This window comes from Bubalus bubalis, chromosome 4, assembly GCF_019923935.1.
Source record: "Bubalus bubalis isolate 160015118507 breed Murrah chromosome 4, NDDB_SH_1, whole genome shotgun sequence".
NCBI lineage: Eukaryota > Metazoa > Chordata > Mammalia > Artiodactyla > Bovidae > Bubalus > Bubalus bubalis.
In genome coordinates this window covers 43948354-44086891 of record NC_059160.1, presented here as the reverse complement: position 1 = coordinate 44086891, position 138538 = coordinate 43948354, and the positions used below count along the sequence as shown (strand labels likewise).

Here is a 138538-nt window from a genome sequence, read left to right as displayed (position 1 = left end):
TCAACCCTCTCCTTCCTGGCCAGAATGGGAGTAGGAAAGGGGAAAACGAGAAACTTTTGGCCCCACTACAGGCACCACCTGCCTTCCCACGAAATCTGTGCTTGATACTTCCAGTGCCCACTAGCACCAGGCCCACCAGGGTTCATTAGCCAAGATCTATGGGCTCGCCCACCCACACTCGGCTGTGGCCTCCAGCCCGGATCATCCACCTTTCCCACGGTGCCAGCCAGATGGGACAGAGCCCAGACTCTGAGCCAGAAAGGCCCACGTTTGACAACTGACTCCTTGTTGGTGAGCCTAAGCAAGCCAGGTAACCTCTCTGAGCCTCAGTTCCTCTGTTGGGAAAGTAGGAATAACTATCCCTATCTTACAGGGGAGTGGTGGAGTCAAATGAAGTGTGTAGAGACCTCAGCACAAGCCACAGAGTATGTGGCTTGTACTCAGTGAGTGGAGAGAAGCCCCTCTCTCCATCCCCATTGCCCCTCTCAGTGGCCAAAACCATCCCTTGGAGCTGACCTAAGACTCCTCCAGGACACCCTCACTAGGAGGAGGCAGGAGGCAACTGCTGTCATTGTTAATAACCAGCCCAAGAAAATGTAAGTTACAGAGGAGATTTAGAAAAGGCAGTGCAAATGCAATCAGAAAGAGGCAGGATTCAAACCTAGGTCTGTCCGGTTGAGACCTGAGCTCTCTCTTCTGCAGCCCAGGTTCTCCTGATCAGTGCAGCTGCAGCCAGAGCCCAGCACCCTGTGCCCCTGCTGCCCAGCTCTCCCCAGTGTTCAACACTGACTGAGGACCCACGGTATGCTTGGCTCACTAGGTACCCACCATGATTCAAAGGGCTACAGAAGCAAAGTCAAGGGGATGCTGAGATGCACTGGGGGATCCAACCTGTTTTAGGGTGATGGGGAAGACTTCTGGGAGTAGCACCATGCAAGCTGCTCCTCCTATCCACTATTTGGAGTTTTTGCCTCTCTGCCTAGAAGTTTCCCATTACCATGCTCTGTCTTCTAGGACCCAAAAGGTGCTGCCCAGAGAGCCATCTGGCCCACCATCACAAGCCCAGCCACAAGGGTCAGTTGTCTCAGCCCCATCCAACCTGACTCCAGCTTCCTTCTCCATCCTGCCAGTTGGACTTCAAACCTAAGGTTGTCTCTTCCCTTTCCTGAGCACCTACTATGTGCAGACACTGCAAGGGGCATATTTACAAATGTTAGCCCAGCCACCCTGCTGGGCTGTCACCCTCTTGCAGAAGAGGAAATGGAGGCAAAGGGAGGTAAAGTGGATTTCTCAGGGTCACAGCTGACATAGTCCTGAACCAGGATTTGAACTCAGGTCTGTGAGACTTCAGAGGTCTATACATCAGTGCAAATAGCTGAAAGAAGACACCAGGACCCCACCTTTTGGATCTGCCTCTTTTCCCTGCTCCCCTTCCCAAAGACTCTTGTAGGACAGGATGGAGTGACTTGATTCAAGTTATCATATTTCTGCTTCCCTCTTTCCTCCTCCAGAAAACAAATTGATTCATCAAATTACACCTTTAATCTGTCCTGGGGAAGGTGAGGAATGAGCCTCAGCCTCCCCAGGAGGAAGCACGGCTGATTATCAGCCCACCCATCCATGTGCTGGGAACGTTTCCCCATGCTCTATCCTCCCATGATTAAACACTAATTGCCACCATGCTCTCAAATTGAGGACTTTAATTTCCCGAAACGAAAAGTACATTTCAATCAGTTCCTCTCTCAAACCATCCCACCTAAGAGGAGCCAGGACCAGAACACAGGCTCCTCAAGGCCAGAGACAGATGAACCTACTTCCTATATACCTGTCTTCCCCTTCCCCCACCAGTGCCACATCTGTCCTTCCCAGGTACCATCCAAGCGTGCGTGCATGCTAAGTCGCCTCAGTCATGTCTGACTTTTTGCGATCCCATGGACTATACCCTACCAGGCTCTTCTGTTCATGGGATTCTCCAGGCAAGAATACTGGAATGTGTTGCCATGCCCTCCTCTAGAGGATCTTCCTGACGCAGGGATCAAACCTGTACCTCTTATGTCTCTTCTGTTGGCAGGTGGGTTCTTTACCACTAGCATCACCCGGGTACCACCCAAGAGATTCCTACAATTGTGGGTTCAAAAAAGTGAGGCAGGGCCCCCAGCACTGAGGTCAGAATCAGATGACAGGAGCAAAGGAGTGTCAGCCATAGGCAGGGTGGCGGTTGCTCCCTCCACTCTCACTCACCCTTAGATGCTTCAACTCAGCCCAAGAGAATGGAATAAAGGCTGGACAAGGGGCCCAGTAGAAGAAGAGACTGGGAGGAGGGCAGAAGACCTCCCTTCTCTGGGTCTCAGGGTCTTCATCTGTCCCAGAGAGACTGGGGAGGGGCTGAATCAAGAGCTAGAAGGCTCTTTGGTCTGTGCCTCCTAGGGACCAGGACTCAGCTTCCTGCAAATTCTCTCACACGGATCCTGAGGCATGGAACACCAGGTCTGGAAAGGGGTCCAGGAGCTGACATTTTTTTTTTTTAAAGTTCTTCAAAAGACATTAATATGCTGCTGGAGGATTTGGGTACTGCCAACTGAGAGTAGTCCAGCCCGTTCAGTTGACAGATGTGAATGTGGGCCCAGAGAGGATGAGTGTCTAGCTCATTGTCACACAGCAAACTAGAGGATTAGACCAGATGACCTAATAACTCTTCCAGTTTAAACACTTCAAATAAAGTGGCAAAGACAGAGTGAAGGGGGCTCAGGTGTGGCACACACTGCCAGGGAGAGGAAGGGTTGCAGAGGGGTCCAGGGCTGAGAACCCTCGAATTTCCACTTGGAACCATATCCCTTCCCCAGTGTTGGCTGTGATCCTGAGCAACTCACTCAACCATCCCTAAATGTAGAGGGGGCTGGGGATTCACATGAGGTCTCTCCAAAGTCCACTGTGGCTCCTCCGGTCAGGCCACCTGGAGTCATCATCACCACCATCATGGTCATCACCACCACTCATGGTCATCAACCTGGCAGACATGTATTGCCCATTCCCTGAGTCCAGGCACTGAGCTAAGCAATCTGCATGGCATGGAGTTGTCCATCCTTCCCACCATCCTAAGAGGTGTTCTCTTATTCTCCACCATCTCCCTGCCCCCACCAACCCTTCAGTTCAGTTCAGTCCCTCAGTCGTGTCCAACTCTTTGTGACCCCATGAATCACAGCATGCCAGGCCTCCCTGTCCATCACCAACTCCTGGAGTTCACTCAGACTCACGTCCATCAAGTCAGTGATGCCATCCAGCCATCTCATCCTCTGTCATCCCCTTCTCCTCCTGCCCCCAATCCCTCCCAGCATCAGAGTCTTTGCCAATGAGTCAACTCTTTGCATGAGATGGCCAAAGGACTGGAGTTTCAGCTTTAGCATCATTCCTTCCAAAGAAATCCCAGGGCTGATCTCCTTCAGAATGGACTGGTTGGATCTCCTTGCAGTCCAAGGGACTCTCAAGAGTCTTCTCCAACACCACAGTTCCAAAGCATCAAATCAATTCTTCAGCGCTCAGCTTTCGTCACAGTCCAACTCTCACATCCATACATGACCACTGGAAAAACCATAGCCTTGACTAGACAGACCTTTGTTGGCAAAGTAATGTCTTTGCTTTTCAATATGCTATCTAGGTTGGTCATAACTTTTATTCCAAGGAGTAAGCGTCTTTTAATTTCATGGCTACAGTCACCATCTGCAGTTATTTTGGAGCCCCAAAAAATAAAAACTGACACTGTTTCCACTGGTTCCCCATCTATTTCCCATGAAGTGGTGGGGCCAGATGCCATGATCTTCGTTTTCTAAATGTTGAGCTTTAAGCCAACCTTTTCACTCTCCACTTCCACTTTCATCAGAGGCTTTTTAGTTCCTCTTCACTTTCTGCCATAAGGGTGGTGTCATCTGCATATCTGAGGTTATTGATATTTCTCCTGACAATCTTGATTCCAGCTTGTGTTTCTTCCAGTCCAGTGTTTCTCATGATGTACTCTGCATATAAGTTAAATAAGCAGGGTGACAATATACAGCCTTGATGTACTCCTTTTCCTGTTTGGAACCAGTCTGTTGTTCCATGTCCAGTTCTAACTGTTGCTTCCTGACCTGCACATAGGTTTCTCAAGAGGTAGGTCAGGTGGTCTGGTATTCCCATCTCTTTCAGAATTTTCCACAGTTTATTGTGATCCACACAGTCAAAGGCTTTGGCATAGTCAATAAAGCAGAAATAGATGTTTTTCTGGAACTCTCTTGCTTTTTCCATGATCCAGCAGATGTTGGCAATTTGATCTCTGGTTCCTCTGCCTTTTCTAAAACCAGCTTGAACATCAGGAAGTTCACGGTTCACATATTGCTGAAGCCTAGCTTGGAGACTTTTGAGCATTACTTTACTAGTGTGTGAGATGAGTGCAATTGTGCAGTAGTTTGAGCATTCTTTGGCATTGCCTTTCTTTGGGATGGGAATGAAAACTGACCTTTTCCAGTCCTGTGGTCACTGCTGAGTTTTCCAAATTTGCTGGCATATTGAGTGCAGTACTTTCACAGCATCATCTTTCAGGATTTGAAATAGCTCAACTGGAATTCCATCACCTCCACTAGCTTTGTTCATAGTGATGATTTCTAAGGCCCACTTGACTTCACATTCCAGGATGTCTGGCTCTAGGTGAGTGATCACATCATCCTGATTATCTGGGTCGTGAAGATCTTTTTGTATAGTTCTTATGTGTCTTCCTGCCACGTCTTCTTAATGATAGCAAACACCCTCTTCCAACAACACAAGAGAAGACTCTACACCTGCACATCACCAGATGGTCAACACCAAAATCAGATTGATTATATTCTTTGCAGCCAAAGATGGAGAAGCTCAATACAGTCAACAAAAACAAGACCAGGAGCTGACTGTGGCTCAGATCATGAACTCCTTATTGCCAAATTCAGAAGTAAATTGAAGAAAGTAGGGAAAACCACTAGACCATTCAGGTATGACCTAAATCAAATCCCTTATGATTATACAGTGGAAGTGAGAAATAGATTTAAGGGACTAGATCTGATAGATAGAGTGCCTGATGAACTATGGTCGGAGGAGACAGGGATCAAGACAATCCCCATGGAAAAGAAATGCAAAAAAGCAAAATGGCTGTCTGAGGAGGCCTTACAAATAGCTGTGAAAAGAAGAGAAGCGAAAAGCAAAGGAGAAAAGGAAAGATATAAGCATCTGAATGCAGAGTTCCACCAACCCTTAGAGAGGAGCAAAGTGAGACTCGGAGACGGGTCTTTCATAGCATAGCAAGTAGGGAGAATCGGTCCTGTCGGGATTCGAACTTAGAGCCAGTCAGTGGCGTCAGCGCTTCAGGTGGTGCAAGGAAGACCGGGCGGGACAGCGCGCACCCGCGGCCCCAGAGTTCATTAGCCGGGCGCCATGCGGGCCTTCCTTCAAACTCACCTACGTGGAGGATGCCCGCTGCGGCCCCGCCCAGGCGCTCCCGGCACCCAGGGCGGGAGAACCGCTAGGAGGGGAGCGCGGGGTGGGAGGTGGAGCAGGGTCCCCTACCCTCGGGGACCGTCCCTCCAACAAACCGGGGAAGAGTGCAAGTGCACTGAGGGAAGGGGGGGGTCCCTCAAATTGGGGGGCAATGCCAATACAGAGAGAAGCCCTGGAACGTCCACTTTCCCCCATCCCCTTTCACTCGTTCCCGCAGCCACCCACACACCCATTTTACAGGTGGTTCGCCCGAGGTCGCGAGCGGGAACGAAGTTGCTCTCCGCCCCATCTCCAGACCTGATCGAGAGCCTAGGGATGAGGGGAGGGGGCGAGGACCTGACCCGCACTTAGAAAAGGGTTTGGAAGGGGCGTGGGAGAACATGCAGGAGGCGCCCGCACCCGCTAAAGAGGAAGTGGCAGGAAACCAAGCCTCTCCGGCCGCAGCGCCGCCACCGCTCCCTCTCACTCCCCAGCTCGCCTCTGTCAGCCTCCTCCTTCCTGGAGCGCTCCCCTCCTCCTCCAGACTCTCTTTCCGGAAACATGTCCTCTCCCCGCCCCCATGCCCACCGGCTGGATTACCGCAGTCTCGGCCCACTTCTGCGTCCTGCTGTGTGACCCTGGATGAATGTCTTAACCCCTCTGAGCTTTAGTAGTGTCCTCCGTTATAGATTTAAGTGGGGAAAAAAAAAATCAGAAGACCCCAGTGATGAAATGCCATCCTTTAATGGGTTAAAAAGGGGAACATGTACATGTTTGCTTATCTCTGGGCGGACACCCTGGGAGGAAAGCGAAGTCGCCGGCGGTAGTTGGCTGTCTGCCTCCAAGGACAGGAGCCTGGCCTTCTGAGAGAAGGGACGAAAACACAGAGACCCAGCATTGCACACATGCATCTTTTAAATATTGATATATAAATGCATTAGCAATTCCAATGAATAGGTTAAATAAAAGGCAAACATTTACAAAATTGAACTTTAGAAATAATACTGGTACCCGGAGGTGTTGTGAGATGTGTGTATGTGTGAAGCAGACAGACACACGGAAATTTCAATAAACCGTCTCTATTTTGGTTATCACTGCCGGCTCACTAGCCCTCTCCTGATCTCAATTTCTGTTCTTTTCTCCCCCACCTTCTCATGGCCTCCTGTCTCGTCTCCCTCCGCTTCTCTTCTTCTCCCCCCAAGCCTTTCCGTAACAAAGCACCTTGCTGCACACCCCCAGCTTATCTCAGCTAAGCGCCAGGGATGTTTGACAGTGGAGCCAGGGGGCGAGATAGGGGGCAAAGGCCACTCCCACCAGCCCAAGGCAGGATCATGGGGACCCCTCAGGCTGCACACTGCGGAGCCTGGGGCCCCTTGCACTCCCTCTTCTCGTAGGCTCCTTCTCCCCTCCCCAGCCTCCTCCAGCTCTCCTCTTGGCAATATAGGCAAGACTGTACCCAGAAATGGCAACAAGTAATCAGCAGGTGAGCCCAGTCTGAGGTGTGCCAGTGTGGCCTCAACCCACAGCAGGGTGAGGCTGGTCCAGGAACTGGGAACCTTCCATAATCCCATCAGCAGCACCTCCCAGAGCTCCACCGCAGAGGGCAAGGGAGAAGTGATCACCCTCGCAGCCCCAGGAAGGCAGGGTGGGGACGGCTGAGGACCCCTAGAAAGACCTTCCTCCCTAGTCTCCCTGTCTCCAGCCTTGCTCTCTCCAGGCCACCTCCTGTAATGCAGGTCTTACCCCTTTCATAGATGAAGAGAATGAGGCTCAGAGAGGTTAAGAGACTTGTTCAAGATCACATAATCTGTGTTTCCTGGGCTCCCATCGCAGTTGGCTTCCAGTTGGATTTGGCCAATGGCTGGGAGCCTGGAGGATGGGAGGAAGGAAAAAGCCTGGGTCTTTCTGCCTACCTGTCTGCCTTGGGCATGGCTGTGTCTCCTTCAAGGCTCTAGCTCCTGCTGGAAATGCTCAGCCTCATCCTAAGGTCCTTGTCATCATTGTTCAGTTGCTAAGTTGTGTCTGACTCTTTGCAACTCCACGGACTGCAACACACCAGGCTTCCCTGTCCTTCACAGTCTCCTGGAGTTTGCTCAAATTCATGTACATTGAATCAGTGATGCCATCCAATCATCTTATCCTCTGTTGCCCCCCTTCTCCTCCTGCCCTCAATCTTTTTCAACATCAAGGTCTTTTCCAATGAGTTGACTTCTCATCAGGTGGCCAAAGTATTGGAGCTTCAGCATCAGTCCTTCCAAATGAATATTCAGGGTTGATTTCCTTTAGGATTGACTGATTTGATCTCCTTGCAGTCCATGGGACTCTCAAGAGTCTTCTCCAACACCACAATTGGAAAGTGTCAATTCTTGGATGCTCAGCCTTCTTTATAATGCAACTCTCACATCCATACATGCCCTTAAACTGCAGTAAATCTGCCCCTCCTGTGTCCCCCTGGCCTAGGAGAATCTCTTCTTGTCATCCTCTAACTCTTCTAGTCACCCTGTGTAAGCAGCCCCCTATGATGGATCCTGTGTGTCTAGACCTCAACCCCATTGCCCACACTCTCTCTCTCTATGGTTGCTGCTCCAGCACCTCATGTAGGTTCCCCGTCTCTCACCAGGTGCCTCTGGGCCCTTTCACATGCTGTTCCCTCTGCCTAGGACAGTCTTCCTGAAGCTCTTTGCCTCACCGGTCCATCCATCCCTCTGCTTAGCATTTGCTTAAGGAAGCCCCCTTACCTCCCAGTCTTGCTTCTTTTTCCCTCACAAGGCCACATCTTCTCCTTCAAAGCCCTGGGGGCTGCCTGTGGTTACACATCATCTGATTGTTTGCTAAATGTTAGGTTTAGCCCCTGGACCACAGGCTCAGGAACTCCTAGTGAGAAGGTCTGTTTGCCTTCTCACAGTTGTGGCCATGGCCCCAGTGTTTGTAACTGTTCTTGGGCATAGCCATCCTCAGTCAGTAATTGCTGAATGAATGAATGAATCTATGAAAGGGTCAGTCTATAGTAGGATTTGCAGATGGACACAGGGGCCCAGCCAGATCACCAAAGGCTTTAAGTGTTAGACTACACTAAGAAGGTGAGTGGGACCTGAGGAAACTCTTTCCACCTCCTCTTTTTCTCATCAGATGCCTGACTTGGCTGATGTCCCCAAGCTCACATAAGAGCACAGTAAATGGGTTTCCCAATTCTTAAAAACTCTCCAGCCACCTTGACCCTTTCCAAGTACATACATGCTGAGCGTGGGAGGCCCGAGAGGGAGGCATGGGGGACTGCGTCAGGCAGCGAGGGTCACCCAGAGCCCAGAGCCCTGATCAGTCTCTTCTCTGCTTAGAGCAGCCCCTCAGGCCATGTTGCTCTGCTAGCTTGTCCCCTTCTTTACCCTGAGAGCCCCAGGGAGGGGTGATGTCAGCACAGCCCAAGGCAACCCACAGGGTTTGATCACTGGGTCAATCTCAGGGAAAAGAGATGTTGAGACCTGAAAAGAGACATGGCAGGATCCCCATCAAACCCTGGGAGTGATCCAGCCCCTGGCCCCTCCTGAGGAGAGCTGGGTGGCTTCCCTAACTGTGTGAGCACTGTGCTTGGAGTCACCCAACCCAGGGATTCTTAGCCCCTCAGGGCCTCAGCCCTCATAGTGTCTCTTGCTCCATGAAATGGGGGCATGCCAGGTGAACTGGGACACTGCCAGGGCCGTGAGGGAAAAGAAAAGAGGTGGCAGAGAGGACACGGGATAGAGCCCAGCCTGGGAAGTCCCACGGCCTCCCTGTGCTTCAGTTTTCTCTTTTGTTAAAAGAGGCCATCTGATTACGCTAAGGGAAATAAGCCAGACCCCAAAGCATAAATATTGTCTAATTCCACTTATATGAAGTATCTCAAATAGGTGAATTCATACAGAAAGAAAGTAGTCGGTGGTTACCAGGGGCTAGGGGAGAGAAGGAGAATGGGGAGGTGTGTCTAATGGGTAGAATTTCTGTTCGGAAAGTGAGAAAGTTCTGAGGATGATGCTGGTGATGGCTGTGTAACATTGTGAGTGTGCTTAGTATCGCAGAACTGTACACTTTAACAAGGTCAAGATGGTAAGTTTTATGTTACCTCTTTCTATCACATTTTTTAAAAAACACAAAACAAAGAAAGTGATCGGCCCTTACTTATCCCGCAGGGCTGGCGGGCCCCTGCTGGGAAAGGGCATGAGATCTGAGTTCTGAGGGGCTGTGTTGAGCCCAGGGCAGTGGAAGAGGTGCCAGGACCTCTCCTCTGCCTTCCTCCTCAGGCCTGAGGCAGGCAGGCCCTGAGCCCAGAAGCAAGTGGAGAGCAGGAGCCCGGGGACCCAGGGATGAGCCAGGGAGATCCTGGGTGCTCTACCAGCCAAGCCCATCACCATGGTGTGTCCTTGTTGTATGCAGCTCTGTTTGCAACTCAGCAAAACTCTGTCCCTTTCCCAGGGAGGCAGGGCATGGGTCATCAGGCCCATTTTCCAGGAGAGAAGACTGAGGCCTGAACAGACTCAGAGACACCCGCACAGTCCAACAACGTGGGCTAGGGTCGGCGGAACCTGCAACCTGACTCCAGAGCCCACCTAGCCTGGTACCTGGGAGCTCTTCTGAAGCAGGCACTGCCTGGTATATATCCTGCCCAGACCAGGCCCTCCTCCCATCTCTAAGTGCCTGCCTTAGTCAGCAAATGCCTCCAGAGTCTCCCCTCCTTCCCTTCCACTGCAGCCCACCCTGGGAATATCCTCACAGTGTAGAAACAGGCAAAGGAGGCTCTGAAAAAAGCCAAATAGCCCCGTGAGAAACTGCTACTAACCTGGGAGGCTCCAGGGGAGAAACAGCAGGAGTAGGGCACTTGTCCAGCCTCCCCCGCTATGGTGGAGAGACGGGGAGAGGCGGGTGTCAGTGTCAGGTGGCGGGTAGGCGGCGAGGCGCTCGGAGTCCAGTGAATTCTACCACAGATCCCATCACCGTCTGGCGGCTACTGCAGGGCAAGCACCTGCTGAATGTGCTGGGGCTTCTGTAGGAACGGTGAGCCAGGAGAGGCCGGCACCAGGGGTATTAACCCCACTGTACAGATGAGAAAAGTGAGGCCCAGGCAAGGCCATGGACAAATGCGCCTGGTTCCACAAAGGTCATACAACTGAAAAATGCCTGGGCTGAGGCTGGGAAAAGCACATCTCTCTGAAGCTGAAATCTGAGAGAGACAAGGGAAGATGGATAGAGAGAAGGAGGGAGGAAGATAGGGAGGAGGGAGGGACAGAGAGAAATGGAGAGATGGGGGAAAGGTCAAGCAAGTAGTGTCGCGAGGAGGGAAGTCCACTGTCCTCACCAGCAGCCCTGGGAGCAGCCATATAAATGGAAATTAGGTGCTGCGTGGAGGTGGAGGACTTGAGTTGGCCAAGCCTGCCTCTGAGGGCTCTAACCTGGGGGCCTAGGAGCTGAAGGGGGCTCAGTGCCTCCCCCACCACTGCTGTCCACTTTGTACCCGCTACCCATCCCTTGGCTGGTTACCATGGCACTCACCCTCCCTCGCTGCTCCTCCAGGGCACACCAATCCAGCCACAGAGCCAGGGAGCTGTCATCGCAGGGCAGTGCCCACCTTTCCTGCCCAGCTCAGAGTCAGGGAGCAGAGGAGTCTGAAGACCTGAATCTTGATCCCTACTCTGCTACTGTGCAGCCTCAAGCAAGTCACTTTCCCTCTCTGGGCCAGGTTTCCAAGATGGTTGAACATTTCCCAGCTGGTTCTGTTTCTGGGGTTTTCATGCTGGCTGACAACATTGCCAGCTCAGAGAAAGCTCTTTGGTGCCATCAGAAGAGCAGTGATTCTGGGCCAGGGGAGAAGTTTCAAATCCTGCCTCTCATCCATCCTTTAAGCACCTACTATGTGCCAAGGACTGTTCAGAAAGGCTGGAAATACTGAAATATTGTTTTCTTTCGTGACCTCTGAAAGTGAAAGTCCATCAGTCGTGTCCGACTCTTTGCAGCCCCATGGAATTCTCCAGGCCAGAATACTGGAGTGGGTAGCCTTTCTCTTCTCCAGGGGATCTTCTCAACCCAGGAATTGAACCAGGGTCCCCTGCATTGTAGGCAGATTCTTTACCAATTGAGCTATCAGGGAAGCAATTCCGAACCTCGGCTTCCTCATCTATAAAATAGACCGGTGATGGAGAGCTCCTCACGCAGAACAAGAAAGAGGCACAAGTGAGGCCATTTATGGGAATTGCCCCTAGACAGACCACTGCTGTGATCCTCTTCCTGCTTGGGCTCTATTTCCCCCAGACCTCCACTCGGAGTCAGGCTGCGTCACTTACCATTCGTGTCACCCTTTGGGGATCCCCGAGATAATCCAGTCTGATATGCGTTGAGTGGGTGCCTCCCTTCAACCTCCATCCCCCTGACCCACTTGCTCCATGAACTCCCCCACCCCCATCTCATCCCCAGAGTATTCGGACTTAGGTCCTCGGAGGCCTTCCCAGGAAGGTCCCAAATCTGAAAGGGTGCAGAGCAGCCAGACGAAATACAGCTTTATTCACACATGTTTCTCTCCCCTGCTCCAAAACCTTCTGTGGCCCCTCATTGTCATCCAAATGAGCTTTTCTTCTCTGGGTTTTCAAGCCCTTCAGAACAGGAGCCCAACTCCTTTCTGTCTTGATCTCCCACCATCACTTCCCTGGTTCTACCCTCCCTTCCAGCCAGGCTTGCCTCCCCTCTCCCCACCCTCGGAGCACATGTCACCCTGGTTTATTTTGGCCATTCCAGCTGGAAGGGACCAGCCAGTGCAAAGGCTTCCAGTGACGGTGAGACCTGCGCTCAGCACACTGTTCACTGTGGCCAGCCCCCTACTTCTCCATCCCACAGTTGCCCCTGATTTTTTTCCACCCTGCTCCTCTGAAAATCCATTGACATTCTTCTGGGGGCCTGGGAACCTCTGGGCTTCACAGTTGATTTTTCACAAATGATTATTGGCGGCAGAACTTGTCACCTGCACAATGAAAGGAAAATGAACCTTTCATTCATGAGGCTCTGAACCTCATCAGAGCCAGCCCTGGGCCCCTGCAGGGTCTTTAAGAGCTGGAGTGAGGGGTGGTGGGTGCGGTGTGGGGGAGGGGAAGGAAAGCGAAGGGAGCCCCATCCTGGTCCATTTTAAGTCCCTCCTCATTGGAGCAAGGGGAAACTGAGAAATAGAAAGCTTGAGAGAATTGCCCAAGGTCCCACAGCAGCTAAGGGACAGTCTTGGTAGGGAGCTTAGCTGTGCCCACTCAGCACCCCATTAATGCTGGCAAGATAGGTCTCACGGGGTTCATGTCACAAAAGCTGAAAGCAATATGGCAGACGGTCTGGTCCAAAGCCTCCTCCATTTCACAGATGTGGAAACTGAGTCGCACAGAGGGGCAGGGACCTGCCAAGAGCACACAGTGAGGCCCTGGCAGGGCGAGACTAGAACTAAGGGCTCCTGCCCTCAGGCCAGCCTCCTTCCTCCACCCAGGAATCTCCAGTGGGGAGGCCCTGGTGTCCCCAGCCCAAAGGTCTGGACCACACATACCCGCCCCCTTCCTTCACTCTCCCTCCTCCCATGAAACCCTGGGCTCTGTGATCCCAGATCCGACCGGAGGGTTGCCAGACCAGCCGTCTTCTCTAAGCCTCAGTTCCCCCAGAGAAACTGGGCACCACACCAGCCCATTTCTTGGCCTGCGGTGTGGACCTGGCACACAGAGGTGCCCGCCTCCTCCCCCCAGGCCGCCCCCAGTCTGAGAATCCTGTCTGTCTCTCTCTCAGCCCCCGCGGCTCACTGTGTGTGCTTCCTGCCTCCTCCACCTCCACCTTGGCGGGCTTCCCTTCTGGCTGCTCACCCGCCTTGCCCCCTCCCAGTGCTCCCGCCGCTCAGCGCTGTGAAGATGATCAAAACCCCAGCTGCCAGGCAGGGAGGGCGGGAGTACAGCGGAGAGTAGCCTGGTTGGCACTTAGGATCTTGGCTCAGAAATTTCCGTGGTTGCCACCCACTCAGCCTCCCATCTCCAGCTCGAGTCCAACCTTCTTCTGCTCTCACCATCCCCCTTCCAAGTCCCCAGACCCCTCCAGGCCCCCAACTCTGTCAGTTCCCAGTCTCCTCCAGCCAGCCCCTAGCCCCTTCCCAAACTCCAAGACCCCTCCAGCTCTGCAGCCCCCACCCTTTCTAGATCCTCATCCTCAGACCCTTCCAGATGTCCCCAACCCTCTGCCCCCTTGACATCCCATTCTCCTCTAGTCCCCCCGCCTCAGGCCTCTGATCCCTGGGCTCCCCAAACAGAGGGGTGGGCAGAGCAGTGGGGAGGTCTCTAAAGGGGGGAGAGGCTGAGCACTGGTCGCCCACCTATCTGGTAGCCCAATTGAACCTGGAGGCTCTGAGAGCCACACTGGGCTCCTATGCTGAAGTGACACCAGCCACCTCCCACTGCCCAGCCCTCAGGGCCTGACCTCAGTGATCTTGGCCTGAAGCGGCTTGAAGCAGGATTTAGGTTCCCACCAGAGACTGAAGTCAGGCCACGACACTGAGAGTGCTCAATCCTAACCACTAGGTCTTGGCCTGTCAGCTGTGTAGAAATGAATTTTCACATGGAGATGGAAAGTAGTGAAGCAAGTAGTGTTTATTAGGAGGAGAAAGGGTACATGTGCATAGACACCTGGGTGGGCTCAGAGAGAGAGTCACACGCCCTCATGGTGGTTTGAATCGCTTACATGGGGCATTTCTTGTTTCCTTTGGCCAGTCATCTTGCTTGGCCTGGCTCTGAGTCTGTATCGGTACATCTCAGGGTCCTCCCATGGGTGCGTGGACATCTCTTAGCCAAGATGGGTTCTAGTGAAGAGGCTTTTGGGTAGGTTGGCATCACTTGCTATGAGGTGACGCCCCCTGCCTTTTCACCTCCAAGGAGCCTTTCTGCACATGTGTAGTTGGGAAGGTCTCCTTGACTTCAAGAATGAGGAAAATATGGTCTTCTATCTCTTATCAGGGAAAGGTTCAGCTTCTCATCCCTCCTGCTACTTTGGAGAATCTGTCTACAGGGGACGAACTCTGCACAACCTGGGGTCCATCTATCTCCTGCCTCAGGCCGACCACCCTCTCCCAACTCCGAGTGACAGACACCATCCTGCCCTAGGCCCCCTATCCCATGTCCACACCTACCTCCACCAGCAGTGCACACACACACACACACATGCACACACACACACCCAGGAGCTCTAATCCCACCGCAGAGGCCCCTGGCACTCCCCATTCTCAGGGGCCAGGCAGACAGAGCCCTGGGAGAGACATGGCCTGGTCACACACTAGAAAATTCTGCCTCAGAGCCCACCTCTGCAGCCACCTAACAGGCTGCCTTCGTCTCCTGGTCCTCCCTGCACCGCCTCTGCTGGTGACTGGGGAGGGGATAATGTGACAGAGGCCCTGGCCATATTACCACCCTTGCTCCTTTCCTGAAGACTCCCAAGCACTCAGCCTCTAGGGGAGGCCCAAACTCCTTAGCATGGCCTTCACACTGGTCTCTTTCTCCTCTCCCTGCCCACACTGGTCCCCTCAGCCCGTGGGCACCCTGCCCTCCCTACCCTGCCACTCTCTCCAGCAGCACAACAGCGGGCAGTGGGGGTCAAACCTGTGTGCAATGCCCAGCTTAGCCACTTCTTAGCTCGGCCTTCACTTCTCTGGGCCTCAGTTTCCTCACCTGTAAAGCGGGCAGGCATGGCACTCACCTCATCAGGTTATGGGGCACCTAGCGCCGAGTAAGTGTTCAGTCAGCAAGCCGTCATCACCTGCCCCCACCTCCATGAGCTCTGCCAGACGTCCACCCTCCCAGGTGTCCCTTCTCTGCCTACTGAGCACCACTCCCCGCTCAGGACCTGGCCCGGGTGCCTCTCCCCAGCGCTCTGGGCCCCCCTCCACCTCAGCAACCCCCACCGCCATTCAAAGGGCTTCAGTGGGCCTGTCCATGTCTGTGCCCCATCCAGACTGTGAGCCTCTTCCTAGTCATCCCCACTTTCCCCACCCTCCTCGCCTGTCACTGTGAAGTTTCCTCTGCCAGGAACATCCTCTCTGCTCTTCCCTCCCCAACAGCCTTATAAGTCACCTCCCCCAGGAAGCCCTTCCCATGCTCTCCATGGTGACCCTGGGTGGTGTACAGCTTTAGACCCAGATGATCTGGGTTCTCTTCCTGTCTATGAGACCTCAGGCAAGTTGCTCCTTTTCTCCAAGTCTGAGCTCCTTGTGTGTGAAATGGATTCATAAATGCCAACGGCACACAGTAGGTACTCAGCAAACCCTGAGGCACACACCTGTTCCCTATGAGGGGTCATCCCTGGACTCTCCTGTGACTGTCCATGGTATAAGCCCCCCCCCACCCATGGCTTTGACCCCCCGTACTGATCCTAGGTGCAGCGCTGAGCGCTTCTCACCTATTCTCACTGTTCTCACCTGAATCCTCTCCACTACCCTCTCACAAAACTCCACAAGCCACAGTTTCTTTGTCATTAAAACAGAATGATAACATGGACAAGAATTTATATGAGGGTGAAATGAAAACATGGCGGCCACCGTTATTTCTGGGTTTGTTGTTGAGACCCATTTCCACCCCCAGAAAACTTCAGACCTGAGCATGACATGGACCCTTCCAACCAGGCCGCTTGCAAAAGGTTGAATGGAGGAGCTGGAGGAACTGAGGTTGTCCCGGCTGAGGCTGGGGAGGAACAAGCAACCCAGCCAAGGGTCCAGAGTGTCCTGGGGCCTTTGTGTCTCGGAGAGCCACAGCCAAGTCCCGGGACCGCCTTTCATGGGGGACGGGTGTGTGCCTCAGGGTTTGCTGAGTACCTACTGTATGCCGTTGGCATTCAGGCATCCATTTTACACACATGGAACTCAGGCTCCCAGAGGCAGAGCAACTTGCCTGAGGTCTCAAGGGCAGGGAGATAACCCAGATAACCTGGGGCCAAAGCCCCCTCACCACCCCCTGCCTGTGGAGGCCCTGGTGATGGCTTTGACACTGTGGCCTCCCCACCTTCCTCCTCTTATTTCTCTTTGGAATCGCTTCTCCAAAAGTTCATTTTGAGACAAATCGATTTCCAAGCTGCTTGGAGATGCAATTGGGTTTTTCATTTTGAAGAAATGATGGTTGAGGAGAAGTTCGGACCCTTAATCACCGTGGAAGGCCACAGAAATAAAGAATTCCCTTCTCTTGGCCAGAGACGGTGGGGCCTGTGTGCCCAGTTCTCTGGGACAGCAGAAAAAAGGTGTGCATGGGAGGGCATGGATACTGGACACACACATGTGCACATTAGCACACATATAAACCACACACAGTCACACACACAACACACAAACATGCATGTGTATGCACACATACACCCGATCCACACTCAGTGAACTGCCTGCACCCACACCTCAGGGACCCCCAGCCACCTCCCTGCAATCCCCTCAGCAGGGCAGGGAGGGTCATGGTTGGACCACCTCCATCCTGCAGCACTTCAGAGCATTCTGCTCTGGGACCAACCTCACTGTTGTTATTTCTGGGATGGACTGGCTTCCTTACCTCTTCCAGAGGTTCATTTCAGATCTGAAGCTGCAGGTATGCAAAATCGGACATCACCACCTCATTCATTAACATTCATGGGCTCTCTATTACCTGACTGAACAAAGATCATAACCACATCCATGGGCATAAAAACCCTCACCTCCTGGCACTGAAGCACACGTGCTCTCGATATCACACCTCCCTCAGCAGACCCTGACCAACCAGGCAGTTTCTGTGTCTGCGACTGTGGCCTCCATGTTGTGGATGAACACAGAGCTCAGAGAGGCTGAGGGGTTCACCCAAGGTTGCACAGCTAGTAGGTGGCCGTACGCGCGCGCGCGCACACACACACACACACACGTCACTGGGCCTCCAATCTACATTATCATCCCATTCTTTTGCATCTGGAAGATTTCAAAGGTTTCTGTCTGAAGATGCATTGTGTCTGGCAAGGTGTAATATCGGATACTCTAAGGCCAGGGACCCCCAAATTCCTTAAACCTGGGACCAGGAGAAACCCTAAATTTCATCTAGTCCAACTCCTCTGATATTCAAACTCCCTTCACAACATCCTTGCCTTGGGCCACTGGGCCTGTACTAGTACCACCACCCACCCCCGCCTCCCCCGCCAGGCCTGGGGAGCTCACTCCTACTGGCTTCCTCCCAGCTCCTATGAAGGCTGAGGACCCTCTCATGCTGAGCTGGATGCTGGCTGTCAGGGCCTCTCCCACCTTGGGTCCTGGGTCTCTTCCCTGGGACTCCAAACCCTCTCCTTTTGTGGCTGCTGCCAGGCTCAGAGGACCTACAGAGGTTTCCCAGATCACTCCCACCCCCCATACACACACACGTACACCCTCACATGTGTGAAGCAGGGGCCATCCCTTGAGGTGGATAGCCCCTGGGGACACTGTGCAGAGAGAGGGGGGTCCTGGGGATGATAGACATAGGGCCCTGTTTTGAGGGTGGAAGGGATGAAGGGCTTCAGGAAACAAGGGGGGGGGGGGGCACAGATGAGCACAAGTGCCCTGACAGAAGAGGCAGGAACATTCCTGGAGAGTCCCAGCCCATCGTCTGGGCCTCTTTCATTAAGGACAGGTTGCCCCAGGGAGCGACACTCAGGGACCTTCCCTAGGCCCTCCTTCTGCCTGCAGCCCCAGGTTCGTCCTTCAGCCAAGGGCGCCTGGGGCAGGGACAGGGAGGGGATGCAAAGTCAGACCCTTTGGGAGGTGAGGCCACGCTGGGGATGGGGAGGATCCCGGCCACTTGGTGGGACATGAAGTGATCAGGGGTGATCCGCCTTGTTCCTGGGACTCATGGTGTCCACACCTCTTATATACTTACCCACTGGCTTACTTCCCTTTTGTTGTGCATTTCCTACATGCTGAGGGCTTTACACCATCAGTCAGTCCCTAAGTATCTGGTTTTTTCTTAATTTATTCTGAGTTGCACCAGGTCTTTGCTGCTGCTAGGCTTTCTCTAGTTGCAGAGAGCAGGGACTACTCTACGTTGTGATGCACAGGCTTCTTGTTGCAGGTGTTGCAGAGCACGGGCTCTAGGTGCACAGGCTTCATGAGCTGCAGATGGTGGGCTCTAGTGCGCATACTCAGTAGTTGTGATGCACGGGCTTAGCTGCTCCACGGCATGTGGAATCTTGCTGGACCAGGGATCCAACCTGTGTCCCCTGAATTGGCAGGCGGATTCTTATCCACTTCGTTGCCAGAGAAGTCGCCCAGATATCTGTTGAGCACCTAGTGTGTGCCTGTGTGCCAGGCATTGGCCTGGGCTGGGTGGGTGACTCCGGCGGGCAGCCCTGGGTCTCTGGCTCCCCCACAGCAGTGTGATGGCCTCAAAAAGGCCAAGCCCTGACCATTAAGGAGGTCTGGGTATAGGCCCCCAGCCCCGCCACACCGAGCTTGTGGGATTGGAGATGAGTTATTTTGTCTCTTTGGGCCTTGTGGTGGGTGGAGCCAGGAGCTGTGGTTTGTGAGGGGCAGGCCCTAACCAGTGGATGGACAGGGAGTCCTGCCCTGGACTCCCCCCATGGGGAGGGCAGTAGAGAGGTGCCAGCACACAAGGCATAGCCCTAGGGACCAGCCAGGCCGCTGGCCCAGATTCCCTGCACCTGCCCCAGTTTGACGGACCGGTCTATTTCTGCTCAAGGATGTTTGGAGGTTCCTGAGAAGCATGCGGGGTCTGGGGGAGGGCAGGGGACGGGGATGGTGGTGTGGAGGGCTTCCCCCCTCTCCCCAGCTCCAGCCTCAACTCCATCTTAGACCCACACCCTGACTCCCCTGGCACCCACTCCTCCCTCTGTAGGAAGAAGCCCCTGAGGGTCCTGGGATTCAAGGGGCTGAAAGAGAGCCCCAGCTCTGCCCACACTGAGGAGCATTTTGAAGCAGACCCAGGTCCCCTACTGTGCCGCTCCTCCCCTACTTGTTGCCCTCCCCCTCCCCACCTCAGGTCTCTCTCTGGGCCCATCTGCCTTCCTTCCCTCGGATGGCACCCCAGCAGGGCTGAGCGTGTGTGATAACAGAGCCCACAGTCCTGTTATTAGCTCTAATTACCCCAATCAGCATCGTGGGGGATGGAGGGTGCAGCTCTGGCGCCCACTCCAGTCACCAGCCCAGAGTCAGAAATGCCAATCAGCCTGCTCTACGTAGGGGGCAGGCGCCAATGCCCAGCAATTTCCCATGAGCCAGGAGCTACTTGACCCCTGAGACAGTCCCCTCTCACCTCCTATGGCCCCGGAAACCCCCTTCCTTCCCCTTAGGATTCTCTCTCCCTCCTGCAGCCCGGGAGGCAGGAAACCAGGAGACCAGGACTCTTTTCATCCTGCCTTCTGCACTCCCACTCCAGTGGCTGTGTGACCCTGGGTAAGTCATTTCTCCTCTCTGGGCAGGTTTCCTCCTCCCTTAAACCAGGAGGTGGCATTTCTTGCCTCCCTTCCAGCTGCATCATCCTGCCAAACTCTCCTCCCCAGTAGCCACCAGTGTCAACGTCCACCTGCCTGTCCCGAGGGGTCGGCTGCTTTCTCTGCCCTCCTTCCTACACGTCTCCCCTGTCTCCCACTCACCTCCATACCCCTTCTCTTCTTTCCCATCTCCCCTCTCTCTCTACCCCAATTCTGTCCCTCTCCTCCTCACCACCACCACCCCCTCCACACCATCCTCTCCCACCCCCACCCCTCAGCAGCCTCTTCTCTCCCTGTCAATTAGACCGGCTCTGGCAGGATGCTCCGAGAGCAGACCAGGGCACCCAGCTGGAAAATTGGGTGTCGGGAGCTGTCTGGAATCTCAATGCCCCCAGCCCTGCCCTCCCCCGACCCTTGCCTCTCCCCCTCTGCTGCTCCCCCTCCTCCCAGACCACTGGCTCCCCTCACTTCCCCAAAAGGGAGCAAACCACCCCCTCCCCTTGCTCGGCCATCCCCTCCCCCAGCTCTGGCTGCCAGTAGAATTCACAGCTCGGAGGAAAGAGTGCTGGGCTGACAGTCCAGAGACCCCATCCTGGCCAGTCCCCCTCTCTGGGCCTCAGTTTGCCCATCTGTAAAATGAGGTTCCACCTTAGAGCCCTTCCGGCTCAGGCTATGTGGCTTCTAGGTCTTTCAATTTTTCCTCCGAAGCAACAGGCTCCATACCTGCTCTCATGGCTGGCCTCATTTTGTGCTTTTGTTTTTATTATGAATGGTTTGGGCTTCCCTGGTGGTTCAGATGGTAAAGAATCCGCCTGCATGCGGGAGACCTGGGTTCGATTCCTGGGTTGGGAAGATCCCCTGGAAAAGGGCACAGCAACTCACTCCAGTATTCTTGCCTGGACAATCTCCATGGACAGAGGAGCCTGGCGGGATACAGTCCACAGGGTCACAAACAGTCGACCCCATGGTCGACTTAGTCGACTGAGCAATTAAGCACACACAGCACATGAACGGTTTGGGACTAGGCACAGAGTTTCTGATCCTCACAAACCCTCTCACTCCCTCTGTCTCTGTGGTCACCTCACTCGTCTTTGCTTCTGCCTGGCCCCTGAGCAGACAGTGTTTTTGCTCCTCCTGGGTTCCTTGGACTTCCCAACTCTGAGCTGGCAGTCACCCAGGGCCAGCAGGCATTTAGGTAACCCAAGCCCCATCTCTGCCTCCTCCCAGACAGTCCAAGAGAGTGCCTCTGAGTGGAATGGAAGACGCACTCTCCCTGGCCCCCACCTACTCCCATCCAAAGCCAACCCCAGTCTCAAGGGTCCAGCTCCGTTCCAGTCCCTCAGACCTTGTAGGCATCAGTTGACCAGGGCTGAGGACACTGATGGTTCACCCAGGTCAATAGTTTTCTTTTATAACTGATATTATTTTTTAAATTATTTTCTAATTACCCAGGTAACAAGAATCCCCAACAAGAAGACTCTTCTCCACACAATGCACATTCCATCAGCTGGTAGAGGATACACAGGACCCCACAGGCTCTCCCATCAGTCCAGACTCCAGGAATCTTTGAGGGAGAATCAGTGTCAAGCTCCTACTGTGTGCCAGGAGCATGCTGGGGCTCTGGGCACAGCAAGGAACCTGACAGACAAGTCCTCTTGTCTCACAGTCTACAAACGGGTAAATGCTACGGTAGATCGTTTAAGAGAGACCAGCATTAGGAGAGAAAGAAAACAGAGGGACAGGATACTGCTTCGGGACAAGGCCAGATTCAAGGACTCTGGGAAGACACCTCGGGGGAGGTGAAACGGAGATGGGGCTGGAATGACAAGAAGCCAACATGACAGGGTTTGGGGCGCATCACTCTGGATGGAGGGACTGAAAGTACAGATGCCCTGAGGCTGGAACATGTGGTTGTCTGAGGACCAGCAGCCAGCGTGGCTGGAGCACAACGGGTCAGAACGGGTCAGAGACACTGTCCCCGCTGGATCGCATCTTGCCTGGTAGATCCTGGGAGTTGCTGGCGATGCATTCTAAGCACAACAAACACCCAGTAGAGCTTTTAAGCACAAGAGAAATGTGTTCCATTGTTCCTGTAAAAGATCTCCATATTCTGGTGGCTGGCACAGAATGGGTTGTTGAGGGTGGGGTGGGAAGAATAGAAGCTAGGAGGCCAGTTTAAAGGGATGTTGCAGAGATGCAGGCAAGAGATGCTGGTGGCACAGGCACAGCGGCAGCAAGGAGAGAAGTGGTTCTGGAGAACAGAGGGAGGTCCACAGGGCGAGGTCCGCTGAACTTGTTCCACCTATGACAGCAGGAAGTGCTTTCCCAGGACCCTCCCCACTTCACATTCCTTTTCCTTCCACTCCATACCCATACCTCGGTTCTTTTTCATTCCCTGTCTCACCGAAATTCTGCCTCCTCTTGCCTCCAGCCTTCCACATGGGCTTTCCTGTCCTTAGATTTATCCAGTCCTGCAACTGTTCTGGTGGGGAATAGGGCGGAGGAGAAGGCGCGGGCACTGAGGTCCTCATGGGGAGGGGAAGAGCAGAGCCCTCATGGGGTCCAGTCCAATAGCGGCACTTACTTCTTTAAAAAGCAACCAGACCTTTTACACTGCAAAGATCAACCTCTGGCTAAGGGTGTTCTTTATCCTGTACTGTATTATATAATGCAAAGAGTGTCCATTACCTTCTCAGCCTTGAGCCAGTTTTCAGCAATCTCCCTTCTATGACCTGAGCTTGGGTGTTGTCCAGAAAAGGATGCAGAACTGTGAAAGAAAAGACAAGACACTCCTTGGGAAAAGATACTTACCAATAAGACTCTATTACAAATCAACTGGAGAAAAGGAGATAACCTAACAGAAAAATGAACAAGTGACTTGAGCAGGCATTTCACAACAGAGGATATTCAGAAGGTCAATAAAGATACTTAAAAAGCACTCAACTTTATTTACTCAGGGAAATGCAACTTAAACTCGCAGTGATTAACAATTTGCACACCCACAAGAGGGATCGAAATGAAATTGCTAGACTGTATCAAGGGTTGGTAAGGATATGCGTGTCACAATTAGAAGCTTCATGTATAATTGGGGAATGTGTAAATTGGTGCGAGCATTTTGGCAGCTCTTTGCTCAATGGCACCCCACTCCAGTACTCTTGCCTGGAAAATCCCATGGACGGAGGAGCCTGGTGAGCTGCAGTCCATGGGGTCACTAAGAGTCGGACTCGACTGAGCGACTTCACTTTCACTTCTCACTTTCATGCATTGGAGAAAGAAATGGCAACCCACTCCAGTGTTCTTGCCTGGAGAATCCCAGGGACAGGGGAGCCTGGTGGGCTGCCGTCTATGGGGTCGCACAGAGTCGGACACGACTGAAGCGCCTCAGCAGCAGTAGCAGCAGCAGTAAAACTGAGCATGGGTGCATGTGCGCTCAGTAATGTCAGACGCTTTTTCGACCCCATGGACTATATAGCCCACCAGGCTCCTCTGTCCATGGGATTTCTCAGGCAAGAATATTGGGATGGGTTGCCATTTCCTCCTCCAGGGGATCTTCCTGACACAGGGATCAAACCAGAGTCTCCTGCATCTCCTGCATTGCAGGCAGATTCTTTACCGCTGAGCCACCGGGGAAGCCCCCAAACAGCATACACACACCCTGTGGTGGAATGATCCAGACCCAGGTACACACCCACCAGGAGGGAGTACAGATGCCACCAGAAGAAGGGTAAATGAATGTTCATACCAGCTTCATTCATCACAGTGCCAGACAGAAGCCACCCAAGTGTCTGTCCACAGTGGAAGGAATAAACTGCAGCATATCTCACAGGAAGAGGAACAAACTACTATTACACTCAGTGTTCGTCACTCAGTCATGTCTGTTTCTTTACGACCCCACGGACTGTAGCCCACCAGGCACCTCTGTCCATGGAACCTTCCAGCCAAGAATACCTGAGTGGGTTGCCATTTCCTTCTCTAGGGAATCTTCTGGACCCAGGGATCGAAGCTGAGTTTCTTGCATCTCCTGCATTGAAAGATGGATTCTTTATCACTAGCACCACATGGGAAGCCCTAAATGCATATATACATATATACATACTGCGTGATTCCATTTATATGATGTTCAAAACAGGTTAGCATCCAGGAGAGGCATCATCCTTGTAGGGCAGTGAGAGACTAGAAGGCGACACGAGCAGCCTCAAGGGATGCTGGTCATTTTGTCTTCATCTGGGGTCCCTGTGTCATGGGTGTGCTCACTTTGTGAAAAATCCATCATTTTCATCTGTGTACTTTGTTGGGTATATATATATATATATATTAACTACTTTAACTTCAAATTTATTAACTTTAAAAAAAATAACAAAACACTGCAGAAGGATCTAGAGTGAGGAGTATATTCGCCCCCCTATCCCACATGACTTTGGAGTGTGAAAGAAAATGAAAGTCGTTTAGTCATCTCCAACTCTTTGAGACCCTGTGAACTATACAGTCCATGGAATTCTCCAAACCAGAATAGCTTGGAGAATTCCCTTCTCCAGGAGATCTCCCTAACCGAGGGATTGGACCTAGGTCTCCTGCATTGCAGGCAGATTCTTTACCAACTGAGCCACAAGGGAAGCTCAAAAATATTGGAGAAATGGGTAGTTTATCCCTTCTCTAGGAGATCTTCCTGACCCAAGAATCAAGCCGGGGGCTCCTGCATTGCAGGCAGATTCTTTACCAACTGAGCTATCAGAGAAGCCCATGGAGTGTGACCTCCATAAATTTTTCTATGCAATCATGTAGCTTAATTCGAATTTTAACACCAATGGGATTCCAGTGTAGCTTACTGAGTTGTTTCTCATTTTATAACAGGGATCCTCAGTTTTGGCACTATTGACATTTTAGGCTGGTACATGCTTTGTTGGGAAGGCTGTCCTGTGCATTGTGGGATGTCTGCAAGCATCCTTGGCCTCTACTTACTAGTGCCCTCCTGTCAGTCACGATAACCAGAAATGTCTCCAGACATTGCCAAAGTCCTGAAGGCAGGGTGACCAGATAAAATAAGGATATTCAGTTAATAATGTACTCCCTGGGACTTTACTTTAAAAAATTATCTGTTATTTATCTGAGATATATATTTATTCTGTATTTTTATTCACTCAGTCTGGCAACCTACCTGGGGAGAAAATAATTCCTGGTTGAGAACCAAAATTATCTCCTGTGGCTGGTTCCCTTTCTAGACATGAGGATCCCACTATTCTTTACAATGGCTCTGCCATGTTCCACAATACCAACGTGCCCTGATTTGCTAAGACTTCCCTTCTGACAGGCATTTTGCTTGTCCATCGAAGGTTTCCTGCTGCAAGTAACAGAAACCCCTGCTCAATCTCGCGTTGACCACAAGCATATACCCATTTCTGCGCAACAGGAAGCCTGGAGTGAGCTGTGGGTTCCGGGATGCAGGAAGCAGCCTCTTCCCTAGTTGTGCTCACCCTCATCTCAGTGGTGTAGCAGATACCACCGCCAAGCTGGCTGTGTTGGTAGACCCCACAGCAGAGTCCCAGCTGCTTTCCCTGATGTTTCATTGGGTGGGGTTGGTCACATGCACACTCTTGACCTATCACTGACAGAGGATATGTCATCCTTAGGCCAATCAAGAGCACCCGTGGTGGTGGTGGTGGTCGTGGTGGTGGTGGTGGGGCTTGTATTCCCTGAAGCAGTTGCTGGAGGTGGGAGGGCCCAGGTTAGGCACTGTTATTGTTAAGACAAGAGGGGCATGGGTGCTGGTGGGCAGCAGACACCACTCTGCTGATTCTGAGTTTGCACTATTGCCACTAACTCCCATCCGCTCGCGAGCAACATGCAGAGGGCTCTTCCAAATCAGATCATGGTGCTCCCTGCTGGAAGCCCCTCAGTACCTCCCTCTGTTGTTGGAAGCTAGAAAGCCTTAACTAGGGCTCTTCCCCTTGCCCTGCTGGCAGGATCATGTGCCTACCCATTTGGCGTCCTTGCTCTTCTTCAAACAGGGAAAACTCCACCCTGTCTCAAGAAATTAAATCTGATCTTCTCCTTAGCCAAATCGTGTGTCAGGGACTCCTTCTCCTTGTCCCCTCTCTGCTCAGAAATCTCCAGAGATGGGCCTCCCCTGAGCACCCCATCGCCTATAATCACTCTGGGACCTCTTTCCCCAGTGTTTAGTTCAGTTAGTTCAGTCACTCAGGCATGTCTGACTCTTTGCGACCCCATGAATCTCAGCACGCCAGGCCTCCCTGTCCATCACCAACTCCCGGAGTTCACTCAGACTCACATCCACCGAGTCAGTGATGCCGTCCAGCCATCTCATCCTCTGTCATCCCCTTTTCCTCCTGCCCCCAAGCCCTCCCAGCATCAGAGTCTTTTCCAATGAGTCAACTCTTTGCATGAGGTGGCCAAAGTACTGGAGTTTCAGCTTTAGCGTCATTCCTTCCAAAGAACACCCAGGACCAATCTCCTTCAGAATGGACTGGTTGGATCTCCTTGCAGTCCAAGGGACTCTCAAGAGTCTTCTCCAACACCACAGTTCAAAAGCCTCAATTCTTTGGTGCTCAGCTTTCTTCACAGTCCGACTCTCACATCCATATATGACCACAGGAAAAACCATAGCCTTGACTAGACAGACCTTTGTTGGCAAAGTAATGTCTCTGCTTTTGAATATGCTATCTTACCAGAGGTCAGATCACCTTGTTTACCTACCTGTATTTGTCGATTGTCTCCTCCTGCTTAGATGTCAGCTCCTTGATGGCAACCCTCAACATCCTGGTCACTATTGTGTCCTTGGGGACTTCTGGGAGCAGTCCATGGCACCAAGACGTTCCCCACTCACACTGACTTAACCAAGCATGAGAGGGTGCACCTCTGTGTACCAGGCAAGTACAGGCCGGGCCCTTATCCAGAGCCATAAAATTCCCGTGCTCAGAAGACCTTCTCTTTACCTAGATGGCAGCAAACCTGACCCAAATCGATGTGAGGCTATTTCAAGTCTTTGTGTATCTCACTTACTGTGAATATGTATGCAGTTTGCTAAAGAAATATTAAAAAGTGTTTCATTAAGGGATTATTCTGGGCTGGGCTCCCTAAAAGCAGAGCCAGAGACAGGACTTGGGTGCTGGTGGTTTATTTGGAAGGTGATGCCAGGAAGCAGGAATTAGGGACTGGGGAGAGTAAGATAGGGACAGGGAGAAGCCAAAACAAGGGTCATTGTCAAGGTAGCTGCAGAGGGGCAGTCAATCCTCTGGGACTTCATGAGTAGCCTGGAGTATTCACCTGAAAGATGGCGTCTACTAGGCACTTACCCACCTGCCCCTGGGCCCTAGCCGAGGGTTACCCAAGGAGCTTCCACTCTCCGGAACTTCCCAGCCACACCTGAGGTGGGACCTGGGCGCACGAGGCTGAAATCAGAAGTGGAACTGAAGACCCCAGCGTGAGACACCTCCAGACCCTGTGGGAGAGTGATGAAGAATGTGGCATAAGCACCAAATTACCTTCTTAAAATCTGGAACATATCTGGCCCCTAGGATTTCTGCTTCCTAGAGGCAGAATTGCTCCATTAGAGCAAAGTTTTAATAGATGCAACCAAGAGCCTTCTGGAATGGCTCTCTACATTTCACACCACCTCTGGCCCAGTCAGCAGCAGATGTGATAGCTAAGTAGGAATTTTAAGGGCAGGCACATTAGTGCCTTTTCTAGAATTTATTTCCCATAATACTAATACTGTGTGTGTGTGTGTGTGTGTGTTTTAAAACAATCATTTGTTTCAGGTAAGGAACCTGAAAAGGGCATGGGACACAGAGATTACACAATTCATCCAGATTGCCATAGCTGGTAAATCCAAGGCAGGAGTCCAACCCAGGTGGGACACTAACCACAAGGCTACACTGTCTCCAATGATATAATCATCTTTTAATTCTTATCAATATCATAAGTGAAAAGTAACAGTTTATTGTCATTTTATCAGTTAGAATTAGGCATGGGTACAAGTAACAGAGACCTAAGCCAGAAATATGTTGCTCAAGTAAAATCTTGAGGCTGATAGTTGAGAACTGACATGGTGGCTCCACTCCACAGTGTCAATCACTCAGGCTCCTTCTCTTATTACTTCCCTGTGTATGATCTCTGTTCCCAAGATCTCTTCTCAGTCCAGTATAGCTGCTGGTGCTCCAACCATCAAGTCCTGTCTTCCAGTCACAGGAAGAAAGGATAAAGACAAAAAGCACTTACCAGTTGTCTTTTCAGAAGATTCCTGGAATCTGCTACTTCTCATTGGCCAGAACTTGGGTACATGGCCTCACCTAGATGGGAGACTACGGAATGTCTTTATTCCAGATGACCATGTGCCTAGCCAAAAATCAAGGGCTCTGCTCCTATGGAAGAAGGGAAGGTAAATTGGAGAACAGCCTGTGATCTCTGCCACACTGGAGGAGTACACAAAGAAACCTTTGTGTGTCTCACTGTGAGTCTTGGTGTATCTCACTGTGAATGTGTAAGAGCTCTTCCCCTTTTCACTTCTTCACCTCAGAATTATCTTTTCATAGTCTCCATTTCTATTGCATTAGTTATTCTCATTTTTAGTGATACTTCTTGTGGGGAACTCATGACTGTAACAACAATGCTTGACTCTAAGGATTTGTGTCCCAATCAAATGGAAGACACAGTGGTGGACCCAGCTCAGCATCTGACTCATCTCAGGTGCCCTGCAGGGGCAGGGGTTGCCCGGTGCTGGTGTGTATCACAAGCCGGTGGAGTGCTAAGAACTCAGTCTGGGACTCACTGAAAGACAGGAACTGGGCCTGTGGTTTTACTAAGTTCCTGAGGTGAGAACAATGCCCAGCAAATTTGAGTTTGCCCTAAATTGTTAGCAAACTTCTTTATGCTGTCATTCTCTTCCTCTTGGTGGTCTGTAGTAGTGCAAATGTGGCTGGTCTCTCCTCCATTCAGCCACCCCACACACACATCTTGAAGAGATTAATGAGGCCACCCACGGAGCCTTCCCTTTGCCAGGCTAAAACCCCCATTTTCTTACTTGTCCATTGTCTGACAGGATTCCCAAACCTTCCAAATGGTATTGTTCTCAGCAGAGGGGCTCCATTGGGTCAACCTCCCTCCTGGAATTGACCACAGCTTCTCTAGGTGGTGTCTGGGCAATACAGAAGAGTAGGGAACCCTCACCTCCCTCAGCCTGGACCCTGTGTTTCTATTAATGTGGCCCACAGCTGCATCAACCCTAGAAGCAGCTGTCACTCTGTGAATTGACCCTGAGCCCAAATCTACCACACCCTCCAGGGGTAGGAGTGACATGTTGATGGTGTGTATCTGCATATGGCTACAAGTGACACAAAATCCCTATTCAAGTCAAGTTCCAGCTAAAGAGACATCATCTCACATGAGAAGGCAGAGGCAGACAGGTCCAGACCCAATGCAGTCCTCAGGTCCATTTCTTCAAATAAGGGTCCTCAGGTCCATTTCTTCAAATATTCTCTTTCCATTTGGCCTTCCTGGTGTGTCAACTGTGCTCACAGAGAAGGGCCTCGTGGCCACAAGGCTGAAGTGGTTCCAGTATCTGCATCCCAATTACATACAACAAGGGCATCCAGGAGAACACAGAAGATCATTCCCCTCTCAAAGCCCACCAGTAGGTTTCCTTCCCTTGGTAGGAAATGGGTCACATGGCCATTCCTAAACCAATCACTGGCAAGTGGGGGGAGCGGTGGTAGGGTCACCATGATTGCCCAGGCCAATCCGCATTTGCCTGGAGCTAGGGGCGGGGCCATGTCCAGTGCTGAGTGTAGGTGGGGAAAGTTCTCCTGAACCTAAGGAGGATTCTTTTAGGGAAGGTAAAGGGAAGAAATGGAGGTTCGGGGGAAATCTCCAGCAGAGAGAACAGCAGGTTCAAAGGTCCAGAGGCATGACTGGGTGAAGGGTCTTCTCAGCCTGGCTGATGGAGGCAATGAGATTATTTAGACAGATGAGGGGCACAACCAGATGCATGCCCATCATGATCCCTGTGCCCGTTTCAAAGAAACAGGCTGGGGCCTGCACCCAAGGCAGGGAGGCCAGTTAGGAGGCTGCTGCAGTGCCCAGGTGAAGGATGATGTGCTTGGACTACAGGGAGAATGCATACATGGTGTCAGATTCGAGGGGGGTTTTCAGAGTCAGGTCAGTAGGATGTGCTGCAGCCTCAGACCTGGGGAACGAGGGGGAAAGCTCAGTAAAGAGGACCCATGGTGCTGGCTTGAGCAGCTGAGTGGTGCCATTTACATAGGAAGCAGGTTGTTTTGGGGGGCTGTTGGGGATGTCTGGGTCGGATATGTAGCTGAGAGTCATCAACATATGGATGGTATTTGAAGCCTTGGGACTTCAGAAAGTGTGTTCAGGAGCGAGTCAACGAGGGGATGTTTTCGTGAGCCCACACCTTTCTCTAACCATTGTAGGAATCCAAGAGACAGACAGACAGACAGACAGGCCAAGATTAAGGTGTACTAGAGAGGATGGACTTCAGACGCCTTGAAGATACCATCTGTAGGACCTCTGGACCTAAGCAAATGCAAGTAGGGAAGGAGAGGGAGAAATTGAGGTAATTTGCAGGTTTGGGCTTCAGAGAGGACTGGGTGGTACAAGGTTCAACATTAACCATTAACCCTGTAGGCTATGCCCTGCCCAGGGCCCAGGCCTTCCCCAGAGCTCACACTGAGGCCTCCCCACACCCTGCTCGTTCCCCTTTTCTTTCATCCCACTCTGAGATTCTCTTCCTTTCCCTCTTCTGGTTTAGAGCTGCCCCCACATGCCTCCGGCCCCGGGGTCTGTTTCTTTTGTACAAAGCATGTGCTTCCGCTGCTGTGTTGGCCACTCTGTCACACCCTCTTCCATTCAGCTAACATTCTTGGCAGCCTCCCTAGGCCAGGCCCTGGTAGCAGTGCTCCTCGGCTCTCAGGTCTTCAACACCTCCCTACAGCCTGGGAGGTGGATGCAGCTATAGCTTTATTTCACAGAGGTGGAAACTGAGGTTCTGCGGTTGGGGGAGCACCCTAAGGTTCACCATCCAGCCACCATACTCCTTCTCTTATCAGAGCCACCCCTGGCAGTCAGTCCAGCGATTGGCTCTAGACTGGCCTGGGACATATCATATATTGATGGCTATTGAGAGGCAGCCAGGTCTGGGGCAGGGGCATGATCTAGGGGAAATCTGGCCTTGCCTGTGTTAATCAACATCTGTTGAGCCTTACTCCCCTGGTCTGTACACTGGGGATAAGAAACACATTTAATCTCACGGACATACTGCAAAGATTTAACGACCTAATGCCTACCTCATGGTGCTACTGTGAGGTTTAAATAGCTGAGCACAATGCCGATACATAGTGAGGTCCTCCAGGGCAGGAACCATGGGCCACTCTCCTTCCCACCCCCCAAAGCAGCCCGTGGCAGGCCTGCCCAGTGACAGCTCAGAGACTATCAGGAATGGATTGCATTGGTAGCAGGGCTTCTACCCTCAGGTCCTAAAGCCAGAACAGTCCTTAGGCTAGAAGTGGCCAGGCAAGGGGGACCCATGGCCCAAATCTGGGGTTGCTAGGATCAGAGTTGACAGCAGCAACACCAGAGAAGTGGAAGGATGGGGTGCTAGAACAAGTCTGGGCAGGAGACAAATGAGCAGAATAAAGAAGGATTTTTCTGAGAAGAATTGCCATGAATCCTAAGTGCAATCTAGATGTACTTCAAGAGAGCAAAGAGCAGCATTCCTCTTTTATTGTTGTTTGATGGGGAGGCTAGGCTGTTTGGACTAGTGTTCACTTCGGAGACTGAGCCACACAAGGCCCCCTTGTCTACTAGGGTTACAGCCCAGCATTCGTGCCTCACCTGAACTTTACAAGTGCTTCACCTTAACTTTACAAGTAGTTAAGGGGTGGTAACATCTGCCAGCTCCCATGCCTGGCCCTTGCCCCAATCTCACCCCCACGCCCCGACTCCCCACCCCCGGAGGCCCTTGTTCTGCCTCAGCATCTCTCAGCTCGCAGGAGCCAGAGGCCGTGTCTCCTTGAGCTTTCTCCACTGCATACACCAGCCAGGGCCAGGGCTCCAACTAGCACATAGGCTCATGGGTTGACCCTCAGAGTAAGAAACTAGGAAAACCATCTGGGCTGGGGATTCCACTGAGCAGCAGAAGAGGGAAGAAAAAATTGGCGATTTACTCAGCAAGGCAAAGGAAGGACACACCCCAAATGCAAACGGCCTTTCTGACTTCGTCTGATCCCTGCCACCTCTCTTCCCTCAGAAACCAGTTCCTTCATCCCCTCGCTCCTCCAGGAGACAAGAGTCCAGCCTCCCAACCCCTGTGCCCAAGCCAGGCCATCTCCACTCCTATTTCCTCCCCTCTTTGCAGTGTCACTCCCTCTCCTATGACTGGCTTCCAAGCCCATCCTGCTCCTGCCCAGACATAAAAAAGCAAAACCATTTACTCGTCCAACACCATTTATTGAGCCTTTTTCTCCAAACAGTAGGCTCCTCCTCCCACCCTTCACTTAGGGCACCCTAAGCTCCCCCCAGCTGAACCCCTCTCCAAGTGCTAGTAAGGCCTGGGCAAGAATACAAAGGGAAGCTCAAATACTGTAGGTCTAAATATTTAAGTTATAAATCAAGCTTAGAAATCATTAGCACATCCTCCTGCTTTGACAAATATGCCTTCATAATGACCTAGGAAGATGTGAATTTCAAATCCTTGGATGCCTTGAGTGTGGTGGCTCTGGGAAACCAAGCCCCCACTTTATGGCCCACCACAACCCCTTCTCTTCTCTTCCCAGTGCTTTTTTACAACTTAAGGGGTCTCACATGCATGCAAATAGCAACCCCCCAACCCATACATCTAGGCTGTGTCCACACTTCCCACTCACAGCTACCCCTTGGCCGTCTCTTGTGCCCACGTGGGGTGGCCCAGTTCACCCTGAGCAGACAGACTGTGGAAGCAGGCCTAAGACCAACTGGACAGATGATCCCAGTATCCCAGGTTATTTCAAGCAGGATCTAGAATGGGGAGACCCTGGGCATGCACGTGTTGGCCCTGTAGACTCACTGCCCTGCAGGGAGGAACAGGGTGCTGGAGGCAGGTCAAAGCAGACCCTCTGATGTGTGCGGCCCAAGGCAGGTCCCCTATTGATGCTAGTCACATCTGCCTCCTTCCCTTCCCTTGTCTGGGGCCTAGTTGAAATAGTGTGAGGCCTGACCTCCATCCTCCCAGGTCACACCATACTCCCTATGAGTGGGAAGTTTTTCTCCCCCATCCCCTATTTTCTGGACTTCATTCATCTCATCTTGAAATGAGGAATTTGCATAGATATATTAGAAGTAACCAGAATTCTAATAGAAAGAATCAGAAGGCAGGGTCTGATAGTGCTTAGGACATCTTACCTCAGTCTGAGGCTCAGGATGGCCACAGGTCCTAGGCCTGAAGCTGGCCTTCTTCTGCTCTCTGTTGGCCTACAGATTGGGATGTCCTGCAGTGTCCTAACTGGGCCTCGGGCCTTTGGGCGCTGTCCTGAGAGGATGTCTGGATGAAGCTATCTAAAGGAATGAGCGAAGCTTAGGAGTCAAGTGGGGTGGGGTTCCCTCCCAGGCTGCCCCTGATAAGCCATGCCAGCTCAGGGGAATTTCTATTTCTGACCCTGTTCCATTTCCCAAATGTAAAGCAGAGCTAAAGCATCTACTTCACAGAGTTGCTATGGGAATTCGATTTGACTTGGTTTGTACAGTGGACAGGCGGGATTGGCCCATTGCCCTACAGCATACCTCCTGGCACTATAGAGGCCAGAAAGCTAAAAAATGGCCCAAGTAAGACCCTCCTGAAGCTGAGTGTCGGGCAGATTCGGTTCTGCAGATCAGGGGCTCTTTGCAGAGATGTGGAAGGAGGCAATGAACCAGAGGGTATACTTCGGTGACCATCCCCTGCCTTAGCAGAGGAACCTTCAGCCCATCGTCAGCTTCCATGGCCCAGTATCCACTGGGCCACTGTTGTCCTGGCACCAGCAGCCTGGATCCTGCTAATGGACCAAAGGGCAGCTGCCTCCTAGGTGACCCAGGTCTGCACTGTTACTTAGAAAGTCGATCCAGAAAGCACAAGCTCGAGTCTGGGTCTTCAGCTCGCCCGATAATTCTCTACAGCTCTTGGTCCCCCTCTCATTAACCCTTCTCCGTTTCAACTGGTTATAGAAAATTCTGTTGTCTTCAACAGAGTCCAGGCCAAATTCATAGCTGTTGTGTCTCGCTAATTCAGACAGGGACCACAAATGTTTTTTGTATTGACTAGAAGAAAGAATGGATGAGTGGGTTTTACCTCCTGGGCCATTATAGATTCTGATGCAGAGGGATGGTTGCTGGAGGAGGAGGTCAGGAAAAAGGCAGGCAAGAATACTGAGGACAAGGACTTTCAGAGGCTACAACTTCCAGGTCTTCACCTCTGTCACTGTGACTCCCTCACGTGTGATCTTGCTTAGTTTGGCAAGAACCATGACGACCCAAGACAGGCTGTCAGGGATGTCATGGGGTGAAGTATTTCAGTCCAAGAAAGGAGATTTGGGGTGGTGCTTCCAGTTCCCATGGGAGCTGGGCAGGAATGGATGTGATATAGACTTGGCACTGTGGAGAGAGGACAGATAGGCCTGGCAACCCAGGCCTACGGGAGGAAAATGGGGACCTAGGCCAGGCAGAGAGGCAGCCTTGGGCCTCATGTGGAGGGTGGACTGTGGAGACCCAGTCACAAACCCCTTCGGGCACCAGTGAGAGAGCGGGGAGGGAGTAAGACCTGAGTTAACTGCTGATGAGGGTGGCAGCATCAGAGACCCTGCCACCTCGGCTCACACATCAGGATGTCTTGGGGCCAAAGACAAGTGTGAAGAGGGAAGACACTCTGAGAGTTAAGGACCCATGGAAGGAGACAGTAGCTGAGTTCCCAAGATGGCAAAAATGAGAGCAGGGCTAGGAACAGAGAGTGGGTGACCCATAGGAGGGGGAAGGACGAACAATGAGTGTGCCCAGAACTGTCACATCTGACCTGTATCTTTCTTGCAGGTAAAGAGCCCTGAGAAGGTGGCTCCTGGGGGCTGAATCCTCACCCTGAGCGAGACTACAAATGCAGAGGCTGAGAAGTGACAAATTGGGACCTGTAATCAGGCAAGCCTTTCATACAGTTCATGGGGTTCTCAAGGCAAGAATGGTGAAGTGATTTGCCATTCCCTTCTCCAGTGGACCATATTTTGTCAGAACTCTTCATCATTACCCAATCGTCTTGGGTGGTCCTGCACAGCATGGCTCATAGTTTCATTGAGTCAGACAAGGCTGTGGTCCATGTGATCAGTTTGGTTAGTTTTCTGTGATTGTGGTTTTCATTCTGTCTGCCCTCTGAAGGATAAGGATAAGAGGCTTGTGGAAGCTTCCTGATGGGAGGGATTGGCTGTTCAGGTTTCTGGGTCTTGCTCTGATGGGCGGGGCTTAGTTAATCTTTAATCCAATTTTCTGTTGTTGGGTGGGGTAGTGTTCCCTCCCATAGGGGTAATGGTGATAATGGCGACTTCCTTCAAAAGGATTTATGCCAGCATGCCAGGGCTCCCAGGACTGTTGTATCCAGTGTCCCTGACCCTGTGGCAGGCCACTGTCGACCCACACCTCCACTGGAGACTCCTGGACACTCACAGGCAAGTCTGGCTCAGTCTCTTGCAAGATCAAACCAGTCAATCCTAAAGGAAATGAGTCCTGAATATTCACTGGAAGGACTGATACTGAAGCTGAAGCACCAATACTTTGGTTACCTGATGCAAAGACTTGACTCATTGGAAAAGACTCTGATGGCTGGGAAAGATTGAAGGCAGGAGGAGAAGGGGATGTCAGAGGATGAGATGGTTGGATGGCATCACCAACTCGATGGATATGAGTTTGAGCAAGCTCCAGGAGTTGGTGATGGACAGGGAACCCTGGCATGCTGCAGTCCATGAGGTTGCAAAGAGTAAGACATGACTGAGCGACTGAACTGAACTGAGTCAGGGAAGCGGGATGAGTTGGGGCCAAGAGAGAGTCCAGACCCAGAACTGGATTCTCCAACCTCACAGTCTAGAAAACAATGAGGAAAATACCTCAGCTGCTGTGAGACCATCTTAAATAGCCTACTGTTAGGGAGGAGAATTTGAGGGCTTTCCTGGAAGAAGGGGTTAGCAGACCCCCATCCTCACAGCTATGGCATAAAGAGACCTCATGAATGGCAAGGGAAAGGCAACTGGAACAGGTGGCCCTGAGCCAGAGCCAGGCTGGGGGACCCTAGGCCAGTCCTGAAATGACAGAGCCTGTGAGATTCCACTTGTTCTTCTGAACCCTCTCCCATATACCTGTCTCCCTCCCCCTCCACCCAGGGGGCAAGTTACCAGGGAAGCAGGACACAGCTGCTTGAGAAGAGCTGACGAGCAGAGGGAGACCACGGCCTGGGCCGTGACCACCTTGGGACAGCAGCACAGAGGGTGCTTGAGGGCAGCTTGGAGGGGACAGGATACAAGCTGGGACTCCAGCCTGGGTCTTTCTGGGGAGCCCCTCCCCCGAATCCATACCAACTCCTAGGGAGGCAAAAGGCTTCAGGAAAGGCCCATGGGCCAGGAGCCAGGGGGGCCACAGAGAACACGGACCCCAGGTGGGGCTGCCGAATGTCTGAGTGTGGTCTCACTCATGGGGAAGAGCTCAGAGTCAGGGAGGCCAAACCCCCTTATAGCAATCCAGGCTGAATCCAGGGCCTGCCCAGAGGCAGGGGGTTGCAGCAGTTGGAGAGCAGAGGTCTGGGAAGAGAGGGGGAGGGGCCCTGAAACCATTTACCACAGATTGAGACTCGAACCCAGTCATAACCCTGCTTGGGACTTGAACCCACATGACTGGGACTCAAACCCAGCCAAAACCCTGCTTGGGACTTGAGCCCAGGTAGCTGGGACTCAAACCCAGCCAGAACCCACAATACCTGAGGACCTAATGAAGCTCGGGTTCTTGATATCTCATCACAGAAAGAATTCAGTGAGAGACAAAGTGATAAGGTAAGGTAAGAAGTGGATTTATTCAGAAACAGAGAGCAGCACACTCCACATACAGAGTGTGGGCCATCACAGAGGGCGAATGTAGCGGCTGTGAACTGTGGCATGGTTAGTTTTTATAGGCTAGGTATTTTCATATGCTAATGAGTTGGAGGACTATTCCAACTATTCTGGGGAAGGGGCAGAGATTTCCTGGATTTGGGCCACCTCCCAGTCCTTGATCTTTTAATAGTGCCTTGGAGCTGTCATGGCACCTCTGGGTGTGTCATTTCACTTGCTGATTCCGGATCAGGGTCTAGTCTTGTCTGCCATCTTGGTCCCATTTGATTCTAATCAGTTTATGTTGTGTCCTTGGCCTATGTTATTCTTTCAAAAGTTGTGCCTTCGATACTGGATGCTTGGGGCTGGTGCACTGGGACGACCCAGAGGGATGGTGTGGGGAGGGAGGAGGGAGGAGGGTTCAGGATGGGGAACACATGTATACCTGTGGCGGATTCATTTGGATATTTGGCAAAACTAATACAATTATGTAAAGATTAAAAAATAAAATTAAATTAAAATAAAATAAAAAATAAAACAGAAAGGAAAAAAAAAAAAGTTGTGCCTTTCCCCTTTCCCTCCTGTTACAGCTCTGCCTACAGGGGAGACAGAGAGACTGGGGCTTGGAGCTGGGCTTCAGGCTCCTCCACTTCCCCTTCCCCATCCAAGTTTGGCAACTCAGCCTGAGGTCACTGGATGAAGCCTGAGCTCCATGCCTGTCCAGAGAGACAAGTTGCATCTCTTGATCCCTGAGAATGAGCAGGGATGGTTCAGAACCATGGAGAAAGGGCCCACAGACTGGTGTGGTCGGGCAACAGGAGACAGTGCAAGTAAGAGGGGTCATGTGCAAGCAGAGGTCCTGTGAAGCCTGGAAGCTGACCTTGCCTTGGCCTGAAGGAAGAAGCCTATGGGTCCCCCAGATACTCCAAGCACTCAAGGCAGAGACAGAAGGAGATGCCTGGAACCTGTCACAGGACATTGGTGCCTCGCTCCTGGGAATAAGCTGAAAGCTGGCTATACCCTCCAATTGTCACTATTATTGCTGATGGGCAAAATCTAGACACCTTCCTGAAAGAAGGCGTTTCTAGTCCCAACAGGATGGCAAGGGTCCCAACAGGATGCCAGGCCCTCCTTACTGCAGTTTGGGGAGATCTAGCTTTGGGACATGCACTTGGCTCAACTCACCTAGGAGCAGAGTGTGTGGGTCCCTGCAGCTCCCTGAGGCACCCAGTTGGGAGGAAGAGGCTGTGAGGAGTAGAGGGACCAGTTGGGAGGGGGGTGCAGGCCCAAAGAGACCAGCAAGGCATAAGCATGGGCTGCAGTTTAGGCCTGGAAGGCAGCCCACCTTCCCACGTCCCGCCCCCTCTACCTTCCCTCAAAAGGAAGACTTCATGTGAGCTGGAAAGGTAAATCTCAGGTTGAAAGAAAGTCCTGGAAGTGTTGGGGCCTAAGAGAAGCACAGACCCAGGTCCTAGCTGCTGGCCTTACAGTGTGTACGTGATCCTTCTAAGAGCCTCTTTTCCTGAGGACTTCATTCCAGGTCCTTCCTGGAGGATAGGTTTGTAGACACACACACCCCCTCCCCCATCCTCACAATGACAGCAGGGGAGGGCAAGGGGGAAGGCAGCTGGGCAGGGCACCCTGAAACTGACCCAGGCTGGGGGACCTCGGAGCAACCCCAGCTGCAGGCCTGAGCAGACAGAACCTGTGAGATTCTAACACCTGCTCCTCAGACCACCCCCAGCCCCACAAGCCTGCCTCTTCTCCTCCTCCCATGGTGCAAGTTCATAGCGAACCTTCCCTTAGGAAACAAAATGGGCTATATTAACCTAAAATAATAAAACAGCCAGTTATTCTACCAGCAAAATGGGTTTATGTGGGAGCAGCAAAGAATTGCAACTTGGGGACATGTAACTCTGGTGAAATACTTGTAAATCCCAAGAAAGTGAAGGAGAGGAAACTCTTTTATAGAGAAGGGGACCTAGGAGGGGCGGTTATAAACAAAAAGTCCACTGGAGAAAACTGCTTTACTCTGGCTGAGAAGTGACACTTAGCTGTTGCCAAGCCAGGGACTTCCTTGGTGGCTCAGATGGTAAAGCGTCTGTCTACAATGCAGAAGATCTGGGTTCAATCCCTGGGTCGAGAAGATTCCCTGGAGAAGGAAACAGCAATCCACTCCAGTACTCTTGCCTAGAAAATCCCATGGACAGAGGAGCTTGATACAGGCTACTGTCCATGGGGTTGCAAAGAGTCAGGCACGACTTCACTTTCACTTTCACTTTCACTTTCAAGCCAGCAGAAAATCTTCCTCCTTCTGGCAGTGCTAAGGTAGTGTCACTTCCTGCCGGAAAAGGAGGGTCTATCTCTTTCTGTTGGGATCAGTATTGATAGCTAATGGTACATGCCTGAGCATTCTCCCTTCTGGTCTCCCATGTCCATTTTAGTGAGGTTTCCCTTTATCACTTTTCACAGCTGCTTGGGAAGTCAGTAAACAGGGTGACTGGGACCAGGCTGTGGCCACCTTGGGACAGCAGCACGGAGGGTGCTTGAGGGCAGCTTGGAGGAGACAGGGTACAAGCTGAGACTCCAGCCTGGGTCTTTCTGGGGAATCCTTCTTAACCTCACCTCCCCAATCCACACCAACTCCCAGGGAGGCAAAAGTCCACAGGAAAGGTCCACGGGCCAGGAGCCAGGAGGGCCACAGGGAACACTGACCCTCGGTAGGGCTACTGAATATACCTGTGCGTGGCCTCACTCCTGAGCAAGAGCTCAGAGTCAGCGAGGCCAAGTTCCCTTATAGCCACCCAGGCTGAATCCAGGGGCTGCCCAGAGGCAGGGGGTTGCAGTAGTTGGAGAGCAGAGGTCTGGGAAGAGAGGGGAAGGGGCTCTGTCTACTGGGGAGACAGGGAGGCTGGGGCTTGGAGCTGGGCTTCAGGCTGACTAACCCTTCCCAATCCAAGCTTTGGCAGCTGAGCCTGAGGTCACTGGATGAAGCCCAAGTTCCGTGCCTGTCCAGAGAGACAAGGTGCATCTCTTGACCCCTGAGAAGGAGCAGAGTTGGTTCAGAGCTGTGGAGAAAAGGGGCCGCAGACCATTGGCAGCGAGTAGGGAGACAAGGTAAGCTAGGGCGCCTAGGTCAGGGGTCCTGCCAGGCCTAAAGGAGGTGGCCCTTGGGTCCTACAGAAACCTCAACCCCCCAAGGCAGAGGCAGGAGGCAGCAACCTGGGAGAAGCAGGGGTCTGGGAGTCACAAACCTGGGGCTGCCTCTGAGAACCAGGGAAGCCCCAGTGGGCTCAATTTGAGGGTATTTCGGGAGAAAGAGCTTTTTGTTGTTGTGAAGGCAAAGTGGGAGCCCAGGGGAGGGGAATTGAACTAACTGACTAAACAGACGTTCCCTGGCCGGCAGCTGTGAGGGGTCACAGAATAAACTTGGAACTGTGAACACCTTCAAACCAAGCCCCGGTGGAGCTCGGGTAGTTGGGGCTCTTGTATATAGGGGGTGTGTTTGTGAATGTGGAGAAGGAGGAAGCAGTCCTGAGCTAGACAGGGTCAAGGTTGAGAGGACATGAGGGGGTTGACAGACTTTCTGGAGAAGACAGAAGAGCCATGTCACCTGCAGCTAGGCCCACGGGCACTGGTTTGGAAGAACCCCAATTTGGAGGGCATGACACAGAAAGTGTAAAAGTGGGGTGCCTCCTGGCATTGGGCTCTTTCTATAGCACCCCAACCCCACCCAAAGCCTCAGGTCCTCGGGAGCCCCAGCCAGCAAGGTTTTACCCAAAATTGCCCACAAGGCATTTATTTCCTTACTGGATGAATACTGCCTCACCCCAGAAGGAATTAGAAGTAGGTACCAAATAAACATGTCACATTTGCCTAATTAATAAACATTTGTGTTGAGTGATCTGGGATATTTAGTGTTCCGGGTATTTATGATGTTTGTCTGCTCTGTTAAATGTTAAAGCACCAGTGTCCTTGACATTCAAATCGATGATTTGAAAATAAGGAATTAGTTCAGAATTGTGATTTTCCTGGAAATACCACTTGTGTGATAAGAAGCTTGGGACGTGACAAGAACCCAGAGTCAAGCTAGGAGTAAGCGGAAACTTAGCAGGATACAAGATTCTTCACATAAATGAAGTATTGAAAAAGGAAATCAGATATATTAAATTTCCTGATACAGTTTTGGGAGAGTTAAGGACATTTACTTAATTACATGTGTACGCAGGACCTAAATTAACCCAAAGTCCCCTTAAAAATGAATGTTCAAATTGACTAGATTTATTCATAGAGTAACCTTTGCATTGAAATGAAAGACCATGAGTCTTTGAATCTAACTTTGTAAATAGTTCATTTTGGAATCCAAGTAACAAAGGAGCGAGCCTTTCTGTACCCAAAAGCAAAACTCTTTGAGGACACCTTCCAAATGCCCAGTAACTGCAAACTCCCTAACCCTCATGGTGTGGTAGCACTCAGGGGGGTGGGGGAGCTGGGGCAGCCACAAGGGGGAGGATCTGACCTGACCTGGACCCTGCTCCCCCTACACACATGTCCACACTTGGTCACATCTTTGTTTTTTCAGGAATAATAAGAATTTTCCAAGAGAAAAGGCCCATGCTGATGAAGAGAAACCAAGACAGAGTGTCAAAAGAAGGTAGCTGGGCTGGGCTGGGGGACCCTAGGCCAGTCCCTCCTGCAGACCTGAAATGACAGAGCCTGTGAGATTCCAGCACCTGCTCTTCTGAACCCTTCCCCACATATCTGTCTCCCTCCCCCTCCACCCAGGGGGCAAGTTACCAGGGAAGCAGGACACAGCTGCTTGAGAAGAGCTGACGAGCAGAGGGAGACCACGGCCTGGGCCGTGACCACCTTGGGACAGCAGCACAGAGGGTGCTTGAGGGCAGCTTGGAGGGGACAGGATACAAGCTGGGACTCCAGCCTGGGTCTTTCTGGGGAGCCCCTCCCCCGAATCCATACCAACTCCTAGGGAGGCAAAAGGCTTCAGGAAAGGCCCATGGGCCAGGAGCCAGGGGGGCCACAGAGAACACGGACCCCAGGTGGGGCTGCCGAATGTCTGAGTGTGGTCTCACTCATGGGGAAGAGCTCAGAGTCAGGGAGGCCAAACTCCCTTACAGCAATCCAAGCTGAATCCAGGGGCTGCCCAGAGGCAGGGGGTTGCAGCAGTTGGAGAGCAGAGGTCTGGGAAGAGAGGGGGAGGGGCTCTGTCTACTGGGGAGACAGGGAGGCTGGGGCTTGGAGCTGGGGTCCAGGCTCCCCAACTCGCCCTTCCCAATCCAAGCTTTGGCAGCTCAGCTTGACGTCACTGGATGAATCCTGAGCTCCATGCCTGTCCAGAGAGACAAGGTGTATCTCTTGATTCCTGAGAAGGAGCAGGGGTGGTTCAGAGCTGTGGAGAAAAGGGTAGCAGACGGCTGGAAGAGGCAGGCAGCCTGGAAGTTGGCCTCGGCAACCTTGGCCAGGAGAAAGGGTACTCCCCCACCATCCCAACCCTCTAAGGACAGAGAGCTGTTAGAGGCCGGCCTATGAGAAAGTGGGGTCCTTGGCCACTCACTACGGTGTGTAACCCCCGGCAATCAGCTGAGACTGAAGTGATGCCCAATGCTCCTCCACCTCTGCAGTCTAGATCCAGTGATAATGGAGGCCAGGACACCAGGCAGGGGAGTGGGGGCACATGGCAGTGGGCTCCCACGTTTCTAGTGGGATGACACCATGCGGCCCCCAGCTGGCTAGGATTGGGGCAGGGAAAGTGACCCTTAGTTCCCAGCTGGCCCATGTGCTGTCTGGGGGACACACTTCTTTTTCCCTTGACCATGGGCGAAGACTTGCCCATTTGATAGGCCCCCTTCCTTAACCCTGCGTGTGAGGCTCTGGTGAGAAAGGGAGATGGGAACTGGCTACCAGAAACTGGAGGCGCTGGGATCCCAACTTGCAGAGGGAGGGGTCGACATTCAACAAAGACCTTGGTCCTGTTGTTTTAAATAAGAAATTTATTGCAAATATAGAAATTGATTCTCTCCATACAGGAATCTCCGAGTTGAGGAAAACAATTTCGTGCCATTCAGTTTAAAACAGGAAATAGGGAAGAGGGAGAGGCAGATATAGGGAAGAGAAAATAAATGAAGTTACCCCTCCCCCCACCCCAAAAAGAAGAAAAGGAGAGTTCAGGCCCCGCCACGGGAAGAAAGGTCCACACACAGCTGGGGTTCACAGGTTCGTAGCCCGGGGCCAGGAGCCCAGCTCTGCAGGACCCAAACCAGGTGCCAAGCCGTGGGACGGGATGGAGGGGCTGGTGGCTCCAGGGCCAGGGTTGAGGGGTGGGGGCGGAGGAAGCCAGGGGACAAGAGTGGACCCCCCTCGGCCCTGCCCAGCCCTGTGCTTGTTTGGCAAGGGGCAGGTAAAGGAAGGAGAGGCTGACCAGACCCTCTCAAGCCCACCCCATTCCACCCCCTTTTCTCTCCCTACTTCTCGGCAGCAGTGATGGACCTTAATGGGGGACTCGGTGGCAGGCATGAGAACAAGGAGTCTAATACCGGTTCTGTCCTAAAGGTGGGAGGACAGACGAGGATTACGGCAGCTCCTAGGACCAAGGTGGCTGTGGAGCAGCGGTCTCGGCAGAGAGACCAGCACTGCTCTCAGGTAAGCCCCAACCTTCACTCTGGCCTGGCGGGCAAGCTTTGGGGGGCCCCTTAAGCCCTGTGGGGCTCTCACACCCCCAGGCTTCCTCATGCCTGACCACCCATCCCAACACCTCAGAAAGAAGGCCCCCACTCCCTCCTCAAGAATGTGGTGGGATGCTGCTGAACCCTGGGGTCTTTGCAGGGCAGGGCCAGAGTAGTGGAGGTCACCAGAGGAGGTACATGGGGGAGTCCAGCCCCTCCTAACAACCTTACTTCTCCCCCCTCCCATGTCATCCTCCCCTGGCTAGCGGGCTAGTCCTCTGGCTCTGTCGTTCAGAGCTTGGCTCCCCTGCCCTGAGGGCTCCCCCGGCCCCTCCCCACTCTATTCTCCCGATTTTTGATTCTCTGTGCATTTTGTGGCTGTCCCTTCACTGCATGTAAGCCCCTTATAAGCTGGGACCTGTCACTCTTGTCCCCCATGTCTGGCCCCTTTCCTGGCCTTAGTATGTTTTGAGACCCTAGAAGATTTCTTTCCTTCCCCCTCCCTGTGCTTCTGCTTCCCCATCTGTTAACATGTCCGGGACAGGAGGGGTGCAGGTGGGCGACTCCTCGCTAGGAACCTCAGAGCCCTTCGGCCAGGCTCAGACTCTTCTCCCTGCCTCTCTGGGATTCTGCAGACCTCCTCTCCCCAGGTGGGTCTTTCTACTCCAACCCCTACCCCCGCCCCCACCCCCGCCACAGACAGTCCGTTCCCAGCCTGGACACAGGCCACCACCATCCTCCTGCTCTGTCCCCTAGGAGGGGTCAGGGGCGAGGAGCCTCCGGGGGGCCAACACAGGCCCCTCCTATGGAGAGGAGACAAGCCTGGGACCCCCGAGGAGGTGGCCACCCCAGACTAAGCTTTCTTTCTGCCAGACCCCGACTTTTCACTTCTGGAAGGCCATTAGCTCCAACAGAAGGGTCACGGTCCCTACTGCATTCTCCAGGAGACCATGGGTGCCCCTTCCCGGGGACAGGTGCCAAGGAAGGAAGCTCCTGTGAAGGTTTATTCAAAGAGGCCAGCCAGCCTCCAGAAGGTCCAGGGTGCAGCAACCCCACTCCACTAGGCCCCCCTGTCCCCTTCCTCTCCGGGAGACCCCCCCTCTTCCCTTCTCTCTTGGTTTCATGCCCTCCTGGCCTGCCCAGGCCATGGCACCGGGGTCCACCGTGCTCATCACCATTACAAACACAGGACCCCGGCCAGCCAGATTCCTGGACGTAAATGTTCACCAGTCTTTTGTGAATATTTTGTCCTGAACAGGACACAGGACATAGATGCAGGAAAGCCTCTGGGGTGAGCAACAGTGTGTGCCCCACTCCCCAGAGCTTTGGCCTGGCCTGGGCACCTAGGAGGTCATCTTATTCTGCTTCATAGACCTGTATGCCCTGGGCTGTGAATGTGGGTTCACCTCCTGGAGTGGAAGACCCTTGCGGTTAAGATGGGGACCTATCCTCTGAAGCCCCCCAAACCCAGCCTATCTGAGGTTTTTATAGGTCATCTTCAGCCAGGAATGACAGGGAATTGAGGGGAGCTCTGGCTCCTGATGCAGGATTCCTCCCCGTGGGCAGTGCTGTCCCTAGGCCAACCTCAAGGGAGGGGCTCCCCCTATGGGTTCTTCCCTCAGGGCCCCAAGCTCCCCCCTTGTAGAGCCACCCATGAAGCCCCAAGCTCGGCCTCCTGTACTCAGCAATGTGACTGACTCTCCCGGCAGGCAAATCACCAGACCCCTCCCTTTTGGGGAGCTCCCACTTCTTCATCTGCAAAATGGGAGCAAGTGGGACAGAGGAGCAGTCCCCCAAGGTGCCCTTCCCTGGGGCTGCCCTTCCCTGGCCAGGAAGAGGCTGATGGGAGGAGGGGAGGCGGCACTTGTGGGCTGGCCCTGATGTCCAGAAAAACAGGAGATGGGTCGGAGGGCAGGGGGTGTTTTTGGTGGCACCTGTTTTGGGTCTTTTGCAGAGCGGGCCCCTCCCTGGGTTTCAAGAGCTGCTTGTCAGATCACAACAGAGGGAATGTGGGAATGGGAGCGCGGCGGGGAGGGAGGGTGGGCCAGGGAGTCTGGACAAACTGGCACATACACGACAGATGTTTGCTCAGAAAAATACAGTAAAATCGTCATGCAAATATAACAGGGAATCTGCTTTCTCACATCACTGGCTTCTCTGCTTGCTTTTCTGTTTCATCAATCCAGTGTGAGGAGGGGTTGGAGGCAGGTTTTGGGGAGTTGGGAGAGGTCTGCTCTGCATATCCATGCTGGCCCTCTCCCCTCCACTTCCTCAGGAGAACAGTCCTTTCTTTGCAAATGTCACCCCAAAAGTGAGCCCCAGGCTTGGTCTGTCCCCCAAGTGGGGCTCAGTTGAGCCCTAAGGCCCCTTTCCCCTCCACTGTCTTCCCCCAGGAAGGTCACTGGAGCCTACCACCCAGGGAATGGCACTAGCTTTCCTGGTCAGAATCCCCTCCACAGTATAGGTCCCATCCATCATCCACCCTCACCCCACAGTCACACCCCCAAAACTCAAGAACCCAACTGAGTGACAGGCCACAACCAGGAGTGTGAGGAGAACCCAGTGGGCTCCTTCCACTCCTGAGGTGGGTGGGGCGCCAAGGGGCACATGGGCAGGTGGGCAAAGCTAGAGTCATCTCACTCCCCACTGGCCCACCTCCCATCCACAGGTGCAGGGGTGCTGACTCCCACCCCTCAGCACCCTGTCAGTGTTCAAGACAGTCTCCAAGACAGTCTCAGGACCCCAGATCCGTCCCTTAGAGCTGACCCCAGGAAGCCCCCAGCTCTTGAGAAAGGCAGCCACCCCATCTGGCCCTGCCCTCCCTCACCGCCCTCTGCCACCCACACTGACTGAGAGAGAACCCCCAGAAGCCCAAACGGTCCCAACTGCCAGGCTCTGGGTTGCCATGGCGACAGAGGCAGGCCAGGGAGGGGGAGGGGCCCCAGGAACCCAGCCTGCTCCTTCCCAGTAGGGGTGTGGGGGGTGCTCACCATTTGTGCTTTGTTCGATGTTGGGTGGGTGTCAGCATGGGAGGAGCGGCCATTTCCATGAAAACATGGGGGCCTCTCAGACCAGTGGGTAAGGTGGGGATAGGCAGCCAAGAGGGTGTGAGTGGAAAAACCCCAGAAGGCCCTCCTTCCTCTGGGCAGGCTGAGATGCTGCCTGGAGAGCCCACAGCAGGGGTCTGGCAGGTGGGAGGCCAGGACGTAGGGGCAGAGTCAGGAAGGCCCCCAGTGGACTCCACCCCCCGGCTGCTTTCAGGTATCACAGTTCACCCCTGCCCTTCTGGGATGAGTAGGGGTCTTGGAGGCCCAGAGAGGCTGGGGGCCGGGGTGTAGAGGCCTGCACCTGAGATGCGGAGGCCGCTGGCCCAGCCGCTCTCCTCAGACACCGTCGACAGCTCCCAGGCTACTTGGAAGACACTTGAAGGGGGCTGGTGGACCGTCCCATGCCTGCACCTCCCCTACGACCAGGACCTCCCACTTCTCCTGGGTGCTGCCATCAGTGGGCAGAGACCCCCCCACAGCCGCCCATGAGGAGTTCCAAACTCTGGGGGCGTGGCCATGAGCCTTTCTAGAAAGGAAAAGCACCTGCCTGACCCTCAGCTCCAGGAGACCACAGCTCTGGAACAGGTAGTGGATGGACAGAGGGTGAGGGCCCCAGAGGAGCCACTGGGGGAGTGGGGGACAGCACTGGGCTGGGAAACTGGGAGACTGCCTCTCACCTGCCACGTGACGCCCTTCCTCTGGGCCCCGGTCTCCCCATCCATAAAGGGAGAAAACAATGCTCAATGTCCATATGCTACTAAGTCTCCCAGTAACCTGTCCCCCATCTGGGGGGACCCGCTCCCTGCCCCAGGGGAGCTTGGGTCCATCTCCACCCCAGGCTCCTTTACCCCAAAACCTGTCCCTAGTCCCAGAGCCCCAGACCCCACACCCTCCTCTGGCTTCCTCGTCTGCCCTCCCCCCTCCCCCCCGCCCCCAACCGAGCCCGCACACCCCAGCAGAGTCCCTGGGCAGCACAGTAAAGACGACTGGTTTCGGTATCAGTGTGTAAACTTTAAGGAGAACATGTCTTTGTTTTCCTGTCCGTTATTGTCGGGTGGTGGTTGTTCACAGTCAGGTGGTGGTCACGTGTGTGCGTGGGTGCGTGCGTGCGGGTGTGCGTGTGCGTCCACTCCTCGGCCCCCAGCGCGCCCCGCCCAGCCGCCCCGGCCCTTCCCCGCGTGCCCCTGGCCCTCCCCCTCCAACCTCACCAGGGTCGGGGTTGGGGAGAGGGTCACAGCTTCTGCTGGGCCGAGACCCCCTTCCAGTAATCGAGGATGTCATGCAGGTCCTCGTCCTTGGCGAACTGGACCTTCTTGCGCAGGGCGTGGCCGGCGGCCATGTACACCTCCTCCCGGTGGTGCTTCTTGTAGGGCCGGAAGCGTTCCCAGATCTTGTGCGTGCTCTCGGAGGAGTACTCAGGGCTGGAGGAGTAACCTGAGTAGTAGTGTCTGGGGGAGAGCTGCGAGTAGGTGGAGTCCCGCTTGGTGCGGGTCAGCGGCTTGAGGAAGGACACGCGCTGGCTCAGGCTGTCGGTGCCCTCCTCGTAGTACAGGGCCGGGAAGCTGTGCCGGTGCTCGCTGCAGTGGTAGGCGGGCTTCACCTCCAGGTGGTGGATGGCGCCGCCGCCACCACCGCTACTCCCGCTGCTGCTGGCCGGCACCAACGGGAGCCGGTCCAGCGGGCTGTTGAGGGGGCTGCCCTTCTCGATGTACTTGGAGTCGCCCTTGGCCAGCCCCGGAGTGGCCGGATGATCCGGCACATCCAGGCTGAAGACCTTGGCGCTCTTGATTGAGCCGCTGGAGGAGACGCTGCAGGTCTTACGAGCCACGGCGGCATCGGCGCTCAGCTGGCGCTGCAGCGGGTGATGAGAGCCCTCCTTATAGGGGGGCGAGAGGAAGCTGGGCCGCTCTAGCACCCCAGGAACAGGGGTGGCGGTGGAGGAGGTGGTGGAGGCCGCAGGGAGGGACTGGCACTCGAAGGCCATCTCAGGGTCCCCGCCACCACTGCCACTCCCCAGGAAAGAGGCCGAGTCCAGCTTGAGGGCATCGATGCAATTGTTAATGATCTGGTTGACCTTGTCCACCTCCTTGGCGATGGTGGAGATCTCAGCAGCCGAGCCCTGGCCGTTCTCCAGCTCAGGGAGGTCATCCTCCGGCCGTGCCAGGCCCTCACTGCCCGTGCCCGTGCGCACCTCGATATAGTTGCCCTTGGTGGCCACCTTGGGCGTGTCCAACCCAGCCTCCAGCCCCTTGGAGGTGGTGGGCAGCTTCTCCCCGATCATGGAGGGGATGGAAGACATTCGGGACACGGGCAGCACAGGGGGCTCGCCCAGCTTCTGGGTGGCGTGGACAACGGAGCCGGCGTCCACGTCCGCCCCGTAGCGCATCTCCAGGATGGTTTTCTTGACCTTGACCGACTTCTGCTTCTCCTCCTGCATGCGTCGCTTGCGCAGGCAGTAGTAGACGGCTCCCAGCACGATGACCATGCCGAAGAGGCAGCCCAGGATGGTCATGATGTAGTGGGTGGTGGTGGAGGTGCTGGGTGCCAGGTCGCCGGGCACTGGGTCCCTGGTGGTGAAGGTCAGGCAGGTGTGATTGAAGCGGCGGCTGTTTCGCAGTGAGGTCACGCAGAAGGTGTACTCGGTGTGCGCCCGCAGCTTGTCCAGCGTCACGATCTCCTTCTTGTTCTTGAGGGTCATGACGTCGGAGAAGTAGCTGTTGTTGTACTGGACCAGCACGTACATCTTGCTGTACGGATGCGGGATGATGACCACCAGCGTGGCCGAGGTGAAGGTGACCTGGTGCAGCTTAATGGCCGGCCCTGCTGACGCGTCCGTGGTGGACGAGGCTGGCGGCTCCACCGACAGGATCTCGTCGGGGCTGAAGCCTGAGTTCTCGTCAGGCTCCCTCTGGGTGTCGGTGGAGTAGGGCGTGGGGTGGCTTGCAGGCCGGGCGGGCAGCGAGCCATTTCGGCACTTGGCCTGGAGCACGGTGATGGCGTTGAGGCTGTGGTAGGGCCGGGGCACCAGCAGCGGGTAGCCAGCGAACTCACGTGGCGACTCGCACTGCAGGCGGTCATAGTTCTTGGTTACATTGTTGAAGACCACGAGCCAGGCCAGGAAGCCGAAGAGGTCACACTCGCAGTTGAAGGGGTTGCCGGCCAGCTCGCACACCATGAGGCTGGCCAGGCTGGCGAAGGTGGCGCCGTCAAGACGGCTGAGGCGGTTGGAGGACAGGTCAATGCTGATGAGGCTAGGGCACTCGGAGAAGGCGGCGGGCGTCACCACCTCGATGAGGTTGTGCTGCACGAAGAGGAACTGCAGGCGGCCCATGCCCCGCAGCATGCCCTCGGTCAGGTTGCTGAGCTTGTTGTAGCCCAGCTGCAGCACCTGCAGGCTCGACTGGCCCAGGAATGCGCCGTCCTCGATGTAGGAGATCTCGTTCTTGGTGAGGTTGAGGTCGGTGAGGTTCCCGAAGCGGTTGAGCGAGGAGTAGAGCACGGCCTTGAGTTTGTTCTCGTTGAGCCGCAGGTCATGCACAGTGCTGTTGATGTGCTGTGGGATGGTCTCGTAGGGCGGCTGGTTCTGGCTGCAGATGGCCAGCCACACGTACCCCTTGTCGCCCTCGATGAGCCAGCAGTCGGCGCGCACGGTTCCCGGCCGGCACACGCACAGCAGCGCGGCCGCGCACAGCCCCAGGCGCAGCATGGCTCCGGCCACGGCCCCCTCTCAGGCCTGGCTCAGGGTGGGGGGCCGGGGCGCCGGGGGGCCTAGTGGCCAGAGGTTGGGGCCAGCAGCACAGTCCTCCCTGGGGCTGCCACCATCTTTGGGGGGACCCCCAGCTCGGGGGCCCCAGGTGAGGTGGGCACGGCCAGTGCCAACTGTCAGGGGGCCTTCTGAGGTGCTACCCACAGTCGCCGGGCACCAGAGCCAGACCAAGGCCAGGGGGGCTGTGGGCCCCACAGCCTGCTTCCCCGAGGTGTTCCTTTCCTGCCAGGAAGATGCCCAGGTTCTCGGGGCTTGACTTCCTCTGCCTCTTCCTCTTCCTCCTGGGGCTCGGGGCTCAGAATTTCAGACGATTCCCACAGGAGGCTGGAGACTGGGACTCTGAGAGGGGAGCACGAAAGATGGGGACAGGAAGGAAGAGGCCCGTCTGTCACCTGGTTCCTGAAAGGCAGCACCGAGAGGGGGTGACAGATCAGTGTGAAGGCTCAGGGCAGCCCTCTAAGCTCCAGCACAGGCCCCCAGCCCCACTCCCACCCCCTCCCAGGGCGTCCTGTGCCAGCAGCACTCTGGGTCCCTGTTACATAAAAGAAGGGAGGTGGCAGGGGGGCAAGAGGGGGAGGGGGGGCCAGAGGACCTGGGAGGAAGGAGATCAAAGAAACAAGAGGGAGGGGGGAGGGGACAGTGTCTGAAGCCAGTAGACAAAAAAGGAGACTGGAGACTTAACAGGGCAGGGGCAGATACACATACACGCGTCAGCATCCTCAGGTCCACACTCGTCCACCTGCCCGCACAAAGACCCACATGCCCCCATGTGAATCAGAACTGCATAGCAAGCTCACATAGACAGGTGTGCACAACCACACACACACACACTCACAAGCACACCTACAGTCTTGTGTACGACAACAGGCCCGTACACACATGGCCACGTACCCAGGCAGCCACCCTCCAATCCAGAAAAGAATTAAGGAGCCCAGCAAAATGCCTCCTCTCCTCCATGCCCAAAGATAAATAATTCATTTGTTGTGTAACTGCTCTTGTTCCAAAAATAATTCCCTTGTCTCGGCTTCCATGGGGGAGGGGGAGCAGAGCAACATGGTTGTGAGCCCCCCAGGCAGGAGGTGCACAGCGGCTGGGGTCTCCCGCAGTGGGAGGTCAGGAGATGAGCTCTTCTTACCGCAAAAGCAGAGCCGAAGGAAAGAGAGGGTGAGTCTGGGAACCCAGACACACTCCCAATAGCCCCTCCTCAAAGTGCTTTCCAGTAGGGGGCACCCCCAACCCTGATCCTACAGGGGTGCCTCAGGCAGAAGTCAGAGGCATCGGGAATGCCCAGGCATCTCCTCAGTGGCTGGAGAGTTAGAGGCCCAGAGAGGGTCAGTGACCTGCCCAGAGTCACATACTGCAGCCTGGGTCACGGCCAGGATCAAGGCTCCTGAGCCAGCAGCATTCGGGCCTGGAGCCCCATCCACCCTGCCCTATTAGATGGACTGCACCGTCTCTGAGTCTAGTCTCCACATCTGTAAAGTGGGGACCAGGCCCCTGCCGGGCCTCTGATAGGGGGAGAAGTAAAGTGAGCCATGTTGCCCATGTTTGACTTGCAGGGGGTCAGGGGAGGCTGTGCAGGGCTCTTGGCCTGCAGACCCTCAATTTCGTGAATTTCAATCTAGGGGGGACTTGCCCTGGTCTCCCAGCAAGCCAGACATGGCCCGTCACCCAGATCAGTCTCTCACACACAGTGCTTTCCTGGCTGCGGGAAGAACTCGGCCCTCCCTCCCTCCGTCCTGGGCACTGGCCAGGGATATGAAGATTAAGCCAGAGAAACCCATGTTTGGATCAAGGAAGCCAAAGACTGTTCACAAGGGCCACCTCTGCCTCCCGCTCCTCTGCCTGAAAAACTCCAGGCAAGAGAGCGCTTTAAGAAAAAGTGTGAAACCTTTGCTGTTAAAAGCAAAACCAATTTACAGCCCTGAGCCCTAGAGGGCTGGAACTGAGGAAAGGGAAGTGGAGAGGGAGAGAAGTCCCCAGAGCAGCACAGGCAGGCAGTTTTCACTGAGGTGGCAAGTGAACAGGGCATCCAGATGTCCCCTCAGATGGAAGGCTGATGCAGCATCAGAGGCTGTGATTATCACGGTTGCCACAGGGGGTCAGCCTCACACCTCCTCGACGCCCCCCCCTGCACCACCCCCCCCCCACACCCGTCCCTGGGCCAGCTCAGGCTGAGAGGCTGGATGGGGGCAGGGGAGGAGGTAACCATGAGGCTGCGGGTCAAGATGGGGTCCCCAGGCAGCAGAGAGCATTTTTGTCCTTGGCTCTGCCAAGCACGTTCTCAGGGCTGGAGTCAGGAGACCTAGGCTCCCTTCTGACGTGGCAGCTGGCTCCCAGGGGGCCTCAGTGCCCCTCCCCGCCAGGCAGGGAGGTTGAACCGGTGGAGGCTGACTTGCCAGGTCTCTCCTGTCAGAGGACCCTCCGTCTGCGCCTCCTCCGGCTGGGAACGTCTGGGGACCACATTTGTATGCAGGTGATGTGCAGGTGTGCGCTGGCTCAGCGCACCGGCTGTGCTGGCGTGTATGAGTAGACGGGTGTGCAGGCCGGCGTGTGCACACGCATGCCTGTGTGCACAGGTCATGTGCCCGCCTGGCCAGCTACAGGAGTGAACGGCAGAGTAAGAAGGGGCTATCTGTGAGTGGAGGGGTGGGAAGGGATGCATGTGGGGCATCTCATGGAAATGCAGGCAGGCGCCTGCCTGTATGTTGACATGTTAATAAGCATGTGTGTCCCACATGAATGTGTATGTATGCACATGCGCGACTTTAGCCGCATCAGGCCCCACCTCCCACCCTCAGATCTGAGTTGCTCAAAGTGGAACCCACTCGGGCAGACCTAGCAGCTAGCAGGCAGGCAAAGCTGGCCAGACTCTTGGAAATCCCAGGCCAAGCTGAGGGTGTGGGAAAAGGCAAAGGGGAGGAGAGTGGAGTAGGCGAAGGGGCCCAGGCTTGAGGGAGGGCCGGAGCGGGGTTGGGGGCTCACTTCCCAAACAGTCCAAGGTGTACAGTGGCACCTGTGCCCCTAGCCTAGCCCCTCTAAGCTCTGCCCACCTTGGCCCTTAAGGTGACCCCGCCCTCTCTCCTGCTCCTCCTGGTGTCCAGCTCCCCCTTCCCTCCCCCATGACTCAGAGTGGGGAGGAGGCTCCCCATTGCCCTGTCCCATCGTCCCATGTGCGTCAACTGCCTGTCCCTGTCCCCGGGCTGCCTGCCCACCACCCGTCGAGGCCTGACGCAGCCAGGGAGGGAGGACGGCAAGGCCGCTAAGGCGCTGACAGCAGCACTTGGCCCCCCGCCCGGCTGCACACCCACTCGAGGTGTGGGGAGGGGTGTGCCGGCTGCTGTGCTGTCAGGCCTCAGGCTGACGGCTCTGGGGGCCGGGCCTCCCCCTGCTCCCACAGGAGTGATGCCCCAGCCCAGACACTAGTGGGAGGAACCAGGGCCCTATCCGCCTCCCCCCACCCTGCCCCACATGCCAGGGGCTGGTGAGAGAGAGAGGAAGTGAGGAGCTGCAGCCCAGAGGCAAGAGCTGAGGAGGAGGGAGAAGCCAGAATCTGGAGCCAGCTGAGCAGGGAGAGACAGAGGAATAGAGATAAATGGAGAGGGAGCATGGGAGACGGAGGAATCGATCGGCAGAGAAGCACGGCGTGATGACAAATGTGGGGGGCTCGAGGGAGGGCACACAGTCCAGCTGCCCACTCCGCCCACCCACCCAGGGGCCAGGGAGACAGATGAGCGCTGGAGCCACCAAGATGCTGTCTGTGACCAGTCCGGGAGGGGGGTGGGGAGCGGCAGGAAGCGGCTGTTGGAAGCAGAGGTGTTTACTGCCCAGGACGCAACCGGTGCAAAACCTGGGAGGGTATGGCCACCCTGGGAAGCCAACTGTGGGCCAGTGGCCGGGCGCCAGAGCTTGTGCGGCGAAGAGTAGTGCTCCCAGATGACCTGGACCCCTCCCCTAATGTCCCACCCTCGCCCCACTCCCATAGGTGTGGGGTATGAGTGAACTCTGGCCAGAGAGGGGGGCAGACCAGCATCTCTTTGAGGTTCTGTCTCTCCTGCCGCCAGAGATGGAACATGGCAAAGTTGGGGGGCAGCATGCCATCGAGGGATCCTGGGGACCCCAGTCTAGCAGGCTACACACTGCATGATGTCCGCTCCCACGTGGACACCCCTGCACAGAAGGAAGAGTCGGCGAGCCCATGAGGGTCTGAGAGGAATTGAAGAGGGGCCAGGGGTCTTTGTTCAGAGCTGGGCATGGCCTCAGAACATCCAAGTCACTCTGGGCAGGGCCCTCCCCTCTCTCCAGGGCTCAGCGCCCACCCTCAAGTCGCCGGTCATCCCTGTTGGATCCTGTGCCCTCCTCCTCCAGTGGCCAAGATTCAAGACCCCTCCATGGACTCAGGATCCTAGAGCCTCTGAGCAGCCGGGAAGAGGCATCCTGGCTCTGCTCAACCCCAGTCACTGTCAGAGGGGAAGCTGAGGCCAGGACTGGGGAGGGCACATCTGGCTGGTGGCAGGTCCGCTCAGGACCCAGGGCTGCAGCAACAGACCCTGATACGCCAACCTCAAATCCTGTCTGAGAGCTTACTCCCCAGACATGGGCCCCGCCCCCCAGCTGCCCCAGGACACCGGGCACGGGAGAGTTTCTCTGCCTGGGAAGTGGGTTTGAACGATCCCTCCCTGCAGGGCTGCAGGGCAAGCACGCTGCCTGGTGCAGAGCAGGTGGCCTCAGAGAATGTTAGCTACCATCCTTCATGAGGCTATTCTCATTTCCTCACAAGCCCATCAGGGTTCCCCTGGACTCAGGCTCCCTGAAGCCCTTGGTCACATCTCCCCAGACCCTTTCACTTCAGGCCGACCACCAAGCTCCCCAGTCAGAGGGGAGCCTTGACCTCTCCACCCCAGGCTGTGGGGCTGGGAGAGTCAGGGAGTCATTGGGCCACTCCTGCTTGGGCTGGGCGAGAGGATGAACAGGGTAAAGGCCTGTGTGTCCCCAGGCTCAGGGTGGCTTGGGTGGGGAATGGGGGTGGGCAGAGGCCAGAAGGCAAGAGGTGGGGCCGCTGACTCTGAGACCTTGGGTCCTCTCCAGACCTCAGTTTTTCCACCTGTGTGGCAAGGTGAGTGTCTCCCAGTCCGCAGGGCTCCCAACAAAACCCTAGGACTCAGTGGAGACAAACACACTCTCTCCTGGCAAATGCATAGCTCCTGCCCATAACGTCACACCCTCGTGGATGTTGGTAGGATCCCGGGAGTGGATGGGGGAGATGCCGTGCGTGTTCGACCTCCCAGGAGCGGGATGTGAGGCTTAGCCAGGGAAATCTCATTTGCAGCAGCTGATCAGCCCTGGCACGGGCTTCTCCCTGAGCTGGCTGGCCAAGGCTCCCTGAGGTGCCACTGACACTGTCCGTGTCAATGCCATTACCCAGGATTAGGAGAACCGAGGACCCCTGGGGTCCAGCCAGAACTTGAGGGGCAGGCGGCCACCTCACCTCTGCTGGAAGCATAGCACCAAGCTAGGGGTCCCAGAGGTCGGCTGCCACCGCTCTGCCCTCAAGGACAAAGCCTGCCACCCTCTGGGAACTAGATACTGAGTCTTGTCACTGCCTCCACCTCACCAGGGCTCCTTGGTCAGGCTGCTCTGGGCCTTGCTTCCTCACCTGTGAAATGGGATAATTATACCTTCGCCCCTGAACTACTGTCTGGTAAATGAACCATCAGGATTTCAGGTACAAAGAGCCCCAGCTGCAGGACAGAGAGGAAAATAAAAAGCATGGATGTGGGAGGCAAAGGGTCCTGAGAGTAAATGCTGTGCTGTGTGACAAAGGGCACGTTAATTAACCTCTCCGGGCTTCAGTCCCTTTCCCATAAGAGCAACACAGCTAAACAGACTCATCTGCATCTGATATTTCACATTCCTTGAATCTCGTATTAGCCCTGCATGGCTGATGCTGTTGGCTTCATCTAACAGATGAAACACCAAGGCCCCCTCCTTCCTCAGCTTCCTCCCAAGAGCTAGGTCCATCACAGGGACTGGACATGTAAGCCATCTTATGGGTTTCCTGCCCCTTGAGTAGACACCTCCCTCCCTACCAGGAAAGCATGTAAGAGTGGACCATCCATAAACCGAGAGAGAATTCTACATATCCATTCATCAGGAAGTACTTAGTCCAGGCCTCCAGGCCTATGCTCCTCCAGTATCCCCAGGCACATGCCCACCTCAGGGCCTTTGCACATGCTACTCTCTCTGCTTGGCATGCCCTTCCCCCAATATCCACACAACCCACTACCTCACTTCGTTCAGGTCTCTGCTCAACTGCTCCCCTCAACCTTGCCCTCCCTGATACCAAATCTGAGATGATTCACTTGCTCTGGTCCCTTCAGAGCCCTCAACAATACCGGACACCATTTAGCTCCTAATCATTCCCTCCCCGCCCCCATCATAAAATCAAAGGAGGCTTTACCTTGTTTGAAACTGTAACCTCCATGCCTGGAACAGGGTCAGACATTTAGCAGGTGCCAGAACATGATGTGTGGAGTGACAGATCAGGGCTAGGGACAGGGATGAGGGACAGAAGGAGATCCTGGATGAGTCAGGACTTGAACCATCAGCAGGAGGGGTTCTGCTACTGATGTGTTCACGGTGTGCAAGAAATGTGCTGAGCCTTCTCTTTAGCCTCATGGCCCTGCTGATGCCTCCTATCTCTCAGATGAGGAAACAGGCTCAGAGAGGTGCCATCATCTGCCCTAGACCACATAGCCAGGAACATGAACTGGCCTGAGCTCTTAGAATTACCAGACTTCCCAGGAACCCTGCAGATATGACTTCCCCTGACTTGAATACCTCCAGGGACAGGGATCTCAGCACCCATCTGAGGCTATTGACTCCCTTCTTGAACAGCTCTGATTGTTAGAGGTTTCTTTATATTACAAAGCCAGACCTAGCTGCTGTACCTCTGTCTGCTCATTGGTCCCAGCCTGCCACTGGCCAGGCACAGCCCATCTGTGGCCACTGCGGCCAAGAGCCCTCCTCAGAGGTTCTTTTGGTATTTGTTCAACTGTTATCTCATGCTTCTGCCATCCACATATCCAGCCTAAACGGCCTCAAGTCCTCTACTGCTCTTCCTATTCCATGGTGTCAAGTCCCATACCCTCCGGTCCAGCTGTGCTGGGTCATGCTTGCTGTCAAGGTCCCTCCTAAAAGGTGTCACCTAGAGCTGAGCCCCAGCACCAACATGGTTGGAGTGGTGACAGGCACCAAGGGACACTCTGCCTCACTCGCTTCAGCTCCATGCTTGTTAGAGCAGCGTGAACACTCACAGCAGTGTGTCCTCACCTTGTCCGAGATGCCAACCAAACCCCCAGGCCCCCTCGCACATCCTGCCAGGCTGCCCCAATGCCCTCAGAACGTCGTCAGGCAGCTCCGGGAAGTATCTGTTTTGGTTTCACCCGAGGTGCCGGGTTTCCGTCCACTCCCATTCAATCATGTCTTGTTAGTCTCAGGCCTCCGTGCCAGCTGCTCCACATCTCGGGGGAGCTGGCTCCTGCCCCTGACACCGTGGCACCCGCTCCCGGCTCCGTGCCCTCGTGCGCCAGGTGAGCAGGGTGTGCCGGCTGCATCCATGTCACAGGGAATCAGAACAGGCCCGCAGCTCAGCCCTGGGGTTGGGGGGAGGGCACGCTGTCCAACCAGCCACACACTCGCCCACGCTCTTCCACACCCACACAGCATCACTGCACACCCACTGTGTGCCTGTGATGTGTGTTATTGCAGACAGACTTGCTCTACCTTCACCAGGTTTCCAACTTACCCAAAAGAGCTTAGTAAGAACACGGCCATATCAACAGCAACAGTTACGGGGTTAATTGGGTTGGCAAGGCCTTGATGCACCGTGCACCCATCTCCAAGAGGGGTAACCTCGGCCAGAGAAGGGGGCTGGGCTAGTTTGCTGTGCCATGCGCTGTTATGACACTCGGAGGGCAGGCTCTCTGTGTCACCTTGGGCAGGTCAGCGCCTTGCCCCCTCTGGGCCTCAGTTTCCTCATCTGTTTATAGGGAGAACAGCTGAGTGCTTGTGTCTCTCTGGTTTGCTGGGGCCACCCCCAGCCCTCTGTGACTGCTCACTGGGTCATCTCCCAAGAACCCCACTGGGGCCTGGGCTTTCCCTGCTCCCAGGGGTGTCAGATCTGTTGTTGGCACCAATGCTGGGTCCAGACCTCCGTGGAAGGAGGTAGGCAGGAGGATGGAAGGGCTTTTGGGAAACCATCCAGCAGCCTGGTAGGAGAGGCCCTGACACTGGTTCTGTGGGCAACTCTTCACATGGCCCACTCCCTGGTACCCACCCGCCGACCCTAAGCAACACACCATCCACCCCAGCCACCCCCAGGACTACTGTGTAGAGCATGTGACCCTCCTGCTCACAGCCAAGAATGACCTGTATTAAAAGTCTGTCTCCTAGTCCCACTGCAGGAGTCATCTCTGGCTTTCCCAGAATTCCCCAGGCCATTCAAGGGACTGCCTCCTCCATCTGACCTGTGACTCCCCAACTGACCCCTGCTTTCCCCCACCTGACCCTTGCCTCCCCACCTTGCCCCTCACCCCCACCTGGCCCCTGCCCTCCCCCACCTGGCCCTGCCTTCCCACCTGGTCTCTGCCGCTCACCTGGCCCCTGCCTCCCCCCACACCTGTCCTCTGCCTCCCCCACCTGCTCCCTGCTGGCCCCTTGGCCTTGGCTCCGGCACACCCCAGGCCCCGCTCAGCTGCAGCCCCGGGCACTACTCACCAGTCTCCACTGGACCCGCTCTTTCACCAGTGCCTGCGCACGCACGGCTGCCTCTGCCTGCATGGCCTCCATTCATTCATTCAATAAACATTTATGGAGCACCTACTATGTACCAGGCGCCGGCTAGGCCCACCCTCCCGGCTCTGCTCCCTCTCCAGGGCCCCAAGGGGTGAATATTTCCCTGCTTTCCAACACCCTCAGGGCTGCCCCAGGGTGGACTGGCACGGCTGGAGCCCACGGGGAAAGGCGGAGGCTCCGGGTGGCAGACAGCGCAGCCCTGGGGGCAAAATGAAAACAGAGTCCTGGGCTAACACAGGTAGGCCTAGCACTTCTCATGTGAACTCACTTAAACCTCTGCACAACCTCATGAGTCATGCTGTTATTATTCCCACTTTACAGAGGAGGAAACTGAGGTTTCACAACTGCTACAGAGTGGCTTTGACCCTCCATGGCACCAGGCTCTGGGTCAAGCCATACTATGAGTTCCTGTTTCATCTGGGCAATGGCTTTTTTTAAAAAAAAATTTAATTACTTGCCAATGTTGATAACTTGGGAGATTTTACTTTTAAAATCCCCACTTCGGGAATGACTGGAAAACCTGGAAGAACTGGCTGCCCACCTTCTACATCTCTGTGGAGACAGGGCGGATGGCACGAGCCTCCCTGGTTCTGTAGCTCTGGGACACTCTGAAGGCATAGATCTTTTTGTGGGGATGGCAGGTCTCTGATTACGAATCTGGGGCTCAAGAGTTCTGTAGTTCCTTGATCCTAAAAGTCTACTTGGCCTCTGTGTCACTGATGGTACAGGACTGCCCTGACCCATCCACAACCCTTGCTCGCCTCCAAGCAGGCCCACCAGAGTGGGGACCCCAAACCAGGAGAGCACCCCAACACAGCCCCCTGACCTGCCTGTCTCCCCACGGGGTCCCTGGCTCTTCAACAACGCTGCTCGGTTTGCTGGGTCAAGTTGGGGGCTCCTGCTGGGGTTTGGGAGTAACAGGCTCCCAAATACAATTCCTACTCCATAAATGTTGCCAGCCAGGATGGGCTGAGGCTCCCACCAAGGCTGCTGTGAACACCAGGAGGCATAAAGCCTTGGCTGCCCAAGCCACAGCCCAGAGTGGGTACTGCTGCAAAGGGCTCTGGGACTTCTAGAATGGCCCCTTGCTCCTGCCCCTCCCCCAGAGCTCAGGTTCCCCTTGCTCTGCTTACCTGGGACTCCTGCCCACCCTCCCCATGGCCTCTCCCAGGCCGCCACCTGGGCACATAGCCAGCCAGGGCCAGGCCCGTCCCAGGGTGACAGTCTATCACAATCCTGAACCAGGTGGTTGCATGGGGTCCCTCTCCTAGCCCTGAGACTGGCTTCTCTGCAGGGGTGGGGGGGTACGGCTTGTAGGGGCCTGCAGCTGTGGCACCAGAGAACAAGGAAGCTCTGTTTGGGCAGGAGGAGCCCCGGAAGTGCCCAGGGGAGGGCCACCCCATGGACTGCCGGCTGCACAGAAACCACAGCCCAAGACACGTGTCCACCAAGTCTGCGTGGCCGACCCATGGAGACCAGCCCTCCTTAGTGTTCTCCTAGAAGGACAGGCCACCTTCAACTCAAATCCCGGCCCTGCCACTGAACGAAGAGCGTGGCCCAGGCAAGCTATTTCTTTCCTCTGAGTCTCAGTCTCCTCTTCTGTAAAATGGGACTAGAAGGGCGCGACCTCAGAGGGTGGGAGAACAAAAGCTTCAGAGCAGGTCTGGCACATAGTAAGTGCTCACAGCTACCTCTAGAATGGGTATGATGGCCTGGCTCACAGGTGTGGCACGGTGCCTGGCACAAACAGGGTCCCTGTCACCCATTGCTGCAGCAGTGGCAGCGAGGAAGGGATGAGGCCCGGCCCTGGACAGTGTCTGCCTTCCTGCCTGTTCCTGCCCCTTCAGAGACCTGTTCCCACCCCTGCCTTTAGCCTGCTCCCCAGCCTCGGTTTCTCTCCCGTTGCCAAAGCACAATGGCTGTTATAATTAACGGATTATCTCAGTGCGACAGCTGTGGTCCTTTGAAAATTGGGTTGAATAACAAGATCCCGGCGTATGGTAATTTCTTTTCATCCCCTGCTCCCTCTTTCTCTCTCCCTCGCTTCAGCCTTGTTACGAATGCAAATGTTTCTTCCCCTTTCCCTCCTTCCCAAACACCTCCTCCTCCTTGGTGGCCCCCTCCTCCTCAGGATGGCAGTGGGGGACAGACTACAGTTCTGCTTTCTGGTGACTGCCAGGTGGGAACTGACCCTCCAGGGCCCCTCCATGCTCCTGGCGCTGGGCAGATTGCCTGACACATGTGCCTTCTGTCATCTCCCGGGCAGACCTAAGTCCCTACACCGGGGGATTCCTCCTACCTGCCAGGCCACTCTTTCCTTGGGCTACTTTGCAGGGACCTTCCCAGAAGTCCTGGTCCCCACTCTCTGATCCTCCCAAACCTACTTTCCCACTCCTACTGCCCAGCATCTCTGCCCCTCCCAAGGCTTCTGTTGGCAGCTTGGTTTCAACCACCATCTCCCTCCCACTGCCTTCTGGACCCCTCCCTGGCACGTGACACTCCGCCTGTCCTCATCCACGACTGGACTTGCCTCCCACTGCCCGCCCGCTCCCCCTCCCCTGCTTCTCTCCCCTGCCCCTGAGCCAGGCAGGAGCATCCCCACGTGCCCACACCTGGGTGCTCTTGGTGTATGCCCTCTCACTGCTCCTGTCCTGCTGCAGTCTCCTTCCTCACCCCAGGTGAATTTCTCAATCTGCATGCTCAAGGGTCTCCCTGCCTCCACTCTTAGCACTCCCTCCACCCAGTAGAGGAGGAGCATTCTAAAACGTACATCGGAGCATGGTGCCCCTTTGCTCAAAAGCCTTCACCGGCTCCCTTACTAATCTGGGAAATTTCCAACAAGGATCATCTGAAGCTCAGCCTCTGGGGTCTTGCGGAGCTGGTTTCCTGCCTTCCTCTCCTGCCCTCCTGCTTCCCTCCACCAATCAAAATTGTCTGGCTGGGGTCCCTCCTGTGGGTTCCCACAGCACCCTGGGCTTCTTCCATCACAACCAGAATGAAAACCGCTGCTGTGACTCCTGAGCTGAGTTCTCCAAGGAAGGGTCTGATTCTCCACTAAAGGCCAACACCGGACACCCAGTAGGTTCTGAATAAACATGTATTGATGACTGAATGAAAGAAGCCTGCTATCTCCCTTTATAGATATGAAAACTGAGGCTCAGAGTAATAACTTGCTCAAGATCACACTGTTTGTGCAAGACAAAACCAGGATTTGAACCCAGGTCTGTGATTTTAATGCCAGTCTTTCCCACTCCCTGGGGGTGGAGGGAGGGCTGTGGGGGTCAGCTTCTGCACAGATCTCAGGGGATTTGAACCTCCCTCCAGCCTCAGCTGGGTGATAAGATGGGACTCCCTGCCCATGCTGTCACTGCATGGACCTTGGACTCCTAGGGCCTCGCTCTGCTCATCTGTAAAGTGGGAAGGAGCCCTGCCTCACTCCCATCTCAGAGGATGCCTGTGGGGACAGAAGCTCAGGTCTTGGAGAGAGCCAGCCCTGCTAACATCTGAGGGTTCGCCCACCTCCAACCTCCAAACCCAACTGCACTGCCCTTGACAGGTACTTCTATGAGCTTGGGGGTTCCTAGGATGGCTGGTGTCACACAGGACAGAGATGCACCCCCCCCCACCAAAAAAAGTGAGAGCTAGTGGAAGAAGCATGGGAAAACTGAGGGTCAGATCATGACCTTGGGCAACAACTTCCCTCTCTCAGCCTCAGTGTCTTTGTCTGTGAATGGGGCCCAGTAATGCCCACTTTATGGGGTTGCCATGGGAACTGATGTGTAATGTGTCCAGCACATGCAGGCACCACCGTGGTCACAGGTTCTACAGGAACGTGATGGTCAAGTGTACCCAGGAGAGAGGGCAGGTGAAGGGGGCAGCACAAGGCAGGGCCACTGTTCCTGACCTCAGTCCTCAACAGCCCACAGAACAGAGCTCAAACCCCAGCATGAAGCCTTGGGTCCCCCCCTCCCTTTCTAACTTCATACCCCACCACATCCCTTCTCAACCTGCAGAGTTACAGGGATTCCCATCTGCGTGTCCCCTGGGCCTTAGCTCATGTTCTTCCTGACCCTGGGGTTCCATTTCCACCTTCCCTACCCCCTTGCAGCCCAGGCCTTGTGCCTCCTCCTCCAGGAAGCCTTCAGAGATTTCTTCTCCACAGGAAGGGTGTGGGCCTCCCTATCGTGCCTTCCCCCATGCCCTGATTCCACCCTCATGGACTCCTGGAAGGATCCTAGAGATTGTCTTACCCCACCCCACCCCACTGTTTGTTTTACAGATGGGGAAACTGAGGCACAGGCAAGGGATAGCAGCTCTCCAGGGATGTGCTTGTACCCAGGTATCTGCTGCTACCAAGCCTACAGGCAGCTTCTCTCCTGGAGCTGAGATGTCCTTGTTCAGCCCTTGCTTGTCTTCTCCTCACCTCCCAGCCCAGAGCTACCTGAGGATGGGACTCCATCTTCCTCTCTGCGCCCCCACCCCAGTGCCTAGCCTAAGGCCTGGCACATAGTAGGCACTCAGTAAATGTCTGTTGAATTGAATTGCGCTCAGGGCGGCCAGTCGTCTCTGCTCTGTAAGAGAAGCATAGAGTTAGTGGAGCCGTTCCCATGGCGACGGGGGTGGGAACCAAGCTGGTGGGGTGGGAGGGCAGCCTGCCCCAAGGACCCCAAGGGCCCTGGAAAGGAGAGGGTCTGGGAAGCTGGAACATTCAGACTTAGAGGAGTCTGAAATTCTGCTCCAACAGGCAGCACAGCCCTGACAAGTCATACCGCCCCTGGGGCCTCAGTGGCCTCCTCTGGCCATTGGAGAGGACACTCCAGTCCCTAGGGGCTGTGAGGATGGCTTGTGATGAGGACCAGAAGAGATGTGAGGAGGGTAAACAGTGACTCCCGCTCACACTGAGCCCTCAGTGCCTGAAATACCAAGTCAGGTGGAAATGATGACCCATTCTACAGACGAGGAGACTGAGGCTCAGAGAGGCAGGGAGGCTTCTCCCCTGAGGCCGCACAGCCCACATGCTTGATCCCATGCTGTACACATAGTCTCCCTGCAGAGAAGGGAGGAATGCGAGGCATAATAAAAAAAAAACCCAAAGACACTGAACCCACCAAAAGGTGGCTGGAGCCCAGGCCCGGGCTGAAGAAAGAACTCCAGGTACAGGGCCCAGCATGAACCCCACGGCTGTGAAGGTTCAAAGCCTTTCAGATCCAGAGGCTGCAAAGGCCTGGGCAGGCCCTGATGTTAATATAGATCAGCAGAGACTATAAATACTTGGCCAGGCCAGGTATTGCAGGGCCAAGCCCCTGGAGCAGCCCAGCAGGGGCTCGAACCCTGGCCCCCTCCTCCTTGGGCCTCCATTCCCCATCTGTCAAGAGCAGGCTACAACACGATCATGACAGGTTCTTTATCCAACAACCTAGAGTTCCCTGACCCAGTCAGGCTGACAGGGGGACCTCAGGGCCCAGGCTAGAGTCCCAGGAGGAATAAAAAAGGATGCAAGAGAGGCTGCCCTGGTCTACCTGGGACAACCAAGGGAGGGCTTGGCTGGGCCTCTGCTCCCTGGCCTGGAGCCCAGGAGAGGCAGGGAAAGGGGCCTAGGATGCCAGCCATTCACTCCTTCACTTTCTCATTCATTCCAACAGCCATTCTCTGAGGATCTCCTGCTGGGGGAGCCGAGGATTCATTGCCAAAAGGCACAGCCTCAGGTAGATGCTCCAGTGAGGAAGACAGTAAGACAAACAAGCACGGCAGGGCAGAGGCCGACCTCAGGCTCCGTGCCCCATCCCAGCCTGCATCACCTGACACTAGATTCACACCTGCGTGTGCCCGGCCCAGTACCTCGTCAAGGCCAAGGACGGGGAGGGCAATCTTGCTCCTCTTGTAAACCCAGAGCCCAACCCGGCACCAGGAGGCACTCCATTAATATTCACAAAAGGACCGAAGAATGAAAAAATGTCATGGAGCTTAAAAGAAAGGGCGCCTATACACAAGGCCACGGCATGGCAGGGGCGGGGTGGGGGAGCAGGAAGGAGCCCACACAATTTGCCCACTTGAAGGATGGAGAAACTGAGACTGAAAGAGGCTAGGGGATGTCCCCAAGGACCTCAAAGCTACAAGAATGGCGCAGGACCCGCAGCTCCCCAGATATAAGATAGGCTGGTACATACAAATTCCAGGTACAGCTGCTTCAAGCATCAGAGGGGTAACGTTTGCAGGGTCTGAGACTCCTTGAAACGCTGAGTACAGGTGAGGGTGCAGTATCCCATCTTCTCTCCAAAGCCTCAAAACAGCTCTGGGTGGCAGATAGACCCTCATACCACAGACAGAAAAACCAGGGCTCTGGGAGAGGGTGTAGGATTCCCCAACCCCAGGCCCTTCTTGGTCAGTACCTCAGTGGGACTCTCCTGCTGACTGGTGGTTCCACCTCCATCCCCTCCGAAATTCACCAGCAAGGGGTGCAGACCTGGGCCCAGGCCTGAATCTGCCTCTGCCGACTGGGTGACTCGGGCAGGGACCATCCCTCTTTGAGGCTCAGCTTTCCCAAGAGCCATCTCCTCTGCCCCGTGCAGCTGCTTCAAGAAGCAGAGGAAAGAGCATGCGTGGACGATCAGTCACTTCAGTTGTCTCCAACTCTTTGCGACCCTGTGGACTGTACCTGCCAGGCTCCTCTGTCCATGGGATTCTCCAGGCAAGAATACTGGAGTGAATTGCCATGCCCTCCTCCAGGGGATCTTCCCAACCCAGGGATCGAACCCTCATCTCTTATATTTCCTGCACTAGAAAGCAGGTTCTTTACCACTAGTGCCACGGGGGAAGCCACAGAGGAAAGATCAACCCCCTTACAAACTGTAAAGTGCCAGTGATACTGAAGGGAATTTAATCATTACTGTTATACTTTCCTTCCTCAACCACTTCTCTGCCCTTCTTTCTAACAAGGCTATGACAGTTTTTATCAGATGCCCACACTACGCCTGCCTCTGGTGCTAAGGGGTTGTCATGAATTTCATCCCAAGGATCGTAGGAATCATTTACTATTTTTATGCCCATTCTGCAGATGAGGACATGGAGGTTCAGAGAAGTGATGTGACTTTCTCAAGATCACACAGCAAGAAATGAGAGCACTTAGCTATGAGCCTGTATATCTGCTTTCAAGTATCTGTATATTCAGCCCTTTAGGGCCACTGGAGTCCTCCAGTTCATTAATGCCCACCTGTTCCCTGGTTTATCCAACTTCCCAGATGTATGCAATATTCATATTTCCATCAGCAGCAGCTCACGCACCCTTCTCTGAGGCCTTCGGGAGCCCCATTAATCATTCAGACACACCTGCATATTCATTAACTTACGAATTAATACAGGGCCCCTTATTACTTCGGGCCTGCTGCCTGCATTAAAGATACTTCGACTTCATTCATTATTAAACTCCTCTGATAAATGATCACATCCGTCCTTCACAGAGTGGGGCAGCACCCAGGCCCCCAAGCTAGTAGGTCTGCACCAGCTGCTGTGTGACCTTGAGCCAGGCCCTCACCTTCTCTGGGCCTCCCGCATGTTTACCTGATAAAGTGAGGCAAAGGACAGTCTCTAAACACTGCCTGGGCTTGTCGAGACTGGCCCTGTCCCATCCTTCCACAGGCTCCTTCAACCCTTCCCTGCACTTACAAGTCTTTCTTGGGCTCACATGACCCTTTGTTCTCCATAAAACAGGAGCCAGTTGTCCCTGCTGTTTTCCTGATCCTCTCCCACCAGTGGCCTCCATTCACATCTGGGCCTGAGCCTGGGCTTTGCAGCCAGCATCATGTATCCTGAGCTAAGCTGGCTTGGCAGACCAGAATATATCCCAGATCACAGAGGCCAACTGCCTCCCGTGGCCAGCAAGGGTGGACTCCGTCTGCCACACGACAACAACGATGATGACAACAATAATAATCATAAGCGCGCCCAGCATTTCCTGAGCACATACCAGGCCCCAGGCCGTGGGCAAAGTCCTGCACTGTCTCAGCCTTCTCAGAACCACGTCCACTTTACAGTTGGGGAAACCAAGCCCAGTGAGGTCAAGGCCATTTCCCCATCTCACTTGGGATCCCCAGCTCATCACCATCACACACTTCGGTTGGAGGTGGGACCCTCGGTCAGCACCGTGCCCTGGCTCCATCCTTTCCTGACTGGGTCCTCTGTACACCGACCCTACCTAATGGAGGGTTTCAGGCAACACAGAATGGGCCCCCACTCCCTGGCATATGCCCTGATCGATCCCCTTATGTCTGGCACAGAGCAGAGCCCGTGAACAAAGCGTGAGGATGCTGCTCCCTATGTCTCCCCTGCTGGCTCTGCTGCCCTCCCGCTCCGCTCCTCGGGTAGCTCTGTGTGGGGCTGCTCACAGGGCTGCTGGGCTACCAACAGCAGAAGGGCCAGGCTGCCGCCTCATACCGGTGCTGGGCCCGAGGCTTCATTCTCTGGCTGTGTGACTATGGGCCCATTACCAAACCTCTCTGTGCCTCAGCCGCCTTATCTGAATCACACCTGACTCCACCCCCTGCCTCATCCCTCATCTCCAATCCATCCTGACACCTGCCCAGGCCACACAGCTGAGTGTTCAAGTCACTGATGGCCCTTGTCTGGAAGGGAGCACTGGCTCCTAGCAACTCCAGGTGTCCCCTGGGTGCCTCCCTAAACCCTTAGCTCAGATGCCAGAGAGCCTCTCAAAATAGCCTGTTTATTGTGTACCCGCTGAGGACTCCTCTCTTAAAGCCCTTCCAGAATCTTCTGTGGCTCCAGGCTGAAGCTAGAAGTCCTTCTGAAGGTCAAGGCCCTATGAGGCCTGGCCCAACCACCCACTCCACACCCCTCTCCTGCATCCTCCCTCAAGGCAGCTCTCCCCTCTCCCATGGAGACTCTCCTGGCTCTTGTCTGACCCCCTGATGGCATCTGTCCCTCCCACATCGCCCAGCCATCGAGCACAGGGTGTTCTCCACTGCAGCTCCAGCCCCTGGCACAGTCAGCCTGGCAGTGCTGTGGCCTGAACCAATGCCTCTGTCAAGTCCAGAGAGCAAACCCACAGGGCTGCATTGTGCCAACAAGGAACCCAGCAGACCCTGTGAAGGCCTTGCCACTCTTCATCTGCATGCAGACACAGCCCCCGCTTACACAGCCCCCCTGTTACTTTGTCAACAGGGTGACAAGGTAAAGGTCATCGAACCTATTTCTCAAGTGAGAGGTTCAGAAAGATAAAGTGGGCTCCCAGGTCGCCACTAGTCAGTGGTGGGGCTGGGACCAAGCCTTACTGCCTGGGCTCCGGGCACCGAGCACTAACTACATGCCAGACCTCAGTGAGGTTTTACATTAACTCATTCAAGCCTCTCCATAGCCCTGGGAGATGGGCACAATTATTCCACTCATTTGAGAGAGAAAGAAACTGAGGCCCAGAGCAGTGAAGCCACTCATCCAAGGGCACACAGCGAAGAAATGAAATAGTCTGGGACAATATACCGAGCTGTAGCCGTGGAGCTAGTCTGTCCTCCCAGCTCTGCTCAAATCTCCCCAGGCCTCTGCTGCCAGGACTGCCCTGGGTGAGAAGCATCTCCACTGTGGCTCCCTCACCAGCCCCAGCTCCATGGCAGCAAGGACTGGAGCCACGCCCTTCCTTTCAAGCCCCCAGATCCATCATCTGGAAGAGGGTAACAGGCCAACCAGGAGCCCTTCACCAGCAGCATATGATCCCCACACCTAAAGCCTACAACACACTAGGCCCCGGACTGGCAAAACAAGTCTCTGGTCCACAGGGGATCACCAGGGGGTGAGGGACCCTGGGTGGGAAGGGTCAGGGGTCTCATTCAGGGTTTGGGAGCAACAGGGTTCAGGTGCCTGCCTGCTGTCATCAAGAGCAACATGAAGCCAACAGGAGGACAGAAGAGAAGACGATGGTTAACTGGGGGGCTTGGCACCTCTGAAGACCTGCCGCCGAGGACCCAAGGGGACCGGGCATCCCCAGAAGGGACTGCACCCTGCCAACTAGACAGTCCACAGCTAATGAGCCCCTGCTGCGGGGCTGGACTAGGGCAGAGGAAACAAAGATGGGCAAGGAAATCTCTGGCCAGGAGAGAATTCGGGCAAGAGGAGAACCAGCACTCAGGCCCTGGGATCTTGGCTATTTAAGAAAACCCTCCTGCGGGTTATTGGGTTGGCCAAAATGTTCATTCAGGGTTTTCCATTATGGTTTTCTATTTCCATTTGTACAATAGAGAAAGTGTTAGTCGCTCAGTCATGTCCAACTCGGTGACCCCACGGACTGTAGCCCACCAGGCTCCTCTATGTTATTCTGCAGGCAAGGATACTGGAGTGGGTTTGCCATTCCTTTCTCCAGGGGATCTTCCCAACCCAGGGATCAAACCCGGGTCTTCTGCATTGTAGTCAGATGCTTTACTATCTGAACCTCCAGGAAGCAAACCAGCCTCTAATTTCTCTTAAGAGAGAATCTGAATTTTCACAGATTGGGGTTGCTAAAAGTGGGGTAACATCAGTGGATTTCTGGGTACTTCCTCACTGTACTCCCACTGTGAGTGCTGAGGGTGGGGACCATGGACAGGTCCCCTTTCTGCCCCAGGCCGCAACTTGGGGGTTTGGCACACAAAAGGTGCTCAGTAATTCTGGCCCAACTGTTAGTGCATCATTTCCAGGGCCCTGTATCAAAACTACTGTGTGTGGGGAACCCCCCCTGACCCCGGTCACCTCTCTCATCCACTTTCAGGCTCTCTAGGGTACTTGAGAGAAGGTCAGAGCTGGCAGCCCCCTCAGCACATCTGGGCTCCTGACATGTAACAGGTGAGGAAACTGAGTCCAGAGTGGGTGAGAGTCTTGCCCAAGACTGGCAGCCACATCCTTTCTCCTTCAGGCCCCTGCTTCCTGCCTCAGCTCCCCAAAGGCTGCTGCCCATCTAGGCTCTGTCTCCACCCACCTATGTGTGCCCCCCACTCTAGGGTGACCTCAGGCATGCCTTTGGTCCCCCAGATCCTAGACTTTAGTTTGTTGGATGTCTCCCCAGGTGCCCTGAAAGGCCCCAGGCTCAGCCCAGGTCATCTTTTCACCCAAGCCACTTCTGCACATGTTTCCGCTTGGTCAAGGTCACCACCACCCTGCCTGCCTGCTCAGACCACAGATCCCACCATCACAAACTCCTCCTGCCCCTGCCGGAAAAGAATAGTGAGACCAGCCACCAGCTTCATCCTCGAAACATCTCCCCCATGTGTCCTCTGCTCCCCACCTCACCAGGGCCTGCCGCCATCATCACTCGCCCCCTTGCCCATCATGGCCCCGTTTTTCTCCAGCCCCTCCCTCATGGCAGCCAGGGGGAGTCTTGCACAGGGCAGCCCTGACACTGTCTCTCTTCCTCAGAATCTTTCTGGGAGTTCCCTGCAGCCCCAAGGACAGGGGCCAAGTTCTTTCCTGGCATGTGAAGCTTCCATGAGGGGAATCTATACCTTCCTCACCTCCTGCCCCAGCCCCTACTCACTTTCCTGGCCCAGCTCCCTGACTGACAAAGGCCCTTTCCTGTCCCTGCCACTTGCCCCCAGTACTGTGAACCCCTACCAGCTTCAGCTCAGGCACAACCTCCTCCAGGAAGCCTGCCCTGAACCCTAAGCCTGGCCTCACCATTCCACAGCATCCCTGGGCTCACAAGCTCCAAGTGGTATCCCCCCGGACAGTCACCATTTCCCTTCCTGAGAGCCAAGGCAACACAGCGTGTCCCTTCAGTGCCATCAAGGGGCCTGGCACGGAGGAAGTGGGGCATGGGGACTGAAAAAGCACAAGAACTACACGGCCCCCAGGCATGTCCTTCCCAGCTGGCCTCTGTCTCTATCCACCTGCCCACCTCCCCACTCGCTGAGTGGACCTGCTTTTACTACTGATGACAACATGGCCTCCCAGCTCCTTATCATTATTATTATGACCAGTCAGGCCTCAACCAGTGCTGCGGCTCCCATGTCCACTGTGGTCCCAGCCTGCTTGGGGCAGCACGGTCAGGCAGGGGCAGAGGAACAGAGGAATGGGGAGAAGGTGGACAGAGCCCCTGCTGGGAGCCTCACCTGGGCCGGGCGGCTGACGTAGCTGACCTTGAAGAAGACCCAGCAGCTCTTATCTGGGCACGCAGGGCCTCTGTTTACAGATGAGGAGACTGAGGCTCTGACCAAGGGCAAGCAGCTAATCTGGAGCCTCATGGCCAGTGAGGGCCAAGCCAGGGATTTGAACCTGCCCACCAGACTCCTGCCCACTCTCCTTGCACTAGATCTGGTAGCTTTCAAAATCAAAGGAGGGGACTTGTTCACCCCGAGTCCAGGCATTCCAGGAGGCCACAGGCACTGAGGACAGAGCGCTAAGACTGGGGTCCTGCACACCCTCAATTCAGACACTTGCTGAATTCAGACACACCCCTGCCAGCTGTGTGGTCTCAGGGAGCCTGAACAGCTTCTCTGAGCCGATTCCTCATCTGTCCCTGAGGATGGGAGGCTGCCCTGCAGGCCTGCCGTGAGTGCTAAAGGAGACAGAAATGACCACAGCCAATAACTACAGAGAATCTCCCAGGCTGGGCTACAGGTGGGTTAACTCCCTCAAGTGGCCCCACAAGAGGCAAATTCTTACAATATCCCCATTTTACAGACAACAAAATGAAGGCACAAAGGATCTTTCCAAAGCCTTGCAGCTATAAGTGTGGAGCTGGGCATGCAGCGCTGGACAGAGAATGATCAGCACGGGATGGGTCCTCACTAATGATATTCCTTTCCCGCTCAGACCTTCCCTTTAATCCTTCAAAGACATCGTGAATAAGCTGGCCTCTCCCATCTCCACTGAAACCACCTGCTGGGTCCTCCTTCCACCTTCACAGAGCGAACCCTCTCGCCCTCAGTGGCCTGGATCAAACACCACTTCTCCCCTGAGCCTTTCCTGAGCTCCACCACCCTCTGTCCTCTCCATCGCCACCTGGTAAAGTTCCCTGGACGGCAAACAGACACCTCGAAGACCTTGCCTCTGCCCAGTCCCTGCACAGCTGCCTGAAGAAACTTCTTGAAGCATAGGCAGGTTCATGGAGCACCTCTCTGCTCGGAAGCCTCTGGGGCCTCCCAGGCCCTTATCCCCACAATTAAGATCGGGCTTGGTCCCATCTCTGCAACTCTGCCCTCCAACACCCCTCCTGTAATGAGGCTACTGTCCAGAGAAACGGCACCCCACTCTGCATACAAATGCCTCCACACACACATGCCCCTGCACATACATGCCTACGCACACGTGCCTCCCACACCCATGCCTGCACACACACATGCCTGCACATACACACACCTACACACACATGCCTGTGCACAAACATGCCTGTGCACACACATGCCTGTACACACACATGCCTGCACATACACACACCTACACACACATGCCTGTGCACACACATGCCTGTGCACACGTGCCTCCACCACAACCTGCCTGACTCCTACTTGGGACTCTCCCTTGAGCCCCCCTCTACCACACCAGCCTCCCACTCCTCAGCCTGACCCCAGAAGAGCACCTTGGAACTCCCCTCCCCAACTCCTCAGCTCTTCCCACTCCTTCCGTCCTGATCTGCATCATCCGCAATACCGTTTCTCAAAGCCAGTGGCGGGCTCCTTCTTGCTGGAAGACTACACATTCTGGACTCCTCTGGCCTGCTCACAGGGCCTGCCGAGACTCCAGCACCCTCCGTTCCCACTCCAAAGTCCTCACATGGGAGCTTCTTACCCTTCTCACCCAACACCTCTTGGCCTTTCCCCTTGAAATGGCCACAACCTGGCATGTCCCACTCCCACCTCCTGCCTGCTACTCCTCAGACTCAAAGCCACCTCCCACAGGAAGCCCTCCAGCCCACCCAGGTATCAGTCAGCCTCATCTGCCTTCCGCTTGGCTGTGGGATTCCTAATGGCAGGGACTGTTCTCATTCACCCCCCAATGCCCCAGAACCCTGCATGATGCTCAGCCCACACCAGACGCTGGAGAACTGTCTGCCGAATAAACATGCTGCTTCCCCCTTGAGCTCCCGGAGGCAGAGGGAACAAGTTCCATTAGCCAACCATGACCAATGTAAATCCACCCGCTTCTCCCCACCTCTGCCAGCCTCCAATGGCTCACATGAACTACTCCTGTGGCCCTCACCTTCCTCCCTACCGCCACCCCCACCTGCCTGCTGACTCCCATCAGGCCTGAAGAACCTCCACAGCCCTCCCTGACTTCCTGTCTTCACCTCTCTCCTCACTCGTGTGCTCCAGCCCCAGGGAAGGCCGCCTTGCTCCTCTGGGTGAATGAAAGAATGAGAATTTGCAGCTTCCTAACCCTCGACCCTCATTGCACCTGTTTTTTGAGTGCAGCCTCTAAGCCTCTGAAGGGCAGGACATGGCTTACTCTTCCCAAGATCCCCAATGCCCAGCACAGAGCAGGAGTTCAAAAGTTTCCATGAACAAATAAATGAGGGACTTCCCTGGTGGTCCAGTGGTTAAGAATTTGCCTTGTGATTCAGGGGCCTGGGTTTCGATCCCTGGTCAGGGAACAAGATCCACATGTCCACAAGCAACTAAATCCATGCACAGCAACTACTAAAGCCTGAAGCCCATGCACCCTGGAGCCCACGCGCCACAACTAGAGAGTCTGTGCATCACAACGAAGATCCCACATTTTGCAACTAAGACCTGACACAGCCAAATAAACAAACTCTGGTTGTTTAATCGCTCAGTCGTGTCTGACTCTCTGCGACCCCAAGGACTGCAGCACTCCAGGCTTCCCTATCCACCACCAACTCCCAAAGCTTGCTCAAACTCATGTCCATTGAATCAGTGATGCCATCCAACCATCTCATCTTCTGTCATCCCCTTCTCCTCCTGCCCTCAATCTTTCCCAGCAACAAAAACAAATGAATGAGTGCTGGACTCAAATCCTGACGCTCCTGCCTGGGCCTGTTTCCTCATTGCAGTCCTTGACCTCCCTTCTCCAAGGCTGGGGGGTGAGGGGAGCGCAAGGGATGTGGGGATCAAAAGGTGGAGATCAAATGACAGCAGCATCTGAAAGTGTTGTAAAACCACACGTCACTACACACCTGGGAGGGACTATTCATTCCAAAGCAGTGAAAACGAGGCTGAGGTTAAGTACTTCACAGACTCATTCATTTAGTACCATTTCTCAAGCCCTGGGCCAGGAGCAGGGCCTCCCAGCGCTCTGGACACAGTGGCTCTGCCCGGAGGACATTCACAGCTCAAAGGCAGGAGTGCAGGAGACCAGGCATCTCAGGGAGAAGGTCAGAGAGCCATGGGGCTTCAAGACGAAGTGGCTGAGGCCCAGTAGGGGTTCCAGGAAGGCCTCCTAGAAAAGGGGTCTGCCAGTTCTCAGATCATCCAGCTCCACCAGAAAGAAAGGGACCCAAACAGCCAGGTTAACTAGGAATACAGGCAGGCCAGCCCCTCAAGCCAATATCATCAGATGAACATGTACTACTACTGTCCCCATTTTACAGGTGAGAAAAATTGAGGCCCAGAGAGCTGAAACCACATGTCTCAGGTCCCCCAGCTTTTGGGCAGCCAAGCTGGTGGTCTCTGGGCCTCCTGCACCTTCTGAGGCCCCTGGAGAGACTAGAAACCATGTTTAGAATATTCAACCTCTGAACCAAGGGACATGCCACTCTGATGGCATCCAGGTCAGCTGCTTCCAGACACAGCAAGGACAGCCACAGCTGTTGGTGCCAGGCACACAGGGGCCATCAGGAAACAGATCTGAAGAAATCCCAGAAAACAGCTGCTTCCTGTGAGCTGAGGGGCAGCTGCCCTCGGGGCTGGTGAGGGTTCAGGTACCACACTGGGCCCAGGGAGCCCTTCCTTGAATGCATGCAAATGAATGGCATAAATTTCTACTTACTTAACTTCACAAATGCTAACAAGCTCATAAAAAATAAGTTATTCTTCCTCAGCTCCACAACACCCTGCGTTTGTTTAATTTTGTTTTTCTTCCTTCTCCCAGCCTCCTCTCCAACAGAAACGAAAAACCACATCTTTGGGGCTTTCCCTGCCAAGTGGGTCTGCCCTTCCCCCTCCCCCATTCTGCCCCCCCAGATAGGAAACCAAAGTCCAGGGAATGGGCCCTGCTCCCTCCCCCACAGCTGTGTGATCTTGGGCTCTGACTTAACCTCTCTGGTTTAACTGGCTCAGTTACCAAGTAGGAAGCACGCTTGCCCTCAGCTGGCCTCTGGGTCAGTGTGAGGATCAAACATGGTAATCCTAGTGAAGTGCTGAGTCTGCTCCAGGCGCAGAACAAGCCCTCAATAAATGTCAGACCTTGTTATTATGTAAAGAAGAGTTAAATAGCTCCCTTCCAGTTAATCCATCTGTAGGGTTTGCCTTCTGGGCCAGCTGGCTGCCCATGGATAGGTTTTGTTGGTGGGCTCAGAGCTGATGCAAATCTGGGTTTGATGCTATGAGGCAGAGCCTTTACCACAGGCCCCACCACACCCTACTGCCTTCCTCGGCCCGGATGCTCACATTTTGTGACGAAGCCCCCGTGGGCATCTGAGTTAGCTACCCCTAGTTGATGCCTCTCAAAAGCTTTTCCAGTGGGTCATTGATTGCATCATTAGGCCCAACTCACATATAAGGAAACAGGCTCACGGATGGGCAGGGACTTACCCACAGTCCCTGAGGGAGGGGCTGCGGAACCAAGGAGAGTTCCCTCTCCAGTCCCGGCCTGTTTCTCTCCAGAGCCCCTGCCTCACCATGCCAGCTTAAGAGCCACCTCCCTGGTGGCTTCCCTGGAAGAGCAAATGGCCTATTAGCCAGACGATGGCAAGCCTAGCAGAGCCCAGCACTGGGGCCTCCAAAAGATGGGGCCTGGGCGTCAAAGCTGCCCTTTCTTCCCAGGTTCCCTCTATAACATCTAAGTTCCTGGGCACTTCCAGGAACGGCCCTAGCCAGACAGTGCACCTCGTTTGCCCACACTGGCCCCCTTCAACTGGCACAAAGCCTAAATAGCCATGGCCCCAGCCAGCTCCAATCAGTTACCACCAGCTACAGCCCCATAAGCTCCCATTTTGCAGAAGAGAAAACTGAGGCCCAGGCAGGAGAAGAATATTCCCTATGGTCAAAATGAGGAAGACTCAAGCCCTGGCTTTTGAAGACCTGGCTTGTCCCACCCTCCAGCCAGCATCAACTAGCAAGATCGAGGAAGCAGGGCCGACACTGGAAGGGACAGCCTCTGAGGCACCAGCTACAACTGCCACCCCTGTCCCCCACCCCTGCTGGCCTTGATTTTCCCATCTGCAGTGCGACGGGACACAGTGAACCCATCCTAGAGAGCAGAGAGGTAAGGCTGGAAGCCTCAATAACTCAACAGTGTGGCCGTGATCACCATCCTCAACTTCCCCAAGAAGAAGGTGGGACCACTGTCCACTGTGTTCCTTACAGCCCCTCTCACAGGGCACCCCCTGGCCCGCAGCCAGCAGAGGCACAGAAGCAACAAGTGGTTAGCACAGACTGAATATTAATACCACACTGGGGGCTTTTCATACTCACTAGGTGGATGCTGTTATGCCCATTTTCCAGACAAGTGGAAGCACAGAGAAGCTAAATAACTTGCTCAGGGTCACCCAGAAAGAGACAGTGCAGAGTGGACAGACCAACAGAGAAAAGATGGAGAACACACCCCTGGCTGTTGGTGTTCAGTCAGCAAGATGCAGGCTTAGAGGATGCCAGGAAGGTCGGGATGGAGGAGGCAGAGCTGAGTCAGAACCTGTGGCCAGGGTGGGGGGCCCCATAGCTGCTGCCAGCTGTAGCTCTAACAGCTCCCGACCCTGGACACCTGCTGGTGCAGTCCACATGCCCACTGCTAGTCTCAATGCCATCACCAGTTCAGGCCACTTTCATTCTTCCTTTCTTACCAGTCTCTCAAATCCATTCCAGGGTACCCCTCCCCAGGTAGGTCGAGTCATAGCGTGGTTCCCAGTGATTCAGGACTTTGCCCAAGCTCCCACCAAGCCAAGAGCGACCGAGAGGGGACGTGAACCCAGCTCTTCGATACACCTATCCTCTCCCTCCTGGATTTTCCAAGGGCACAAGGCCACCAGCTGCTGCTGGGGAAGAGGGTGGGGCCAGGGCCTTGAGGGGCGGGGCCGAGAAAGCCAGGGGCGGGGCCTAGGAGGTAGGGGCAGGCCGGAGAGAGAAGACTGGATCCCAGTTACCTTGGCAACAGAACTAATTAATTCCAACTCTGGTTCCATCTGTGCCTTGGCTGGATGGGTGGTTTGGGCTCGCGGGTGTTTATTTTGAAGGAAGGGGAGAGAAGTGGGAGGAGCTGGGAGGCTGTGGTCTCGGGGGCTAGTAGGGGCTGACACCCCCACAACGCTCACATATAGCATCTCCACCCCCAACAGGAAGAGACAGGTTCCGGCCTCCAGAGACAATCTCAGACCTCCTCCCAGGGAGGCAGCGCTCATCCTAGCCCAAACACAGCTGGCTCAAAGGGCAGACAGCAGGGCCTGCTGTATGCACACACGTGCACACACACACGGACACAGATTGGGGAGAACACAGGCTCCACAGCAAGAGACTTGGGTTCAGATGCCAGCTTAGCTTTCTGAGTCTCAGCTTCCCCATATGCAAAATGGGCAACACTGCTCCCTGCAAAGGGCTCTTAGAATTAGAAGGATGTCCCCAGTGCAGGGGAGGGAATGTTCTTCTGAGGGTGATCCTGGCGATCAAACTGCCTACCCAGTTTATAGGAAGTGCTACCCAGTAGCACTTCTGAGAAACTGGAATGAAGCCAGGAGACAAGATCACGGCATAGGAGAGGAAGAGGGAGCCCAGAGGCAGGAGTCCTGTGGCTGGGCCAAGTCCAGCAGGTCTCAGAAGCTAGTCTAAGGAACCTAGACTTAAGCCCCAGGACAACAGGGAACCAGTGACATGCTAGGGAGCCCAGGCCAACAGAAGAGTGAGGGATGAACTGGGGAAAATGAGAGCTGGCCTTTGAGGAGGCTGCTGTGATAGTCTAGACTCATGATGGTGACTCAGTGCAGATAAGGGTAGCAGGGAGGACAGGCAATGGGATAATCGGAGCGCAGGACTTGGTGACCTACAGGCTGGGAGGCCAGGGGTGAAGTTCAGAGATGACTTCCAGGTCCAGGTGGCTAGCTGAAGTGGCTGGCTGAATGCTGGCAATGCCCACACTGGAACAGGGAACTTCAGAGAAGGAGTTAATGGGCCAGAAGGCAGGAGGAGAGACGAAGAGTCTGCATTGGACAAGCTGAGCTTTGGGGGCCAGAGGGACAACCCAAAAGACATGTCCAGTCAGCAGGTAGCCACACCCATTGCCCAACAGCCAGAGGCAGGGCACAGAGAAGGATGAGACCTGGGCATCCCCTGTACACGGCTGCTAAGAGGAACCAGGGAAGCAGAGGGATTGCCCAGAGACCAGGCAGGCAGGATCAGCCCTCAGAGATGGACACAGGTGGGAGCTGACACTCATGCTCGGGAGCCTGCCACACGGCTGCACCAGGACCCAGACTAACCAGGTTCAAATCCCAGACCCTTCACCTCACCATCTGTGAGAGCCTGGGCAAGTCATTTCACCTCTCTGAGCCTCAACTTCCCCATCTGTAAAATGGAAATAAAAGTAATACCTACCCCATAGGATATTATGAGGAGGGCCATCCCCACGGACCCTTAGGCTGAGCCCCAGAGACACAGGCTCTCTAGGAACCAGCCCTTTCAGGGAGGGTAGAGACCACTGACCTTTGCTGAGCACCTGCCAGGCACAGGGCACCTCACAGGGGTTTTAGACCACACACAGCCACAATCAGGGAGGAAGGGCCTGGAGTCAGATGGCACCTGGCTAAATCCTGGGTCCCCTACTTACTAACTGGGACCGGGAGAGGCCCCTCGCCTCCCTGGACTTTGGCTTTTGAGACTGTGAAATAGGGTAATTAGGGTGTCTGCCATGGTTCCTGGGATCACTGTGAGCATGGAATGTGAAAACATGTAAAGCATTTGTCACCTGCCTGGCACCCAGAAAGCACTACATAAATCATCACTTAGTTGTCATCAATCGGAGAAGGCAATGGCACCCCACTCCAGTACTCTTGCCTGGAAACTCCCATGGACGGAGGAGCCTGGCAGGCTACAGTCCATGGGGTCGCGAAGAGTCGGACACGACTGAGCGACTTCACTTTCACTTTTTCACTTTCCTGCATTGGAAAAGGAAATAGCAACCCACTCCAGTGTTCTTGCCTGGAGAATCCCAGGGACGGGGGAGCCTGGTGGGCTGCCGTCTATGGGGTCGCACAGAGTCGGACACGACTGAAGCGACTTAGCTTAATTGTCATCAATACAGCTGCTGTTACTGCTCTTCCTCACAACCCAAGAAGGTAGATGGACTGGCCCCCATCTAACTGAGAAGGACAAAGGCCTCACCCACCATAGTGTCCAGGACCTGGACCAGCCACCATCTGGTCAGAGGATCTTCTCTCCCCCAGCCCAGGGCAGGGCCACATGAGACCGCCTGGGTATGAACCCTGCCCTGGCTGCTCCGAGCTGTGTGACCTTAGATTAGTCACCTCACCTCCCTGAGCCTTAGATTCTGAGCCTGAAGAAATGAGGGTCCCCTACCTGCACAGTCATCTGAGGATAGAGCAAGGACATACACAAAAGGCATCTAGCCGAGGGAATGTACACAGTAGGTGCTCAATAAAAGCAGCAGTTATGATTAATTTTTGGATGTGAAGACCTGAAGGAAAGAATGGATATAGACAAACTCTGACAGAGAGGGTCCCAGGTGTGATGCCCTCCCAGGGCCACACAACCACCAGGGGGTTGCAGCCTGGGCACCCACCCACAGGCACACCTGCCCTGGCATTCCTCCACCAGGCCACCCCAGTCGACCGTGCCCCCCAGCCACACCCACTCCCACCCCTGCCACCCCTGCAGCGAGCACATAGCCACGCGTGCTCCCACCCAGCCCCGTGACCAACCCCGCAGTCCCTCCCCCTCCCCCACTCTGCATCTGCTCAATTAGGGAAACTGGGGAGTGAAGAAAACAAAGACTTAATTTCTGAGCTAATCAGCCTGCCTCATACTAATTACCATCCTCCCGGGCATTAGGGCAGACTTCCTGAGGGAGGCAGAGGGGGAGTCTGATCCCCAGGAATGACACCCCTTCCCCCAAAGCCTAAGACAGCTCAGTGTTGGGGTGCGGGGACCAGAAGACTTAGGCAGGTAGGCCTTCAAGGTGGGGTTGGAAGAAGGGGACCCAGAGAATTTACTGGGTTCACAGCAGGGAATGTACCTTGGGCGGGGGGTGTGACTTGGACAGATCACACCCTCCCAGGGCCCCCTTCCAGGACCCCTGCCCCTTCCTGGGACAGCCTCAGGCTGTGGGGGAGGCCCCAGAGCAGGTGCCTCAGTAGGTGTCCAGCCCACGGCCTTGGCAGAGAGATGGACAGATGGACACTTTAAAGCTGAAAAGCTAGAAAATTGAGCAATGATCAGCGTGAAGCTTTTGAATCATGGCATAGAGTATGTGTGCATTTTGGAGTGTGTGTGTGTGTGTGTGTGTGTGTGTGTGTTGCATCTGTTTACAAATGCACAGGGCTCAGGATGGGAGTCAGGAGGCCTGGCTGCAGTTCCCAGCTTGGCCCTGGGCAACTCTCCGCCGCCCGCTGAAATTCAGACTCTCCCAGGAGACAGTGCTGGAGGGATCACTCCTAAGGTCGCTTATTCCTCAACCATTGCTTACTGAGCATCTACTGCATATGCACCACTGTGCTAGGGATACAGGCTCAGCTGTATCCTTGTCTGTTCACAGACTGACAAGGTCCCTGTGCTCAGGGCTCCCGCTGTGGTGGACGAGCTGGGGAGTCAGATGTAAGCAGATCCACAGAGTGCAGGCTGGAGAAAAATCCCCTACAGGGCATAGACCCTGCAGAATGTGAACCAGTGTGGCCAGGACAGGGCTACTGTAGGAAGGGTTGCTGCTGCATTCCTTAGAAAAGGCCCTGCTCAGCAATGACTTCAGATAATCTGAACTGTCTGTGGGTCCCAGTACAAATCTCTTCTCTGTTCTGGGCCTCAGTTTCCCACTTGCAACAACGAGGGAGCAGGACCAGAGGGTCTCCAGGGTTCACCCCAGCCCTCACAGGAGAGGACGCTCCATTGTTTCTCCACGGTGGGTGTGTCTGTGTGTGTCCCAGCCCCGGGTGGGCTGGCTGCACCAGGTGGGAGGTGTCCCCAGTGATGAGAAGGACTGGCGGTACATCCCCTCAGACCCATCCTCTCCTAATCACAGGCTCCCAAGGGCACACACTCCCCTCTCCTGGCACAGGGCACCCCTTAAGCTGCCTCCCTCTCACCCTGTCACGGGGCCATCACAGCTGCCACCATGTGCTGAGTACCCCCCACACCGCATTGCACCAAATTCCAACAGCCCTGCCAAGTAGATACTGTTACCCTGTTTTACATATGGGGCAACTGAGGCTCGGCTAGGGCAAGTGCCTTACTCGGTAAATGATACACTAGACACTCAAATCTTGCCTGATCCCAAGCTGCCACAACTACTGGGTGCCAAGACCACCTTCCTGGACCACTGTCAATGCTCAGACCAGGGGACCAGGCTGGCCTAGGAGCCAGTTCAAGCACTGCCCTCTACAGACTATCGTGGGCATGCAACACAGCAAAGCAGCTGGGACAGCCCCGGAAGCCGGATGGCCCAGGCTCAAATCCCAGTCGCACCACTGACTCCCTGTGTGACCATGGGCAGAATCCTTAACCTCTTGGGGCCTTGATTTCCCCATCTGTAAAATGGGGATAATGATATTTTGCTGGATTGTTGTGAGTTTTTAATTTTTACAAAGTTCTTCAAACAGTGCCTGCACAAGGTAAATGTTACATGTGTGCTCAGTCACTCAGTCCTGTCCGACTCTTTGCAGTCCCATGGACTGTAGCCCACCAAGCTCCTCTGTCCATGAGATTTTCCAGGCAAGAATACTGGGGTGGGTTGCCATATCCTCCTCCAGGGGATTTTCCCAACCCAGGGATCAAAGCCGTATCTCTTCTGTCTCCTGCATAAGAACCTGCAAACGAGTTCTTTACCACTAGTGCTACCTGGGAAGCTCCAAATGTTATATGGATATTGTTAAATAAAAGGAATAAATGACTCGCTTTGATTCTACGGGCAGCCTGAGAATTGGTTCCCACTGAGGGTTGGGGTAGAGCCGACACTCAAACCCTGGGCCCAGCTCACTCCTGACAGCACTGAGGTGTCTCCAGCTCAGTCAAGAGAACAAAGAAGTTCTGGGACTGACCAGACTCAGGTCCCTGGGGGTGAGAGTGCAGCCTGGGGGTCAAGCCTCTAGACCCTGTACCCACCTCCTGAATCTCCTCCTTCTGGGGGCTGGGACTCAGCCACCTGCCCCTCCCCCAGCTCCAGAAGGCTTCAGGTACTCTTGTGACTACTCAGGGGACCTGGGCAGCCAGGTCATAAAGCAGCTTCCCTTGGTCCTGGGACCCAGCAGGTGGGGATGGCAAGGGGTGGCTTGGTCCCCAGCGCTGCTACAGCCATCTTGATCCAGGCATCCTGCTCTGGGGACAGCCAGGGACTTCCTGGCTTGGGACCCCCCACACCCCACTGCTCCCCAGGTTCTGGTGGGCTCTGCAGGAAGGAAACCCGTTCAGAATGGGGGTCCTGCCTAAAACCCTCAGCCCACAGTGGAGCACAGCCGGCCACACTCAGCTCTGGCAGCAGACCCTCACAAACGAGGGCATAGGGAAGCCGGCTGTCACAGGGCAGCCGGCTGGGTGACAGAGGTGAGGATTTGAAGTCATGCACTATTACTGAAAGTGGAAAAACTGTAATTGACCCAGTCACCCATAACATGGACAGCCGTGTGAGGGGACCCCAAGCCAAGGTGGATCGGGATGGGTCCCGCTGTGCCCGAGGGGAGATGCCTGGAGAGCGCAGTCACGGCCTCCTGAGTAGAGACAGCAAGTCGAACCCCATGGGCAAAAGGCTGGTGTTCAAGTATCTATAGGTACCCAGAAATATGGGCAAGGCCCCCAGTGATGTGGGGGCAGCTGTCCCAGAGCATGTGTCAGGCCCCTAGTTAGAAAGAGGGTGCACACACTCACATGCCCTTTTACATGCACACATTCCAACACATTGCAAACACACGAAAACACTCCGGGTGCATGTGCTCACATCCACGCACGCCCGGCTCTAGTGCATCCATCTCCCTCAGGTGGCTGAGGGAAGGATAGGAAGGCTGCCCCAAACAGACAGGGAAGGTCAGGCTGTTGGGGGTTGGTGCAGGCCAGATGGTGGGCAGATGCTGACAGAGGAGACAGAGGCTGAGCTAAGAAAGCTCAGCCCAGGCCCTGGGTGACCCTGTTCCACCTGCAGCCATTTCAGCCTGACCCAGAGGTGCCATGGAAATGAAAGTGCCCAAGCTAGAAATTGCCAGACCACGTTCTACCTTCAAGCCCGGCCACTCAGGGCAGGGTGACCCTGGGCCAGTACCTCTGTGGTCATCAGCCTGCCCGTGGGTGCAGGTGTTCGTGCAGATCCTCTAGGTGGAAACCTCCAAAGTTCTAGGGTCCTGATTTCCCATCAAATCCCACCTCCCCACTGTCCCCAGGGCCCTCAGCATCTGCAGCTGCCTTGGAGACCCAGATGGCCTCCCTTAAGCTCCCTCCTGAGTCCAGGACAGAATTTCTGGGTCAGATGCCATCTCAACCAAGATGGAAGTTCCATCTCCAAAGCCCCGCACCTGCCAGCAACTTCAGCACCAAATCAGTAAGCAGAATAGGAGGAGGAGGATGGGAGGCAGTAGGTATCAACAGCGTCGGCACAGGACTGGATGGGTGCTGCCTTTTAATCCTCATAAAAGCCTTTGATCCCATTTTACAGATGGAGACACTAAGATCCAGAAAATGATCCACCCAGAGCCAGGCAGCCAGCAAGCGGATGAATGAGCCAGGATGGAATCTATGCTGCCTACTCCAAAACTCATTATCTCTTTCCACAGCATCTTGCTCGGCAGGCACTGGGGAGAGTGGGAGGAGCTACAGTGGCAGACACCCCCACATTTCCTGCCCTGGCATCCCAGGCTTTGGGATTCCACAAGCCACCGCCTGTCCTCAACAGCCTGAAAGGTTGTGGCTGGAACGGCCGTGAAGCCCTTGCCTGCTGCTCCCAGGAAACCCAAGAAGCAGAGTTAGCATTTATTGAGTACTCACTGTATGCCAGGCACAGGGCTAAGCACTTTATAGCATCAACCTTATGAGGTGGTTACTATATTTATTTCCATTCTATAGGTGAGAATACTGAGGCACTTATGGGTAGACTCGGGGGAGACCCAAAACCTGAACCCACATGCTCGACCACTGTGTCACCCCCCTATACAGCCCTAGGGGTTTCTCTGTTCTGATCTGCTGTCCCTAGGCCAGAACCCCAGAGTGTCTGGCAAATGCAAGAAAGGCCTTGCTCCCCCAGGCTCTGCTGAGCTCCAGGGGCCCTGAGCCACCAAGGCCTGGGGTACCTGCTCTGTTCTGCCAACCCTTTTCTGTGGTCTGTCTCCTGCTAGGATGCTCAGGGTCCTCGGCTGGCCCCAATTCTACCCTCGAGGTCCAGAAAGAGTGAGGGACCAGGCAGAGTCACACAGCAAGTCAGAGGCAGGAAGGAGCCCTGTCTCCACCTAAGAGCTCAGCCTAGACTCTGCCCTCCCTCTTATGCCTGCAAAGATCGAAGCCGGGTTAGCAGAGCTGTGACCATGGGTGGAGGCAGAGGGTGGGGGAATGGGCTTTTGGCAGCTTCTGGAACTCTTCACTCAACTCCCAACAGCCCTGTAGGCCTACTCTGTGCTCCTCCCTCCAGCCCCATTTCATTCCATCCCCTCCAGGAGCCTGGCAGTGTCCCCATTTCACAGACAAGCAAACTGAGACTCAGGCACACATGACCACTCAGAATCAGGACCTAACCCACCAGGCCTTGCTTCCAACCACAAAACAGGCCCTCTTGTAGGCCCTGCCTTGAATCCAACCCCTTCTCAGTCCTCAGGGACCACCTCTTCCAGGAAGTCTTCCCAGAATTCAGGGAGACTCCACTCAATTGGACTGTCCTCTCTTCCTGCACTCAGAAAGCAGATGGTTCCAGAAACACCCACAGTGCTTCCACCCTCAGACAGGGGCTGTGTCTCCCTCAGACAAGGATCCTGGTGGCTTGGCCTCTCCCCACCTCCCCTAAGACCTGAGGCTCCCAGAGAAAAGGGCCACCACACTCTCCTTCCTTCAGACCAGGAGTCATGAGAGTGAGACTCCCACCCCCTTCTCCTACACCTCCATCCACAGAGCCCCAGGCCCAAGGCTCTGCCCCAAGCCCAAGGCTCTGCCCCAAGCAGGACCTCAGACCATGCCCACGCCCCCTCCTCTCACTCCCTCCTGGCACTCGTTCAGGCTTGGCCCGTACCAGGCAGGCTACCCCCTCCCCTGTCTTGTCCATGAATCCCACCTCTGTTGGGTACCACAGACCCCCCTTTCTCCTCCCCAAACAAATGGGGTCTTGAGTGAGACACTGGGATAACCACACACAAGGCAAGATCTATTCTCGGGGTGAGTGAGGCTGCCAGCACTCGGTGGGGGGGAGTTGGGTTGGTGGGAGCGGTCTGCCCATCCACAACCCCTTGAGGTCCAGCCTCTGGAATCAGGGCCACTCTAAGCTCCCATCCTGGAGGGCTAATACCAACAGCCCTCCCCAGGGAACCCCAGAGCAGACCCACCCCAGACACTTTCATCACTCTCTCCCCTCCTCCAACACAGAGGAGACAGAAGCCTCCGAGCCTAGGTTCAAATCCCTGCTCTTGCCCTGTGGAAGACTTCCCCAAGTCTGAGTCTGGGCATTTGGAAAATAGGTATAACAAACCTGCTCTGCAGAGGCTGCTGCGACTGTGAAAGGGGATACATACAGGAATGGCCCTGGCGCATAGTAGGTGCTCAATTAAAACCTTCTCTCTCCTCTCTGATCTTCTCTTTCATTTTCTAAGGGCAGTAGGGGTGGAGTGGGACTAGAGAGACCAGGCTGCTAGGGCAGAAAATGGCCTGTCCCAAGCACAGAAAAAGTCCTCTGTTCGGAACTCAAAACCTCAAACCCCTCAGGGCTGGCAATGGGGCCTCTGGGGACTGGAGTGATTCAGCAGATGCTGTTTTCCCATCCTAGGGAGGGGACCGTGGAGGCAAGTCTGCAAACCAAAGCTCAAAGCCCACTGCCTCCCAGAAGCCAGCTGAGATCAGCCAAGATATAGTATCCCCATTTTATGGACAAGTAAACTGAGACACAGAGTGATTAATTTGCCTAAGGCCACACAGCTAGCAGGCAGCTGAACTGATTTCTTTTGACAATTCTGGCTGCTACCAAAATATTTTCCTTCCGGCAGGAGCCTTCCCTACTTAAAGGCCTTTCTGTGATTCTGCCGCTGTGTTCGGAGTAAAGTCTAAACTCTATAGCCTAAAAAATGCAAAGCTCCCCACAGCAAGGAGGTGTGGTATAGCAGGAAAAGGACTTGACCCGGAATCAGCCCAATCTGGGGTCAAGTGCCAGGTCTGCCACCTACTTCTGGTTGTGTGTCCATGGGCAACTACCAACCTTCCCTAGAGCCACTTTCCTCATGTGTAAAATGGGGATGATGAGATGACCCGCCAGGGCAGCCGGCAGGTTACCCATCCATGCTGTCATCATGTACTGATTGAACATCTACTGTGTGCCAGGCCCCATTCAAGGCCCTAAGGACAGAGCAGGGAACAAGACAGAAAAACCTCCCACCTTCATGGAGCTGATACTCTACCACAGTAGGAGAGTGGATAGTAAGTGCTCAGTAGCTCAGTCATATCAGACTCTGTGACCCTTTGGACCATAGCCTGCCAGGCTCCTCTATCCATGGGATTTTTCAAGCAAGAATACTGGAGTGGGTTGCCATGCCTTCCTTCAGGGGGTCTTCCAGACCCAGGGATTGAACTCACATCTCCTGCGTCTCCTGCACTGCAGGAGGATTCTTTATCGCTGAGCCATTGGAGGAGCCCCAAGGATAATAAACAAGCAAATAAACAAAAGAGCATAAGCTGCATTAGGGGTTATAAGGAAACAGAGAGAAAGAACCAGAACAATGAACAGAGCGGTAGGGGGTAGGGGGAGCTCCCTGAGGAGTAGACAATGAGCCGGAACAGGAGATGGCCACACCACAAGCCTGAGGAGCAGCAATGGGCACAGAAGGAACAGTCACTCCTGTAGAAGGAACAGCAAGTGCAAAGGCTGGGGGATTCAGTGAGACCTGGAGCATGTGGGAAAATGCCTGGCACACAGCAGAAAATCGGTAGAAAGCAGATGTCAGTATTACTGCTATGAACCCTTTAAGCTTCTTGAACCTTGCTTTCTTTCTGCTTCTGGAAAATGAGATGCCATGTGGATTCAAGGGACTCCTAGATCTCTTCCATGTATCTGAACTCATTTAACAGAACCCTTGTTCCATTATTATTCCTCCCATCTTGCAAGTGGGGAAACTGAGGCTCCTGAGATTCCACAGCCCATAAAGGGCAACATTAGGACATGAACCTGGGTCTTGTAACCCTCAGCTCTTGCCTCTGCCAGTCTTCTGTGGTCCCACTGCACTTAGAGCACTCGGTTCCTCCTCCACCCCATCCGAAGACAGCTCTGACTGTTACAAAGTCTCCTGTGACTAACAGAGGTCTGTACCTGGTTGGGCCCACTTCTGTTACTTGGGGCCACCCAGGACCACTCTCTCCCCTCTTACCCAACTCAGCCTGAAAGGTGAAGAAGGCTGACAGGTTCTAGAAAGAGCAGCTGCCACTCCAGGAAACACTTCCCTGTATGTTTTAACTTCATTCCCCTGCCTCACATCGTCAAGGTGATCTAACGACTCTCACTATGCGCATTACACAGATGAAGAAACTGAGGTCCAGAAAGGCAGAGAAAATTTGCCAGGCCCACCCACCTAGACAGTGGCAGAGGCAGGGTCTGAACTCAGATCTCTGTCACTGGAAAGACATCCTGCTGGTCACTTCCCAGACCCCTCAGATGTCCCTCTTTGTATATCTTTTTCAGCCCCTTGCCTGGCTTGTCCTCTGGTGGTGCCAAGAAGGTTAACAGGACAGCTTTCCCCCGATACTTCCAGGGTACCACCAGCCAGGGGTGACTGAGCTGGCTCAGAACCCCGGGCCCTGGGGAGGAAGCCAAGGGGCTGCGGTACCCCGGCACAGCTAGGGGTACAAGGCCCACATGACTAAAGTGCACGCCCAGGCCCCTGGAGCGAGCAGGCAGGGAGTACCTGACAGGGAGCACCAGACAGGGAGTCAGCCTGGAGCACCGGACAGGGAGTCAGCTTCCATCCTGACTTGACAACCAGGCCCCGCCTCCTGCTTCCTTGATGTCAGGTCAGCACCTCCGCTGCTCAAGGAGCACAGAGAAGGACAAAATGAGCCAGATCTCTGGTGAGAAGTCACCCTGTCCACCCCAGGCAAGTAAGAAAACCATTTAAAAGTCATTCTTTAAAGGCATTACGATAATGGTGGTAGCAACTACTTTCTGAGAGTCTACTGCATGCCAGGAACCAGGGCATCCCAGAAGTTATCTCAAGTGACAGCAACCCTGAGAGGCACATGCCTCATCTCCGTCTTACAGAAGAGGAAACTGAGCCACAGACTCAAACAGCTGTAAGCAACAGAGTCAGGATTTAAACTCTGTGCTCTTTCGTGTTGCCTCTTAGTGACATTTAAATGGAATGTGTGCTTCTGGAGAATATCTGGGGACTGAGGGAAGAGAGACAACTCTGAATGGGGTGGAGAGGCTCTGGAGGAAGGAGTTAGGCCTGAAAAGTTGGGCCTTTGGGGAGGCAGGCACCCAGGATGAACCCCAATTCCAGGGCATCTGTTCTGTGTGACCTTGGGCGAGTCTCTTCCCCTCTCTGATACCTCAAAGGCAAGCATCAGTGCTGGGCTTCCCAGAGCTCAGCAAACACGAAGGACAGGGGCAAAGTCATCTGGGGACAAGCAGGGAGGACGTGTCCAGATGAGGGATGAGTGAGGCCCTGAAGAGGGAGAGGGCTCAAGGAGCAGAGGCAGGAGCACTGGGCCACGAGGTGGGCAGGAGGCCTGGCAAGAGGAGGCCATGGGAGAAGGGAGGCCAGGGGTGTAGCAGGGGCCGCAGTCTGGTCTGGACAGGACAGGACGAGCAATGGGAGCGGGGAGCACAGCTCAGGCCCACCCAGGGTGCCTCGCTCCCGCCCCCAAAGAACCCTCCTTCAGCCTGTGCCAGCAACACCAAGACCAGAGTAGCAGCCCCTCCCACATCGTCCCCTGCTCTGGTCCTCCATGGAGCAACCGCCACCCCCACTCCCTCCCTGCACAAGCCCCTTCCAGAGCACCCAACACCAGCCCTCCCCTGGGGAACCCCAACTCCTGGCCCAGCCACAGCCCCTCCACATGGGGACCACCGCATCTTAGAGACAACATCTCCCTCTCCTTAGCAACCACCAACACCAAGCCCAGACAGCCAGCCTCCTCCCTCTGTCTCCTCCTCTCTCCATGGAGACCACAATGCCACAAAGGCAGCTCCCTTGCCACAGCAACCACCATCACTCAGCACCCCACCTGGACAACAACTCCCTCCACGTGGCCACCACCAACACAGCCACGGTGACAGTGACAGTCTTGGCCTCTCCTCTCAAGGGCCGCCACCAGCCCCAGCTGGGACAGCTCCTGCCGGCTTCCCTGCCTGTGGCCTCCTAGTGTGAGACTGCTCTCCTGCCTCCTTCCAAGTTCAATGACACTGGATCTGGCCTGGTTCTGATGCTGCCGGCACTTCTCTGCTCCCAGCTCACTCCCAGCCCCTCAGTCTTCCCCTGTCTACATGGAAAGGCCCCCACCCGAGGCAGAAGAGGCCATGATCTCCCAGGCCATCCCCTGGAAGCCAGTCCTTCCACCCCCAGCTGGGGTACAGATGCCCCCGGCCCTGCTGGGGCTCAGCCAGGCCCAGCTCAGGCTCTCAGCTGGGTTACAGGGCAGGAGTGGGATCTCTGAGCCAGCAGGGGCTTCCTCCCCACCCTCCCCAGTGGACTGGCCCAGCCCCTCAAAGACCCACCATTCTGCCAGCTGCCTCACAGGCCCTGTGGAAGGGAAGCTGGGGAGGAGCAGAGTGGGGGTGCCTGCAGCTGGGGGCAGGGGCGAGGGAACAGGAGGCAGAGGCCGGGCTACATCACGGGTTTTCAAGGCCAGGTCATGTGAGCCGTGATCACACACAGCTACACACTCACACACCGTGAGAAGGACCCTGTTCTTACCAGATCTCTGCAGGCGGAAGGAGCCCCTCTGACCAGTGAAGCTCTGTCCCTGGCCTGGTCGCAGGCAGGTCCCCACGGTAACAGCAGCAGCGGTGGCAGCAGTGGAGTCTCAGGTGCGGCGGCAGCTCTTCACCCAAGTCCTCTCCTTCTGTGAGGAGGAGGAGGAGGAGGCAAGGGGAGAAAGGGGAGGGAGGGAGAGGAGAGGAGTGGGGGACAGCAGGAGGGAGGGAGGAGGGAAAAATGCTGAAGTCTTGAAGGGTACACTCACTTCTTTCTTAGGTTTCCCATGGCAACTGAATATACCACAAATGAATATCAGTGTGAGAAGAGGGAGGGAAGGAGTGGAAGGAGATGGAGGCAGAGATGGAGAGAGATGGAGGCAGAAAGATGGGGCGATGAGAACAGAGAGATGGAGACAGAAAGATGACGGGGCAAGAGACAGGGAGGGGAAGGGGCTCAAGACCCACACGGAGGAAGGGGACTCCCAACCCTACCCCACAAGTTGCAGGGGTGAAAAGAGGGGAGGGGCGGGGGCCACAAGGCTTCTTCCAATCTCTCCATGGCCCCTGGGCAGGAGGTGCAAACAACAGATGGAGAGATTTTCTGGGAGCTGAAGGGCCCCCATTCCCACCCACCTCATCCCTTCCCATGTCCTTCACTCCTAGCTGGGCCCACATCCTGGAGGGTCCTACCAAGTCATGGTCCCAGCCCCATACCTCACTCCCCATCACAGACACACACCCAAGTGGGGATGGCCACACGCACCCCGCACTGACCTGATGCCCGGTACCCACGCACACCCCTCCAACCACACCACCCTCTTCTTAGTCACCCCAACACTGACTGGGCCCGCCCCCTTCTACAGCTGGGCCTCTTCCTCTCTGCTGCAGGGAACAAGCACCCCTCCCCTACCCCAGCACATCTCTTGTTCAGAACTTTGCGAGGACCGGCACCCACCCCTGTGGCCCCCCACCTGTGCTCTGCCAGGTGTAGTGTCTCTGCCCCGCTGCTCACACACCCTTAGAGCAACATACCTGCCTGACCTCCACCTGCAGAGACTCACAAACCCCCTGACAGACATGCCGAATCTGCCCTCCATCTGTGCGCACACGTGCACATGCATACACTCATCCCGTCCCGCGGAGGCCCCTCTCTGCCTGGCCCCACACCTCATCAGCCCAGATGGTCCTCCTGGCCCTCCCCCGCAGGCAGGGGCTCACACCTCGGCCCCCTCGACACAGCCATTCACAAACATATTGTAGACCCACCGCGTGCTGACAGCCAGCGGCAGCAATGAAACAGAAACACACACTCGGCCACCCCCCCTCCCATCCGCCCTCCCCGCGATGCCTCAAATCCACCACCCGCAGTCGGAGCAGCTAAGGAAGCAGCCAGCTAGCTCCAGCTCCAGGTCCGGAGGGACGCTCTTCCCCCTAGCTACCGGGCTCACACTTGACCCTGCACCCAGTGGCCAGCAGGGATGGGACGCACCCTGCAGGGATGGGCTACACACTATAACCTCACACACACACTGGCACCCATGGGGCACACCCAGACAGCAACCAACCCCCTAGAATTTCACTCTCCCTCAGACACGTGTACACACAGACCCTGAGGTACTGGACCCAGCTGCCCACAGAACCAGACACTGGGGCGTCTGCCCTAACTTGGCGACTGGCACATGTGTCAACATACCTGAGACACTGCACAGACACAGGTCAACACACTCACAGAAACACATCGGCCCCTGCTCACTGCGGACCATACCCCATACACACCCAAACAAACAAGCCCACAGGGGCCCCTGTAGGCACACACAGGCAAACACATACGTGCATCCCCAAGCTGGCTCACTCTGGGGGCCCACTCTGCACACGCATAGCCACGCCTGCATCCCCACCCATCTCTCCCAGGGCAGTTCACAGAGGCACCCCCCATCCGGCCCACACCCACTTGACCCACACATCCCATCGAAAACACGGGGCATCGGCGGGTCCTCGTTTCGGTCGCCCCCTCGGCCCCGTTTCCGTGGGCGCGGGCCGGTTTACGATCGCGCACACCGCGCCGAGCCCAGAGGCCGTGAAATTGGCTTCGAGCGCCGGGAGATGCGGCTGCAAATTCTAAGCACAGGGAAGTAAGGTGGAAACCCGGCCACCGCGGCCGGGCCGGCAGCGCGGGGCTGGGGCTCCGCAGAGCGGCGGGCAGCAGGGATGGGACCCCGCGGAGTCCCGGTTGCCGCGCTGGCGGCGGGGCGGCGGAGGCCGTGTGGGCTCTCCTGCCTCCTCCGTCCTCCTCCCCCGCACCTCCGGCTCTGGCTCCGGCCCCGCCGCCGCGCACGTGCCCAGTAGGAGGCCCGGGTACACCGCGTGGGCCAGCCTGGGACTCGCCCCCTGGGCGGAGACACCCCGCCGCCCGCCAGGCCCCGGATCTGCCTCGGCCAGCGTGCCCACCGGATAAACAGCCTCGGGCCGCCGCTACGCGACTCTGCGTCGCCGCCTCCTCCTGGACGCCTTCCTGGCTCTCCACCCTCCTCCTCCCGGCTGCTCAGCTCCGCACTCCACCCCCGCCTCTGGCCTCTGCTCACAGGCACAGCCGCAGGCTCAGCTCCACCCGCGTCCTCGCACCAAAGGCAGGGAGACGGGAGGGCATCGCTCCTTCCAAGATGCTGGGGCAGGCCCTCTCCAGCCTCACTTCCTGCCCACCCCACCGCACTTCAGTTCTTTACCAGCAGTGAGGCCTTGAACCGTGACCCACACTCTGCCTCCATCTCTCCTCTGTGCAACAGCGAGGATGCAGAGGGTCGTTCTGAGGGTTTGACGAAGGACTCCTTGAGCAGGCTTAGAACAGCAGTCAGTGAACACGAAGGTTACTAGTCAGTGTTAGTCAGTATCGGCCTGGGTCTTAATGTCGTGTCACTCAAGGGAGGGCGCCTAGCTTCTCTGTGTTCAGGCCCCCTTTGGATATCGGATATGGCTTTGATGCCTACCAGGTTGCCGTGGGAGGAGTCCGGAAGATCCCCTGAAAGAGGCAGCAGCCCCCTCAGCTGCCATCCACCCCACAAACAGGGTGAATTCATCTTCTGGAAATGCACTAAAAAAATGCAGGTTCCTGGGCTCCCCATCAACCCTACTGAATTCAAATCTCTGCCAGCAGGGCCTGAGGATCTGCATCTAAATAAGTACCCACAGACTCTGATCCTCTCTGACAGAAAGGATAATGCTGGATTTCTTAGCTCTGATTTTAGGGTTATTTAGGTTGTTGTGTGGTTGATCTCCAAACTTCATGTCCAGACTCGTCCCAAATTCCACTCCGGGCTTTCCTACCTCCAGACCTCAGCTCACATGGTCTCCACCTGGCATGCCCCCACCCCAGAGGCCAGCTGGACCTCTTCCACAATCCTCCAGCCAAAATTAAACAAGATAATAGACAGTATTTTGCCCTGAGCCTGGCTCATAGTGGGTGTGCAATCCTGGGGACTCTGCAGTGCCCAAAGCAGAAGCCATCACCACCTCTCCAGCTCTGCTTCCAAGGCTGGCTCAGCACCAGTCCCTGGTCTGCTGGGTCACAGACTAACAGGGACCACCTGTCAAGCAAGCCCTACTGTGTGCAGGCCCCATGCCAGGCACCTGGCAGACAATCCGGGTGTCTTGTGTCTCCTCAGGACAGGAACTCATCTCTGGGAGTTCCTGTCTGAGTCCCAGGCACAGCAGTTATACCTGAGTGAGACATCCTTGTAATATGTATGTGTGTGTGTGTATGTGTGTGTGTGTGAACTGAATACAAAATACATCAGCCCATTCTCAGTAGCTGGTAGATGAAAGAAAGTTGTTCAACAAGTACCTTTTGAGGGCCTGCTAGTCTCTGCCTGTTTGGCGCTGACACATTGTGGGAACAGGAGACCTCCCCCCAACCCACTCCAGGTAATGACAAGGGTGGGGAAGGGAGGGCAGCAGGCAGGCTGACCCCACAGCCTGCGTCTCCCCCCACATCCAAGGAGAACTGTAGGGGAAGAGAGGCGATAGAGACAGGCCAAGGAGGGAAACTGAGTCAGCCTTGAGGCAGGGCCCTTGGGAATGGCTCCCTGCTTGCCCAAGAGAGGTGCTGACCAGTGTGCACACACACACACACAGACACACCCAGAGAAACATGCCCTGCTCCCCTCCTAGCCCCTCTATACACTCCACTGGGAGGTATGCTGCTCCCGGGTTCTTCTCATGCTTCCTTGGGCTATCCCAGCCTGGCTCTAGAAAACAATTTCTATGCATTTCAGGGAATGAAACTACAGGCTGAAAAGAGAGAAGGATGGACACACACACACACACACACATAGCCCAAGCCCCATTCCAGGGAACCAGGAATGAATAAAGGAGACAGATGGGAAGGGGGAGGGAAATCATCTAATTGACACCTACTATGTGCCAGACACAATGCTACATGCTTGTCATTCCCTTATGTAACCAACCCGAGTTAGGAATTCAGTACCACTACCCCCACTTTACATTGAGAGACAGAACCTTCTGGAAGTGAATTCTCTTTCCCGGGACACACATCAAGGAGACAAGGAGGCAGAATGGGGACCCTGAGTTCCTGCTCTTCAACAAGTCAGACAGGGAGAGGGAGGAGGAGTGGTCTGAGGGGGCCCCAGCTGAGGCTTTGACAGCCTCAGGCCTGAGGAAGATGATAATCCTAGAGCATCATCCCCTCCATTACCCAGGGGAGCCCCTACGGAGCACCCACTGTGCAGCCAGCACTGTGCTAGGCACTGTGGGAGAATCTGGGAGCAAGGCCGGCCTTCCAGAATGTCACAGGTCAATACAGAGGGAGGGGGCGCAGGGGCTGAGACCCAGGAGCCTTACTGCCCTTCTGTCCCTGCAGCCACACCCACTACTTCCCTACAGTAGGGTCACTGCCCCCATTTCCAGACAAGCAAAGTGAGGCCCTGAGAGCTCCCTCAGAGAGAGGGGAACCCTGAGATGCCCTGGGTCCCCTAGCAAAAGGCTTCATCATTTAATGGTTAACAATGCAAAGAGTACACTCATGGGTCTTCCAGTCCTGGTTCTGCTGCTGTGTTGTCAGAGCTGCTCAGTAACCTCTCTGTTTCTTGTCTGGGAAATGAGGAATAATAACAACTATACTGCAGAAGGCTTGGTGGGATTAAACGAGTACGCCTATAAAGAGCTTCCCACCAGGGCTGGCTCTCAGTACAGGCTCGATGAATATCAGCTAATATCATTATTATTATCACTATAATTATTGCTGTCAGCAGCACCGTGCAGCCAGCGCCCTTCCCCTGGCACCCCGGGTGTAAGCTTTCCCAGGTGGTTCCCCAGTCCTCAGGGGCTCTCTAGGGCCTCCCTGGGGGCTGTCTGCAGAGCTGGGGGTGGCAGGGAGGAGGGGATTCTATTATTCCAACCCTCCCAGATACCATCCTCAGTACTAGTGACAGCGCCTCTGCCCCAGGTGCTCACTGAGCCAGGAGAAGGTAAATTTAATAGGGGATTGGGCTGAGACAGCAGGAGGCAGAGGATTGAGTTAACCTGGACTATTAAAGCTTTCCCCAAAGAGGCCTGACTTGTTAAGGAGACTTGGGGTTCAAGGCAATCTGCTTCCTGGCTGTCGGGTCTGCACAGCACGCTGTCACAGCAGTTTTGGAGCGGGGGACATGGGGGTGGGGTGGCAGGATGGAGGACCCGGCTTGGGGGCACTGGAGCTGAAGTGGTGAGAGTAGCTATGATGGGTACCATCCCGACTGCCAGAGGAGGTGCCACTCTCTCCCGCTCAGCAGTAAGCCTGGGAGGCAAGCAGCCGCCACCTCGGAGACAGACGGGGAGGCTGATCCCTGCGTCACACACAGCCAGGACAGAGCAGAGGTGTCACTGGAATGAGGACTGTGTCCACAGCAGGCACCTTGCCAGACCTCAGGGGACAGGGAACCAGCCTGGGGAGCAGTCTCAGAGCCCCCGATGAGCACCCCAGGCCGACCCCATTTACAAGAGGCTTGGCGCTGGATGCAGCCGTTCCTATCAGTCGGGCCACCTCGGAATCTCCTGGGGCCCCAGAACAAGCAGGCACTGGACTGGAGTCAGGAGGCGTCTACTGCTGCCACTGAGCTCCCGGCCTTGGGCTCCTCACCCTGACACTTCCCACTCCTCGCCCCAATGCAGAGAGCTCTCTGTCCCTCTGTTAAATGCAGGTGCCCTGCCAATCAAATGGGGGTCTCCCCACACCCACCATCAGGGGAGTTCTTACTAAGGAATGAAACAATAGCTTACTTTGCCCTCTGGACCTCAGTTTGCTCATCTGTCAAATGGCCACATAATAGCTGACCTGCCAGCCTCACAGGACTGCCATAGGATCCAAGGAGAGAAAAGAAAGCTCTTGACAAAGTTCGACTTAAAGCAAAACAGGGGAACAGCTGCTCTAGGTGGGGCGGGGGGGCACAGAAGGCCAAGGGATGGGGCTCACTTCTACCATGGGCTGAACATCTGGCCCCCCAGAAGCCCACTGCCTCCTGTAATTCCCCCCTCAAGTCCCTAACCATCTCCCAGGTGACAGATGAGAACTGGAGGCCCAGAGAGATGACAAGAATGTCGATATCACAAAACACAGAGCGGCAACATGGAGTGAGAGCCAAAGGTCTCCGGCTCCCTCACTGTGGCTGTTTTCTGTTGTCATCTGCACTGACACACACACACACACACACATACACACACATGTTCACCCACCAGAACACACTCATCTGAGGGTCTGTGCGGCCTGACTGGGATGGGGTGGAGAAAAGGGACTGGCAGGATCCCAGGCAGAGGGGCGAGAGGGGACATGGGTAGGTGGAGGCAGCAGAGATGTGCCACTGGGGGGGGCAGGCCTTATGGAAATGGGTCCACATCCACTCAGGAAATGGGGCTTCTTGGGAAGGACTGCTCACTCCAAAGCTCCACCCCTCTCCCCTTCTCACCTCTCAAAACACAGGGATGTGACCCGGTTGAACCATACACCCTCACGGTGACACCTCCCTCACCTGCCCACTGACATCATCCGGGTCCTTGGGGGTGACCTCTCACACCGCTGTCCCAGTGACGTCACTGGCAACCTGGAGCTGACGTCACACCCAGAGATCCTCACTGACGTCACACAAACACACTTCTCCCTGAGACCCCCTTCAGTTACTCTGCTTCCTTTCTGCCCTGGGTTCAATGGCCCAGAGTTCCCGCTGGTGTACACAGCTCACTCAGGACAGGCATTTACAGACAGCACCTGTGTGTGTGCGTGTGTGCAGGCACAGACCTTACTCTCCCTGGACACATGTTTACACATATATGTGGACGCACATGCCCTGCTGATGGCCTAGACATGACACGTCCCACAGGTCCCCACAGGCTCTGAGAACAGGTGTGTGAGCCAGGCACACACACATAGACACATGCAAATACTCTCCCCCCAGGCCGCTCCCCAGATGAAAATGTCCCTCCTCCATAACTAAATCTGGTAGCCTGGGGCCTGCAGCTTCCACCACATCCCTCCAGGTGCTGCCAGCACCCCCTCCTCCCCTCTTCTCTCCTCCGACAGCCTGGCCTGCTGACAGCAACAGCCGCAGCCCAGACACACACTCACACACACACACACACACACACTCTCCAGTCCAACACCTGTGTCTCGGCAAGGGGATCCAAGCGCCCTCCAAAGGCAGGCACTGGGGTGGGAGGGGTCCAGGTAGAAGGGACACAGCAGGGAGCCCAGAGCTGCAGAAAGTGCCTTCAAGTACCACGTACCACGTTTCTCTGGAGCCGAACCCAGCAAGGGTCAGCACCACCATCCCAATCATCTCGCTTCTTGGGCACGCCTGACACACCACAATCTGGCCACCTCTGTCCTGGACACAAGCTCCCCCAGTGCACACATAGACAAACACACAGCCTTCTGCCCTCCAAATATTCTGCTGGACCACGGACAGAGAGAGAGAGAGAGAGAGAGAGAGTGTGTGTGCGTGTGCGTGTGTGTGTGTGTGTGTGTACAGACAGAGCAGAGTCCATCCCTGCACACAGCCTTGTGTGCGCACACAGAACACACATCCTTTCCCACGTGCACACATCATCTTACCAACCAACACACCCACCCCTTGTTGCCCTCCTCTTCTGCCAGTTGTTGGAACACACACACACACACACAGACACACACACACACACAAATCAGCATTGGCCCTGGCCCTGCCAGAGCTGCAGTCTGCCGATTTCTGCTGCCTCCCTGCTTGCCCCACACCAGCGCCATCAGAGGAAGGGGCAAAGCCTTCGCAAAGGTCCCCACCCCTTGGGAGCCCCCACTCCCCAGTTCTGGTCCTCTTACCAAACCATCGCCCTCCTGCGGGGAAGGGGAGTAAAGCCCCACCCTAGCTCCCACACCCCCACCTCAGCTGTCATCCCGCACCAATCAACTCCCCCTTACCAGCTAGAAGATGAATTCCTTGACCCCCGCACCACTCCCTGAAAGAGGGGTGTGAGGGCCCCCGAATCGCAAAGATGGGGGCAGAGAGGCGCGCTGTTGTACTGGCTGGCACGACCGTCCACCATCAAACCTCTGCACCACCCCCCGAAACTGCTCACCTCACCGACCGTCCTCCTTGTCCTCCCACCCCGCCTCCGTCCACCATCCCCAGCCCTGCACAGGGTGGTCCTCCCCGAGGAGGGCGGGGGGCGTCTCACGGGGATCCCGCGACCCAGGAGGCGCCGGGGGTGGCTTTCCCCGTCTCAACCTCCCCCGGCTGAGTTCTTCTCCAAGCCCCACCCCCATGGCGGAGCGGGTGTCCTCCGGTCCCAGCGCCCACTCCCACCGTCTGGGCCGGCCGTGGGCTCTCAGATCCGAAGGAATTCACTCACCTCCGGCCCCTGCCGGGCTCCTGGCCGAGCACCGCCTCCGATCGCGGCGGCTTAGGGGCCTGCGCACGAGTGTGAGTGCGAGTGCGAGTGCGGGAGCGGGGCGATGCGCTCGGCGCCTGGCGGGCTTGGTGCGTGGCGTGTGTCTGTGGTGCGGCCGGTGTGTCTGCGAGCCGCCGCCGGGTGCGCGCAGACCCCGCCGCCCGCCTCGCGCCTCTGCCCCGCCGGGGCCCGCGCCCGGGAGGGGGTTGGAGCGCAGCGTGCGTCAGGGGCCGCGGCCGCGGGCTGTCAGCCGCCCTCGCCGCCCGCGCCCGCGCCCGCGCTCTCCGCAGGCCTCGCCGCAGCGAGACCCCTCCCGCCCCCTCTCCAGGCTCGATGCCGCCGCGGACACACGCACGCTCACAGACACACGCCTGCCGGGCCGGGGCCGCGCCGGGCTCCGCCACTGCCAGCCGAGGCCCCGCAGACGACCAAGTCCCGAGCACGCCCTGGCCCCCGGCCCCGCTGACCCTGCGGGGACCCGGTCTCACCGCCGGCCCCCGGCGCATTCAACAGCTGGAGGCAAACTTACGGCCGGGCGAGCCGCCCTAGGTGCGCGGCGCCCCCCAGCGCCCGCCCGAAGACGCCTGCAGCCCCTGGACTCCCACCTCCCCAGCAGTGGACCCACCGCCCCGACACCCCATCCCCAGCAGCCCGCTCCCCGATCGCTAGTCCTGTGGTCAACCTCTGGCAACTGGAGGAGTGTGGCTGCTGCGTTCCCATTTTACAGGCAAGACAACTGAGGCTTGAGGAGTGCAGGGAGTCCCCCAAGGTTAGAAGCCAGCTTGGTAGCATAGACAGTACTACTAGACTCCAGGTCTGTCTGTCCTTGAACCAGGACTCTGGGCGGTGCTCACTACCTTTCCCCAGCCCTCGCGAAGTATGGCCAGGGGCGCATTGTGTTCTGCTGCAGCCCAGAGATGCTTCCTAAGGCTTTGGAGCCCTAGCCTCTCCCTAGCCACCCACCGTCCCCCACATAAACACAGAGGGAGGAGATGCAGGAGGAATCTCTGGCATGAGGGGCCTATAACCCCCCACCCTACACACATACACACACACACACACACACACACACTTGGGCACACAAGCACCCAGTGAGAAGATTTGGCTTATGTCCCTCCCGTACAGAAAGAAACAGCCCCCTCCTCGGCCCCTGGGACCCGCAAACCTACTGGCTGAAGCCCGGCTAGGGACAGGCTTAGGCGTCTCAATCACTTTTATGGGGCTGCATGCGCCAGTGCCAGCCCTCAAGTCGTGCACAGCAAAATGGGCTGCAGGAACTCCCAGTAGAAGCATCTCATCCGGGCCAGGAATGGAAGAGACTCTCTGGAAAAAGCCATTGCCTGAGCTGAATCAACGGATGAGTAGGAGCTGGTCAACTGAATAAGGTGGAGGAGGATGTCCCAGACTGCGGGAACATCATGTGCAAGGGTACAGAGGCATGAGACCACCTGGTGTGTGCGAGGAACTCCTCGGAGTTTAGGTGTTACTAGAGCATAAAGAATCTGTTCAGAAATTCCTCTATTCTGTCAACTGAGAACCGAAAAGCAGGTCCAGGCAAGGAGGGCAGACAAGCTCTGAGAATTAGGCCACCGAGGTCACGGTTTCTTTGAGTAGGAGCAAAACTGTTGGGTGTCCCACTTCTGCCCTCCACAACTGCACTCCAAGCTGGTTGGCACACTCCTATCCACCCTTCAAGGCCCCTTGCTGCAGACCCAAACATGCCATTACGTTGTCTCTGCCCTCTAAACTGAGCTCTCCTAGAGGTCAGGGACCATATGGACCATATGGCCCTGCACAGGGCCGGGCGAGAAGCAGGGTCCCAGCCGAGAGTCCTTGCTAGAAGGAACGACTCGCGCACCGCACCGCCCACCTCAGGCGGACGCACAACAGCCTCTGCGCCCTCTGGTGGATCTAGGGAGCAACAGCAGAAAGCTCCCCAATCTACCCCTATGGCTGAGGCTCTGCGGTGCAGAGGCCTGCCAGAGGCGGGCGCTGGAGGAGGTCCACCAAATCTGTTCCGGCCCAAGAACCTCAGCAATGATTCCAAGGAATACAAGGCAGCAAAACAGTCTGTTCTGGTTCAGTTTGCGTGACTTTCCTAGTCCTCTGCCAAAGGACAAGTCACACCCCTCTCTGAGACTCGTGCCCCTGTATGTGTTAAATGGCTTCGGTCGTTGTCTGACTGTGCGAGCCTATGGACTGTAGCCCACCAGACCCCTCTGTCCATGGGATTCTCCAGGCAAGAATACTGAAACGGGTTGCCACGTCTTCCTCCAGAGGATCTTCCCCACCGAGGGATCGAACCCGTGTCTCTTAGGTCTCCTGCAGTGGCAGGCAGGTTCTTTACCACTAGCGCCACCTGGGAAGCCCCTCTGAGCCTCAGTTTCCTCCTTTGTGATAGGAGAATAACAGAAGCAACCCTGTCTCCGGCACAGTGCTGGGAGTCACCACGAGGGCACTCCCTTCCCCTTGGAACCTCCAAGTCTGGTGGATTAGCTCTGAGATTACTTTAAGCTCTGAATCCATTCTAAGATTCTCCCTTCAGAGGCTTTGTCCTTAGCAGGCAGACATAAATTGGCAAGACTTTCATATTCTTAACTTAGTCACTGCCACCAGGTAGAAGATGGAATAGACCTAGGCTAACTAGGGTCATGGTGGTTCACATGATCTGGACACCCAACTAAGCTTTCTCTAGACCAGTGCCGTCCAATAGAACAGTCTATGGTGGTGGAAAGATTATATATCTGCATCATCCAATACAGTAACCACTAACCACATGTGGCTATTGAGTGCTTGAAATTGTGGCTAGTGGGACTCAGGAACTGCATTTTTAATTTTTATTTTATTAATTTAGATTTAAATGGCCATTTGTGGCTAGTGGCAACACTGTGGTTTAGCGCAGGTCCAGAAGTACAGCACCTTTCTCCCTACAATGGAACCCAGACAGAGTTAATAAATAACACACACACACACACACACACACACACGCACACGCACGACCCTGAGCTCCCTGACCGGACCTGGGGGTAGAGATGAATCCACTGCTTGCAATCTCTAGCTGGACAGGTAAGGTTGAGACAAACGCAGGCAGCAACAAATCCATCCCCATGGTCCTTGTCCTAGGTTAGGACTTACCATCTCTCACTTGAACACCTGCAACAACCTCCCTCATCACCCACCTATTTCAACCCTCCAGTAGCCCATGCAGAGATGAAGTGTATTCCTTTTTTCATGATGATGCTGAGTGATTGACAGCAGCTACCTGGGTGCTTCCTTTGCAGTGTCATGATCGATTGGTGAGGTCTGCCTTGGGTGCAGACACAAAGATGAATGGTACACCCTCCCTGCTAAGGAATAAAACCCAAACTTCCTGCCTTGCCCAAATAAGACCCTCAGCAGTCAAGCCCTTACTTACCTTTCCAGCATCATCTCGTATTATCCTACACATGCTCTGGATCCCAGATACCAGTGCTTGCCCTTTCCAGAACATACCATGAATCTCTCACCTCTCCACACTTTTGTGCTTTTGAGCATGCTGTTCCCTCAACTTGGAAGATTTTCCTCCTTTCCTATTCCTTCCCCACCAGTCTACTTCTAGTCTGTCATCAGGTACTGCTCAAAGTCTGCCTCCTCAGTGAAGCCTTCCCTGACCACCCGTGAGCTGAGCTGACCAAGGTACTTCTTCCTCCACCGGCTCCCAGAACTGTCTGTGCAGGCCTTAATGACGGCACACATCACATCCTACTATTACTCATTCTCACGTGCGTCCTCCCCCAAATTATTTCTCACACTGACACCTCTCTCATAGTAGCTAGCTTGTATGGGGCTCACTCAGAGCCAGGCGCTGTGCAGGGGGCCCTTAACAGAAATGATTCTCATTAAAAAGTCACAAAGTTTTAAAAAAAAGTCATAAAATGAACATTAGGGATTTTTTGTTCTGGGAACCCAGCACCTCTCCCCCTTCCCACAAGCCTCCCAAGTTCCTCTCTCCCCACTGCCATGTACAGTCTTGGTGGAATTTGGGTCAAGGTGCCACCCCTAGCCCCAAGCTGGGCTAACTGAGTTGTGACTAGAGAGATGTATGGACGGGAAAAGCAGCCACAGCAGAACCATCCCAGAAGCCTCAGTGCCAGATGAGGTGCAGGCATTTCCAGCTGCCTGGCCCCAGACCCTGGGATCTTCCAATAGTGCCTGGGAGTTGCCCCTCTCAGCCCACCTGCAAGAGCCCTAAATTGACCAGATGTGGCTCACACACGAATGACCCCAACTGCCTTGGCCATATCACCATAAGAACCTGTTTCTGGAAGATCTTACTTTCTGCAGGCTTAGAGAAAAGAGGAGTGAGAGTGTGAAGAGCCCATAAATTGCTAAAAAAGCTTCATGGGCTGTTTAAGGTGAATACCAAGATCTACCCTTTGTACTTAGGTGAATTTTTTTTTCATTCAGTCTACATGGCATTTCAAATTGATGCTAAGAAAATTAGGTTAAGTGATTGTTTTAGAGAAACACACACACACTGACCGTGTATGGGGTGTCATATTCCTATTTTGGATCCAGACCAAAAATCAGATTTTCTGCTGTGCTTCCAATGCTAGAACCAAGGGCTATGATCATTCAGAACAGGAACCAGTGATGAGATTCAGAATCCAGAGGACAAATAATGAAAATTCCCCTACTAAAACCCCCGCCTCTTATCCACCATGGAACCGTCCCAGATTGAATATAAAGAGATAGATGTGGGCTGTCTTCTTGGGAAAGTGGGGCCACTTAGCTGAGGGCATTTTGTTTTGCTGGGCACTGTGACAGGTAAGGGTGTGCCAGGTTAAAGGTAGAGGTTCAGTTCAGTTCAGTTCAGTCGCTCAGTCATGTCCAACTCTGCGACCCCATGAATTGCAGCACGCCAGGCCTCCCTGTTCATCACCATCTCCCAGAGTTCACTCAAACTCATGTCCATCCAGTCGGTGATGCCATCCAGCCATCTCATCCTCTATAGTCCCCTTTTCCTCCTGCCCCCAATCCCTCCCAGCATCAGAGTCTTTTCCAGTGAGTCAACTCTTCGCATGAGGTGGCCAAAGGACTGGAGTTTCAGCTTTAGCATCATTCCTTCCAAAGGACACCCAGGGCTGATCTCCTTCAGAATGGACTGGTTGGATCTCCTTGCTGTCCAAGGGACTCTCAAGAGTCTTCTCCAACACCACGGTTCAAAAGCATCAATTCTTTGGCACTCGGTTTTCTTCACAGTCCAACTCTCGCATCCATACATGACACTGGAAAAATCATAGCCTTGACTAGATGGACCTTTCTTGGCAAAGTAATGTCTCTGCTTTTTAATATGCTATCTAGGTTGGTCATAACTTTTCTTCCAAGGAGTAAGCGTCTTTTAATTTCATGGCTGCAATCACCATCTGCAATGATTTTGGAGCCCAAAAAAATACAGTCTGACACTGTTTCCACTGTTTCCCCATCTATTTCCCATGAAGTGAAGGTAGAGGTTAGGGAGCAAATATTGCTGGGCATAAAAAGGATGAGAGGATTTGGAGCTGGGAATTGAGGGAAGGTTGGCAATATAAGGACTTCTCGGTGGGGTTCAGTGGTTAAGAATCCACCTGCCAATACAGGAGACAGGGGTTCAATACCTGGGTCAGGAAGCTCCCCTGGAGGAGTCGACCCATTCCAGTATTCTTGCCTGGGAAAACCCATGGACAGAGGAGCCTGGCAGGCTACAGTCCATAGGGTTGCAAAGAGTCAGACACGACTAAGGGACTGAGCCCACACACTTCAGCAATATAAGCCCCTCCCCCAACTTCAGCCTCCCCTACCACCTCTCCCCACCACTTCCTTCAGGAATGTCTACATGCTTATCATATGTCATCTGTTGCTGTGGTACAGATTACCTCGAAGCTCAATGGGTTCAAATAGCAAAAGAATAGCTCTTATTTCACAATTCCTGTGGTCAGGAATTTGGGAGCGAATGGTTTCAGCTTCAGCTTCCTGGTGGCTCAGTGGTAAATAACCCGCCTGCAATGCAGGAGCCACAGGAGACTCGAGTTAGATCCCTGGCCTGGGAAGATTCCCCTGGAAGAGGACATGGCAACCCACTGCAGTAGTCTTGCCTGGAGAATCCCATGGACAGAGGAGCCTGATGGGCTACAGTCCATGCAAAGAGTTGGACACGACTGAAGCAAGTTAGCATGCATGCATGATTCTGGCCTGAGACCTCTCATAAGATTGCAGTCAAGGTGTCTGGCCGGGGCTACACTCATCCGAAGACTGCCCTGGAGGGCCTGTTTCCCAGATGGTTCATTCATTTGGCTGGCAAGTTTGTGCCGACTGTTGGCCAGAGGCCTCAGTTCCTAGTCACATGGCCCTCTCAATAGGACGCTCGAGTGTCCTCACAGCACGGCAGCTGCTTCCCTCAGAGTGAGAACAGGGAGGAAGCCATCATTCTCACATGACCTATCCCCAGAAGGTACACACTGTCATTTAGGCCATTTCCTATTGTGTACACAGGTCTGCCCTGTTCACTGTGGGAGGGGACGACCCAGGTGTGAATTCAAGGAGGAAGGTGGTGTCAGGAGCCGTCTTGGCAGACCAGTGGGCTTGAGGTAGATCAATTGTATTTAGGAAAATTGAGGAGGTTCCATGTTCTGCATTCAGACTAGCAAGAGTGAAAACAGGACTGGGGGTGTGGATAAAGGAGCTGGAGGATCTAATTTCATAAGGTTAGGTCTGGGTCTATCATCCTCCAAGAATCAAGGGCAACTCAAGGTCAATGGGGCTTGAAGAATGTACATAAAATTCCTGATGAAGCCAGGCAAGAATGAAGGGTGGCTTGGTGTGTGGCCCCCATGAGAGGGTGTCTGTGAGGGCCAGAGGCTAAGACCAGACCCTGGAGGATATTTTGAAATGTCCAGGTGGATACCTTTTGATCCAGAAATCCAGTTATAGGAGGGGCCCCAGGGAACCTCATTAGGGCTGCCAATAGCATGCCTGGCTTGGAGCTGGGGGGTGAGGTTGGCCAGCCTGCCTCCCTGCCAGTATTGGTAGAGCAGGCCTGGAGCATACCCTGGGACAGGGAAGGAATGTGAGTACCCCTGTTGAGACACCAGAAGCCTCCACCAGAATGTGAACAACTCCCAGACCCCGCAATGTCTGACCTGTTCTGTGCCCTGGGTGCCCAGGCCCTCACAAGATACATGTGCTGGGAAGGGTCCTTATAAGTGGCCCCATCCACTGGTGAAGGGTCAGACTCAGAAGACCGCTCCAACACAGGCATAGTCCACAGGCACTGCAGCCCTGTGACAGACCACCTCCTCCGGTCTTCTGAGCCAGAGGTCTCCTCTGAGACCTACCAGGGAGAGCTGGAGGGGGTGGTAGGAATGCTTGGGGCTCTGTATACCTTTCTGCTGTCTGCTGCCCACTAGCCAAAGGCCTATGAGCCCTGAACCATGGGGATGTCTGCCATATGGGGCTAAGCATCCTTATGTGGGGGTTTCCCGGGTGGCTCAGTGGTAAAGAATCATCTGCAATGCAGGAACCACAGAGATACAGGTTCAACCCCTGTGTCAGGAAGATTCCCCTGGAGGTAGGCATTGCAACACACTGCAATATTCTTGCCTGGAGAACCCCAAAGACAGAGGAGCCTGGCAGGCTACAGTCCACAGGGTCACAAAGAGTCAGACATGACTGAAACAACTTAGCACACATGCATCCTTATGAGGCGGGGTGCAGGGCATGAATCTCAGCTGGCTGAGCGGCCACGAGGTCAGCCAGACAGCCGCATTATTAAACCATCTATCTGGCTCTGCCCAGAGGGATGCTGGGGGTTGGGGTCAAACTGGCTTCTACTGCCTGGGTCCAGAACTGGGGCAGCTGGAGGGCTCTGGGAGCTGGAGGTCACTGGCCTTGTGGCTGGGCTGTCACTGCTGGCCTGAGGCCGACTCCAAGGCTCTGGATGCTGCAGGGACTGGAGAGGCGCTGACTGGCTGCTTTCCTTGCGTTCTTCCTCTGCTCAAAAATGTCCAGGCTCTGACTCCACGGGGTAAAGTGCCAGCTCCTTACACCGGCATCTGGAGTTTTCTGCAACCTGGCCACACTCTACCTAGAATCATAATAATAGCTTGAAATGGAGGCATTTACTATCTCTTTCAGGTCGGATGCCAAGTGTTCCCCATGAATTAAAGTCTCAGTGAAAAATGACAGCAATCTTACAAGGTATTTATGTTGTTATTCCTGTTTTACTGATGTGGCTCAGAGATGCTGAGCGATTTGACCAAGATCACACAGCAAGCAAGAGGCGACACTGCAGCTCATCCAGTTTTTCCTGCTGATGAAACAGTGCTGTGACTACAGGTCTCTTAGGATAGTCTAGGCTAGTAGCTCCACTCTTAGCCTCCATGTAGCTCATCCTTCCTAGCACCTTGCCTTTATACCCAGTGTTCTATCAGTCTAGAATCCAGGTATGAGGGTGGGTCAGGGTTAGGATAACTGTGTATTCCCCAAGCTCTGTACAGAATGGCTGATGTATGTTACTCAGGCCCCAAACCCAGATGCCACCTTGATGCCTCCTGAGCTCCCTGCAGAACTGACACATCGACAACTCCTGTCAGCTCTGCCTCCAAAATATACCTAAATCCAGCCCCTTCTCTCCCCATCGCTGCCACAGACGCAAGGGCAGGGTCCTCGCTATTTACCTCGGTTTGCTCAGGATCTGGCATGCAGCTGGCACTCCAAAAATGTTTGTTGAATAAAATGATCAAGCTCATGCCTGAGTGAACAGATGAAGGAAGGAAGGGTAAGCAGATAGGGAAAGAAAATGGATGGGAACAGAAAGGCAAGTGAAGTCAGTACTGCCTGGAGACAGGGCTGGAGGTGGCGGGGAGGTGGTCAAAAAGAAAACTTCACAAAAGAAAAGATGCTCTGACCTTAAAAACACAACAAACTAGTGACTATAACAAAACAAGCAGATGCACAGATATAGACAAAAACCTAGCGGTTACCAGTGGGGGGTGGGGGGAGCGATAGAGACGTGAGAGTGGGAAGTACAACTACCGGGAATAAGAGAGGCTCGAGGATGTGTTCAACATGGGGAATAAAGCCAATATTTTGTAATAACTGTAAATGGAAAGTAACCATTTTAAACTGCATAAAATTTTTTAATTACTGCAAAACAAGAGAGAGAGAGATGCTCTAGCTGTCAGCCCGACAGGTGGAGAGGTGCATGCAGGCAGAGCCCCTGGAAGGAACAAGCCACAGAGGCATGAAATGGCCAGGACAGGACTTAGGGGCAACTGAGGCTCAGGACGGCAAGCCAGGACTTGCCTCCTCCCTCCTCAGGCTGAGCAAGGTCCTTCCCAGCCCAGCTCCAGGGCAAGGTGGCTGCGTGCCCTCAGTCACTCTGCCCTGGATTTCCCTGGTGGTGTCTCTGCCTTCCTGGCCCACAGCCCAGACCTGAGATAAAAGAGCGACTTCTGCCCTTTCTCACTCAAATCCTTCTGATTGCTCTGCCTGCGGTTTCTCTGAAACCTCCCCTCACATCTCCTGCTCCCCCGCCCACCTCTCACTTGGGGCCCGTGGAACTCCAGTCTCCACAGTTCCTCCAGTTCATTCTCAGAACAAGTACTAGACAAACTGTGGCTTTCAAACACCCAGCTTCACCTTGATTTCACTCGGTCTGGCCAGGCCAGTGTTAGGATTTCCCCCCGTCCAATTCTGAGGAGGAAATTTGCTGCCAGAGGTTAAGTTCCATTTCCTCCTCCCTGATACACTTCCCAGAGCAGAGCCTAAACTCAGCTTCAAACTCAGCTCCCAAGAATTTCTCTGATGATCCAGTGGTTGAGGATCTGCCTTTCAATCCAGGAGATGTGGGTTCAATTCCTGGTTGGGGAACTAAGATCTCATATGTAGTGGGGCAACTAAATCTGCATGCCACACCAGAGAGCCCACATATTGCAATGAAGACCCAGCATAACCAAAAATTAAAAAAGAAAAGAAAAAAACTCAGCTCACAGCACCAAGAGGAAAAGGCTAGGAGCAGGGCCAGAGGTGAGAAGTTGTGTGGTATTAGCTGGGCTGGTATTAAGCAGTACGCCCAAGGTGGGAGGGAAGCAAAGCAAGTGCCAGGGCCCTAACCAAACAGGCCGAAGTTCACAGCAGGCCCCAGACTCCCTGGAGAAGAAAAAATATCCCTCGCCATTTACAGGATGACTGCCATGAGCCAGATTATATACAAATCCCATCAAATCTCCACAACGACTGGATAGGATGTTATGTTAGGACTCGTTGGATGCAAGTGACAAACCCAACCTGAGCCCAGTTTGAACTGACAAACTCAAAGGAGGATATACCGGCTCTCGTAAGAAGATAGGGCAGGAAAGGCCTCCCCGAGGAAGAGTGAGAAGGAGGAGGCCATCTTGAATGCCATCTACATTCTCTGCCTGTCTCTCTCTCTTGGCAACTGATTCTTCTGAGCCACAGTCTCCATTCAGTGCAACCAGGAGACCCCAGGCTAACAGCCTGACAGATTCATGGCAAGAATGGGAAGGTCCTTCAATTCCAAGCAGCACAGTTTTAGGGGAGGACTCTGATTGGGCCATTGTAGGTCACATGTTTACTCCTTGAACCAATCACGGTGGCCAGGGTGATGAGGGCAGATTAACGGCCCAGGCTAGGTCAGGTGCCCCCACCCCTGTAGCCAGAGGAGGACCTGTCAGCAGAAGAAAGGGAGAGGGACTCAGAGCAGACAAAGGAAGAGCAGCAGTACAGGTTCCTTGAGGTTGTTTGTTTGTTTTTTTCTTCTTATGTATATAAACATCTTATTTTGGAACAATTTTAGATTTCTAAAAAAAGCTTCAAATATAGCACAGAGAATAGCTGTATACCCCTCACACAAATTCCCCTGATGGTAACATCTCATATCACCACAATACATTTGTCGAAATTAGCACAGATATATTGCTGTTGTTGTTCAGTCGCTCAGTTGTGTCCAACTCTTTGCGACCCCATGGACTGCAGCACACCAGGCTTCCTTCCCTGTGCTTCACCATCTCCCAGAGCTTGCTCAAACTCAAGTCCATTGAGTCGGTGATTCCATCCAACCATCTTGTCCTCTGTTGTCCCCTCCTCCTGCCTTCAATCTTTCCCAACGCTAAACTCCAGATTGCATTCGGTTTCCCACTGATGTTCCAGAATCCTATCCAGGATCCCACATTGCATTCATTCATGTTTCTCCTTAGTCCCCTCTAGCCTATGACAGCATCTCATTCTTTCCTTCCTTTTCTAAACCTTGACAGTTTTAATTAAAGGATATTTCTCAGGTATTTGGGGCTCAAATGGTAAAGAATCTGCATGCAGTGCAGGAGACTCGGGTTCAATCCCTGAATCAAGAAAATCCCCTGGAGTAGGAGAATGGCAAACTAATCCAATATTCTTGCCTGGAGAATCCCATGGCCAGAGGAACCTGGTGCATACGGTCCTTGGTGTCACAAAGAGTCAGATACAACTGAGCAACTGACACTTTCATTTTCACTCAGGTATTTTGGAGGATGTCCCTCAATTCAGGTGTGCCTGAAGTTTTCTCATGATTGGTCTGGGCCATGGGCAGGGAAGAAGAGCACAGAGGTTTGATGTGCTTGACATGGCTGTGTGTGAGGAGGTACATGACCAGTGGTTAATGTGAGGTCTACACCCACTTAACAAATTGGTAAACTGAGGCTGGGAGAAGCTAAGCTGCTTGTGCCAGAGTCAGTGGTGGGAGGAATGCGAACCAGACCTGACTCCCATTATCAGTTCTTTGGAGTTTTAGCCCAGCTCTAGGAATGGGAAAGTGAGAAAGGTTACACCATGAAATCTACATGAAGTCTGCAGCAAGAGCACTGGGCCCAAGGCTTCTTGGAAGACAAAGCCCTGTTAGGATTGGCACAGACTCAGCCAGGTAAGAAGGATGAAGGAAGGGGGGAATGGCAAGGATAATGGGCCAGACAATCCAGGAAGGCTCCCTGGAAGAGAAGACTACCACTGTAGGAATAGTCAGGAGGGCAGCTCAGGGTGTCAGGTCTGTCCAAGGAAACAGAAGAGCAAAGTGTTTATGACCATGAACCTTGGAGTCTGACGAGACCAGGTCCAATTCCTTGTCTGCCTCTTCCTGACTATGGTCATGGGCAAGTGACTGCTTCCCAAGCTGATTCTGGGCTTTTTAGCCCCCAGGCTTTGCCTGTCCCACTCTCCCTGCTGAAATGCTCATTCCTGAGCCAGCTGTCAGACCTCCACAGCCTGGACAAACTCTATAATTTGTGAGACCCAGTAAAAAATGAAAAGGCAGAACCCCCTTTTCAAAAAGTATTAAGAATTTCAAGACAGCAATGCAAAGCATTCAGTGAAATGTGGGGTCCTTTAAGGCAGGGGGCGCAGGGTGACTGCACAAGTTACATGCCCATGAAGCTGACCCAGTCCCCAGACCTCAGTGACCATCCTAACCCTGTGATCTGACCCTGCCATATTTCCTCTACAGTTCCTTGCACATTAATCATAAGCCTCCTATTGATGCTACTCAGGCCACTGTATTGAGCTTTGCTCTCCCATGGTCTTTCCTTGCTTTGCTCTGGGTGGAATATTGAATGAGATGAACTCCAAGGTGCTTCCAACAGTTCAATTTGATTTCCTTTAATTTTATGGCTCTAAAATTTTTTTTGCCAGGAAGCTCCAGCACTCCTGTGCCTGATTCTAAGAATTGAGGGGTCTGGACCTCCCTTGTGTGGTCTCAAAACCCTGACCTCCCTGGGCAGTTATGAGTTTTCTGATGTAAGAGGAAAAGTTGGAGGAATGTCATTCGCTTCCATTTTGCAATTCTGAAGTGGAATATTGTGACTTTTTGCAGGTGCTGTAGCCTGGCTGGCACACTTTAACATTTTGTGTATTCCTGCTTATTGGTTAATTTTGCTTCCTCCCCTCTCTTATTGTCAAGAGGCAGAATGTTAGAATCAGGCTGCCTGCACTCATCTCTTATCTTTGCCATGAAAACGGATGCAAGTTGCTTAATCTCTCTGGGGCTCAATTGCTTTATCTGAAAAAAATCAAGATGAAATGAATTCTATGTCTTCTGGTTACTATTGCTGCTGAAAATCTCTAGCGGTGAAAAAAAAAAAAACGCACACGCAACCATTTTATTCTGTTCACACTTTTGTAGGTCAGGAATTCTGGAAGGGCTCAGCTGGGCAGTTCTCACTGGGGGTTCTCGCGCAGGTGCAGTCAGATGCTAGCTGCGGCTGCCATCATCTGATGCATCATCTGGGCTGCCCTGGACGGCCAAGATCGCTCACTCACATGGCTGGCATCTGGTGCCCACTGGAGTCTGGCAGCTCTGCTGGAGCTGGTGCCCACATCTAGCATGGCAGAATCGGGGGAGTTGGTGCCTGGATTCCTCTAGAACAAGTGTCCCAGGAGAACCAGGCAGAAACTGCATGGCATTTTTGCACCTGAATTTGGAAATCAGAAAGCGTTACTTTCACTGCCTAGTACTGGTGATAAACGAATCAGTAAGTCCAGCTCAGATTAAAAGGAAAGGGATGTAAATTCCAGCTCTTCACAGGAAGAGTGTCAAAAAAAAAAAAGAAAAAGGAAGCATATATTAAAACTGCCACAATCTATATAAAGCACTTAGTATAGTGCCTGGCACGTAGTAAGCTCTCAAACATGTTTGTGTCGTATTACATCTTCAAAGAACAAAATGGATTGATCGTGGAAAATGGTTTGTTGAAACATGAAACTAGGGATGAAAATATTTTTAAAATTCTATAATTTAGAATAAGGCATAACCATAATCAGTGACTAGGATTTTTTATTTGAATGCTCTGGTTTGAAGAGGTATGATTTTTGCACCAGCAAAGACAAAAGAGTAAAAATAGAAAGTACAATCCCATGTGCCTGCCAGTGGATCTGTGTCATAGCTACAACCAGTGCGGGGTCTCTCCTGTCAGGTTGTCTAGTGGTCGGTAGGAGCCTTTGAAGTTTTCACATCTGTTTCCCTAGAAAACAATCGTAGCATCACTCTGGGAAACCACTGGAGTGTTTCTAGAACAAGCACAAAATAAAGCTTTCCAGTGCAAAATTGATGGCTCCCATCACTAACGGCAGAGTAGAGATCAGAAGCACAGAGGCATTATTCAAAGTGGCTGGCCCCATAGAAAAGCCAGGTACAAACCACTCTATCACCAGGACCCTTATAAAGGCAGCCATACAGTGAGTGACAAGTCAGAGCAAACAGGTTAAGCTATTGGCAAAATTATTTTATCTTTTATCAAATAACACTATTGGAGTTGGGAGCTGTGGTCCATGAAATTAATGGCCAATGATGTAGAAGACTTGTAATGATCACACAGGCATAGTGGCTGCCTCTGCATTCTTTAGAGATGCACAAACCCCTGGGGGGCAGGGCACTGCAGACCTTGGCACAGGCATGGGAGTGCATAGCAGGCAAGCCCCCTTCCTTCTCTTAGCTGAACTCTGGCTGCATTTGATGAGGCAGTGTGCACTCCTCTCAACTGGTCTTGAGAATCCTGGTCCTGATTTCCCAGCCTCCCTTGCAGCTAGGGGTAGCCATGTGATTCAGTTCTGACCAATAAGATCTAAGCAGAAAGCAGCAGGTGGGTTTCTAGGAAAGATATCTCTTTTCTTTCACTTTTCTTCCCCTTTCGTCCCACCTGGAATGCTGGCATGATGCTGGACACAACAGTGGCAGCCATCTCGTCCCTCCTGGAGGCTTCTTGTCACATGTTGACTTTGTTTCCTTTTTTCACTGAGGATTCAGCAGTAATCAGAAGAGACTCCACCAGCGCCCATGTCCCTCTTTCTAAGACCAAGGTTCCATTGTGCCCTCATCCCAATCCCTCTCATCTCCTTAAGGATCTTCCTCCAGCATTTCCCACATCTTTTTCTTTCATCTTCATTTTTCATTTTCCCCTGAGATCATTTCCACTACCACACATATACTGTATTTCTCCATCTTTAAAAAACATGTCTTGACTTCACACTCCCACTTCTCTCTTTTTTTTTTGTTTTACAGAAAGAAAAAAATACCCAAAGAACTGTCTGTATTTACTCACCCCAATTCAGTTCCTCTCCAGGAGGCCCCTTCAGTCAGTCTGTGCCCCTCCTCTCCACTCCTTGTCTAGGTCACCAGGTCCTTACCTCACCTCTGATTTGTCCCATCAGCTACCTTAGGCACAGCTGACCATGCCCTCCTTGAGACCCTCTCTTGTTGTTCTTCTCACACATTAGTGTGAGCTCCGGAAGAAACAGAATACTTGCTGTTTTGTTCACTGCCCCATCTTCACCCCCATGGGCACTCAATGCTATTCACTGAATTAATGAAGAGACTGCCTGGACTTCCCTGGTGGTCCGGCTGTAAATCTCCACGCTTCCACTATGGAGGGTGTGGGTTCCATCCCTGGTTGGGGAACTAACATCTTTTATGATGTGCAGTACAACCGAAAAAAATAAAGTAAGTAGACTAAAGTGTATAGCTAAGATGCTTGCTCCTTGGAAGAAAAGCTATGACCAACCCAGATGGCATATTAAAAAGCAGAGACATTACTTTACCAACAAAGGTCTGTCTAGTTAAAGGTATTGGAGAAGGCAATGGCACCCCACTCCAGTACTCTTGCCTGGAAAATCCCATGGATGGAGGAGCCTGGTAGGCTGCAGTCCATGGGGTCGCAGATTCGGAAACAACTGAGCAACTTCACTTTCACTTTTCACTTTCACGCATTGGAGAAGGAAATGGCAACCCACTCCAGTGTTCTTGCCTTGAGAATCCCAGGGACCAGGGAGCCTGGTGGGCTGCCCTCTATGGGGTCGCACAGAGTCGGACACAACTGAAGTGACTTAGCAGCAGTCAAAGGTATGGTTTTTCCAGCAATCATGTATGGATGTGAGAGCCAGACTATAAAGAAATCTGAGCACCGAAGAATTGATGCTTTTGAACTGTGGTGTTGGAGAAGACTCTGAACTTAACTGAAACTGGGAAATGTAGTCTTTATCTGGGCAGCTATGTACGTCATATTCAGCAAAACTTCTATTAGTACTGTAGAAGAAGGGGAGAGGGGATACTGGGGGACAACTAGCGGTCTCTTCATTTTTTAAATAAACCACTTCAGTTGCTCAGTCATGTATGACTCCTTGCAACCCCATGGACTGCAACACACCAGGCTTCCCTGTCCATCACCAACTCCAGGAGCCTACTCAAACTCATGTCCATCGCATCGGTGATGCCATCCAACCATCTCATCCTCTGTTGTCCCCTTCTCCTCCTGCCTTCAATCTTACCCAGCATCAGGGTCTTTTCCAATGAGTCAGTTCTTCCCATCGGTGGCCAAAGTATTGCAGTTTCAGTTTCAGCATCAGTCCTTCCAATGAATATTCAGGACTGATCTCCTTTAGGATAGACTGGTTGGATCTCCTTGCTGTCCAAGGGACTCTCAAGAGTCTTCTCCAACACCACAGTTCAAAAGCATCAATTCTTCAGCGTTCAGCTTTCTTTATGGTCGAACTCTCACATCCATACATGACTACTGGAAAAATCATAGCTTTGACTAGATGGACCTTTGTTGGCAAAGTAATGTCTCTGCTTTTTAATATGCTATCTAGGTTGGTCATAACTTTTTTTCCAAGGAGCAAGTGTCTTTTAATTTCATGGCTGCAGTCCCCATCTGCAGTGATTTTGGAGCCCCCCAAAATAAAATCTGTCACTGTTTTCACTGTCTCCCCATGTTTGCCATGAAATGATGGGACCAGATGCCATGACCTTAGTTTTCTGAATGTTGAGTTTTAAGCCAACTTTTTCACTCTCCTCTTTCACTTTCATCAAGAGGCTCTTTAGTTCTTCTTCACTTTCTGCCATAAGTGTGGTGTCATCTGCATATCTGAGGTTATTGATACTTCTCCTGGCGATCTTGATTCAAGCTTGTGTTTCATCCAGTCCAGCATTTCTCAGGATGTACTCTGCATATACGTTAAATAAGCAGGGTGACAATGGCCCCGTGACTGGATTCTGGCCAATGAAATGAAAACAGAGAGGAATTGTGCAATTTCCCACTCATGCCCTCAAAAGGAAAGATGTAGGTATACCTCTCTTGTTTTTCTATACCTCTCATAGGCTGGAATGCAGAGGCAGTGGCAGGAGCTGGAGCAACCATCTTAAACCAGATAGTGAAGCTACCTGTGGGATGAGGAAGACAGGTAATAAAATAAAAAGCTGTGGTTTTTTTTCTATATTTCCAGGAATGCACCTTATTTATTAAAGTACTTACAGTTGGATTTTCTTCTATCACCTGCAGCCTGATTATTGTACATATATGAGGGAAATGTGCTCTGTGATTTATTTGGGTCCTGTTCATCACTCAGCATTGATGCTGCAAGAGAGAACTTTGCAGGTTAAATTGCTGGTAACTTTGTGAGTCACGATGTGGACTAGAAAGTGACACAGGGGTCAGAACTGACACTCAGCTACCCTATGGGTGGCAGGGAAGGGCACAGCTCCATGGGTGGAGGCACTAGCTCAGGAATGCCAGCCTTCACACTTGTTTGCCAAGCAGCTGGCAGGCAACAATGTACCCCCTGATCTTCATTCAGCGTTGAGAGAAATGGAGAAAATAGCAAGCACAATCAAACCAAGGCCACTGAGCAGATGTCTTTACAGCAGCAGTTAAAAGGGATGGGCCGAGCAAAACTCTGCTTTCACAACCTGAGCAACACTCACTGTTGAATAAAGGTGCTCATCAAGTTTTTTAAAATGAGAGGCAAGATTGAACATCTTTCTCTACAACATGATGATGCCAATAAAAACTACTCATTTGCTTTTAAAAATATGACCTGGCTAAACAGTCAGCACCTTGAATAATCTGACTCTGTCACCTGGGGACTATGTGACAATGTTCACATTTGATAAAAGATACCAGGGTTTTGTAAGACCCGATGTGGGGCATATTTTTTGATCCCCAAGAGCCTGACTCTGCCCCAGCTCTTGACGATTTTCTCCACTTGCTCATGGGGAGAAATCGATGACACAGCAACAAACATATTAAAAGCCACATCCAGGAGCTCATGCTGAACAAGAAGGAATCCTCTCCAGTGTGAAATGCAACCAAAGCCCAGGCCAAGCTGTTTGTTCCCACACTTGCCGGCTCTCGAGGGTGGTGCCTTCTTTTCTGATGGGTGCTAAAAGAGGCAGCCGTGAGAAATCGCTTCTTGGTCACCTCGGGGCCATGTCTAATCCTCAAAGCCCAGAACCACCTAATCACTACCAGGCACTGGTCCCCAGCCCAAACAACCTGTGGCTGGCTCATGTGCTGTCAGTTTTGGTGAAATAAAGAGAGAAAAGAGAACCAGCTGCCTGACCAAGTAGTGGATCAAGGAGGCTCTTCGTGGGGCCAGATGGGAGGCCCTGTTCATCCATTCAGCAAAGGATGAGTGGGGCCCTGTTATGTGCTGGGGACAAGGAGAGGAACCTGGAGGATCAATGGTGGCCATTAAAAAATAAAAATAAAAAAGAAGGATTACAAACAGAATCATCTCCCTCAATTGCAAAGAAGCCTTTTATTGCGCTAAAATATACATTAAAAAGTTGACCATTTTAAAAAGTATGCTCCATGGTATTAAGTACATTCATCACCACTATCCACTCCCTGAATATTTTTATCTTCCCAAACTGGAACTCTATACCCATTAAACACTAATGTCTCATTTCTCCCTCCACCAGCCCCTGACAACCTCTTCTGTCTCTACAAATATGACTATTCTATGTACCTCATATAAGTGGAATCATACACTTCCATGAGTATGTAATATGGAAAATTGAATTTGACTGGAATCAGATTTGGAAGTTTGATTGAAAAAAGTATGTAAATCAAATCTGTCATTTTGCATCTGGTTTTCTTCACTTAGCATAATGTCTTCAAGATTCATCCATGTGGTGGCATGTATCAGAATTTTATTCTTTTGTTAAGGCTAACTAATATTCCATTCTATGTACCTATATTTTTTTATACCTTTATATATGTTTTGTGGGCTTCCCCAGTGGCCCAGTGGTAAGGCATTCACCTGCAATGCAGGAGACACAGAAGATGAGTGTTCAATCCTTGGGTCCAAAAGATCTCCTGGAGGAGGGCATGGCAACCCACTCCAGTATTCTTGCTGGGAAAATCCCATGGACAAATGAACCTGGCAGGCTACAGTCCATTGGGTTACAAAGAGTTAGACATGACTGAAGCAACTAAGTGCAAAGGTTTTGTACTTTATTTATCCATTCATCTGCAGATAAGCATTTGGGTTGTTTCCATCTTTTGACTATTGTGAAAAATGTTACCATGAACACTGGGGTACAAGCTGTTTGAGCTTTTGCTTTTTCAGAGGATGTACTTTAAAATTCCTCTGGGTGTATACACAGGAGTGGAATTGCTAGATCATAGGGTAATTCTGTTTAACTTTTTGAAGACCTGCCAAACTGTGTTCCACAGTGGCTGCACCATCTTACATTCTATTGTTAATTTTAAACATACTTTATTTCAATTTTTTAAATTATGACCAATCTTGGAGGTGGTTGAGGGAGGGGCAGCCCTTACTGCTGAGGATCAGAGCTGGGCTGTGAGAATGGAGCCAAAGAGGCAGAGATGGGACAGATGGAGGAGGAGAGTACAAGTCCTGGGGACCCACCTGAGAGAAGCCATGCACCCAGATACCCTGCCTAAGTTGGCTGAGGGCTGGCTGGGGCTGGCATTGTGTTTGGGAAAAGCTGAGAGAAGAATCACTCATTCATTCAACCAATATCCTCCAAGCACCAGCCCCAGTGGGAGCTGGCCTGCAAAAATGGGAAAACCCAACCCCTCTGTGTATCTGGACTTTCACCATATCTGACCAGCCTCCTACTCATCTCCCCCAAGGACCCACACAATTATAGCCACCAGTTATTAGGGGTTCAGCAGGTACCAACTGCATTCCAAGCACTTTAGAGAAGTTAATTATTTTTTACTTATTTTATTTATCTATTTGGCTGTGCCAGGTCTTTTAGTTAAGGCACGCAAGATCTTTAGTTGCGACGTGTGAACTCTTAGCTAAGGCATGTGGGATCTAGTTCCCCAACCAGGAATCGCACCAGGGCTGCCTGCATTGGGACCACAGAGTCTTAGCAACTGGATCACCAGGTAAGTCCCCAGAAGTTAATACTTAATCCTTACAACAAACCCCATGTCACAGGTGAGACAGTAACTGAAGCTCAGAAAGGCTGAGTAGCTTCCTCAGGATCACACAGCTGAGAAATAGAATAATCCACACTCCTCCCTGCAGACTGTCTTTCTCAATGCCAGAGTCTTCTCTGAAGACACTGAAGGTGACACCAGCAAAGGGATGGGTGTCATACACTCCACAGGATCCCATATATTCCAAATCCCTCTTGGAGCCTAGGACATCAGCAAGGATTTCTCCCTCCAGCCCTCCTCGGGTATCCCTGGGTCCTCTTTCCTTCTGACAGATTCCTGTGGTGCCCAGCCCCCACCCCAGCCCTCTGTCATGATGCTCTTCTCCTCCTGGAAAGCAGGGCCTGACCCACCCCATCCACCATGGCGGCCTCCACAGAAAGCCAGGCCCTCCAGAGAGCAGCCCCACCTCCCTGAGTGCAGGCAGAGCTGCCGAGAGCAAACATCATTTCCCCATTGTCACACAGAGTAATAGACTCTTGAAAAATCACAACTCCGAGGATCAGAGCTGAATCTTATAATCTGAGGCTTTCCATCGAAGAACCTTAGATCTGTCCACTAATAGCATCTCGGAGTCAGTGACTGGAGAATCCCAGAACACTACGAGCTCTCCATCACTGACTGAGCAGCGGCTGACGTCATGGAGGGGCCCAGGCCAGCATACTGACACAAAGCAGGCCAGGAGGGTGAGGGGGTCTGGAAGGAGAGGGAGCTGGGAGGGTGCAGAGGATGGGGGGTGGAGGGGAGGGGGCGGAGAGGCTCGGCTTGTCATGCTAGAGGAAACAGTTGGCGGGTGAGGCCCGGCTCTGTTACTGATGGTTTTTAATTATGTAAATCAGCCCAGGGCCTGCGTCTGGCACAGGCTTGGCATCTATCAGCTGGCAGCAGAATTAATCAATAAATAACCAGCTGGATGGGGCCCATGAATAAGCACCCAGACACACCCCCACCACCTCTCCAGAGCAGTCCTCCCGGGCTGGTGGGGGTAGAGAGATTACACGAGAGCTGGAGTTCACAGGTGTTGGTGCAGCTGCACACATGTACACATGCATGTCTGCACACACACATGCATACTCGCGCATGCTCCGTACACTCGGCTGTGGCTTTGGACACACCATGTTTATGCACAGGTGGACGCACCTGTACAGACAGAACCTCAGCTGCAGCAGCCCTGTGTGCCCGGCACACACCTCCACATGAAGAACCCAGGACCACAGCAGTAGGAGGCAAGGTCCTCACTCCCACCTCACACTAGTCATCTCCTGGGTGGGACAGGGCTTTGCAACTCATGGCCATAGCCTTTTTCCTCCACAACCTCCCTGTAAGGCTGACCAGCTGGGCTAAGGCTCTGGTTTTACAGATGGGGAAACTGAAGCTCAGAGAAGGGACTTGCCTGGGGCTGTATTCTTTGTTCCTCCCCATCCCACCCCCCAACTCAAAGGTTCAAAGAGACTACAGACCCAGGAGAACTGGGGGAGAGAAGTGAGAGGTACTGGGAGCCCCAAAGATCAGTTCCGTCCTCCTGAGAGCAAGGGAGGCCAGGGAGCCCAGTCGGGGCTAGACCCGTGAAGGCCCTCCGCTCTTCCCGGGAGCTGTGATGAATTGCTCTCTCCCGCGGCTGGTGCCCTCACTCTCGCTCCCCAGCGCTGGCTCCATAAATCAGCCTCCTCATCTCGGCCTTGACTGTTTCTTGATCACTTTCCAGCTTCGGGGGTTGGGCTTTTTCAGCATCCCTAGTGACAGAAGGGGACTAGCAGGGAGAATCGGAAAATAAACGGACAGGTTTCCTCTTCCCCCTTCCTTCTCTCTGCCTCTGGCTTTCTGCTGGCCTCTACTTTGATCGCTAAACACTGAAATGAGGGAATGAACTGAGACATAAATGAATTTCTGAGACATGGAGCGGCGGGTCTCTGTCTGTGGTGCTGGCTTACTGTGCAGCTGAGGTCAGCTCTCAGCATCTGCTTCCCTCAGCCTTAGCCAAGGGGGCTCCCAGCTGCCCCAGGAGGCAGGAAAAGGAAGCAGGAAGACGTGTGGTCAGCGAGCCTTGAGGAGGCTGGGAAAGGACCTTGCAAGCCAGGGGCCCCTGGAAGCAGTCAGCCTCTTGGAGTCACCACTCCCTGGAGCCACTGACAAAAGCTGTGAGCTTCTGAGAAGGCCCGGATGCACAGCACTGGGAAATCGAGCAGTGGTTAGTGACTCAGCCTCTGGAGCCAGCCCCCTGGAGTCCAAATCTGGGATCAGTCATCTAGTAGCTGTGTGACCCTGAGCAAACGCTTCACCTCTCTGCGTCTCAGTTCCTCATGTGTAAAGTAAGGTGAGTAATAGCACCATAAGTGAGTGGGTGCATACTTTTTAGAAGAGTCACTGGTGAGCACAGTTAAATACTTTAAAAATTAGCAATTCTTACCATAATTAAAGGCACTGGTGCTCAGATATTCGTGCTCATCAGAATCCCCTGGAGGGCTTTTAAAACATAGATTGCTCTCCCCACTCCATCCCCCAAGTTTCTGCCTCAATAGGTGTGGGAAGGGGCCTGAAGTTTGTATTTCTGATGCGGGGACCCCTGGTCTGGGGGTCATACTTTGAGGACCCACTGAAGCCTATGTTGGTGCTCAGTATCCAGCTCAGCCCCCCATGCCCTTTATAACTTGGGATCAGAGGTTCAGAGAGATGAGCTAGTGGCCCAGGCTTCAGCCTTCCAGGAGGCAGAGTTCTCAGCAGGAAGGGGAGGGCCCTGGTAGTGGAGATGACTCCATCACTACCACCACCCGACCTGCACCCCAGTAACACCCACCCCTCCCCCTCATGGCTCTAGGAGCAAAGAGGCAGAATTTGCCTTCCCTGTCAGAGGTAATCTTTTAATCTCTTTGGCTTTAATCTTGCAGCCCAGCATAAACCCAAATCCGCACAGGGAAGGAAGGGGGTGGGGGACTCAGATCTCATATTCTAGGGAGGCTTTAACCCTGCTCTTCCCCACAGATCTGCCATCCCATCTCTGTCTTCCTCACCCCTTGCTCCTGGGAGGCACTTCTAATAGAGGATGGGGAGGCAGAGAGAGCAGAGAGCAGGTGGGGTGAGGCCAGATGGAGTCGTGTGGTAAAAGACTCCTTGGGGAGGAAAAGCCGAATAGCCAAAGCATTCTTGAGAAAGAAGAATGGAACTGGAGGAATCAACCTTCCTGACTTCAGATTATGCTACAAAGCTACAGTCATCAAGACAGTATGGTTCTGGCACAAAAACAGAAATATAGACGAATGAAACAAGATAGAAAGTCCAGAAATAAACCCATGCACCTATGAGTACCTTATTTTTGACAAAGGAGGCAAGAATATACAATGGGGCAAAGATGCCTCTTCCATAATGGTGTGGGAAAACTGGACAGCTACATGTAAAAGAATGAAATTAGAACACTTCCTAACACCATACACAAAGATAAACTTAAAATGGATTAAAGACCTAAATATAAGACCAGAAACTATAAAACTCTTAGAAGAAAACATAGGCAGAACACTCGATGACATAAATCAAAGCAAGATCCTCTATAACCCACCTCCTAGAGTAATGGAAATAAAAACAAAAGTAAACAAGTGGGACCTGATTAAACTTAAAAGCTTTTGCTCAGCAAAGGAAACTAAGGGTGAAAAGACAACCCTCAGAATGGGAGAAAATAATAGCAAATAAAACTACTGAAAAAGGGTTAATTTCCAAATATACAAGCAGCCATACAACTCAATGCCAGAAAAACAAACAACCCAATCAAAAAGTGGGAAAAAGACCTAAACAGACATTTCTCCAAAGAAGACATACAGATGGCTAACAAACACATGAAAAAATGCTCAACATCACTCATTTTTAGAGAAATGCAAATCAAAACTACAATGATATATCACCTCACACTGGTCAGAATGGCCATCACCAAAAAGTCTACAAACAATAAATGCTGGAGAGGGTGTGGAGAAAAGGAACACTCTTGCACTGTTGGTGGGAATGTAAATTGATACAGCCACTATGGAAGACAGTATGGAGATTCCTTTAAAAAGTAGGAATAAAACCACCATATGACCCAGCAATCCCACTCCTAGGCATATACCCTGAGGAAACCAAAGTTGAAAAAGACACATGTATCCCACTGTTCATTGCAGCACTATTTACAATAGCTAGAACATGGAAGCAACCTAGATATCCATCAACAGATGAATGGATAAAGAAGTTGTGGTACATAAACACAATGGAATATTACTCAGCCTTAAAAAGGAACACATTCTGATGAGGTGGTTGAACCTAGAACCTATTATACAGAGTGAAATGTGTCAGAAAGAGAAAGAGAAATATCATATTCTAACACATATATACAGAATCTAGAATGATACTGAAGAACTTATTTATAGGGCATCAATGGAGAAGCAGACATAGAGAATAGACTTATGGACATGGGGAGAGGGGAGGAGAGGGTGAGATGTATGGAAAGAGTAACATGGAAACTTACATTACTATATGTAAAATAGATAACAAATGGGAATTTGCTGTATGGCTCAGGAAACTCAAACAGGGGCTCTGTATCAACCTAGAGGGGTGGGATGGGGAGGGAGATGGGAGGGAGGTTCAAAAGGGAGGGGATATATGTATGCCTATGGCTGATTCATGTTGAGGTTTGACAGAAAACAACAAAATTTTGTAAAGCAATTATCCTTTAATAAAAAAATAAATTAAAAAGAAAGACTCCTTGGGGAGGAAAAATGTTTTTAAACATAACACAAAAACATTAACCATAAAGGAAAAATGTGTAAATTGGGCTTTGTAATAATTAAGAATTTGTATTCAGCCAAAGACACCATTAAGAGAAAGAAAAGCCAATACACAGATGCAGAGAAGATAATTCAATACCTATATCTGACAAAGGACTAATATCCAGCACATATAAAGAACTTCTACAAATCAATAAGAGAAAAATCAGTTTTTTAGTAGGCAAAGATATGAAGAGGCAGTTCACAAAAGGGAACATCAAAATGACCAATATGCACAAAAAGATACTCTACATTAGCAGCTATCAGAGATATATGCAAAAGGAAACCACAATAAACTACCACTCACGCCCAAAAGAATGGTCAAAATGTGAAAGACTGATAGTATCAAATATTGCACAGAAGGATGAGGATCAACTCTCCCACATAGCCAATGGGACTATCAGTGGTTCATCCTGTTTGAAAAACTGTTCGTCAGTTTCTCACAAGGCTGCATTCATTCTATTACCCAGCCATTCCACTCCAAGGGATTTATCCAAGAGAAGAGAAAGCACGTGTCCACACAGAGACTTGACATAAATTCTCATTGCAGCTTTATTCATTATACTATGAACAGAAAACAGCACAAATGTCCATCAACAAGTGAGAGAATAAGCAAATGGTGGTGTGTTTCCCCACCATAGAACATCACTTAGCAATAAAGAATCGGCTGCTGATAAATGTGCCACGACTTGGATGAATCTCACAGGCATTACACTAAGTCCAAGAGGCCAAAGCAAGAAAACATGCTCTAGGACCCTGTTCAAATGAAGGGTAAAAACAGGCAAAACCAGTCTCTAGTGACAGAGGTCAAGGTAGTGATTGCCTTGGGGGAGAAAGTGTTGGTGACTGGGAGAGAACACACGAGGGAGCCTTCTGGGATGCTGGGCATGTTTGATACACATATGTATATCTGTCAAACTATACATTTAGAACCCATGCATTTAATTTCCATTCCTGTATGTAAATCATACCTCAATTTTTCTCTTGTTAAAATAAATGAGGAAATTAGGACTTGGTGCTTTCAAGACACAATTGAGCCTCCCCACCCCCTATAGTCCTGGATGCCTATCTCCTGACATCCTTTATATAAAAGAGATAAGCCTCAATCTGGTATAAGTCACTGTCATTTCCAGTCTCTGTGATTGGCAATATGAAGCAATCCCTAACCAAAACACAAAAGCCTTATGAGGTAGATTTTACGGTGATACCTCCACCTCTTGCACCCCCATTTTCCAGGTGCACCCCCAGCCTCCTGTCAGATTTTCTAAGACACCAGCACTCAAATCCCAGCTCCCAGATGCTGTGAATCAGCCTTGGCCTGAACTGGAGGGGGCCTCACCAGCCACTGTCAGTCGTTCTCCACGCTGATCACCGCGGCTGGAGCTGTTGACACAAGTGCAGGTGAGACAGCAAGGTGCCGGGCTGAACATCATACCTGTTGCAGAAATAAAGGAAAAGCTGGAGAATATTTGCATACCACAAAGAGAAAATACACGAAATGAATACTAGCCATGTGGGATAAAAGCCTCTTTCAGACTAGTCTTCCCCTGTTTTTGCCATGTGAAAACTGAGGTTTGTGAGTCTCCCGCAAGAGGAAAGAAAGTGTTAGTAGCTCAGTCTTGTCTGACTCCTTGCAACCCCATGGACTGTAGCCCATCAGGCTCTTCTGTCCACAGAATTCTCCAGGCAAGAATTTTGGAGTGGGTTGCCATTTCCTACTCCAGTGGATCTTCCTGACCCAGGGATCGAACCCAGGTCTCCCGCGTTGCATTCAGATTCTTTACCATCTGAGCCACCATGCAGGAAGGAACAGCATTAAACCCACACTGAGCCCACCCTATAGGGCAGTCCTACAACTCATAACCTTGTGGCTGGGTAGTAGCCAAGGGTACCAGCCAGCCTGGGTTCAAATTCCTGCTCCATGAACTGTGTGATCTCAAGGCAAATTCTTTACCCTCTTTGTACCTTAGTTTCTTCATCTCTAAAATGGGCACCCTGGAAGTCCAATGGATAAGACTCCATGCTTCCAATGCAGGGAGTGAGGGTTTGATCCCTAGTTGGGGAACTAAGATTCCACATGCCATGCTGCACAACCAAAAAATAAAATCGGTGGCTTTGAGGGTTTCAAGAGCTGACCTGGGAAGAGCTTGGTGCCTGATATGTAGGAGGAGATATTAAGTATTAGCCACTGTTGACATGTTTCTGCTGAGAACTCTCTTTCTTTATCACGTGTTTGTTATGGGAAACCGAATTTACTCACCAGTTTTGGAACATTTCATCCGTGGACTTCACACTTGCTGCTTCTGATCATAATTAATCTTGTGTAGAGTCTCCTGGCACCAGGAGGAGCAACCCAAAGCTTTTCCTCTTCCTTAGGTTTACACAGGTAAAACTAACTGGTGATTATACGCAATTCATTTGTCAAACACAAGGTCAAGAATCTCAATTTGTCTCATGTCACCAAGGCAGCACCAGGAAGCGCCCTACATCCCAAGCCATCTCCCCTCTGACACTGACTGAAATGCCACCATTAGCACCAGAGAACCCCTAGGAGGAGAAGCAATTTAGGAGCAGAGCATCTTCGTCTTTGTGTAAATGCACATATCCAGGTCAGCCACGGGGAGCAAATCCTGGCAAGGGAAGGGAGGGAAGGAAACACCATGGGCAAATTTTTGGACCTTTTTGGGGGGTAGTTGAGGATTCTGCAACCCCTAAAGGCTGAGAGCTCAGTCTCACCCACCTATAGAAGTACACACACACACACACACACACACACACACACACACACAGATAATCGCTTTACCCCAGCAGGAGGGGCTTAAGCAGCTATCCGGGCTAGCACCATCCCGCCCGCAGCTGCACCAGCACCCCTGCCCAAGGTGGGGTTCCCAGAGGCTCAGCAAGAAAGCCCTGCAACTGGAAGCTAAGTCCCACGGAGCCAGCTGCTAGCGGTGGTTAACATGCAACCCGCTCTCTCTGTCACACACACTCACGTGCAGACACACATTTGGAGACAAAACACCAGACACAGACGCATACTGAACTGTCCTCTCAAAAGCAAGACAAATCAGGTGAGACCACACGGAATCATCCTGTCTCAGAGAAAGCCACAGCCGCACACTCCCAGAAACAAGGGGGACTTGCACACGGAGAAAACACTCACCCACAGACTGCTCCCTCGGGTGTCTCTGCCCTGTGCCCAGCTAGCGTTCTGCCCTCAGTCTTCTTCTCCCTGGGAGACAGACTTAATCGGGGTTCCCTGTCCTCTCCCATCCCCTTTCCCAGGTACTCGGGTTCCCCAGGAATCATCAACCTCGCACACCTCCGCTCCCAGGGGCTGCAGACAGTAGGTTCTCAGCTGCATGCCTCCCCCTCCCCCTTGCCTGGGGTTCACACCTCAGCTCCTTTCCTCCGTGGAGCTGGCGGCTCTTCTCATTTTCCAGCGAGTGCATGAAAACACCGATTAGAGCAATTAGAGACAAGTCATTGCAGGGCAAGGCAGAAGCCACCACCGCACCTGATTGCCAGCTCCAGCAAGGCGTGGTGAAGCACAGACTTACTCACACAGATTACAAATTGGAGCAAATTCCAAAGCAGGAAGGAGCAGAGAGGAGGGGGCTCCAAGTTCCATTTTAGATTCTCCTGTTTCTCTTCAAATCTATTATTTGCTGTTTGCAGCAGTTTTCACAGCCAGGCTCCCAAGAGAAGCAGATAGGGCAGAAATTATTTCAGCTCCATTTTATAGAAGGGAAAACTGAGGCCCAGGGGAAGAACAGTTGTAGAAGGCCCCATCCACCTGGACTGGTCTTCCTGGCTATAGGTGGGGACCAGGGTGGCCCCAGTCCCCAGGAGAGGCCCCCTTGGCCCCCATCAGCCCTCTCCTCGCCCAGGAAAGAATCAGCAGAGGGTTGAGGTAGAGGACAGGTTCCGGATCAGCTGTAGGTACACTGGTGCTTATGATGGGCTCAGTATCTGCACACGGGGTGGCCTTGCCCTTCACCAAATGGCAGGATGGTTTCATCGAGGGCCGCTGTCGCCAGCTGCTCCTGTGTAAATAGATGTACTGTGTGCTCTTTTCCCCTGTCAGGAGAGGGAAAATTTCCTAGAATCTGAGTGCAGGGGCCCCATTTCCATGCCTCCTTATGCCATAAAGCTCTTCAAAAGCCTGGCCTGGTGCCCCTCAGCAGCATGCCAGCCATCCTCCCCTTCCAGCCAGGCCCACCTTGCCCCGGCCCTGGCCTGGGTGAGAAGCCAGCAGTGAGGCAGGAGTGCCCCCTGGTGGTGATAGCCTACACTACCCACTGGGACTCCACCCCCAGGTCAGCAGTCAGGGCCTGACTGCTTTGGGTGAGGACAGCTCCATTCTGGTTCCAGCAGCAGGGAGAATGAGAGGCTCCTGGGTGACTGATGGACACTAGGCATGGTGAAGCAAGAAGGCAGGGGAGGATGCCCAGTATCAAGCATGGCTCATCAGAGGAGCTCAGGAAATATGGGATGGATGGATGAAAGAATGAGTGAACAAATACAGAAGTGAATTGTTTCCTGAAAGGTGGTATGAATATCACAAGTAATACACAATGGACCTTTTAGTCAGTAGTTTACTTTTTAGATGGTAGTGTACCTTATAGGTAATTCTTATTTATTTTAAGAATTATGTGCCTATGTTGAAGTATGATAGATTTAATAGATCTGGCCCATCAAATCCATTATATAAACTTTCTGTTTAAAACAAATGTCTTTGGACTTCCCTGGCAGTCCAGTGGTCTAGGGTTTCCCCTTCCAATGCAGGGGTCAGAGTTCAGTCCCTGGTCTGGGAGCTGAGATCCCACATGCCTTGTGGCCAAAAAAACCAAAACATAAAACAGAAGCAACATTGTAACAAATTCAATAAAGACTTTTAAAATGGACCACATTAAATTTTTTTTTTAATTCACCCCAAAATGTCTTTAGGTGCAAAAAAAAAATAGGCAAGTAACATATGGGTATCCTCAGGACCTAGCATAGAAGGTTCAATAAAAGTTCAAAAAAGGTTCAATAAAAGTTCGTGTGACAAATGAATGAGCAGATGACCAGCAGGTGATGATGGTCTTTGTAAAGTAGCAACAGATGATCCCAAACTTTGCTTCAAGCTGAAATCGCCTGGGGAGGTTTTTTGTTGTTTTTTTTTTTTTTTTTTTAAATCTCTGGGCTGTTATGTGTCTGTGAATCTCAGGTGGCTGAGGAAGAAGCCAGTGTGTTCTGGACAGCTCCCAGAGGAGGGGAAAGTCCCAAAGCACCCAATTTAGGTGACTTCTAAGATGCATCATGGCTTCGCTGCCAGTTGAGATAATGTCAAACTGTCGTCATTGGAGGAAACAGCCGTGCTTGGGTGATCCAGTGTTCCTTTGTTGGGTAAGAAGTTGGACTAGATGAACTTGAAGGCATCATGCAAGGAAACAGAAGTGAGTTATTATTTACGTAAACTAGTTTCTACATTGACACACAGTACAAAGTGAATTGTGTATTTACTATGGTTTTAACATACTAAGTATTTCTCGTTTACTCACCCTGCACAGCAAGTCTTATTTGACATATATCTTTATTATCCGTTAATATAAATATTACATTAGTTGCCATGAAGAGCATATAGAATTTGTGTCCTGAGTTGATTTATTAATACATGTTAGTTCTTCATTTACAGGAGTTTTCGCCTCTGAAAAAAGTCCCCATCTTCTTGAAAACTGTCTAGCTAATTACAAACATATATTAATATATTATAGTTAATGTGGCCACAGTCTGTTTATCTGTTTTAATTGGATCCTGGCTTTATCACAACAGCTTTCAGTTACTTTCTTAATTAGAATCCAGAGGAGGGAGGGGTTTGGCGTTGGCTATGGAAAGCATGCTGTTTGCTTCTAAATCCACATGTCACCTAAAAAGTGCAGGTTGAGTTAATATTTGATGTGTGAGTTGTTCCATGATCTTGTTAGATACCACTGACAACAGAAAAGAGTTTCCAGGCATGAATTTTCATGGCTATACCTCTTGGGGAAAAATGGATAAAAATAAGTTGTATCCTATTTGGAAAGATTGGCATACATATTGATATTGAGTCTGATTTTTTAAATATCATTTTAATAGCATTAAGAAGCACTTTTTAAACTTTGAATAGATTTTTAAAACATAAAACATGAATAGATTTGTCATAGCACAGGGTCAAAAATTACTGTTGATGGCAAGTTATTTGATATTAATTCCATTTTATGAACAAATGCAATTAAGTTGCAAATCCCTTAACAGAGGGCAGTGTTAGGTCAACATTTTAATCGGTATTAGGAAATGTCAGATTAGCATCCCCAAGGAAGAAGAAATCTTTGGCATAATGTTGAAAACTTACATGTTAGTTTTAAAGCTGCACCTTGCTCTCTTACATAGCTACAGAGAGTATAAACTGGTGCATATTCTCTCAAGGGCAATTGGACAGCATCTACCGAAGTGACACATGCAACTTTTCTTTAATTCACCAATCCTACTGCAAGGATTTCTCTTCCAATATACTCACACCTAAGCATGATAACGTGTGTAGGAGAAAATTCGTTATTGCATTGCTTGAACAACATATGATTGGAAACAACCTGAATAGCCATCAATAGAGGACTGGTTAGTAAAAGAACTGTATAACTCTTCTTTGAAATACTACATGACTGCAAAAAAAAAGAATGAGATCTCATCAACAAGAACAACAGAAAACAACCCAATTAAAAAGTGGGCAAAGGACTTGAAAAGACATTTCTCCAAAGAAGATATACAAATGGCAATAGGCATATTAAAAGATGCTTAAAATCACTATCCATTCAGATCAGATCAGATCATATCAGTTGCTCAGTCGTGTCCAACTCTTTGCGACCCCATGAACCGCAGCACGCCGGGCCTCCCTGTCCATCACCAACTCCCGGAGTTCACTCAGACTCATGTCCATTGAGTCAGTGATGCCATCCAGCCATCTCATCCTCTGTCGTCCCCTTCTCCTCTTGCTCCCAATCCCTCCCAGCATCAGAGTCTTTTCCAGTGAGTCAACTCTTCGCATGAGGTGGCCAAAGGACTGGAGTTTCAGCTTTAGCATCATTCCTTCCAAAGAAATCCCAGGGCTGATCTCCTTCAGAATGGACTGGTTGGATCTCCTTGCAGTCCAAGGGACTCTCAAGAGTCTTCTCCAACACCACAGTTCAAAAGCATCAATTCTTCAGCGCTCAGCCTTCTTCACAGTCCAACTCTGACATCCATACATGACCACAGGAAAAACCATAGCCTTGACTAGACAGACCTTTGTTGGCAAAGTAATGTCTCTACTCTTGAATATGCTATCTAGGTTGGTCATAACTTTCCTTCCAAGGAGTAAGCATCTTTTAATTTCATGGCTGCAGTCACCATCTGCAGTGATTTTGGAGCCCCGAAAAATAAAGTCTGACACTGTTTCCACTGTTTCCCCATCTATTTCCCATGAAGTGATGGGACCGGATGCCATGATCTTCATTTTCTGAATGTTGAGCTTTAAGCCAACTTTTTCACTCTCGACTTTCACCTTCATCAAGAGGCTTTTGAGTTCCTCTTCACTTTCTGCCATAAGGGTGGTGTCATCTGCATATCTGAGGCTATTGATATTTCTCCCGGCAATCTTGATTCCAGCTTGTGTTTCTTCCAGTCCAGCGTTTCTCATGATGTACTCTGCATATAAGTTAAATAAACAGGGTGACAATATACAGCCTTGACGAACTCCTTTTCCTATTTGGAACCAGTCTGCTGTTCCATGTCCAGTTCTAACTGTTGCTTCCTGACCTGCATACACATTTCTCAAGAGGGAAATGTAAATTAAAACCACAGGGAAATGGTTCATATCCATTGACGAGACTTCATACTCATTAGGGTGACTGTTACTTAAACACACACACACACACACACACACACACACACACACACACACAGAAAACATGCTGGTGAGGATATGGAGAAATCTGAACCCTTGCACTTTGCTGGTGGGAATGTAAAATGGAGTAGCTGCTGTGGAAAACAGTATGTCAGTTCTTCAGGAAAAAAAGGTACACAGAATTACCATATGATTCAGGAATTGCCCTCCTGGGTATATTCCCAAAAGAATTCAAAGCAGACATGCAAACAGATATTTGTACACCATCATTCACAGCAGAATTGTTCACAATAGTCAAAAGATGGAAGTAACCCAAGTGTCCGTGGATGGATGAAGGGATAAACAAAATGTGACATATATAGGCAATGGAATAGTATGCAGCTGTGAAAAGGAATGGAGTTCTGATACATGCTACAACATGGATGACCATTACAAAACAGTTTTGGTGGTGTTTGTACAACATTGTAAATGTAATTAATATCACTGAAGTACACTTAAATGGTTACAATGGAAATTTCATATTATATATTTTAACACATTTTTTAAAATTAATAATGTAATTTCTTAAAGGCAAGGGTGGGGCCAGCCCTCTCGTTGAATATGAGCTGGCCTTGGTTGATGTTGCTAGACTTCCTAAGCCAGATCATAAGAGACAACCCAGCTTACTCTCTTGGCTGAAAGCTCTGAGCCAGCATGTAAGAAGTCCAGCTACCCTGAAATGTCATAACAGAGAGACCTCATACAGAGAATGACAATAGCAATTTGAGCCTTCCCCACCCAGGCATCAGATGTCAGAGCCTTCAGATGATCCAACCTCAGCCAGAGCTGCCCCAGTGGACACCAAGCAGAGCAGAGATGAACTTTCCTACCAAACCCGCCCAAATCACAGATGCATGAGCAAAATAAGTGGTGTCACTGCTTTAAGCCACTACATTTTGGGGTAATTTGTTATGCAGCAATGGGTAAATGGCACAGTGAACATATTACTAATGTATTAGAATTTATTTTGATTTAATTTAAAAATAATCAGATACAAATAAAACAGGTTTGAACTACATAAATGTATCTTGCAAACCAACTGGTAAATTGGATGTTTTCAGTCTCATGGTCTGTATCCTGCTTCTATAAAATCATTAAAGATGCAGATCTGCTCACACCCAAATACTGAACAAAGCTGGGGTTGGGGAGGGTCAATGGGCTGGAGAGAGGGAAACACAGATCCATCTGGAGACTTTTCCAAGAAGGCCAGGATATGGGTGGGAGAGAGAAAGGTCACTGGAGCTATGTAGCATGAAGGTACAGGTTTCTGACCCAGCAGGGCAAAATTAAAGATAAAAATTAAAGACAAACAAACAGCAGGTCCTTGAAATAAAATCCAGAAGGTGGAGTTAAGAGTGACATAGATCACGCAAGACAGGGTTTCAGAAGCCTTGAGGAGGTTAGCCAGACAAAGCTAGAGAATTTTAGACCAGGACCATTGAGAGGCTAAAAGTTTACTTGTTAAGCTTAGAAGAATTTAAAAATAAATCCATAATGTGTCCTCCAAAGATCTCCTTCCTGCATGTGGCCCTCATCACTCCATAAGTTTCTAGAACTCCTGTTTATTTGTTTACCTGTTTGCTGTATCTCCCTGTATTAGTATTAGTCAGGGTAGCTGGGGCTTCCTGGATGGCTTCACCTGTAATGCAGGAGATGTGAGAGATGTAGTTTCGATCCCTGGGTCGGGAAGAACCCCTGGAGGAGGATCCAGTATTCTTGCCTGAAAAAAAATCCCATGGACAAAGGAGCCTGGCAGGCCACAAAGAGTCAAACATGACTGAGTGCAGACAGAGAGCACAGACAGGCTAAGTGCGGTGACAAACACCCCAAGACCCCAACTCAACACCAGTTTGTTTCTGGTTCTTCTAACAATTCAGTGCAGCTGTTTGATGGACATACTTCCACAAAGAGATTCTGGGACCTGGGCTCCTCCCATCTCCAGGATCCTATAACCCAAAGTCCTCTCCATCCAGCCAGCGATGAGGACATAGACAGATCATCTCATAGGGGAGAATTTTATGGGCCAGGCCTGCAAGTGGGACACATTCATCAGCCGGAACTCAGTCATATGGCCGGCCTCTCACTATAAGGGAGGCTGGAAATGTCATCTCACTGGAGGCCAGGAGTATTACCCTCCACCCCAGGTTACACCCCTTGCATGCCATCTCTCAAGCACCTTGACTCTCAAGCACCTTCACAGTGACTGTCAGCTCACCTGGCATAAATGTAATGTGAATGAATGAATGTGAATCTATGAGTGAATGAATGGTGCTGGGGCTGTGCCCCTGGAACCGGGCTGATGGAAGGATGTAATCACTCCCACTCCTCAGATTAGGAAACTGAGGTTCTGAAAGCTAAACAGCAGGCACAAGGTTACACATCTAGTCAGTGCTAGAGCAAGGTCTCAAATCCCAAAAGCCTTTTCTGCCACATGTCTGTTCTCTCCACTCCCCAGGCTGCCTCTCCAGTAAGCACACTCGCTGACTCTGGGTCTGGTTATCTTCAAGGCTGCTCTGCTTTCTAACAGTCAATGAACCATATTTGACAAGCTGTGGGTTCCTTGGGGAGGCAGCTGTATCTTGTTCATCCTTAGGTGCCCCCTGGCTATCAGCACAGCCCTTGAACACAGTAGGTGCTCAAACCACCTTTGGAGGATTAATTTGTTCACACTGGCTCAGGCTTCATGCTTTGCTGCTTGCACAGTATGAGGGTCACTTATAACTTGTAAAAGAAATAGAGGGGATATTCATTATCCTGCCTCTCCCTGAGTAGTCAGAGCTGTCTCCTACAGCAGGACCAGTGCCTACCCCAAAACTCGCTCCTGAAGCACAGATGAGGGCCGTGTCACATGAGGGCCAAGGCCACAGATGTCTTATGGCCCCCATCTGGGCTAGACCATTAACTCCTGTCTCATACACACATAGAATGTCCTTGCCCCAGCTGGTCCCAGGAAAGAGAGGAGATAGGGGCAGCAGTGTGAGGTTCTGTCCATGGTGCTGAACTCCCCTCAACTCCTACCGTGTTTGCTAAGCCAGGAACTACTTAGATCCTCTTGGGAACCAGGTAAAAACACAGATTCCTTGGCCCCTTCTTTGGAGACGTGAGTTCTGAGGATCTAAGATGGGGCCTTGGCATCTGTTTTTACCAAGCACCTGTGATTCTAATCCAGCTGGGTTGGTACTAGCCTGAGGTTGACTCACTTACCTAGTCTTTGGTCTGCATGAAGTGCGTGCTATGTGTCCAGCACTGTGCCAGATAATATGAGGCACAGAGATGCACTGTGCAGGGTCTCTGCCCTGGGGAGAATTTACACAGTCATTCAGGAGGAGATGCAGGAAGGGAACGAGGGTGAGAACTCCCTGTGTTTTATGCGGACACAGTGCTAGGTACATACATACTGCACCTTTACCCTGCAAGGTGAGATAAGTAGGCACATGAAGACAGTAGTACTCACAACCATAACTAACATTTTCACTTTCCTTCGAGTCTCCCTAGACTTATCTGCAAGGCAAGATGTGATGCATTTCATTCAGTCTGACGTCTTCCTGGCTCCAGATGGAGACCTTCCTAATTCCTGTTGCCCCTAGAATTGAGTCCTCCTTCTGCCCTATGGTCACATTTCATCATCAATTACATGATAAGCCATGTTTTTTAATACTGCTCCAACTGGGATCTGAGCTCCCTAGTAGGGCTTACACCTGACTCCCCTGTGTAATCTCTAATACAGGGATCCCAGACACTCCCACCAGAGGAGTTGAGCAGTAAACTCTTATTGGCTGGATGACTAGGGGGAGTGGTAAGTGATGGCTGTGACTGTCACTGTGACTGCCAAGGAAAGTGCTGCTGGGCTATCAAGCAGCTGGGACCAGTGCTCAGAACCAAAAGAAATCAGGATGGGCCTCAGAGAAGCCAGGAAACAGGCAAAATGCAAATCACGAAGGGACCAGCTTCCAGTCAAGGTCTGCCTCTCCTTTCTCTGGTGTGTGGGGAGAACAGGAAGTAAAGTCAGGACAGCAGTTTCTGATGAGAACAGATGTTCTCTGGGCCTGAATGTGGGACATGGAGGAAGGGGGAGGGGAGGGAGAAAGTTAAAAAAGGGAAAGGGGAGGGCCATAGCTAGCAAAATAGAATATCCACAGCCCTTTATTTATTTAATTTTATTTTTATGATGGAAAATTTCAAACACACACCCAAGTAAAGGAAATAGCAAGAATGAACCCCCGTTTGCCCACCACCTTACTTCAACAACTATCCCCACTTTAAATCCTTATTTCATTCCTTGCCCCCAAGCATCTCTTTAAAAACAATTATGGACAATATATCATTTCACCCAAATATATTTCAAAATACATCACTCACATATTAGAATATTTCTGAAAAAGTAACCTCATTATCACAGCTAATAAAATTAACAATTTCTTAAGACTATCTAATATGAAGTCCATTTTCAAATTTCCTTATTTTCTTCAAAAAATGTCTTTTTAGGATCCATTTATTTGAAACAAGATCCTGGCACTGTAATTTGCTGCTATGACTCTTAAATCTCTTTTAATGTCTAACATTCCTTCCTCCTTCCTTTTTTATGATATTTTAGTTGTTGAAGAAACCAGGTCTTTGTCTGTAGAATTGTCCCCATTGTTGATTTGCTTGGTTGAACCCTCACGGTGTCATTTAACATGTTCTACTGTGCGCTCCCCGCATTTCCTGGAGACTGATATTTAGATCGAGAGGCTTGATATGCGGGGTCAGTTACTTTGGCAAGCACACTTCCTGGGTGAAGCTGTGTCCTTCCTAGTGCACCATATCAGGAGCACTTAAGGTCAAATTTTTTCCTTTGTGCATGATACTAAAAAAAATGGTCAATGTTACCAATTTGATCTTTCCATTATAAAGCTTCCCCATCATCTTGTCCCCAAGGGGTTTTAGCACCTTTCATAGAATCTTAAAACTGACAAGCTGAAAGAGCTCTGAGAAGCTCACTCACCCATTTTTCAACTCGCCCCACAAATATTCGTTGTGTGTGTGCCAGGTAGCAAGTAGCAGTGAGCAAAACCAATGCAATCCCTGGGATTGCAGACATAACAGTCAGACAGGGGCGAGCAACAAATACATGAGCAAGCAGATGCACCAACAAAAGGCATGCCTGCAAGGTTTAGAGCCACCTGGGGAGCTACCCCAGAGCTAAGTGATGGCAGTCAGGCAGCCACTTGGTTGTGGGTGATCAAGGAAAGCCTCCCTAAGAAAGGATGCTGGGGCTTGACAAGAGCTATCCAGCCATGCAGAGTTGGGGGACCATTCCAGAGAGAGCTGGGGCAGACAGAGAAACTGCGCACCTACCAGGAGTAATGAGGAGCAAGGCGGAGGGGGGTCTGAGGGGAGGCCAGCGAGGAGGCTGCTATGGTAATGCCCTTTTCACTCCGTTTTACAGCTAAGAACACTGAGTTCGGGGAGAGCTGGGAGACAGTGGTTACTGAGGCACTACCTGCCCCAGGAGCTTTTTGTGCAGCATCTCAAAACCACACCTGCAGGCTACGTAGAGGTCACTCTATTTCACAGGTAAGGCCAGTGAATGGCGAAGTCAGGTGCCCAAGGGCTGAGAGGCAGAAGAAGAAAGGAGGGTCGAGGCCAGTCTGAGGAGGCTCTTCCACCCGCCATGGTTGTCCTGCACTGATGACCACTGTGGAGTCTCAAACCTTGGCCCTGGCTCCTAAAAGCCCCATGACCTGGACCAAGGGCCTTCTCCCTCTCTGTGCCTCAGTTTCCTAGCCTGTAAAATGGAAGTAATACATGCCTGAGGGGTATGGCAAGGCATACCTTGCCTCCCCACCATGCTCCCAGCCCCTGCCTGTGGGGCCCGCGCAGGTCATCCTAGCACAGCCTACAGGCAGCTTCCCCCTTTCCACACAGACTCACAAGGGGT

At 53.0% G+C, this 138538-nt stretch overlaps 1 protein-coding gene across 2 annotated transcripts; it reads right to left on the bottom strand.

Annotated features, from left to right (window-relative positions):
- Positions 1-42998: 42998 nt before the first annotated feature.
- Positions 42999-99916, bottom strand: ELFN2 (extracellular leucine rich repeat and fibronectin type III domain containing 2). Of its 2 annotated transcripts, XM_025283501.3 has the most exons (3): positions 99611-99916; positions 90741-90888; positions 42999-50905 (listed from the first exon to the last, which is right to left on the bottom strand). In XM_025283501.3, the coding sequence occupies exon 3, from the start codon at positions 50444-50446 to the stop codon at positions 47972-47974; it is 2475 nt and encodes an 824-aa protein (XP_025139286.1). In that variant the 5' UTR covers positions 50447-50905; positions 90741-90888; positions 99611-99916; the 3' UTR covers positions 42999-47971. The 2 variants fall into 2 exon arrangements, with proteins under 2 accessions (XP_025139286.1, XP_044797287.1); XM_044941352.2 differs by lacking the exons at positions 90741-90888; positions 99611-99916 and adding an exon at positions 59285-62150.
- Between the last annotated feature and the right edge of the window lie 38622 nt (positions 99917-138538).

What these genes read in the sequence shown, in the direction of transcription:
- ELFN2 (XM_025283501.3), bottom strand. Translation starts at nt 50,446, where the DNA reads ATGCTGCGCCTGGGGCTGTGCGCGGCCGCGCTGCTGTGCGTGTGCCGG.